The 121,896-nt window shown below is 50.4% G+C and overlaps 1 protein-coding gene across 1 annotated transcript; it reads right to left on the reverse strand.

The window, feature by feature from the left end:
* Positions 1 to 48,494: 48,494 nt before the first annotated feature.
* Positions 48,495 to 103,385, reverse strand: SLC9A1 (solute carrier family 9 member A1). Its single transcript, XM_068539243.1, has 12 exons — positions 102,237 to 103,385; positions 66,712 to 67,172; positions 63,385 to 63,635; positions 62,245 to 62,462; positions 61,067 to 61,269; positions 59,044 to 59,133; positions 58,493 to 58,563; positions 58,214 to 58,387; positions 57,867 to 57,981; positions 57,612 to 57,713; positions 50,977 to 51,049; positions 48,495 to 50,355 (listed from the first exon to the last, which is right to left on the reverse strand). Exons 1-12 carry the CDS (start codon positions 102,586 to 102,588, stop codon positions 50,018 to 50,020), a joined length of 2,448 nt encoding a protein of 815 aa, XP_068395344.1. The 5' UTR covers positions 102,589 to 103,385; the 3' UTR covers positions 48,495 to 50,017.
* Between the last annotated feature and the right edge of the window lie 18,511 nt (positions 103,386 to 121,896).

Genomic DNA, 121,896 nt, shown 5'->3' on the forward strand with positions numbered 1-121,896 from the left:
TTAAATGCCATCTCTGTGCTGGCAAATCCCAGATTTATATATTCCAGCCCAGAGCTCTCTCCTGAACTCCAGGCTCATTTATCTAATTTTACGCAACGCCTCTACATGTATCTTTATGGTCTCCTCAAACTTTGCACATCAAAAGCTGAATTCTTCTTTTTTTTTTAATTAAAAAAAATTTATTTATTATTTTTGGCTGTTTTGGGTCTTTGTTGCTGTGTGCGGGCTTTCTCTAGTTGTGGCGAGCGGGGGCTACTCTTCATGGCGGTGCGCTGGCTTCTCATTGCAGTGGCTTCGCTTGTTGTGGAACACGGGCTCTAGAGCGCACGGGCTTCAGTAGATGCAGCACGTGGGCTCAGTAGTTGTGGCTTGTGGGCTCTAGAGCACAGGCTCAGTAGTTGTGGCGCACGGGCCTAGTTGCTCTGCGGCATGTGGGATCTTCCCGGACCAGGGCTCAAACCCGTGTCCCCTGCATTGGCAGGCAGATTCTTAACCACTGCGCCACCAGGGAAGCCCCCAAAGCTGAATTCTTGAACTGAATTGCTCCTCCCACAGCAAATGGCAACTTCCAGTTCTTGGACTGAACATATGTAGCCATTTTTTATTCCTTTTTCCTCTCACATCCCACATCCAATTTGTCCGCAAGTCTTGTTGGCTCTACCTTCAGAATACAGGCAGACTCTGACCCCATCTTGCCCCCCACCCAGCTTGCTGCCACCTCCGTGGGCATCACCCCCCTCCCCTGGATTATTGGAGCCTCCCTGCTGGCCCCCCTGCTATTGCACTTGTCTCCTACAGTGTGGTTTCAACCCAGCAGCCAGAGCGATCCTTTTAAAACACAAGTCAGATCATGTCATTTTAATGCCTCCATCTCACTTGGAGTAAAAGCCAAAGTCCTCCACTCACCACAAGGCTCCATGGGACACCCCACCCCCATCTCCTCCCACTCTCCCCTCGCTCATCTGCTGCGGGTACACTGGCCTTCTTGATGCTCCTCTCGCACCTCAGAGCCTTTGCAAATTGCTTTCATCTGCCTGATACACTCATCCCCCTCTTAGCCACATGGCTTCTGCCCAGTTCCTCCAGGTCTTTTTCTCAGTGTGTCCTTTTCTCAGTGAGCCCTAACTACCCAATTAGAATGGCAGTCTCCCCTCCCCACCCTCTCCTCTGCTTTATTGTTTCCATAGCGCCCAGCACCATCTACACATCATGCTACACATCATACCTATTTATTGCCTGTTTGTCTGTTGGAACAGACGCTCCAGGAGGGCAGAGATTTTGTCTGTTTTTGTTTTCTGTGTATCCCAGCTCCTGGAGTCTATAAATATTCATGGGACGAGTGAAAGGATGCTTGAGGGAAGGAGGAAGGAGCACTCTTCCAGAACCTGACCTTGCAGGGAGTGGTGCAGTATGGCTAGAGACAGATCTCTGAGGAGGGACTTGAACGGAGTCCTCCTCAAGGTCGTGGCAAGTTGGTTCCTGTTTCCAGCCAAGGAAGCCTGGTGAAGTAGGAGCCAAAAGCTTGAGTTCCCGTTCCAGCTTGGCCTCTTATTGGCTGTGTGCAACTGGGTGCAAATCACTCTCTTTCACTGAGCCTCGGTTTTCTCATCTGCTCATTGGGGTATTATGACCTAGTCTCAGGGCTGGCATAAAAAACCCAGTGCACGAGGGGTCCTGGCATGTAGTCAACACTCAGTGCATGCTTGCTCTCCCCAGAAGCAGTGCTAATTTGCTAATTTGGAGCAAGGTTCAGATAGGTGTGGGTTTCTGCGGGGGGCGGGGGAGGAAGGAGGAAGAGAGAGTGAGACCATAGCGGCAGATGAGGCTCTGGGAGAGAAAGAGGAGGCTGAGGGCTAGACCCTAAAGGACAGGGAGAGACACCAGAAGACAGAGCTGTGAGCAGGGCACTCTCAGATCTCACTTCCCTCACCTATGAGACAGCTCATAAAGCCCCACCCCCACCAAACTCATTTGAGCCTGTCCAGCCCCTTGGGGAGGCAGGCAGACATGACTGATGATTGATTACACCCATTTCATGGGTGAGGAAACTGAGGCTCAGGAGGTGGCAATATGCATCTCTGTCTCATCTCCCTTGCTAGAGGTAAGCTCCTCAGGTTCAAGGGCTGCCCACTTCCATTTCTGTCTCCTCAGGGCTGACGCTGCCAACTGAAAACAGGAGTGGGTATTCATCAGTGGGTTTCCAGCCCCAGCAGACCCCACACCCTCTTTTATAATAAATTTCTTGCAATATCTCTTTCCTGTAATGGAATGAGATTCACAGATAAAATATCCTATTCACACACTCAAAATTTTGAAAAAAAAAAAAAATCAAGGTAATGCCCTAACTGAAATGTAAAGAAGAAATGAAAGGAAGGTAATCTGTTTTTTTTTCATGATTTAATTTTTAATTGATATCTAATTATAAAACTTTACTTAAGTTTCAGGTGTATGACATGGTTTGATATTTGTATACATTGTGAAATGATCACCACAATGTCTAGCTAACATCTATCACCACATGTAGTTACAATTTTTTTTCTTGTGATGAGAACTTTTAAGATCTACTCTCTTGGGACTTACCTGGCGGCGGTCCAGTGGCTAAGACTCCGCACTCGCCACAGCTAAAGATCCCACAGGCGGCAACGAAGATTCCGCGGTGCAGCCAAATAAATAAATTTTAAAAATATTAAAGATTTACTCTCTTAGCAACTTCTGAATTATGATACAGTATTATTAACTTTAGTCACCATGCAGTACACCCATGACTTATTTATCTTAACTGGGAACTTGTAGATATTTATTTATTTATTTATTTGCTGTGTAAATACACAGGCAGACACTTGCAAAACAGGGCTTGTCAAATTGAAATGTGCATAGGAGTTACCTGGGGATCTTGTTAAAGTGGAGATTCTGAACAGCAGGTCTGGGGAAGGACCTGACAACCTGCATCTCTAACCAGCTCCCGGGTGTTGCCCAGCAGCTGCTTCACTGGTGCTGGCGGGAGAAGGATGCTTCCTGTTCCCTGGGCCCACGCACCACTCCGCCTTCTCAGCAGGACCTCCGCCCAGGGCCATCCCCTCCCCAGGCCCGAGCAAGGGGCAGCCCTGTTGGGACGGCCCAGAGCAAACACTGCCCAGGAAAGCGCCCGCCCTGCTGCCAAGCCTCATTCCTGGCACCCACGTGGCTGGGTGCCCGCTGCCGAGGCAGCAGTTCCCACAGGAGGAGCCCGCCCTGGGGTATGGGCCACTGGGGAGGGAGGGAAGCCCTGGGAATCAACGTCTGAAGGGGTGAGGGCTTTGTGTCCCCACCGCACTGCAGCTTGGGCCACTAAATCCCAGTGCACTGTTTTCTTGCCCTGAGCGCCCTCCCATCCCCCTGTCTTCCACTTCTCCCTCATTCCCTTTGCCCTCAGTCTGTCCTAGGCCCCTGTAATGGGGAGCCCAGATAATCTAGCTGTTCCCTATCCCGAGAAACTTTCAGGCTGGAGGCCAGCAGACAGGCAAACAGACAACTTTCACCTTTAAGCAGGTGTTCTGTCAGAGGAGGTATGTGGGAGGGAACTCATTTCCAGCCTTTTGGGTGCCAATCAGAGAAGGCTTCCTGGAGGCAGCGGGAGCCCAGCAGGGCATGAAGGCTGTGGAGGGATACCTTAGACAGCCCTCTCTCCCAGAGTCCCCGCCTGGCCAGGGCCTGCTGATTTGGGGCACCAGCAGGGGCATTGCTGCTGTGAGGATTCCAGAAGACCCCATTTTACAGGCTAGGGTAGAGGAAAGAGAAGCTGGGTTTGAGGCCCAGCTGTGCTGCTGACATACTGTGTGCCTTCTGGGGTAAGCCCTTTTCCTGTCTGGGCCACCATAAAGGGATGGGATCTGAGGATCCCCAAGGCCAGTCTAGCTCTAAAGCCTGCGGTCCCTTGGTGACCAATGAGGAGGATTTATCATCTCTGAGGTGGGGAGGCCAGGCAGCAGGCTTATGCAGGGCTGGAGCTGGCTCTGGGCAGGGGGAGTGGGTTCCGGGGAGACTCTGAGGTGGTCTCCCACCTGAGAGCTAGGCCAGACTGTTCTACTTTCTGGGCTCTGCTGGAAGGCAAAACATTAACCCATGACAGCAGAAATAACAAATGACAACAGGAATAACAAATGCCCCTCCCTCCCACGAGGACTGTGCTCCACAGCTTACAAAGCTGTTTTTTTTGCTACCATCTCATTTGATCCTCACAAACTTGGCGTTAGTGCCATTTGACAGATGAGAAAACTGAGGCCCAGAGAAGTCCAGTCACTAGCACAAGGTCTCAGAGCTAAGAAGACATCCCAGGACTTGAACCCAGTATCCCATACATGGTTTAGGGAAAGTTTCCTGAATCTCCTGGGTCTGAATTGTCCCTGAAGTACAACCCTTGAACATGGGGCCCTAAATTTCCATCAGGATCATTAACTTTGGATATTAGAGCTGGAAGGCTAAATCTCTCACTGTACAGGTGGGGAAACTGAGGCTGTAGAGAGGAAGGGTCTTGCCCATTTGCCAGATAAGGTACTGGCCTCCACCCCTAGGTTCTCAGGTGAAGTTCCTGGGGCTTTTTCAGCTCCCTCTCCTCCTAGTGATCTGGAGGCCTGTGTGTGGGCACAGTGGGGAGGGAGGGTTTAGTGCAAGAATCCTCCAAATCAAAGAGGGAGCCTGACAGGAATGGGGAGGGGTTAGGTCATAGAAAATATGCTTTGCCTTTAGGCTTTATTTCCTAAGATGAAGATGTGTCACTAAAGCAAGGAGGAGATGGTGGTGGGTTTTAATTTGGTTTTGTTCTTCACTGTTTGCTTCGCAGGCAGGAGCTCAAGCCTTGACTGCAGAGGTGAACGACGCTGAGCCAGCCCCTGGCCAGGTCTGCTCCCCTCTCAAGGCCCTGGCTTTGACGTGATTTTAGTGGTGAGCCTGTGTCAGGCACCGATGGAAATGGGAGTGTGTTTTCTGTGGCCCAATCATAGCCCAACCCAGAATCAGGGTGGGGTTCTGTTTGGGCCTGGTGGAGATCTTTGTCACTGGGCTCAGGTCCAGTTTATGACCAAGGTCAGGGCTCATCCTGGGAGCAAGGAGCAGGGAGCAGGGAGAAGCAGCCCTTGGTCCCTCCCAGGGGAGACCCAGCCCAGGAGGGTGAGTCAGGCAGTCCGGCTGGGAGTTCACAGGCCTTCCTTTAGGCTCCTAGACTGGAGCAGAGGCTCTGGTGAAGGTGATGCCCAGGCTCTCTGGTCCACCATCAGGTGTGTCTTAAGGGGAGGTGACCTCCCACCTCCACCCAACATCCTCTCACCAGACAACCTGCCCACCAGGACTCTGGACTCTCTTTCTGCTGGTCCTGCTCCAGGCTCTGAAGTTTACAGAGGCAAGTGGTGCGGATCATGGTCTCTAACTGTCCTCAGGGCTCTGTCCAGAGGTAAGCTGATGAATTGGCTAGCTGGGAAAAATAACCAAAAGCCCTGCACTGTGGCTGATTTCAAGCCACCCATGCGATGTCACTGCATGTAGAGTTGGGAAGAGATTCACAGAATCAGCTCTTGCAAGCAGATAGGAGCCAGCTCCAGCACACCACTGGCTCTGTCCCAGGACAGTCCCACTGCTGTCCACAGGGCAGGTAGCGGCTCGGGTCCCACTAGCTCACAGGGTCAGGGTGCCCTCGAGGGTTTCCTGTCCTATCCTTGTGCCTGTTGGTGTGAAGGTGATGGCGATTATGATCGTGATTGACGTTGTGATTGTGATGGTTGAGGCTTCACTTGCTACCACTGACCTCTTCTCAGTCAAGGAAGTGCCTCCGTTCCCCGAGGGAAACTGCCAGGAGGTGTGTGCCCAGGAGTACGATGGCCGATTAGGTCCTCCCCAGGGCTGTATCATGGCTCTTTCCAGGACACTGGAAGCCTGATGTGGCCTTATGGACAGATGTCCTGCCATCTCCTACTCCCCCTGTGCATTGATGACCTAGCCTCATACCTCACTGAGGAAACAGGAGCCCAATGTGTGGGAAGCCCAGCCCTTACCTCTACTGACCCTATACCCCTCCCTGCACTCGGCCCATCTTCTCCTTCCCTACTCATTCCTGAGAACAAGGCCCTCCTCTTACCAAAGGATGGCGCTTAGTGGCTTCCCACTGATGGGAATAAAAATCCCACTTCTTTCCCCGGCTGATTTTATCTTACTTTATTTATTTATTTATCGTTTTGGCCCTGCCACGTGGCATGCAGGATCTTAGTTCCCCGACCAGGGATCGAACCCGTGCCCCCTGCAGTGGAAGTGCGGAGTCTCAACCACTGGACCACCAGGTAAGTCCCTCCCCGGCTGACTTTAACCTCACCTCCTCCCACCCTGGCTTCCTATGCTCCAGGTACTCGGGCCACCTTTCTGTTCCACAAGCACAGCAAGTTTGTTCAGGCCTCAGGGTCTCGGAGTCCACAGTCGCCCCAGATCTCTGCACGACAGCTTCAGCTCAGAGTCCTTCCCTGACCTCCCCCTCTTAAGGGGCTCCCCCAGTTCCTCTCCATCTCATCCTCCTTGTGTTTCCTGCCCTGCAGTGTTCTTGTCTACTTATGTGTTACTGATTCAACTGTCTTCCCCATTAGATTGTAGGCTCCACGGTGCAGGGACCTCATTCTCTGCTGTATCTGGTACCTGGTCTGTGCCCAATAAAAGGATATGGAATAAATGAATAGATGTCTGTGTTTCTTCCCTCTTTGTTCTCCCTGGGTCATTGCTAGCATCTTGTTTGAATGTCCAGGCCTGGTTTCTGCTCTGTGCTGGGCTATAAATGGAAGGGGCAGTGTCCCAACTGCACTTGGCCGGAGTGCAGGGCACTTGTGGTGGTGGCATCAGAAATTGGTAGGTGATTGCAAGGGGCTTTGGGTCTGACCAGTGTTGAAAGGTCCAGATGCCACTGACTTGGGTTTGGTTTTAATAAAGAAGGCAGCATCTCCTCCTAGCTTCATGCTATCATTACCACCAGGCTTCCTTACTGGGTGGACTTTTGTTGGTTTTTGGCTGCCCTACATCCCAACCCCCTTTCTCTTTAGGGGGAAGCCCCCACTACATGTGTCTCGATGGACATCCTACTACTGAAGTTGAGGGGACCACACGCCCCTCCTCCCACTCCTTGGCAGATAGGACATGGGCACATGACCTGGGCTCGGCCAATTGGATGCCTCAGCCCAGAGCTTTGAATCTTGAGTGAGTGATGCAAAGATAGGAGGGTTTAGAATTCACTGAGAAAGGTGGCCTTTGGTAGTAGTGGTCAATGTGGTGTCTGATGGTGACAGTTCTATCTGGGTGTCTTGCTGAGGGGCTTGGTCTGTCCAATGCTGTTACTTCCTTGGTTCCTGCCCTTTATCTCAGCCTGGATCACCAGGCTTTGTGTCCATTCTGGGAGCTCCCCAATATCTTTTGTTTCTTCATAGGTCAGCCAGAGTCAGGTTCTATTGCTTGCACCCAAGAACTCTTTATTGCCACCTACCTCCACCACTAGACATTGTCATTATCACCATTCCCATCAATCCCAAGATCAAGCAGCCATCAGTTTAGCCCCATAATCTTCACCAGACACCATCACCATCCATGTCTTGTGACCTCAAGCATCAATAGCTTTAACCATCCTCAGGCTCTCAAACTGTATTTGTCAGGGTTCAGTGCAGGAAACAGAAACCCTGCCTTAGTGTTTTTAGCAGGAAGGTATTTAATAGAGGACAATTGTTCCAGAGGCCGAATGAGCCACGCCTCTAAGAATGACTCCCAGAACCATACAGAACTGACCCACCAAGAGAGTCACTGTGAATTCAAGAACACACCCCTGAAGCTTCAGTCCAGGTATCAGGAAGCTGCAGGTAAGAAGTTGCTACCACCACATTCACAACTGCCACTGCCTCCGGGCAAGCAGGAAGCTGGACCCGATATCAGAACACTGCTGCAGAAAAACCTCCTGTTACTGCAAACTTGCGGGTTGGCAGAAACAGCCAAAAGGGAGCAAAAAAACAAAAACCAAAAAACAAACCCCCAAAACCCCCACTACAACAACCAAATCATAAATAGTGCTTATTATGTGGCCAGCACTCTTCTATTATTATCCCTGTTTTATAAATGAGAAAACCGAAGCACGGAAAGGGCTGCACCTCACTTTAGCCTTCCAGATCTTTCTGGAGTGAATCTAGTAAGTGGAGCCTGTTCCACATATAAACGCTGCAAGGGAGGGAAATGTAGTTGTTAGCTTTCCAACCTCCCCGTCTAGCAGGGTGGGATGGAGGCTGAGAGAGCCCAGCCACAGGATCTACCCTGTAAACCATCACTACCACTGTCACCTCTCCATCAACAATATGATCTGCTTTTTTTCCCCCCAAAATAAACTCTGCTTTATTCAGATAGCAAAAGGTTGAGAATCAAACATTATATTCTATTTTATTTTTTTGGCTGTGTTGGATCTTCATTGCTGCGTGCGGGCTTGCTCTAGTTGCGGCGAGCAGGGGCTACTCTCGTTGTGGAGCCCGGGCTCTAGGCGCGCGGGCTTCAGTAGTTGTGGCGCGCGGGCTCACTAGTTGAGGCTCACGGGCTCTAGAGCGCAGGCTCAGTAGTTGTGGTGCACGGGTTTAGTTGCTTCGCAGCATGTGGGATCTTCCCAGACCAGGGCGCGAACCCGTGTCCCCTGCATTGGCAGGCGGATTCTTAACCACTGCGCCACCAAGGAAGCCCTCAAACACTATATTTTAAACCTCATTTGCACATCTTTGAAACCAGAGGGGACATCCCTGGGCCAATCACCTGGGATGACCTTGGCTGACAGACACCTGGATGAGGGAAACATCCCCTTAACCACCATCAAGTCATTACCAGCCCCGTCACCTCCTCCACCAGCACTGAGCTCTGACAGCCGTCACTTGACAAACGTCACCATCAGTGTCGCTACCACCATTGTCATGATTATCCCCATTACCTCCATCCCCAGCGGCAGGGCGGTGTTGAGCGGCAATTGAGGTCACTTCCTTGCCTTGGTGCTCCACAAAGTAATTGCTTAATTAGATGGTTGTGCTTTGAGCTATTTTCTCAAAGTAGGAAATCTTCCCAGGCTCCGATGAGGCTGGGGATGGTTTATATACTGGAGGGGTCTGCCCCTGTGAGTGTGGCTGTGAGGGTCCAAGGCAAGCCTCTGGGAGGCCATTCCATCCATCCCCCTGCCTTTGTGGTGGAGAAAAGCAACATAGTAGTTAGGAGTGCTGGTCAAGTTAGTCTAGGTCAGCTTAGACAAGTGACTTCACCTTTCTGGGTCTCAGTTTCTTTATCTGTAAAATAGGATAGTTCTTATAGAGGAACGTGGGGATTAGAGGTAATGTAAATAAAGAACCTGGCACAGTGCTTAGTGCTTAGGAGGGTCTCAAATGGAAGTCACTAATACCTTTTATTTCTTTTTTTTTTTTTAGTGTTTTTCTATGTATGGGAATATGCAAGAGCCTGGGCTCATTGAAAATATTCCTTTGATATGCATTTTTTTAAAAAAAATAAATAAATTTATTTATTTATTTATGGCTGCGTTGGGTCTTCCTTGCTGCGTGCGGGCTTTCTCTACTTGCGGCGAGCGGGGGCTACTCTTCATTGCCGTGCACGGGCTCCTCACTACCGTGGCTTCTCTTGTTGCGGAGCACGGGCTCTAGGTGCGCGGGCCTCAGTAGTTGTGGCTCACGGGCTCAGTATTTGTGGCTCGAGGGATCTAGAGCGCAGGCTCAGTAGTTGTGGCACACAGGCTTAGTTGCTCTGCGGCACGTGGGATCTTCCCGGACCAGGGCTCGAACCCGTGTCCCCTGCATTGGCAGGCGGATTCTTAACCACTGCGCCACCAGGGAAGCCCCCTTTTATTTCTTTTATCAAACACTTATATAGAGCTCACTTCGTGCCAGCACTGTTCGGAGCACTTGACAAATTTCAGTTCATTAACTGAAACTTCATAAGAGCCCGTAAGAGATAGGTACTACTATTTTTCCCTTTTTACAGATGAGGAAACTGAGGCACAGAGAGGTTAAGTAGCTTATCCAAGGTTACACAGCTAGTTAGTGATGGAGCTGGGATTTTAGCTCAGGGAGTCCAGCTCAAATCTGAGCTCTTGACCCCGATGCTCTCTGGCAGCAAGTGTTTCTTCCCTGGTCTAAAAAGCTCCCCTTCTGCCCCATCCAGGTTGGAGAAGACGCTGCTCTTTTTGTCCAGCAATTGGAAACGGGCCTCCGGAAGTCACTGTGTCCAGTTTCTCATCTTGGACAGAAATACCCGCATTCACCTTGTCCAGGGCCTCCCATCCCTCCCAGCCAGGAAGTCTTTCCTGTTGTCTGATTTGGATTTGGGCTGAGGCAGCAGTTTCCAGGGAGGAACCTCCTGGGCTGAGAGACCTCGTAGTGGGGACCTCAGGAGATGGGTGGAGGGAGGGGTCTTGACCCTGGGCTCTCAGCCAGTGGGATGGGGGTGGAGGGGGTCTGGGGTGGGTGGAGCTCTGGGGCAGGCCTCCCTGTTAGCTGCTCTGCAGGGGGCCTTGTTTCCCCACCCACTCCATGACTGCACCGGAGACCTCTCAGGCCCCAATGAGCTCCAGGCCCCTCACCAAGCCCCCTCCTCCTAAGCTCCCGCACGCCTCACCCAGGCCCTGCCATGTCCTCTGGGCCCCCTCTTCTTGGTCCCCATCCCTTTTGCCCTCTCGATGTCTAACATCGTTGTCTGCTCCCTGGATTCTGAGATCCCATTCTGCCCAGGCTTCCCTCCCCCTGCAACCCCCTTGGTCTCTTCTCCCTCTTACTCCATCGTGGGGGGCTCCTTGGGGAGCTGGCACCACACCCCAGGGCCTGGGCATCTCAGTCACCACAGCCTCAACATGTCCCAAACCCACCACATCTTCTCGCTCCAAATTTGGCCTCCATCTTAGCCGGGGGCCCAAACCGCAAAGAAAGCTCGGGGTCTCCCTAGACTTGTCCCCTTCTCCTCCCTCCACATGACATCCCGGCCATCTAACAGTTAGTAAGCACTCACTGCTTACCAGGTGAGGAACTCCCAGAGTGGGGCCGACCAAAGCAGGTTCCTGGGCATGTATAAACACTCCTGAAGCTTCCACAAATACAGGGATGGGGAAGAGGTTTGTAACAAGTCTGGATTTTCCACAGTTAAGCTGGGGTGAGGAGGGCCCCTCTGGAGGGTCGTGTGAAGGGGCTGCTCGTGGATGCTGGCGTGCACCACTCAGAACCCCCTACAGGACTCAGGCACTCGTTCTCCCAGAAACCACCTAGTACAAGATTATGTCCCCTCCCTGGGGGCAGCCTGGATTCAGGGACTGGTCACCGGGAAAGCTCAGGGGCCTGGTCCCCTTGCCTCAGCTGGGGTTAACTCTGAAGGGCTGTCCCAGCGCCTTGAGGAAGACGTTTCTGACACCCCACCACCTATTAGGCCTCTTGTTCCCTCATGCATAGACTTCCTGTATTTTTCATTCGTAGCCTTCGTCCCACTTCATAGCTGTCTTCATTCATTTGTTCAATACCAGGAGTGCTCCATGCACTGATACACCAGTGAACAGGAGGCAAAATCCCTGCTCTAGACGGGAGACAGGCGATAGCACGTATATAGTATAACGTGAGGTGGTGACCTGCGTTCTGAAAGAAAGTGAGGAGGACAAAGGATGGAAGGAAGATGCACTTTTTTTTTTAGAATTTTTTTTTTTGATGTGGAGAATTTTTAAAGTCTTTATTGAATTCGTTACAATATTGCTTCTGTTTTATGTTTTCGTTTTTTGGCCTCAAGGCATGTGGGATCTTAGCTCCCCAGCCAGGGATTGAACCCGCACTCCCTGCACTGGGAGGCGAAGTCTCAACCACTGGACCGCCAGGGAAGTCTTGGAAGATGCTCTTTTGAGATGTTAACATTTGAATGGGGGCCTGTGTGGAGTGAGAGAGGAAGTCACAGCGACATCGGGGCATGGGGCATCCCAGGAGAGGGAACAGCAAGTGCAAGGGGCCCTGAGGCAGGAATGTGACCATGAACTTGAGAAACAAGGAGGCCAGCATGTCCAGAATGGAAGGAGCCAGGGCCAGCTGCATGTGCTGGATTCCTTGTTCCTTCATCCCACCTCACCGGTGCCCTTGGGCAAGAGCCTGCCCTGTCCTGAGATTCAGGGTCTCCATCAGGTGCAGTGGGGGTGAGTCATCCTTGGCCACTGCTGGGCAGGCCTGTTGAGGTTAAATTGGGGCCCCTTATCATTTTCTCCCCTGGCTCCCCTCTATCGTTCTCTCCTAGCCCTTAACCCGATTTCTAACTATATTTTTATGTGTGATTACTCGCTGTCTGTAAGGTCTCTAGGTGCAGGGACGGTGCCTGCCTCATTCACCAGGAGAGGCCCAGAGTCCAGCACTGTGCTGGTTTATACAGGAGGCACTCAGTAAATGTTGAATGAATGAATGACACCACTTTGTAAATTATAAAGCAGGAGTGATGGGAAAGGCTGTGATGGTTGTAAAATAACTGCTGTCTACATAGGCAGAGGAAGCTGCCCAGCAGGAATCTAGCCAGTGTGTGGCTCGGGGTGGGGGGGGGGCGGGGAATCTGAGCAGCCTCATCCCCACCCCACCCCTAACCCCAGGACTTGGTAAGACTGAAAATAACACTGATAACAACAGTCATTTCGGCCATGCTACCTCATTTAATCTGCATAACAAAGTCACCGGGTGAGTACTACCATTATACCCATTGTAAAGATTTGGAAGCTGAGGCTCAGGGATTTTAAGGAATTTACCCAAGATAAATAAATGGTGGGGCTAGGATTCACGCCCAGGTCTGTCTGAGATCATGGTCCACCAGAGGGTTAGCAATGACATTCTCCTGCTCCTCTCCTCACTTTTACACTTTTAAATCTTCCCTATCCCCATCTTGCCTTCTCCAGACTCCCTGCTCCAGGCACCTCTCAGAACCTGTTTATCTATCTGTAAAGTGGACTCATTAATCCCTGCCCATTTCATAGTGACGGCCCATGAGGATGAGGACATTCTGTACATTGTCAAGGGCTGGGTGGTGCCGAGGTAGTGGAAGACGCAGCAGGGACCTGCCCAAGGCCACCTCGAGGTGGCAGGTGAGCATCCCTGGGTTGTGGCTGGGCGCTGTTGGTGAGTGAGTGTGAGTGTGTGAGAGTGTGGGTAAGTGTGAGTGTAGACCAGCCTCCAGGGGACTCTTGGAGGGCAAGAAAAGCCCCTTCTGCTTCTAACGTAAGGATTCCAGTTTATTAAATGAAAAAGTAAAAAGGGCTGCATGATACAAGGTATATTTTAAATGTTTACATTTAACAAATGAATGCTTTTAACACACAGAATACAATGCAATATAATAGTGCTATTCACAAGATAATTACAGGATTTACAGAAAATATTAATTCATTGTGCACTGCAGGGGGTGTGGTCGGGTAATGAGACCCAAGTTTAGATTTGCCTAACGAGCAGTCTGTGCTTCTCTCCCATCGTGTACCTTTGTCACTGCATGTTATATCCTCATTTGGGCATCTCAACAACCTATAAGGCCCTACTCCATCTGGCCCCCTCCTCCCCCCACTCAGCCCACTCTCTGGCTTCTTCACGGCTCTTTGAATCAAGGCAAGCACAGTCTTGCCCCAGGGCATTTGCCCTTGCTGTCCTCTCTGCCTGGGACCCTCCTTCCTCAGATACTCTCATGGATTACTTCCATCACATCTTCTGGTCTCTATGCAAATGTCCTTTCTCAGGAGGCCTTCCTGTACCATCCTATTTAAAATTGCAAACCATCCCTACGTTCCCTATTCCCCATCCCATCTTTATTTTTCTCCCTAAAATAACTTTTCAACATCTCATCACCACACACACACACACACACACACACACACACACACACTCACACTCACACACACACACACACTATATTGGTTTATTGTCTAGCTGCATCACCAGAGCTGCTAACAGCTGGACCATAGTAGGTACTTAATAAACAAGAATGAATTACTGGTTACATCAAAGGGTTCTATCTGATGCCCCGTCTGTGAGGCCCACCTCAGTTCCTTGACCTGGTGCCCATGCGTTATAGGACAAATCTCTGCTATCTCATGGGGGTTGGACATTTGGACCCCAAGGGATGTCCTGGTGCTGCCATCTGAGAGGCACTGATTTAAACCAGATGGGGACTGTGATCCCCTGCAGCTCCCAAGTCTCAGGCCATTCCCCAGTGGCCTCTGGGACCTACCTACTGCCCCCTGGTGGCTATACCTACCCCTGAAGTGCATCTGGTGTGGGTAACCAGTCAAGAGTCCTAAAGGTTACTGCGTGCCAGGCTTCAAGATTCATGTCATCCTCATCTTATTCCCATTTTGTGGTTGAGGAATCTGAGGCATAGTCAAGGGAGGGTTTTGTTTTAATGGCAAATCCCTGATGAATTCCCTGCAGACCTCTCTTCCTCCATTTATGTTCCTCCTAAAGGCTTAGAATTTGCAGTGCACACCATGCAGGTGTTTGCTTGAGCTGTGGCCTCTATCTGGAGTGCCTTTCCCCTTCCCTCCTTTACAGGTCTCAGCTCTGCTGGTTGTCCTTCTCAGGGCTTCAGGGCAGGATGCGGTTAAGTGCCTCCTCTGGGTCCGAAATCTCCTGTGCGTCCCTCTGGTAAAGCACTGAGGGAAGGTGGGCAGTGCAGGAGGAGGGGGGGTGCGGGGGGGAGCAGGAACCACTTCTGCCCTTTACTGATCTGCTTTCCTCACCAGGCCATCAGTGCCTTGAGGGCAGGGACACATTTTCAGATTTTTAAAAATCTTGTATTCATTCATTGATTTATGAGTTCATTCACAAATGTTTATTGAGCACTTATTCTGTGTTCTGAGATCGATTTTAGCTCAGAGACACAGCATCAGTGCTGTGAAGGGGATTAACAGGGACTGAGACGGAGGATTACAGGAGATCCCAGTGCCCAGTGTAGGGTCTGGCAGAGTCAGCAACAAAAACATTTGAATTAGAGCCGAAAGGCCCCAAAGCCAACCAGCTGTTAAGGGGCAGGACCGACTGCTTCACCGTCCCTCTTCTGTACAGAGAGAAGCTCTTCTGGTCCACTTCCTAGCTGTGTGGCCTTGGGAAAACTCCTTCACCTCTCTGTGCCTCAGTTTCCTCATTCGTAAAATGGTATTAAGTATTACCTCTCTTTTAAAGCTGTTCCAAGAATAAATGTGGTAAAGGCCTGAAAAGGGCTGAGCACAGAGTCTGGAATACAGTTAGTGCTCAATACATGGCAGGGAGAAGATGAGGAAGAGGATGGAGGCCAGGAAATTTGGAGGAATGCTGGCGGGCCTCCTGCCCTTGGATCACCCGCTCAGCCTGGGTGGGCAGTATCACAAATGGCCACGAGGTGGCGCTCAAATCCCAGTTATTTAGCTGTCGGTAATTTTTTTTTTTTTTTTTTTTTTTTTTTTTCCTTTAGCAGATGAAGCTCCTTAGGGGAGTTGGGGCCAGAGAGGCAGCTGGGCTCCTATGGCTTAGGATGGGTGGGGGCTGGGGTCTGGTCATGGCGCCCCTTCCAGCCTCTCTCTCGTTTTGGTTTTTCTCTTGGGGTTTCCCTGTTAGTGTTCAGGTTTACAGTCCACCCCACCCCCAGTGTCCGCCCCCCACCCCCCGCCCCGACTTTTCCCCTCCCCTCCCAGGGTTGGAGTCCAAGGCTTCTGCTAAGTAGGCCATGATCCTTGATTGCCAGCTGATGGGCACCCTGGCCCCTCAAGCCATTTCCCCTTCCCTTTCTCATTCATGAACGAGGCTAAGTTGTAGGGATTGGGGGACACTTAACATGTCCCGTAGGACTTGAAGGGTGGCGAGCCAGAGGAAACGACCCTGTTCCTGTTCTTAATATTCTGGGGGTGGGGTGGGAGGTCGGAATAGAAAGCAAAAGAGGCAAAAGGAAAACATGCAGGAGTTACTTAAGAATTCCTTCCCATCTGTATTTGCAGCACAGCAGAAATATTATCCTCATTGCACAGATGTGGAAACTGAGGCTGAGAAGTGTTAGGCCACGTGCATATATTGCCCTTCGCGTACACTGGCCTCTCTCACCAGCAGGGGTTGTGGTCCACACTAAGTATATTCATAAATTCATTCAACAGCATCTACCAAGCTCTGCAGATCCAGTGAGAATCAGACCTAGCCCCTGCTCTCGGGCACTAGCAATCTGGAGGGAGAGGCTGGCAGGGAAGCACACAGGGCAGTTTGTCCTTGAAGTCAGTGCTGGGGGCAGTGGGCACCCAGAAGATGCAGTTGCTGGTGCCACCTGAACAGGTTGGGGGCACGATGGGAAGGAAGGTCTGAGAGATTTGTAGATTCCTTGAAGACCAAGAATCTACTCAAGTGTAATTTTCAAAAAGGCAAAATCATGACCTTCCTACAAAAAAAAAATGTGTGTCAAAGATTTTCTTTAACTCTGTAACTGACAAGGAACCAGCAAGGTGTTAAAAGTAGTTCAAATGAGAATGTTCTCTCCTGGACAAAATTCCTTTGCGTGATTATAAATAGGAATCATTTGCTTGCTATGGGCAGGAATCATTTGCATTATTATCTGTGTTCTACAAATTACTTCTATCCCTACAGAGTTATAAAGTCAGTCAAAGACAACCAACAGCACACAGTCCTACGGATCAGATCATCATCAGAGGATGCTCAGCCTTCCTCTGAAAGGACACCTAGGACTCTCTTTTGCTTTTTCCAAGGGCTTTATATGTTTTCTTGACTAACGCTTAGAAGGATCAGGAAAAATCAGGTAGCAACTGTTCCTGAGGGAGTAGGTCATCTGGAGAGAGCCTGGTCCCCGTCCTTCCACCATCCCCTTCTGCATCCAGGTGACAGATTTCCAACTCTAGCAGGAGCTGTCCAGTCAGTGCCCACCAGCAGGTGGCACTGAGGGGAATTCTGGGGCTGGGAACTGGGGGCTGACTCCCAGTTTTCCACCACTGCTGGCCTTCGGGAGTCAGGTTTCATGACTTGAGGATATCACAGGGCTGTTTCCGTGTGAGCTCACCTAGAGCCGTGAAGTCAGTCATTCACTGATTCAGCCATTTTTTCATTCAACAAACATGTGGTCAGGCCCACAAATCATGTTCCTGAGATTCTCCAGAGAATCAGTTCTTTTCTTTGCTTGTCTTTGCTTGCCTGGCTTTGCTGCCAGGACAGAGCGATCTGAAATTCTGAAAACTCAGAATCACTCCACTGCACCCCAGCCCTGCCTACACATGTGTCCACTTCCCTTGGAAAATTCACCTCATCAGAGGTTGAATAAAAGCTTTAATTCTATAATCTCCTTTTAAGATCTTATTATTCCCATTTTCCAGGTGAGAAAGCAGATTCCTCCTCTTCTGGGGCTGTCCTGGCTGTGTGGGAAGGCTGTGCCCCCAACCCTTGAGGACCAAAGATGGCTGAGATGCCACCCCAGACCTCACCATTTCCCTGGCCTTCCCACAAGTTCACACTCACAGAGGCCTGCAGCATAAAGGGCACCTCCTCAGCCCTTCTCAGGGGTCATAAGAGTTCTCCAAAATGTTGTGGGGATAACTACAAACTCAGTGCCCGCCCGACTCAGCAGACAAGGAGCTCTGGAGTGACCTCACCTCTCTCCTCAGCTGGGACCCCTGATCTGGGGTAGGGGCAGCCGGCTCAGGGATGGAGGTGGGCAGGTGGGGTCCTGAAGGCCATTGTGGTAGTAAGATCTGCGCTGGGGCGTGAGAGTGGTGGGGGGAATGTGGCATTGGGCCACCAGAGGGCGCACCTGTCCCACTGGGCACAGGGCAGCGGTTTCCAGGAGGGTCCTGCCCTGGCTCCTTGGCCCTGCCCTGTATGCTGGGTCCAGTATCGTGGAAGAAAATCTTCCTCCCATCCTGGGAGGTGGGGAGTGAGTTAGGGTAAGGGTCCCTGCTCCCACCATGACAAACATCCACAGGACAGAGGTCACAGTGCTGTTGTCAAACCCCTCCGGAATTTCCCGAAAGAGGAATCTTTGAGAGAAAAGAGTGGGACTACGTGGGAGGTGGATCCTGAGGGAAAAGGCCGCTGGTCTCTAAGTACCTTGGGCCTGCAGGCAGCGAGATATGGTGGGAATGAGGTAGAGGTGGCGGGGTGCAAAGCATGTGGAGAAGTAGAGGACAGGAAAGGGAAGAGGAATCATGAAGCTCTCAGAGGCCTACGTTTCCCTGGGGGAAGTGACGAGCCCAGACAGGCCAGGAAGATTCTCCACGCTATTAGCACAACCTTGAGTCTCCCTTCTTTCCCGAGAAGCATGCAGCCTGACTCAGCATCCAGGACAGCTTGTACCAATGGCTTGGACTTCTTTGCTCTAAAAAATTGGGACATCCCTAAGTTGTTCCTTCAGGAAGGGTCCCTGGGCTTTTTGCAAAGGCAATGTTTCCTTTCCTCAGAAATGCTCTGGGAAACTGCTAGAACTTCTGGTTTGGCGAAGGCTGTGCAGCTGAGAAATGGGCCCCCTCAGTGGTCTTGACCAGATTTTCTGGTTTCTTCTTCTACCAGGAGAAACCAACCAGGGTGGCCTCCTTTGGACTGGTAGATTCTCTGCGATCCTTGGATTTACCTCAGGAGAAAAAAAGGTGCATCTCTCACTATCACCAAGGTGGGCACTAAGATGGGCACGTTGGTGCTATATGATGGGGCAGGCCCTAGAGCTGGTAATATTGCTGAGGGCTGAGAGTCTCACTGGGAGACATTTATTCAGGAAAGAGGTTTGTTCTGTGCAGAAATAAAGTATCTGAAATATTAGGGAGCGCCAAGGCCACATTGCATCCCCTTTCCCTTTCTAGAATCTTCCTGGGACTCTGAGAGCCACTCACTTATTCAAGAAGCTTTCTTCTTGCTTATTCTTCCCCTCTGAATATCCTACCGGCATCTGGCATCCACTTATGGGCTTCGAAGTCACTTCAAAATGTGGTTCAAAGACTACCCACTTAGGAAGCTTGTCAAAAATCCAGGCTCTAGGGATTGGGCCTATGAATCTGTATTAAACCCACTCCTCAGGTGATCCTAATAAATAAGGTTGAGAAGCACCACCTTGGAGTACTTCAGATGTGGCCCACAAAATGGCAGAGCTCTATGGGAAGCCACTTCGTCACCCCCGTCCCCTCCACTACCCCCTGACCATCTCCTGGATCTAGTTCCAGCACTCTCCAGTGACTCTCACGTCCCTCTCCTAGCAGGAGCTTGGACCTCTGAGACACACATCTTTTGTTCTGAACCTACTCCTGCTACCATCTTTTGTTTTTTTCCTACCTTCACTTTCCTTCTGTTCTGATTCTCTCCGATACTCATTTTTAATTTAATTTTATCATTTAAAAATCTTTGTGTTTATATAAACAACCTGAAACAAATTTTTTCGGAGCTAGGTGATGAATATCCAAATGAAGGAATGAATTTCAGTTGTCCCTAATCCTAGGGGATTATTAGTCCCTATGCAAATAGGCCTAATGAGCACTGCACTAGGATTTCTAATTATCCTTAATGAGCTTCCAAAATGCATGGGGCATAATAGGGTAAGGTGGGTTGTTACCTAAATGGCCCAGTGAATCAAGCCTCTGGTATCTATACCCTCCCACATTGACTCTGGGCTTGACCATGTGACTTGCTTTGGCCAGTGGAGTGCCAGTAACCATGATACAAACAGAAGCTTGAAAAATGCTGGTACTTTGGGTCTTTCATCTTGGAACTCTCATGGAATCACCATGTGAGGAAACCTAGCTAGGACTATCTTCCTTGAGGATGAAAGACCACATGGAGAGGGAGGCCCAGCCATCCCCACTGTCCTAGCTGAACTCAGCCCTCAGCCATTCCTCCAACTGAATGAAGCTGCACAAGCAAGCCCTGGAAAAACCAGCAGAAGAATGCAGCCAATCCACAGAATCATGAGAAATAATAAATCATTATTAAGTCCTAAATTTTGGGTGTTTTTTTTTAATTAATTAATTTATTTTTATATTTATTTTTGGGTGTGTTGGGTCTTCGTTTCTGTGCGAGGGCTTTCTCTAGTTGCGGCAAGTGGGGGCCACTCTTCATCGCGGTGTGTGGGCCTCTCACTATCGCGGCCTCTCTTGTTGTGGAGCACAGGCTCCAGACGCGCAGGCTCAGTAGTTGTGGCTCACGGGCCTAGTTGCTCCGCGGCATGTGGGATCTTCCCAGACCAGGGCTCGAACCCATGTTCCCTGCATTGGCAGGCAGATTCTCAACCAGTGCGCTACCAGGGAAGCTCTTGGGTGTTTTGTTATGCAGCAATAGCTGACTGATACATAAGGTCATAGTAATAATCACAGAACAGTACTTCTGTGCCACTATTTCTACCTGATATTCTGTAGCCTCATGCATATCTGCTTTAGTGAAGCAATAAAAAAATACACTGGCTTAAACAAGATAATTTCTTTCTCTTATATGTAAGAAGTAGGTGGTTCAGTGCTGGTGGGGAAACTCTGCCCACCCTCAAAAAGATGACTGCTCAAGATCTTTTATCTTCCCACCAGCAAGAGAGAGAAGAGCAAGGGGAGGGCATGCCCAGTGCTTTTAAGGGCAAAACCCAGAATTGGCACGTATCACTTCTATTCACATTCCTTTGGCTAGAACTTGGGCATATGGCTTCACCTAGTTGTAAAGGAGACTGGGAAATGTAGTTTCTAGCTAGGCAGCATGTGCCCAGCTAAAATATGGCAGTTCTTTTTATTAAAGAAAGGAGAAACTACACAACATTGTAAATCAACTATACTTCAATAAAATAAATTAAAAAAAAAAAAAAGGAGAAACTAAGTATTTGAAAATAACTGGCAGTCACTGCCATAGTCTGCCTGCAGGGTGAGTATTCTCATCAATAACTATGAGTGTCCTGTAGACTAGGTGGTTTTATCCTCATTGTAAATCAATAATGGAGTCAAGTTTTATGTACAAATTGGTCAGGATGATTTAGGATGCAGGTAACAAAATACTCAACTAAATGTTGCCTAAAGAGTTGAGAGTTTTATTATCTTAAAAGGGCTTGTTTTGGAATCAATACTGCTGTCTTCTTTCTGCCTTCCCGTCTTTTAGTGATATGTTAGGGGTCCCTCCTTCATGGCTAAAAGATGGCTACAGTGGTTCCAAGCATCATATCCACAGATAAAAATAATAATAACAGCTATCATGTATCGAGTGCTCATCATGTGCCAGAGATGTCTAAACATTTTAGATGTATTTGCTCATTTGATCTTCACGACAACCCTATGAGGAAGGTGCCATTATTATTTTCATGTTGCAGATGAGGCAGGAGATCAAGTAACTCTCTCCAGACCACACAGCTACTCAGAGCCCAGCCATGCTTTTAACCCTGACTCTGTTTTTAATGGCTCAGCTGCTCGGCCAAAGACAGCATCTCCAAAAAAGAAAGCTGGGGCAGGCCTTGCTCTAAAATGGCTCTCTCTCCTTTTATTAGAGAGGGAAATCCTTCCTGAAGCCCCCAGCCCACTTCCCCTTCTGTCTCATTGGCCAGAAGAGGGTCACGGGCCTACCGCAACCCAATCACAACAGAGGGGAGTGGGAACACATAGAATTATCTTTGACAAGTCATCAACCTCCCCCAGCTTCTCTGGGTGGGTACATTGCCTTCTCACCTGAACACAACAGGCTTCTTTTAGTAAGGAAGCAGGGGGCAGAGTCTGCCCCGATGGCAGAACCCAGGCTTGCCTGGGGGTTCCCAGCTCATCAGGACTGAAATAAATTTGACTCAGACCCCATCCCTCACCCTCCGCAAGACTTCTGCAATTTCTCAGGCTTACAATTGTGTGGCTCTGGTTTCCTGCTTCTGCTGAATTCTAGCAGCTGTTCCCTTTATTTCTGCCCTGGAATTGACTCAAACGTAGGATGCAGCCCATTTCTTCTCCCAAGAAACCATGAATACCAGGCTGCTCTAGTGAGCAGAAGCTGTCTGGGTCTCTGGAAGTCACAGCGCTGCTCAGCACACAATTGAAAGCGACATTATTAAAAGCTGCGGCCCCCAGGCCTTCTTCACTCACGCTTCATCCCAACACCCCCAGCCCTCTCTGCTGCCCTCGCTGGGCTGCCTGCTGCCATCTGCTGGCTCCCCCATCTCCACCTGCCCTCCTTCCTTCACAGCCCTCCCACCTCACCGCCCACAGGGGCTTCCCCTGCTCGGCTCACCTGTGACACCAAGCAGTTTGAGTGATTCGGCCTTCCCCAGCTTCTCCTCCTAAACTCGGCTACCTGGCTACCTTTGCCAAACCCAACAAGGGGCCTCAGAACAAAAGGGCTATTTATTTATTTACTTATTTAATTTTTGGCTGTGTTGGGTCTTCGTTGCTGCGCGTGGGCTTTCTCTAGTTGTGACGAGCAGGGGCTTCTCTTGTTGCGGAGCACGGGCTCTAGGCGTGCGGGCTTCAGTAGTTGTGGTGTGTGGGCTCAGTAGTTGTGGTTCGCAGGCTCTAGAGTGCAGGCTCAGTAGTTGTGGCGCACAGGCTTAGTTGCTCTGCAGCATGTGGGATCTTACCGGACCAGGGCTCGAACCCATGTCCCCTGCATTGGCAGGCGGATTCTTAACCACTGCGCTACCAGGGAAACCCAGGGCCTTTTATTTAAAGAAGCAGGATCTACTCTCCAGAGAAGGAAGCTGTGGTTATAAATAACAATGGTCCCCCCTCTGGATTCCTCTGGGTGAAATCAAAATTTCACAATAAATTGACAGCCAAGAGGGTCCTCTCCCTGTCGGGACCTCAGCATCCTTAAAGTTCACCATAAAGGACACAGTCGCTCTCCCAGAACCTGAGAAGTAAAACCAAACTGCATTAGAAAGGCACTGTCCTCCTGGAGCTTTCTAAACCCCTGTCCCCAAAACTGGTGCCTCTTGATGCCTCTAGGGGTTACCCGCCCCGGCCAGCAGGTTCTCTGCTTCTGAGACTCAAAAGCCTCAGTGATTCCTCGTATGAGCCTGCTGTGAGTGATTCTGAGAGCTGAAGAAGTAGGAAGGATCCTCAGCCCAGCATCTCTCACAATATTCCTAGAATCATCTCAGGGCCAGCTTAGCTCAGAACCAAACCCCAGTCCTTGCCCAGCCCACGGGAGGCAGAGTCCCACCCTCAGGCCTTAGCTGTCTTCTGTCTGCCCACAGGGTTTGCTCAGATCAGAAGCACCGCCTTCCTGATCTGGGGGCTCAGACTCAGTATCCTTACTCCCAGGCTCTGCACAGGTGCGTTTCTCTGACTCTCCTGCCCTGGGCCCACTGATCAAGGGTTTGGCCACTGGCGGGACTAGGGCTGAGTTGGGGAGGAGGGGGTGGAGGGAACCCATTTTTCTGATGGAGGCATCGAGGAGGGAGGCGTGTGTAGGAGAGAAGGCAAGGAGTAGAGGAGAGGAGCTGGCTGGGCCCTGTGAGGGGTGAAGGGCCCTGAGAACTCACTGAGAACCTCAGTGTCAGGGCAGCCCCAGGGCTTTTAAGAACAGGAGCGGCTCCTGTGCTATTTTCCACTGTGTGCTGCATCTTTACTAAAAGTCTCGCTCACACAACAGCCGGTACCCACGGTTGCTCTGTGAGCTGGGGAAAATGTTCTCCGCCCCTCGTCCCTCACTTGGGTCCATTCCAGGGCAGAAATAAAGGCCATAGCAACAAGAAATCAGCAGAAGCAGGACAGTGGCCATGAGAACTGGCAGAGATCTGGGGGACGTCTTCGTAGAGCCACAGCCCATCTCCAACCCCAGAGGCTGGTCAGAGGCCGGGTTACATCTTGGGGGCAGACATTTGTCCCCCTCCTCCTGGGATTCTCAAGGTCTGGTCCTGGGATCATCAGCAGCAGCAGCAGAAGCATCTGGAAAATGCGAATTCTTGACCTTACTTGAGACCTACCTAAGCAAGCCTGGGAGGTGAGGCCCAGAAATCTGTGTTGTAACAAACCCTCCAGGGGATTCCAATGCACCTGGAGTCTGAGAAGCACATCAGAGCTAACAGAAGCCTGATTTTGTCCAGCTCTTGTATAACTAGGGCATTTCCTTTCCTCTCTGCCAGTTATTCATTTAGGGACAGATGCGGAACACAGTTCTGGTCAATGAGACAGAGGGGGTTCTGGAAAGATATCCCATCCCCAACCCCTTCATAAAACAGGAAAGGCATCTGAGTAGAAGCCTTGCCCTGTCTTATCACCTTTGGACACTGTCAGAAGCTGTGTACAGAGGGGTTAAATGTGGGCGCTCTGCAGTCAGGCTGCTGTGGCATGAGTCCCAGGGCAGAGGGCAAAGGGAAAAATGGAACAAAATCGTAATAGTCATACTGCTAACTTTTGTCAAGGGCTTTTCATATGCCAGGTGCTGTTCTAAGTACTTCACTTAGCATATTTCACTCTCATAGCAGTTCTAAGAGGTAGGCTCTGTTATTCCCATTTTATAGATGGGGAAACTGAGGCATGGAGAGGTCTAAATGACTTGTCCAAAGTCACATAACTGATATATGGAGTCAACGATTCAGACCCAGGCCGTGGGGGTGGGCTTCAAAGGCCACGTAGGAGATCTTGGCCTTCTCCTAAGTGCCACAGGAAGTTGTTGAAAGATTGTGAACAGGGGTGCAGCCCTGATTTGCCTTTTAAAAATCACTGAAGCACTTTGCTCATAAAATTCTCCAGGTGGCTGGGGACGAGCCAGATGCACTTGCAGGGCCTGTTCTTCAGCCTCTTTCACTCGCCTCTGAGCCATCACCCCCCTTAGCAAACCCAGAGGCTTGGGTGACGGTGTGGGACCAGGGTGACTCATGCTGGTGGAGGTGGGAGAACCACAAATACTAGTCACCTTCTGGGGAAAAAACAAATAGCACCAAATCACTATGATATTAATTCAATACAAGAATAGAAAGATGATCTTTGGAGAGTGGGATTGTAGGTGATTTTTTTTCAATCTGAATTTGTGCTGTTTCTACCAGTTGACCATGTATCACTTGTTACTTAAAAACCAACTTTATTATGCAGAAAAAGGAAGAAGAAAGGACAAACAGCCCTCTCCAGGTGGTTGGCTTCTGCTGGTAACATCTTTCGCTGAAATAGGCATAATGATGACTAATTCTTGGAGACTGTTGATAGAGAGTGTGCTGGCCCCTTTCTCAGTGCTTTCTGTGACATATTAACCCATTTAATCCTCACCAGGTCACAAAGCTGAGGAGTGACAGGCTAGAGTCCAGCAGTTCAACCACGTACTCTGCTGCTTTTCTGGAAATTGTTTCCAAGTCCCCTGTGGATAAAAGGCCTGTCCTCCTTTCCTCTCTCCACAGTGAAAGTGGCCTCCATTTTGGGCAGCAGGATCACTCAGGTGGTGGGTTAGGAGCAGGGGAAATTGAGGAGACCGACAGGAGTGTCCCGCAGTAGTTTGAATCCGTGGAAGCCCAGACAAAACTCATTCTTCTTGTTTGTGTCAGTGCACAGAACCATCAGCCTAGACCCCAGGCTCCTGGGACTTTCATGGTACATGTGGGTAGAGAGGGGTGGCTATTTGAGAGCTGTAGACATCCAAGCATTGTGGTTAAAAAATGTGTGGCTTCAAATCCTAGCTCTACTATTTACCAGGTGTGAGACCTTTGGCAAGTACCTTGTCTTTGTGAGTTTCAGTTTCTTCATCAGTAAAATGAAGGTCAGTGTTAAGTGGCATAATATATGTAAAGCCCTGAGCATAGTTCCTGGTGCGTGATAAGCACTCATTAAATGATGGTTATTGTCGTTATTATTCAACAAGCATTTAGGGAGCAATTACTTTGTGCCCAGCACTGTGCCAACAGCAAACACTCCTGGAGGTCCCAGAGCCCAGGAATTGCACCTCCAGGCTCCAAACACCCACAGACATAATTTAGCAGAAGCAAGAAGCCAGAGCTAGTGACCCCTAGCATGACCACGGGATGGGGTTTGAGTGAAACTTACCTCAGTCTCATGGGGGTCCTCTGCTGACACCTGGCTTATAGACATTAGGGCAGCACATACCCTTTCTTCCTGGCTGGCAGAAGTCTGACATGGTCACGGTTTGGGGGGCACAATGTATCCAGGTCTCAGGGGTAAATTGTGTCTGGTCTGAGCTGAGTATGGCTTACTTATTCTGTTTTGCCAACAAAGAACTTGATCAGAGTCACTCAGGAAGTAGCTGGCAAGGCTAATCTTTCAATTGGTGCAGTTTGGGGGTGAGTGTGTGACTCCATTCTGACAAACAAGGAATAGTAGGACCTATGTCACAAGATTGTTGGAAGAATTGAATTCATGGTTACACACAAAGAGCTTAGAACAGTTACTGACATTCATAAGTATACGACTGGGGTTAGTAGACTGGTTTTATCTTCCTCTCCCACCACCCTTTCCTCTCTGTTTCAGCTACTTTACACACTCTGTGCCTTAAATCACTATTTACAAACAAATATCTATATTTCCTGATCTCCCTTACGACAGATCTAGCCATTTAACTAAGTTCTGGCTAATGGAATGTAAGTAGAAGTGGTTGTTTAACTTCCAGGAATTGCCCTTAAACAAGACTGTGCTGTTCTCTTCCCCTTTTCTTTTCTCCTACTGGATGAAATGCAGGCGTGATGGCTGGAGCTGGAGCAGCCATTTTGGACCACGAGGCAAAGCTGAATGTGGAGGATTTGGAACCAATAAGATAGAAAAAATCTAGGTTCCTAATGATTGTGGAACCACCATACCAGCCTGAATCCAGGATATTCCTGGACATTCACATGAGAGATGGAAACTTCTAACTTCCCTCTTGTTTAGGCTCCTGTTGTTTTGGGTATCTACCCCTCACCGATGCAATGAATCCAAACTGATTCAGGAACAGAACTTGGATTTGGACCCAGGCTTGCCTGTCCCTGAGACGCTCCACCAGGTACATGGCAGACTACCTGAATCAGAATCATGGGTGTGGAACTTGGTTAAAATGTGTATTCCAGAGTCCCACATCAGCTCTGCCAAGTTAGACTTTCCAGAGTTAGGGCCTGGGCAATTCTATTTAAAGCACGCTGCCCACCTAGAGGGTTCTGATGTACACTCAAGTCTGAGAACATGACGTGTCATTCTGTTTCCTCTTGCAAATCCTAAGAAAATCAGAAGTCCATTCTGATCCCTTGGGTAGAACTAAAGGTAAGTAGAACTCAGGGGCCTAAAAATAACAGAGGACTCTGGGTTGGAGGGGGGCTTGTGGACAGAGGTCAAGAGTCAGGAGCCTCAGGTAATCTGCATCTATCCCCCGAGGCAAGGGGCTGTGCAGCCCTCTCTGAGGTCGAGGACGTAGCTCTATTGCGGTGGTGGGTAGGGGTGGCTGGATAATGTGGAGGATCAGCCATCTCCACACTCCTGCCCTCACACATGGCAGTTGCTCCAAAGCTGGGATCGTCTGAGTCCCTGAGTGTCTCTGGCATATTGAGATGCCCTTATGGAGCCCAGGACAAGCCCCAGGAGGCAAATCTCATCTCAGGAGCCTGGATTTTGGTGCAAAGCTGTTTCCCCTTTTGCCAGCCACTGTTCTCCTTTTGAGAAACAGCTCATGCCTTTCATAAGCTGGTGGGCCCCAGGGGAGACTCAAAGCCTGACATGAGGCACCTGGGGACCATGTGACGAGAGCTGTGTGCTGTCTGACTTTGCCACAAAGTCAGGTGTGCCCAGCAGCGTCTGTCATCAAAGGGAGAAGGCACACAGGGAGAGAGACCGGGCCCAGGCACGTCCTGAAGCCCAGGCGAGCGCTGAGCAGGCAGCTAACTCCCCGGAGGCCCTTCTCCAGCTTCCAGCTGCCCATCCCTCCACCCACACCTCAGACGCAGGTCCCCCAGGCCCAGTTGCCCAAGGATTGAAAACTCGATCCTGTGCCATGTAAAGAGCTCGGGGGACACTTGGCCCAATACTCGGTGAAGATTGCAACTCACGGGCAGAGCGCCCACAGACAGCAGGTCCCTGGTGAGACTGGAGGCACCATGGGACAGAGGTACCCTGGTCCCCCCCTTGTTCTCCCTTTCACAGGCAAGTGTGAGAAGGACCTCGGGGTGATGGCGTGAGGGGAATGAATGCTAATCAGTCTGACCTTAAGCGTCAGCTATTTGGGAAAGCCAGCCTGGAGGCCTTGGGCGCCTGTGCCCCACCTCATCATCATCCCAGGAAAGGCTGAGTTCAGGCACAGCCCCTCCTTCAGGGACCCAGAGCCACTGGTCCCAGCTTGCTAGTTGCCAGGCAACCCAGGATGAGCCTTCGAGGTCGTTTCTCAGACAATCCTGAGGTCTCTCCACAGGCTGCTAACAGATGGTTCCACAGCAGCCAGCCCAGCCAGAGATCGATTGCTGTGGCACTGCTGCCCGTTTCCGACGGCGACAGTGACGAGAAACCTTTTCAGGGTTTCTAGCAGTACATTTTGTTGTCCGTTTTGCCTGGAAGGAGCGGCGGCTTGAGGTCAGGCTCTATGTCAGTTCTGGGCAGTGGCTGGTCTTGCCAGGTGGGCAGGGATTTGGAGGGAGGGAGATCGGAGGACTGGTGATAAGGTGGTACTGTGTGGTTGGACTCTCAGGATGGGCCCGGATTGCGAGAGAACGATTGTCCCAGGTGACTGTCCACCAAGGGGCACCCCTTGAATGGAGGCTCAACATTCAGGGGATGCCTGTGGGTGTCATTCTCTTCCCTTCTCTGTTTTTAGGACCTGGACAAAATTAGAGAAAATATTGCAACATCCACTAGGCCTTACCTTTGATACTTCTAATTGCAGTGAGACAAATTTTAGGACAAGAGACACAAGTCATGGCTTTTTCCTGTCCTGTTATCCTGACCTAAGATAATGCTAGCAACATTTGGCTACTATTCCCTGGGGACAGAACTAGTCACAACTAGATTGTGACTCTTACTCATTCCAGGCAGCTTCAGAGGTGACATCTCAGCATGACTTTCTTGCCTTCTCTGAGGCATGAAGAGCTTCAACTTCCTGATAGAAATGTTAAGCTGCAAGCCAGCATTTTTTTTTTCCAGGACAAGGACAAACTCCCTTAAGAATTTTGCAAACATTACATGTTCTCTTTTGTTGCAATATGTATAATTTATCTTCTGGTGTAACTTGCTTAATAGTCATAGTTTGTTAATTCCATCTGTTTCCCAAGAAGAGGACAAATTGTTACATGGTGACACCCTGGGTTCTGAGAGTCTCCATAAGCCACAGCTGGTCAAGAGCCTCATCAGTGGAGAAGCAGCAATTTGTCCTCCTGCAATAGAACCTTATTGTAGAGTTGGATGTGCTTCCCCATCCTCCTTCTGCACCGCCATTCTTAAACTTACTGAATGGCAGCGCTGGGCCTTGTCTAAGACAGCATGGCCCACTACAGAGAAGCTCATGTTTCTGTGAAGACCAAAGGCATACACCAACAAGCCAGTGCCCATGAGGTTCAGTGGTCTTTCCTTGTGCCCCTCACTCAGGACCAGGTGGCCTTGAAGCATGGGGAAGTGTCCCACTGCAGGCTCAGTTGTGATATGAGCTGAGAGACACCTCCACATGAGACCTGCTGGCCTGAAGATGGTGGAGTGCTCCGAACCAGTATCAACATAGGATGCTAGTTCTCCTGGAGTCATACACGTGGGTCTGGGAGCCAGCGGGGGGAGGTTGGAGTGGTACATACTCAGTACCCAGGAGGAGAACTGGGTCCATCAAGAGATACAAAAGTGATCCCTCTGAAGTGGAAGCTGAGACTGTCACTGGCCACTGAGAAAACAGGTAATGAGGTGGGTTACGGTGTTGGCTGGGTGTTGACCTTGACTGTGGAGAGGAAATGCAGGCTGCCATAAAGAAGAGACAAGGAGGAACCTGGAGACAGCCGGGGGTGGGGTGCGATCATCTGGACACCTCCTTGTTCCTCCAGGCCCAGTGGTAAAAGTTAATGGAGGATTTCTACCCTACATGGCAAAAATACATGAGGGGTTGAGATTCTTCACGAATGAAGCCTTGAATCATGAATGAATCCTCCAGCGGTGGTGCTGGCTAAAGGCAAAAGGAACGTGCAACCGGAGTGCCAGTGAGAACCACTGCCCCAGGAGGACCAACAGGCTCGGATGCCCCTTGGTGGGCCCTGCGGAGGGCGGTGGGGGTCTAGACTGGGACAGTCAAGAGGGAGCCTGTTCAGACAGCCCAGCCCCTCCTAGGGCAACTGGGAACCCTGAGTCCTTCCAGCCTCTCCTTCCCCTCTCCTCTTCTCCAGCCCCTAGCGCCCAGCTCTCTCTTCCCGTCTGGAAGGACAGGGACGTCTGGCCCTAGAGAATAGTTTGGTTGGGTTCCCTCTCTCCCCAATAGCACCTTTCAAAAGTGGTCCATAGAGGTGTGTCAGAGTTTGGGTCTAGCGTCTGACCTCTTGGATTCCAGCCCCAGCACAACAATTACTTGCTAAGGGTGTGTATGTGTGTGTGCCCACGTGCGAGTTACTTAGTCTTTCTGTGGCCGTAGTTTCTTCCCCTATGAAAGGGGAAAAAGTACCTAAATCTTACGAATTGTTGTTGAAATTAAATGTAGAACTAAAACTATAAGGTTGGGCTTCCCTGGTGGCGCAGTGGTTAAGAATCCGCCTGCCAATGCCGGGGACACGGGTTCGAACCCCGGTCTGGGAAGATCTCACATGCCAAGGAGCAACTAAGCCCGTGCGCCACAACTACTGAGCCTGTGCTCTAGAGCCTGCGAGCCACAACTACTGAGCCCACGTGCCACAACTACTGAAGCCCACATGCCTAGAGCCCGTGCTCCGCAACAAGAGAAGCCACCACGATGAGAAGCCTGCGCACCGCAAGGAAAAGCAGCCCCCGCTTGCCGCAACTGGAGAAGGTCCGTGCGCAGCAACAGGGACCCAATGCAGCCATAAATAAATAAATAAATGTGTAAAACCGTAAGATTTCTAAAAGAAAAAATAGAAAATTTTTACAATCTGTGGGTAAGAAAAGGTTTCTTAGACTGGACACAGAAAACAATAACCATCAAAAAACAGTAAATTAGACTTCATTACAAAAGTCATCTTTAATAGAATGAATAGACAAGCCACGGAGTGGAAGAAAATATTCACAAAACCCGTATCTTGACAAATGATTTGATTCCAGAAAATATAGAGTTTCTAAAGCTCAATGATAAAAAGACAAATACCCAGTTTTAAAATGGGCAAAAGATTTGAACAGATACACCACAAAGAAAGATAAGAACTTGGCCAATAAGCATAAGACAATATGTTTAACATCATTAGTTGTCAAGGGAATGTAAATTAAAGCCACAATGAGATACCACTGCAAAACCTAACAGAATGGCTAACAATGAAAAGACAGTCCCAGGAGACACTGAGGATGTGGAGCACCTGGAATGCTCGTGTATTGTTGGTGAGAGGATAAAATGGCTCAGTCAATTTGGGGAAAAGGTCTGGCAGCTTCTTATAAAACTAAATACTTACATACCCTGTGACTGGCAAGTCCACTTGCAGGCATTTACTAAAGAGACATGAAAATATATGCCCACAAAAAGATTTGGACAACAAGATTCATAGCAGCTTTATTCACAAGCCCAAATTGTAAACAGCCCAAGTGTTATCAACAGGACAATAGATTTGACTGTATACTTACAATAGAATACTAACCAATGAGGTAGAAGGGACTATTGCTAGATGGCAGCAACATGGATGAATCTTAGAAACAGGCTGAGGGAAAGAAGACAGACACGGAAGAACACACAGTGTATGATTCCATTTATATGAAGTTCTAGAACAAGCACAACCAATCTATGGTTAAAAAAATTATTACAGTGTCTGCCTCGGGACTGGGGACAAGGGTGACTGAGAATTGACTAGGAAGGAGCATCAGGGAATCTTCTGCGGTGATGGAGGTGTTCTATGTATTGATGAGGGTCTGGGTAACATGGATACATGCATTTGCCAAAATTCATCTAATGGTACACTTATAATCTGTGCATTTCACTGAGTCTAAATTTTATCTCAAAAGTGAAAAAGGGGGCAGAAGACCTGAGTAGACGTTTTTCCAAAGAGGTCATGCAGATGGCCAAAAGGCACATGAAAAACTGCTCAGCATCACGAATCATCAGGGAAATGCAAATCAAAACCACAGTGAGATATCACCTCACACCTGTCAGAATGGCGATCCTCAAAAAGAACACAAATAACAAATGTTGGTGAGGATGTGGAGAAAAGGGAATCCTGTACACTGTTGGTGGGAATGTAAATTGGTGCAGCCACTGTGGGAGACAGTGTGGAGGCTTCTCAAAAAACTAAAAATGGAACTACTATATGACCCATCAACTCCACTTCTGGGTATATATCCAAAAGCAACAAAAACACTAATTCGAAAAGATACATGCACCCCAATGTTCATAGCGGCATTATTTACAACTGCCAGGATATGCAAGCAAACTAAGTGTCCACCAGCAGATGACTGGATAAGGAACATGTGGTGTATATACAACAGAATACTACTCAGCCATAAAAAAGAACGAAATTTTGCCATTTGCAGCAACATGGATGGACTTGGAGGGTATTATGCTAAGTGAAATAAGTCAGACAGAGAAAGACAAATAATGTATGATATCACTTATATGTGGAACATAAAAAATACAACAGACAAGTGAATATAACAAAAAAGAAACAGACTCACAGATATAGAGAACAAATTAGTGGTTATCAGTGGGGAGAGGGATCAGGATAGGTGCATTATAAGGGTAGGGGATTAAGAGGTACAAACTATTGTGTATAAAATAAGCTACAAGTGGGAATTCCCTGGAGGTCCAGTTGTTAGGACTTGGTGCTTTCACTGCCGAGGGCCCGGGGTTCAATCCCTGATCAGGGAACTAAGATCCCACAAGGCACACGGCGCAGCCAAAAAATTAATAAATAAATAAAATAAGCTACAGAGGGAATGGATAAAGAAGTTGTGGTGTATATATACAATGGAATATTACTCAGCCATAAAAAGGAACAAAATTGGGTCATTTGTAGAGACGTGGATGGACCTAGAGTCTGTCATACAGAGTGAAGTAAGTCAGAAAGAGAAAAACAAATATCGTATATTAACACATATATGTGGAATCTAGAAAAATGGTACAGATGAACCAGTTTGCAAGGCAGAAATAGAGAGACAGATGTAGAGAACAAACATATGGTCACCAAGGGGGGGAAATTGGTGGGGGGGGATGAATTAGAAGATTGGGATTGACATATATACACTAATATGTACAAAATAGGTAACTAATAAGAACCTGCTGTATAAAAAATAAATAAATAAAGTTAAATTTAAAAGAATAAAATAAAAATAACAGAAAACCCTAAAAAAAAAAAAAAAGCTAAACAGGGAATATAACCACTATTTTATAATAACTATAAATGGAGTATAACCTTTAAAAATTGTGAATCACTATACTGTACACCTGTAACATATAATATTGTACATCAACTGTATTTCAATAAGAAAAAGAAAAAAAGAACTGCAAACAAATTTTGAACTCTAGTCAATGCTATTCATGCTGAAGTGTTTAGGAATGAAGTGTACTGACACCTGCAAATTACTCTTAAATGCATTAAATATAAGATGTGTTGTTATTCACAATAGTCAAAATGTGGAAGTGATCCAAGTGTCCATTAACAGATAGATAAATAAAATGTGGTATAGACACACAAAGGGATATTATTCAACCTTAAAAGGGAAGGAAATTCTGACACACGCTACAACATGAATGAACCTTGAAGAAATTTTGCTAAGTGAAATAAGCAAGTCACAAAAGGACAAAAACCTCTATGATTCCACACATATGAGGTGCTTAGAATAGTCAGATTCATAGAGACAGAAAGATCAGTGGTTGCCAGGGGCTGGGGGTGGAGGGGAATGGGTAGTTATTATTTAATGGGTACAGAGTTTCAGTCTTGCAAGATGAAAAAAATGTGGAGATGGATGGTGGTGATGGTCACACAATGTGAATGTACTTAATGCTGCAGAACTGTACACTTAAAAGTGCTTAAAATGGCAAACTTTGTGTTATACATATTCTACCACAATTAAAATAAACAAAGTAAGATGCATTGATGGATAAATACAGGATGAAGCAGATATAGCAAAATGTTAACAATTGTAGAATTCAGGCAGTGAGTATATGTGCATTCATTGTACAGTTTCTTCAACTTTTCCATGCATTTGAAATTTTTCAAAATAAAATATTGGGAAAAAATAGATATGGGAAAGTAGTAATAGTGTAAATTAGTACAACATTCCTGGAAAAAAATTCAGCAGCATTTATCAAGAGCCTTGCCCCACTAATTTCCCTGTTCTAAGGGAATAATTGGAAATGAGAACAAAAATGTATGTAAAATTGGAATTGTTAACTTTAATACTTGGCAGAACTTAGCGTGGAGGCCTGGGATTTTTCTCTGTGAGAAGATATTTGACTGCCGATTCAATTCCTTTACTCATGTGATGAGCAGACTCTAAGATGACCCCCTTCTGGTATCAAGTCTTTGTGTAATCTGCTCCCCTTGAATGTGGCAAAGACATGTGATTTGCTCCTAAACAATAGAATATGGAATCATGGAATGTCACTTCCATGATTAGGTTACATGAGATTGTAACTTCTGGCTGGCTGGCAGACTCTCCCTAGACTCTCCCTATTGCCTTCTTGGCTTGTACCCTCTGATGAAGCAAGTGGCTGTGTTGGAGAGGTCCGTGTGGCAAGAAACAGATGGTGACCTCAGGTTAAGAGCCAGCTGGGAACTGTAAGCCCAGAGTCCAACAACTTTTGAGGGACTGGATTCTGCAAACAACCATGTGAACCTACAAGTGGACTTTCCCCAGTTGAGCCTTCAGATAAGACCTAGCCCTGGCCAACAATTGCAGCCTTGTGAGAGATTCTGAAACAGAGCACCCACCTAAGATGTGCCCAGACTCCTAACCCACAGAAATCATGAGATAATAAACATGTGTTTTTAATTTGCTAAGTTTGTTGTAATTTGTCACATTGCAATAGGTTACTAATTATAGAACTATTCAGATATCTTATTACTTTTTGATTCAGTTTTGGAAAGTAGTAGTTTTCTAGAAATGTATTCATTTTGCCTCAGTTTGCAAATATATTGGCATAAAGTTGTTCTGTTTAAAAACTTGATTGTAAAATATAACTCACATACAGAAAGGTGCATAAAACATAAATGCATAGTATAATGTACAATTACAAAGCAAACATCTGTGTAATCACCACCCAAGTCAAGAAATAGAATATTGCCAGCACCACAGGAATCCCCATGGGCCCCTTCTCAATCACATCCCCACCTTTCCTCTTAGGAGTAATCATTCTTTTATTTACGGTTATCTTTGCCTAGTGTTATAGTTTCATCATTCTATATAGCTTATCCATCCTTATATAATATAGTTTAGATTTTTCTGTTCTTGAATTTTAAATAAATGGAAAAATTCCCTACATATCTTTTGTGTTCTGCTTCTTTCGCTCATCACTGGATTTATAACATTAATTCAGGTTGTTGTGAAGTTCTAGTTTATTGTCACTGCTGTTTAATATTCCATGGTATGATTATACCAAAATTGACTTAGCTGCTTTACTATTGATAGGCATTTTGATTGTTTCCAGTTTGGGGCTCCATAAATAATTCTCCTCTGAACATTTTTGTACATGCCTCCTGGTGCACAGTCCATGCATTTCTTAGGGCATTTTTCCAGTGGGGATGTTGCAGGGTCACAGGATGTGAGTATTTATAACACTTTACTGGAGAATGCCAAACTTTCCCCCAGAGTAGTTGGGCTAATAGTCACCAGCAGTGTATGAGAGTTCCTGTTGGACCATACCCTTGTGACCACTTGGTCTTGTCCCACTTTTGAATTTTACCCAACTGGTGTGTGTATAGCGTTATTTCATTATAGTTTTTGTTGATTATTTATGGAGTTAAGCACTTTTCCATGTATTTATTGGTCATTTGGATTTCCTTTTTTTGCAAAGCATGTATTGAATTTATTTGCCCATTTTTCTATTTGGTGAGTTTGTCTTTTCTTGTTGATTTGCAGGAGTTCTTTATATATTCAAAATAAGACTCCTTTATCAGTTATATGTGTTCAAGCATTATTCCATTGTATGGCTTGTCTTTTCATTCTCTTTGTGGAGTTTCTGGATTGTGATATAATTAAATGTATCTATTTTTCCTTTATGGTCACTTGTGATAACTTGTTCCCTTGTTTGCATGGTTAATAGTTCACATTTTAAAAAACATAACGTTGAAATTTTGAGGCTTAGGATGATGGTGCATTCCTTCGGATGGCATTTGCTTCTATCAGGTGCTAGGGGGCATTACAAGCCCAGGATCATTTTAAATTAAATTTACAGTCTGAATATTTGTAGACCACGATAGATGATGTGAATTGTATGCATAAGGAACAGCTTCAGGAAGCAACTTCTCAGGGATATGGTTTCTTTCCTCCTGCTTTTTTCGGCACCATGGCATATTTCCTTGTAGTCCCCGGGGGGCAGGGGTGGGATGGTTTCTGCTGCTTCACTCTTACATTGAGAGTGTGGCCCCTTGGGGTCTCTTATCAGCTTCTCCTTGGTTAGGTCCTAGGCTTTGTGAGATCATCAAACCCGAAGCCCATCAGATATCAAACCCAAAGTTGGCAAATGACCTCAGGGAAAAACAGCTCCACACCTTGACTAACCTCACTCATTTCACTTGGGTTTTGCCTGGTTATTCATTATAAGCTTGTCAGAATTCAAGGATGCTTATTCATTATAAGCATCTTCCTAAAAAAATCTTCTTTTCAGTAAGATGTTTTTAGGAAGATGCTTACCAGAAACTTCACTGCCAAAGACTTATGTACTAAGATGTTAATTGGCAAACTAGTTAAAATACATACAAATTAGGTAGAACAGGTAGTGTTCAAAAAAAGATGAATTATTAAATTATGATATCCATATATGACAATTACCGTGCCCATTTTCTAAAGTACCCCCTATGGCAAAGACTGTCAGATGTCCATAAAAATCTGTTGTCTCCTTCTTTTGTATTAGCAGTAGGGTTACTTAGCTGCCAAGCTAGAAACTACATTTCCCGGCCTCCATTGTAGCTGGGTGCGGCTACATGATAGATTATTATCAGTGGATGCAGCAAAAGTGATGGGCGTCACCTCCAAGCCCAGACCTTCAACTTTTTTTTCCCACTGGGCTAAACATGGGCCATGATTTGACTATGAAGATGAAGACAACACCTTAGGAGATGTCAGAGCCACAGGATGGGAGAGACCTAGTCCCTGAATGACCGCAGGGAGCACAGTGGCCCCAACAATCTGGACCACTTATCTCAGGGTTGTTACATGAGAAAAAAAAACAAACTTCTGTTGAGTTACTGTATTTTGGGATATCTTTGTTATAGCACTTTGCCTTTCCCCCTAATTAATACACACTCACTTAACGCTCCCATTTCATGGAGCTGTCAATCCATTGACCTCAGTTGTTCTTCTTCCTCCCATCTTTACTTCTCTTGGGATCTCTTCTTGATTCTACGGTCTCTTATGACAATCACATCCCTGCAATATTGTCTTTAGCCCCTCTTTCATTTCATTTTACTTGGCAAAACTCATCCTTCGGTGCCTGTGCTCAAGTATCTGAAGACCACTGATAAAATCATACAATTAAGGCTGACTGGTTTTCTGTTCTCAAACAGAAAATGGACTCAACATGGAAAATTCTACTATGTTTTTTGAATAAGCACAATTTCCTTCTTCTCTACTCTCTCAAGATTACAGTTTCATTTCTTTTCCTTGTTCTTCAAAATTTGTACCTCCTTTCCTAGGTTCATTCTTGTTTGGTGACCTTGCCTCATTTTTTCCTAAGAGAATTAAAGCCTTCAATCACACCGACATGTTTCATCTTCCCGCCACTAAATCTGCAAACCCACCTGCTTCTGCAGGCCCTGGAGAAGCTGGCCCCGCTTCTCTCAAGGGTGTCTGACTCTGAATCTCCGCCTCTTTTACATTCTCAAAGTGTTTTCTTCTCAACTGGGTCATTTTCCAATAGCTCACGGATATCTGTAATATCTCTCTTGTTTCGCCCAACGAAACAAGACACATATCTCTATTCACTTTCTATTCCGTATGACACACAACCACAGACTTAGCGGCTTAAAACAACCCAGATTTATTGCGTCACAGCTTCTGTGGGTCAGAAGTCCAGCAGGTTTTTGCTGGGCTCTCTGTCCAGGGTCTCACCAGGCTGAAAGCAAGGCTCTGATCGGCCAAGGCTCTGATCTCCTCTGAGGCCCACGTTCCTCTTCAAACTCACCAGTTGGTGGCAGAATTCAGCTCCTTGCTTCTCTATCCACACTGTCTCCCTAGGTAGGGTCAGTTCATCTGGTGATGTGGCTTTAAACGCCATTTAGATACTGAAAGACTCACACCATTTTATCTCTAGCCCAAACCTCTTCTCCAAGCTCCAGACTCATTTCTGTGGGAACTTATCTGATAGTTTCATTCAGCTCTCTCACTGGCATCTCAAACTAAACGTGTCCTAAAGGGAACTCTGGATTTCCTGCTCCCCAAACCTGTTCTCCCTCTGGGTGACTGCACCAACCCGCACCCAGTCAGAGAGCCAGGAACCTGGAGTTTTCCTTGATCCCTGCCTTTCCCTCACTTCTCATACACAGCCTGTCAGGGTCTGTCATTATACCTCTAAACTACACACACCTGCATCAACACTGTCTGTACCCTAGTCCTGACCTCTGTCACCTTTTCCTGGACTACTGTTCTAGTCTCCTTACTTCCTACTTCCATCCCAGAGCCCCTAGATCAATTCTCCATATGGCCCAAAGGAATCCTTTAAAAGCATAAATCAGGTAATATAACTTTCCTGCTTAAGTCATGTGAATAATTTCCCAATGCACTTCAAATAAAATTCACTTTCTGGGACTTCCCTGGGTCCAGTGGTAAAGACTCCATCTTCCACTGCAGAGGGTGCAGGTTTGATCCCTGCTCGGGGAACCAAGATACCACGTGCCTCGCAGAGCGGCCAAAAAAAAAAAAAAATTCACTTTCCCCCCTGGCCTATGAAGTCTGTGGTCTGTGTAATCTGACCATTGCCTTCTCTGAAGCTCTCAAAAATGTCATCGTCCTGCCCGTCCCTCTGACCAAACAATCTCTCTACTGTTCATCAGGGCTGGTTCCCTCTTTCCTTCAGCTGTGGTTTAAATGGTACCAGCTCAGAGAGCCCTTCGCTCTCCAATGAATCTAAAGGGTCCCCTCCTAGTGCTCCCTCCGTCTCTTTCAGGGCACTTGTTTGATGTGTGCACTTGTTTATTGTCCATCTGCCCCACCAACCCATGGTTGGTTTCACCTTTGCACGAATGGTGAACTTGCAGAGAATGGAGACGCTATTCTAGCTGTGGGACTGGGCTGACTTCTAACCAGCCAGGCTCCCAGAAGCCTCCCAAGTAGCAGCAGCACAGCGAGTGCTGCAGGGGTGAATTATCCAGGATGTGAACTCAGGGCTGGTCGCTAGATTTTTTTTTTTTTTTTAATTTTATTTATTTATTTACTTTTGGCTGCATTGGGTCTTCCTTGGTTTGCACGGGCTTCTCATTGCAGTGGCTTCTCTTGTTGTGGAGCACGGGCTCTAGGCTCGAGGGCTTCAGTAGTTGCGGCTCTCGGGCTCAACTGGCACAGGCTCAGTTGTAGCACACGGGCTTAGTTGCTCCCCGGCATGTGGGATCTTCCCGGACCAGGGCTCGAACCCGTGTCCCCTGCATTGGCAGGCGGATTCTTAACCACTGCGCCACCTGGGAAGCCCCAGATTTTTTGGTATCTTTTTTTAAATGGATATAAAATTTACACATAGTAAAAAAATGCACACATCCTAAATGTACAATTCAATGAGTTTTGATAACACCCTGATCAAGATATAGAACACTTCTATCACCCCCAAAATTCCTACTTTCCCCTTTCCGGTCAGTCCCCAAACCACACAGGCAACCGCTGTTGGTAGCTGGATTTTTTATTCCCTGTTCAGGCAAGGACAGTGGAGTGTTTCTATGATACTCCAGCCAATCCATATATCTTGACACCACTATTTTTATCAATGAGACCCATTTCTATAATTAAAAATTTTTTTTAATTTATTTTATTTTTTAGCAATAAAGGTATGTATATTGTTTTTGTAGACAGCGCTATTGCACACTTAATAGACTACAGTATAGTGTAAATATGACTTAAAGATATTTTTTATTTTATATGGGACTACATTGATTTATAATGTTGCGTTAGTTTCAGGTGTACAGCAAAGCGATTCAGTCATACATATACATATATCTATTCTTTTTCAAATTATTTTCCCATTTAGGTTATTACAGAATATTGAGCAGTTCCCTGTGATATACAGTAAGTCCTTGTTGGTTATCTGTTTTAAATATAGTAGTGGGTATATGTCAATCCTAAGCTCCCAATTTATCCCTCCCCCTCAGTGAGACCCATTTCTAATATTCAGTGTGCTAACTGGCACAGCTTCTGGGGTCAATGGGAAATAAAATAAGCTGAAGCTCTGGCAGTGGTCAGGACTGGAGAATGGCCCTTCTGGCTAAATGAGAGCTGATAACCTCCAACCCTCTTCCCTCTCAGTGTGAATTCCCAATCAGAGCAATTGTCTGCTCCCTGGAGCAGAGCTTAAACTAATACACATCTCACATCACGCTGTTTATGCTCAAATTCAGACACTACAGCGAAGTAGAACCAGTGGAACAGGCTAAGCAAAAGGGACCTTGGGGGTTGGATGGTGGGCCTGGAAAGCCAGCCAGTGGACCCAGGGCTGGTGGGCTGCTGAAACAGTGAGTCTGGGTGATGTGTCCTCCGGGGCACACACCCAGCCCAGCAGACGGAGATCACATCAGAACACAGTCTTCCCTTATGACCTGCCACCTTGTTTCAGAGCCACCCCTGACCTCCCCTTCCGCCTTCCACGATGCAGGCTGGTACCAGGGGCTCCTTGGGGATGTGGAAGGAGAAACAGTTCCAGAGATGCTTGACCAAGGCTGCCCCCTTCTCTTTCTCTGCAGCTCCCAGACTTTCCACCTTGGACTCAGAGACTCCCTCTCCTGGGTTCAATTTCCTTGGTCTTTCTTCCTTACATCACTCTCTGGGACACCTTGGGCACTAAGAAGGTGGGCTTCAACTATCTACAAGTGTCCACTTCCATCCCCCCATCCTCTCCCTGAGCACAGAGAACAGCATACAATGGGTCCTCAAAAAATATTCCTTGATGGAAAATTGCTCTCCTGGATCTCACTGGCATGATCCTTTTACTGAGTTTATGACGTGGGCAATAATTAGGAATCCTTTGTTACAGACGAGGAAATGAGGCTGAGTGTGTCTGCCTCACCAGGCTGCCAGTTCTTCCAGGATGGGGCTCTGTGCTTCTGTCTCTCCACACCAACACACACCCCCCACCGAGCCTATTTGCTGAACTGCACGAGGGCAGCTAAGGCTTAGTTTCCTTATCTGTAAAATGATGCATCATGTCTGGCGTTCTCCATGTGCCGGTACCGGTCCACTCTTCACTTTTCTCCATTCTGCACTGGTCAACAGAGGCTGACATTTCCTAAGGCTGCAGCTCTCATCAGGTTCTGGGACCGTCCCTTGCTCCCTGGGTGGTGAAGCTGCCTGCCGCTGCTAGCCCCTGAGTACCTCACCAGCCTTTCTTGGTTCCTTTAACTGTGCCCACTACTTTGAAATAATCCCTTCATCAAACCCTTTTCAATTACCCCTTTAAATGTGCCATCTGTTTCCATCCAGTGCCCTGACTGCTACAATAATTGGTACCAGAATAGCCTCGGGAAACAGATTCTTGGCTGGGATTCTGGGATTCTGGGATTGGGTGGCTCACACATCTTGATTAGTGTGTGAACAGCCTCCTTGACGGGGGTAATGGACGATGGTTATCTGCGGCATCACAGTTACTGCCTTTATGACCAGTGGTGGCGTGACATGAACTGGTAAGATGTTGGGAGATCAAGTAGCTATGACACTTAGTCACTATGGTGACAGAAGTGATTACAAAGACGGGAGTGGCCTTCTGACTCTACATCTGATTGCCCTTGGAAACACACACAAAGGGAAAAAACAAAACAAAACAGATTGAAAGCCTTGAACTGGACTAAATGGGATAGAATTCTCATTATGGTCCTAGAGGCAATGAGAGGTGATGGAGTGCATCCTGAGGAAAATCAGCATCCCTTGTGAGGAAACTGCCCCAAGTGAAGTCCCTGCAGGATATTTATGCTAGGAAGGCTGGTTTCCTCAGACTGAAGGCGGGGGGTGTGGGCTCGGGGCGGGGTAGGGTTGCTGCCTTCACCAACGAGGAAGATTCAGGAGGTGTTGGGGGTTCCAAGTTCTGACCAAATGTCCCCATCCCATGCCTGGGCTTCCCATTCTTTCTTAACCAGTGCCTTTCCATTAGCATAAGAGACTTGGTAGGGTTGCACATTTAACTGGCTCTGCAACCCTGGGGCCCTGACCATCAAGGCCTGGGCTTGGTCCTCTGCTATATCTGCTCTGCGACTACCAGAGATCAAAGATTCCTTCAGAGTCATTCTGGAGGCTTTTTGAATGTCCACCCTTGCACTGAGTCATGAGTTCAAGGCTTTCAATTCGTTTTTAGCCTGAGTGAGCTCAGTGTGACCACAGACCCATCCTGTGTCTGTAAATTAACTGGCAGAATCCCACCACTGATTTCCTGACTCATGGCAAAAGAGCACTTAGGTGTGGAAGGGCCAAATGGAAGACCCTGAACGGCAACGTCCCCACCATCAAAACAGCAAACCAAAGGCAACACTACATCCCTAAGGGAAGTCTAGAAATTAGCGCCACCATCAAGGTTCTGAGATATGTCAGGGGGGGTCACTCCTATTAAGACTCAGTTTAACATACCTATTTGGCTGGTGCAAAAACCAGTTGGGTCTTGAGGAAAGACTATAGATTACTGTAATTAATTATAGATTAGTGTAATTACTACAGTTAACTAGGTGGGATGCCAATTGTAACTGTGATTCCAGACATGAAATCTTTACTGGAACGAATCAACACAACTCTTGCCCTCGTGTACATCTTTGACCCCAAATTCTAACTTTTCTATTCCACTAAGTAAAGATCATCAGAATTAGTTTGCCTTTGTGTAGCAGGGACAGCAGTATATCTTCACTCTACTACCTCAGGGCTTTGTTTACTCTCCTGATTTCTGCCATAATATAGTCCAAAGGGAAACTGATCATCTTGACATAGTTCCAAACATGCTGGTCCATTATATTGATGACATTATGGTAATTGGGCCTAGTGAGCAGGAAATTGCAAGCACTTTAGATTCTTAGTAGAACACATGTATGCCAAAGGAAGGGTGATAAATCCCACAAAAATTCAGAGGAATGCCTTTTCAGTGAAGTTTCTAGGGTAGCCAGTGGTCTGGGGTATGTCAGGATATCTCCTCCAAAATGAGAGACAAGTTATTGAACCTGATACTACCTACAACAAAGAGAGAGGCAAAACATTTGATGGGACTCTGGATTTTTGAGGCAATATATACTACATTTAGTCATGCTCTTCTACCCATTTACTGGAAAAACCCATAATACTGCAAGTTTTGAGTGAGGCCTGCAGCAAGATTAGACTCTACAGCAGGTCCAGACTGCAGAGCAAGCTGCCCTGTCACATGAGCTTGACGATTTGGAAGTTTATGGCAGAAAAAGATGCTGTAGGGACAAGCTCCAGTAGGAGAGTTGCAGTACAGTTACAGACCCTTAGGGTTTTGGATTAATTCATGCCCTCTTCTGCCAATAGCTATTCTCCACTTAAAAACAGCTCCTGGCTCAGAGCTGGGCATGATAAAGACTGAATGCCTGACTGTGGGACACCAAGTGACCCATGCAACCGGAACTGGACATTTTCTGATCCATCTAATCATCAAATTAGACATGCATGGCAACATTCTATTATTAAATAGTATATATGAGATCAGGCCTGAGCAAGTCCAGAAGGCACAAGGAAATTGCAGGAACAGGCGGCTCAGATTCCCGTGGTAGGTACTCTTAGTGCTTCACCGCTTCTCTCTCAACCCAAAGGTCGGGAAGTTGCTATGGCCAGTTATCATGGAGGAAAAAGCAGACATGGTTTCCAAATGAGTCTGTGTGGTATGTGAGCACCAGCCACAAATGGATAACTGCCACGTTAAAGCCACACTCAGAGTGTCTCTAAAAGACAGTGATGAAGAGGTATCCTCTATGGGAAGAACTTCTGGTTATACTGATTGTCCATTTTGCATGGAAGGAGAGATGACCAGAGGTACAGATCTACTCTGATTCATGAGCAGTGGCTCACAAGTTGACTAGCTGGTCAGGGACTTGAAAATAAGAAGATTGGGAGATGGGTGATGAAGTGTTAAGAGGTCTAAGGGAAAGAGATATGGATGAATTGCTTGAAATGGGCACAGGTGTTGAAGTTATTTTTAACCCACACAAATGTCCTGAGAGGGCATCCATTGTGAGGGAGGGTCTCAGTGATTAGGTGGACAAGATGCCCTATCCTGTTGATGTCAACTTCTTTCCCCATCTACCCTGGTTCTTGCCCAATGGGCCCACATACAGAGTGGCCATGATGGCAGGGATAGGGGCTAGTCACAGTGTGGTAGATGAATAATGACCTCCCAAAGATGTCCATGTCCTAATCCTAGGGACCTGTGAATATATTTTATATGGCAAAGGGTAAATTAAGGTAGCAGATAGGATTAAGGTTGCTAATCAGCTGACCTTAAAAATAGGGAGATTATCCTGAATTGCCTGGGTGGACCCGGTGTCATTACAAGGGTCTTTAAATGTGGAAGCAGGAGGCAGAGTCAGAGTCAGGGTGGTGTGAGGTGAGAAAGATTCTACTGGCCATGGCTGGATTTGAAGATGTAAAGAGGGAGCAAGCCAAAGAATGCAGGCAGCCTCTAGAAGCTGGAAAAGGCAAGAAAATAGATTCTCCTCTAGAGATTCCAGAAAGGACTGCAGCCTCGCTGACACCTTGATTTTAGCCCAGTTAAACTCATTTCAGTCTTCCGGCCTCCCAAAATGTAAGATAATAAATTTGTTGTTTTAAGCCACTAAGTTTGTGGTCATTTATTACAGCAGCCATATAAAGCTAGTACACATAGACTCAACAGATTTCCCTCACCAAATCTGATTGGGCAGTTGGCACTGTTGAGTGCCCAAGCTGCCAGCAGCAAAGACCAAGCTGAGTTCCCTGTATGGCACTATTCCCTGGGGCAATGGTTCTCAAAGTGTGGACCAGGAAGCCCTGGGGGTCCCCAAGACTCTTCCAGGGGTTCTATGAGGTCAAATCTACTTTATTAATACTAAGACAGTATTTGCCTTTTTCACTGTCATTCTTTCATGAGTGTACAGTGGAACTTTCCAGAGGCTACACGACGTGTATACAACAGACTGAATGCTGAAGCAGATCTGAGAATCTAGCTCTCTTTTATTAAGCCAGACTCTAAACAGATTTGCAAACATGTCAAATAATGCCACCCTTCTCACAATTTTTGTTTTGAAAGTTATTTTTCATTAAAATATTATATTTATGTTGCTATGTAATGGGTTTATTCGTTTTAAATAAATAGTTTAAAGCTTTAATTTCTAATCCAGTAAAATAGATATAAACCATATAAACAAAAACCCTTTGCAATTTTTCAGAGTATAGTTTTTCAATAATTTTGAAGAGTGTAAAGGGATCCTGAGACCTAAAAAATCTGAGAACCACTGCCCTAGGGGGACCAGCTACTTACCTATTGGTAGGTTGATTGTCCCCTTCCTTCGTAAAGGATCTATGACCTCATGGTAATAAATATGTATTCCTGCTCTGGACTTGGCGTCCCTGCCTGCAGTGCTTCTGCCAGCCTCATCATTTTTGAACTTGCTTATTCATCACTATGCTATCCCACACATTGCCTATTTTCATTTTATGGTGAAGGGCACATAGCAATGGTCTCACCCATGGAACGTACTGGACACACAATATGCCCCATTGCTCAAAAGCAGCTGACTGGATAGAGAAACCTTCAGCGCCAGCTGGGAGACAGCAACCTTCAAGGTTAGGTTATTGACATGTAGGATGCAGTATAAGTTTAAAATCAGTGGCTCCACCTCTCTCACAGGCAGAATGCAGAGGCCCAGGGACCAAGGGGTGGAAGTGGAGGTGGCTCCTCTCACTATTATTCCAATTCACCTCCTGGAGGAATTTTTGCTTTCCATCTCTCAACTTTGTGTTCAGTGGGTCTGGAGTCCTTAGTGTCCAAGGGAGGAATACTTTCTCCAGGCAACACAGATGTGGTTCCTTGAAACTGGAAGTAGAGTCTTCCTTCTGGTCATTTTGAGCTCTGTATGTTGTTTAACTAAAAGGCAGAGTGGGCATCAACTGTACCAGACAGAGTGATGAATCTGGAAAATGGAGGGTGGGCAGGAAGGCCACGTCTGGAATCCAGAGGATTCACTGGGTACCTCTCAGATCTCCCATGTCTAATAACAACAGTGGGAAACGGCAACCCAATAAACCAAAGACCAATAAGAAACTGAATCGCATAGGAATAAAGACTTAGGACACACACACACACACCTGGTAAAGAACCAGATCAGCCAAAGTGCTGGCAGCTGGTGAGAGGAGCATGGAAGGGGTGGGAGGAAGAAGGCGTGACTGCTAACTCAGGCCTCCTGACCAGCTACAGAAGCGGGGCTGGAGCAGGTTTCTGCTGTTATCCCCCCTCTGCTGTCTGATTGAAAGAGCCTTGATGATGACTAAGTTAGGCTCCAGGTGAGTGTGACTGAAGGATGACAAGGATATGGTGGCTGGTGAGACTGTTTTTCCCTGTTAGGGATGAGCTTTCTTTACCCCTTAATTTTTTTTAAGTATTGAGGTGAAATTCACATAACATAAAACAAGCCATTTTAAAGTGAACAATCAGTGGCATTTGTGCAACCATCACCATGATCTATTTTCAAAACTCTTTCACTACCCCAAACAAATTCTGTAACCATGAAGCAATAGGAACATGAGTTTAACAAGGACAAGAGTGAATGGTGGGGGAGAAGGGGGGGGGGTAAGGAATTGCTCTGCTTGGATACCCTGTCTCCCCTCTAAACCCACTCTCCCCTTGTTCCATTCCTGGAAGGCTGACCTCTGTGGACTACACTCAGTGAAGTCACTCAGGTGCCTCCGCTTTTGGCTTGCAGATGGGTCTGACCAAGGGGAGGCACCAGCAGGATCAAAGTCAGAACATTTATCCCCTGGCTCCGTCCGGCAGAGGCTGTGTTCTGCTCCCCATGGCTGTAGCCCCAGCAGGGCATCCCCTCCCACCCACCCCCCTGCCCCCATAGTAACAACTCCCTCCTTTCGCTCTTCAGGTCTAGGAGTTGTAACGGCTTCCTGTAATGTGAACCCCCTGGGTCCCATCCCTGGTAGGTTCCCTTAACCCTGCCCATACCTCTGTAAAGAATTCCATAGTTGAAGGCTCTTCAGTAACCCTTTGAGTGTACCATCCGTTTCTAGCTGGGACACTGATACAGAAATGGATTGTGTGGTCCCTCCGTATGGTCCTTTTGGCATGGACCTCTTCAGGTTTTATGGATCAAACCAGCTCTGTTCACAGGTCCCAGTCTGGGCAAAGGAGATGCTTTCCTCCGCAGAGCAGGTTCCAAGGGTGCCGGGGGTGTGTACCAAGGCCTCACTGCCCTCTGGCGGCCAGCTCCTGAAAATGCACCTCAGGGATCCAACCTCAGCTGAACTCAGCCCACTGGGCACTGGTGCTGAGCCCATTTCACTCCTGAGCACGTTTCACCCAGGGGTTATTGTTCCCACTTTAGAGCGGAGAGCCTCTCCATTGCCCTTAGTATAAACCAAAATCTTGACCATGGGCTGCAAGGTCCCATCTTCGCCTCCCCTCCTGTCACTCTCTGCCCCAGCCACATCAGCCTTTCCTCAGATCCTAGGGTGTTCCCACATGCAGCTCCCAATTAGAACATGTGGGCACTCTCTGAAACCTTCTTCACCAGGTTAACCTCGGCTCATCCTGTAGTTCTATCCATCACTTAGGAAAGTCCTCCTCATCACCCCTTCCTCCCCTCACTGTCATACACACACACACACACACACACACACACACACACACACACACACACACACACACACACACACACACACACACACACACACACACAGTTTTCCTGGTAGGACTGATTAATGTTGCTCTTCCCCAGAGGCTGAAGGAGCCTGAAGGGAGCGTCTTGCTTTGCTCACAGCTGTATTCCTGGTGCTGGACCCACAGTAATAACCACACCAACCTCTGACATGGATTAAGTGTTTCTCTGTGCCGGCCATTGAGCCAAGTCCTTCAGGCCCCTGGGCCACCCTCCTCCCGCAAGTCCCTGGTCCCCAGGGAGCAGCCCTCGACTCTATCAAAAACTCACACGGATTTATTAGAATATGAAAAAGATTCGGTTTCTTCTGTACAGGCGGCAGAGCGGCAGCAGCTGTGGTGGCTTTGAACATGGTTGTCAACGTCACCCTTGCACGGTGACTCCTGCCCGAAACAGCACTTACATGGAGAGGAGGGGGGACAGATGAGCACCCACTGCCCAGTCCATTGGGAAGGGGGACGCTCTGACTATTGCACAATCCTGGGGAAAGGAGTACCCTTGGGAGAAGGACAGACACCAGGAGGCCTGGGCCTGGCCCATGGTGGCAGTGGGAATAGGAGTGTGTGTCTGTGAGCAAAGGCCTCTGGGGGCCCAGGACTCAGCCCACCCACCAGCCCTGGCCGGTGGGAGATGCTCAGGGGAGGCCCCTCCCCCGAGGACGGGGCTCCACAGCAAGCTGGGTGCAGTGCTTATAAGAGAGGTTCCAGGGGCCAATGGGGGAGGGGAGAGGGATGAGAGAAAGAACAGGCCAGCGGGAACTGAGGGTCAGGCCCAAGAGAAAGAAGGTGCCAGGAGGCCTGGCGTCTGTGACTTAGAGAAAATCATGATTAGGGTGTGTATGTGAGCGGGTGAGGTCACTTCTGAAGTCAGAGCCCTGGGGACAGAGGACTGTTTTGGGGGAGAGTGTTGGGCAGACAGGCACAAATGAGGATGGCTAATGCTCCAGAGTAGGATGGCTGGAGCTCTGTTCAGCTAGAGGTTTTCAAAAATGTTTTAAAAACAGGAATGCCCTCTGTGCAAATAGAATCATACATGGAAGTGTGAACAAACAAAACAGATAAAAAGGCAGCACTTTCTGGAGCCCCTGGCAGCGGCCCCTGAAGGGCCCAGTGGTCCCCGCTGGAGCACAGTTTGGAGAGCTGAGTCATATCATCGTCCAAAGCGCCCCAGCTCCAGACAGAGCTCAGAGATGCCCTCAGCCTGCAGCTCTGAGTAAGGACAGGTCAGGTGGCTGGCCAGGGTGACGGAGCTGGCTGGAGGAGGGTGGGACGGCCATGGGTCACCGATCCCTCCCCCAGTCAGATGCCTGGTCCCCTAGTCTTAACGCTGTTAATGGAGGGCCTGGCTTAGGCCAACAGAGGCCTCGGCTCCTTCCCTTTCCAGGAGGGACCAAGGCTGAGCCAGAGGCTCTTTGGTTAGAAACTAAGATTGACTTCAATGAGGAGGGTGACAGATTGGGAGGGGGCCCTCCGAGGTCTGGGAAACTCAGCGGCCCTGGTCTGGGTATGGGAGAGAGCTTGGATCAGGAAGGGCAGGGTTTGCCTCAGCCCAGCAGGTCTGCCAAAGGACTGGGAAGGCAGTTCTGGTGGGAGGGAGGGCGCTTCCCAGGAGGCAGGGGGAGCCGTGCTGCGGTGGGGGCTATGGGCCCAGCTGCCATGCGACAGGGGGAGGGGCAGGGCCAATCCAGGTCGGGAAGGACGAGGGGAGCCCCGCCAGCAGGCCCCTGCTCTGGTGGGAGAGTCTGTGGTGGGACGGGCACCGCCCGCTGGCCCCAGTGCTACTGGCCCTTGGGGATGAAAGGCTCTCCCTCCCCAGGCTCAGGATGGGGGCCTGGGTCACTGAGGCAGCGCTGTATCCTCTGGGAGCTGGGGCTGTCACTCGGCGCAGGGCTGAAGACGTCGTCGGTGCCTGGGGACGAGGGCTCCTTGGTCCGCATCATGATGCCCCTGTCGTCCTCATGGTCCTCCTCGGCCACCCTTTCTGGATCCCGGCTCAGCCCCAAGACCTTGCCCTTCAGCTCCTCGTTCACCAGGTCCACAGACTCGGGCGACTGCGGGGAGGCTGGGTCGATGGTGATCGCAGGCAAGTCGGCCTTTGGCTCATAGGCCAGCGGGTCTGGGGACGGAGAGCAAGGCACAAGCTGGCTTCTGTCCCTGAGCCCTGCCCAGCGTGCGCCCCACCTCAGCCCGTGCCAGCAACTCCTACAGAACCTCAGCAATCCTGGCGCGCTTCAAATCACTCCACAGGGGCCTTTCCAAGCCCTTGTCAACACAGCAGATTGCTTTTCTTCCCCTCGGACGGGGGTCTGAGAGGTAGGACTGTGTTCCCCTCCTCAGCCCTGGGGCTCCCATAGGAGTCCCTCCTCAGACCAAGAATTCAGGCTCCCTCCTGAGCCACCGGGTCCTGGAAGGTCTGCCCTTGTTTTCCCCACACGCTGGCGATCCCAACGGTGCAGCCGCCTCCAGCCTCCCTGCCAGGCACCCAGCTCCTCAGCAGGAGCCCCACGTGGAGCGCTCTGTCCCTGGGGAGGACAGCAGGGCCACTCTTCTGCCCGCTTTGGTGAACCCCCAACTCTACCCGATGTAGGAGGAGCTTGGGAGGAGGTCAGGGAGGGAGCAGCCCATCCTCCCCGCGGGCTCTCTGAGGCCCGTCCCTGTTGGAGCCTCATCCTCGGGATGGTGGCACCGTGTGCCCAGCCTTGAGGCCCCTCGCCCAGCACCCTATGCCCTGCCTTACCTGAGCCAATGCGGGCCCGCGACATGGTGGGCGAGTCCAGCTTGTGGGCCGGCACCGTCAGGTAGTTGTTGATCTGACAGAGGAAGAGCAAACAGGGGTGAGCCTGGGCGGCCCCTCTGGACGGCGCCCAAGGCCAGTGGCCACACCCTCCTTTGGTGTGTCTGGGGCGCCCGTTCCCTCTCTGCCCGGGCCAGTGCTAGGTCCTGAGGGCTTGGTCCAGCCTCTTGCCAAGCTCTGCAAACTCCGGGGTGGCCTTGAACACGCCCCTCGCTGCCCCGCCTCTCCCACGGTGACACTTGCCCAGACTCTAGCTCCAGCCCACACCTACCCCTGAGGTACAGACCCAGAGAGTCAACTCAGGAGTGTCACCTGGGCCCTGGATGGCCCCCAGGTATCTCAATGCAACACGCTGAAACTGAACTCAGCTTATCTTCCTGCAAAAGCTGTTCCTTCCTCGGTGTCCCCTCTCTCAGCCACCACTCCCGACTACCCCAATGGAAGGCTAGACATGACCCCTGACTCCTTTTCCTCTTCCCTCAGTCCCACCGCAATCTGGTGACCAAGTCTTGCTGCTTCCACCTCCTAAATGTCCCTCCAGTCTACTTGCTCCTTTCCTCCCCCTGCCACTGCCCTAAGCCGGGCCACCCCCACTGCTTCCCGTGTCGTTCCCTTGCTTATTAGAACCCTCCTTCATGACTCTCCACGCCCTTGGAATCAAGCCCAAACCCTTACACCATTAACAAGCTTCCTGGAAAGCTGAGCCCCCTCAGTCTGTGGTCAGGAACTTATGCACAGCTTCTTCCTTCCGCCTGGACCTCCCTCTGCCACACCCCCTACCCTGTGGCTCTTATTCCTAAGCATACCCTGACCACTTCCCTGTTCAAGGTGCTCAGGGCCCCTTGCACTTCCTGTCCTGCACGGGCTACTGCATGAGAAGCTCCGTAAGGGAGTGACTGGGCCACTTCACCACCGGATTCACGGAGGATACTCTGCTGCTTGGCACTTAGGAACCGCTCCACAAATGCTTCCTGAACAAATGAATGAAGGCGTGCGTGCCTTGCTTTGCGATTTTGGACAGGTCCCTTTCCCCTGAGCCTTAGTTTCCTCACTAGAAAATGAGGGGTTAGAGCACACGGACAGACTCTTCTAGCTCTGACGCCTGAGGGCGCAATGGGGGAGGGGGCCTCTTTGCTGCTCTGAGCGGGGAAGAGGGAGGGAAGGCAGCTTTCTGGAACCCGCCCTGGGGCTCAGCCTTTGAACCAAGTGGAGGAGGCCAAAAAACCAGATCGGAGCGGCTCCATCTCCAAAGGGGCCTGGTGGTGGCAGTGCAGGAAGAGGAAGAACCCAGGCTCCCGGAGAAAGGCGGGAGCCAGCTCCGGTCCCAGACACACCTTCTGCTCCAGGTGCCCAGCTCCAGTCCCAGACACACCTTCTGCTCCCGGTGCCCAGCTCCAGTCCCAGACACACCTTCTGCTCCAGGTGCCCAGCTCCAGTCCCAGACACACCTTCTGCTCCAGGTGCCCAGCTCCAGTCCCAGACACACCTTCTGCTCCCGGTGCCCAGCTCCAGTCCCAGACACACCTTCTGCTCCCGGTGCCCAGCTCCAGTCCCAGACACACCTTCTGCTCCCGGTGCCCAGCTCCAGTCCCAGACACACCTTCTGCTCCCGGTGCCCAGCTCCAGTCCCAGACACACCTTCTGCTCCCGGTGCCCAGCTCCAGTCCCAGACACACCTTCTGCTCCCGGTGCCCAGCTCCAGTCCCAGACACACCTTCTGCTCCCGGTGCCCAGCTCCAGTCCCAGACACACCTTCTGCTCCCGGTGCCCAGCTCCAGTCCCAGACACACCTTCTGCTCCCGGTGCCCAGCTCCAGTCCCAGACACACCTTCTGCTCCCGGTGCCCAGCTCCAGTCCCAGACACACCTTCTGCTCCAGGTGCCCAGCTCCAGTCCCAGACACACCTTCTGCTCCCGGTGCCCAGCTCCAGTCCCAGACACACCTTCTGCTCCCGGTGCCCAGCTCCAGTCCCAGACACACCTTCTGCTCCAGGTGCCCAGCTCCAGTCCCAGACACACCTTCTGCTCCCGGTGCCCAGCTCCAGTCCCAGACACACCTTCTGCTCCAGGTGCCCAGCTCCAGTCCCAGACACACCTTCTGCTCCCGGTGCCCAGCTCCAGTCCCAGACACACCTTCTGCTCCCGGTGCCCAGCTCCAGTCCCAGACACACCTTCTGCTCCCGGTGCCCAGCTCCAGTCCCAGACACACCTTCTGCTCCCGGTGCCCAGCTCCAGTCCCAGACACACCTTCTGCTCCCGGTGCCCAGCTCCAGTCCCAGACACACCTTCTGCTCCCGGTGCCCAGCTCCAGTCCCAGACACACCTTCTGCTCCCGGTGCCCAGCTCCAGTCCCAGACACACCTTCTGCTCCAGGTGCCCAGCTCCAGTCCCAGACACACCTTCTGCTCCCGGTGCCCAGCTCCAGTCCCAGACACACCTTCTGCTCCCGGTGCCCAGCTCCAGTCCCAGACACACCTTCTGCTCCAGGTGCCCAGCTCCAGTCCCAGACACACCTTCTGCTCCCGGTGCCCAGCTCCAGTCCCAGACACACCTTCTGCTCCAGGTGCCCAGCTCCAGTCCCAGACACACCTTCTGCTCCCGGTGCCCAGCTCCAGTCCCAGACACACCTTCTGCTCCCGGTGCCCAGCTCCAGTCCCAGACACACCTTCTGCTCCCGGTGCCCAGCTCCAGTCCCAGACACACCTTCTGCTCCCGGTGCCCAGCTCCAGTCCCAGACACACCTTCTGCTCCCGGTGCCCAGCTCCAGTCCCAGACACACCTTCTGCTCCCGGTGCCCAGCTCCAGTCCCAGACACACCTTCTGCTCCAGGTGCCCAGCTCCAGTCCCAGACACACCTTCTGCTCCCGGTGCCCAGCTCCAGTCCCAGACACACCTTCTGCTCCCGGTGCCCAGCTCCAGTCCCAGACACACCTTCTGCTCCAGGTGCCCAGCTCCAGTCCCAGACACACCTTCTGCTCCCGGTGCCCAGCTCCAGTCCCAGACACACCTTCTGCTCCAGGTGCCCAGCTCCAGTCCCAGACACACCTTCTGCTCCCGGTGCCCAGCTCCAGTCCCAGACACACCTTCTGCTCCCGGTGCCCAGCTCCAGTCCCAGACACACCTTCTGCTCCCGGTGCCCAGCTCCAGTCCCAGACACACCTTCTGCTCCCGGTGCCCAGCTCCAGTCCCAGACACACCTTCTGCTCCCGGTGCCCAGCTCCAGTCCCAGACACACCTTCTGCTCCCGGTGCCCAGCTCCAGTCCCAGACACACCTTCTGCTCCCGGTGCCCAGCTCCAGTCCCAGACACACCTTCTGCTCCAGGTGCCCAGCTCCGGTCCCAGACACACCTTCTGCTCCCGGTGCCCAGCTCCAGTCCCAGACACACCTTCTGCTCCCGGTGCCCAGCTCCAGTCCCAGACACACCTTCTGCTCCAGGTGCCCAGCTCCAGTCCCAGACACACCTTCTGCTCCCGGTGCCCAGCTCCAGTCCCAGACACACCTTCTGCTCCAGGTGCCCAGCTCCAGTCCCAGACACACCTTCTGCTCCCGGTGCCCAGCTCCAGTCCCAGACACACCTTCTGCTCCCGGTGCCCAGCTCCAGTCCCAGACACACCTTCTGCTCCCGGTGCCCAGCTCCAGTCCCAGACACACCTTCTGCTCCCGGTGCCCAGCTCCAGTCCCAGACACACCTTCTGCTCCCGGTGCCCAGCTCCAGTCCCAGACACACCTTCTGCTCCCGGTGCCCAGCTCCAGTCCCAGACACACCTTCTGCTCCCGGTGCCCAGCTCCAGTCCCAGACACACCTTCTGCTCCAGGTGCCCAGCTCCAGTCCCAGACACACCTTCTGCTCCCGGTGCCCAGCTCCAGTCCCAGACACACCTTCTGCTCCCGGTGCCCAGCTCCAGTCCCAGACACACCTTCTGCTCCAGGTGCCCAGCTCCAGTCCCAGACACACCTTCTGCTCCCGGTGCCCAGCTCCAGTCCCAGACACACCTTCTGCTCCAGGTGCCCAGCTCCAGTCCCAGACACACCTTCTGCTCCCGGTGCCCAGCTCCAGTCCCAGACACACCTTCTGCTCCCGGTGCCCAGCTCCAGTCCCAGACACACCTTCTGCTCCCGGTGCCCAGCTCCAGTCCCAGACACACCTTCTGCTCCCGGTGCCCAGCTCCAGTCCCAGACACACCTTCTGCTCCCGGTGCCCAGCTCCAGTCCCAGACACACCTTCTGCTCCCGGTGCCCAGCTCCAGTCCCAGACACACCTTCTGCTCCAGGTGCCCAGCTCCAGTCCCAGACACACCTTCTGCTCCCGGTGCCCAGCTCCAGTCCCAGACACACCTTCTGCTCCCGGTGCCCAGCTCCAGTCCCAGACACACCTTCTGCTCCAGGTGCCCAGCTCCAGTCCCAGACACACCTTCTGCTCCCGGTGCCCAGCTCCAGTCCCAGACACACCTTCTGCTCCAGGTGCCCAGCTCCAGTCCCAGACACACCTTCTGCTCCCGGTGCCCAGCTCCAGTCCCAGACACACCTTCTGCTCCCGGTGCCCAGCTCCAGTCCCAGACACACCTTCTGCTCCCGGTGCCCAGCTCCAGTCCCAGACACACCTTCTGCTCCCGGTGCCCAGCTCCAGTCCCAGACACACCTTCTGCTCCCGGTGCCCAGCTCCAGTCCCAGACACACCTTCTGCTCCCGGTGCCCAGCTCCAGTCCCAGACACACCTTCTGCTCCCGGTGCCCAGCTCCGGTCCCAGACACACCTTCTGCTCCAGGTGCCCAGCTCCGGTCCCAGACACACCTTCTGCTCCCGGTGCCCAGCTCCAGTCCCAGACACACCTTCTGCTCCCGGTGCCCAGCTCCAGTCCCAGACACACCTTCTGCTCCCGGTGCCCAGCTCCAGTCCCAGACACACCTTCTGCTCCCGGTGCCCAGCTCCAGTCCCAGACACACCTTCTGCTCCCGGTGCCCAGCTCCAGTCCCAGACACACCTTCTGCTCCCGGTGCCCAGCTCCAGTCCCAGACACACCTTCTGCTCCCGGTGCCCAGCTCCAGTCCCAGACACACCTTCTGCTCCCGGTGCCCAGCTCCAGTCCCAGACACACCTTCTGCTCCCGGTGCCCAGCTCCAGTCCCAGACACACCTTCTGCTCCCGGTGCCCAGCTCCAGTCCCAGACACACCTTCTGCTCCAGGTGCCCAGCTCCAGTCCCAGACACACCTTCTGCTCCCGGTGCCCAGCTCCAGTCCCAGACACACCTTCTGCTCCCGGTGCCCAGCTCCAGTCCCAGACACACCTTCTGCTCCAGGTGCCCAGCTCCAGTCCCAGACACACCTTCTGCTCCCGGTGCCCAGCTCCAGTCCCAGACACACCTTCTGCTCCCGGTGCCCAGCTCCAGTCCCAGACACACCTTCTGCTCCAGGTGCCCAGCTCCAGTCCCAGACACACCTTCTGCTCCCGGTGCCCAGCTCCAGTCCCAGACACACCTTCTGCTCCAGGTGCCCAGCTCCAGTCCCAGACACACCTTCTGCTCCCGGTGCCCAGCTCCAGTCCCAGACACACCTTCTGCTCCAGGTGCCCAGCTCCAGTCCCAGACACACCTTCTGCTCCCGGTGCCCAGCTCCAGTCCCAGACACACCTTCTGCTCCCGGTGCCCAGCTCCAGTCCCAGACACACCTTCTGCTCCCGGTGCCCAGCTCCAGTCCCAGACACACCTTCTGCTCCCGGTGCCCAGCTCCAGTCCCAGACACACCTTCTGCTCCAGGTGCCCAGCTCCAGTCCCAGACACACCTTCTGCTCCCGGTGCCCAGCTCCAGTCCCAGACACACCTTCTGCTCCAGGTGCCCAGCTCCAGTCCCAGACACACCTTCTGCTCCCGGTGCCCAGCTCCAGTCCCAGACACACCTTCTGCTCCCGGTGCCCAGCTCCAGTCCCAGACACACCTTCTGCTCCCGGTGCCCAGCTCCAGTCCCAGACACACCTTCTGCTCCAGGTGCCCAGCTCCAGTCCCAGACACACCTTCTGCTCCCGGTGCCCAGCTCCAGTCCCAGACACACCTTCTGCTCCCGGTGCCCAGCTCCAGTCCCAGACACACCTTCTGCTCCCGGTGCCCAGCTCCAGTCCCAGACACACCTTCTGCTCCCGGTGCCCAGCTCCAGTCCCAGACACACCTTCTGCTCCCGGTGCCCAGCTCCAGTCCCAGACACACCTTCTGCTCCAGGTGCCCAGCTCCAGTCCCAGACACACCTTCTGCTCCCGGTGCCCAGCTCCAGTCCCAGACACACCTTCTGCTCCCGGTGCCCAGCTCCAGTCCCAGACACACCTTCTGCTCCCGGTGCCCAGCTCCAGTCCCAGACACACCTTCTGCTCCAGGTGCCCAGCTCCAGTCCCAGACACACCTTCTGCTCCCGGTGCCCAGCTCCAGTCCCAGACACACCTTCTGCTCCCGGTGCCCAGCTCCAGTCCCAGACACACCTTCTGCTCCCGGTGCCCAGCTCCAGTCCCAGACACACCTTCTGCTCCCGGTGCCCAGCTCCAGTCCCAGACACACCTTCTGCTCCCGGTGCCCAGCTCCAGTCCCAGACACACCTTCTGCTCCAGGTGCCGGGCCTTCTGTCTCTGGAGCAGCATCTGGTTCCAGGCCTCCTCGTACGGGTCCGCCACCAGCGTGTGTCTGTTGTAGGACCGCAGCTGTGGGAGGAACAGTTGTCAGGCAGGGCAGGCCCCAGAAGCTGGGCCTGGAGGGGCTGGGCGGCTCTGGGCGTGTGGGGCGGGGCTGGAGCAGAGAGGGGGCGGAGGGGCTCCTCTGCCGTAGCGGGGGCCGGGTGGGGAGGAGCCCCTCACCCGCTGCCTGGTCTTCTGCAAGTTATTCCTCAGGATCTTGCGGATCTCCTCTTCCTTGTCCTTGGACAGTGCTGGCAGGATGCGCTCGGCAGGCAGGGACTTGGGGTGGATGTTCCTGGGATAACGGGGCACAGATGAGAAAACTCCTGGGACCCTGGGGCCTGCTGGGCTGGGCCAGAAGGGTCCCCGGGGGATGGCCGGGAGGGTGGGTCAAGCCTCAGGTCCTCAGTGTGGCCCTGCAGCTCTCCCGCCCACCCCGGTAGGATGCCCCAGGGGGCCTGCTCCAGCTGGGTGTCGAGGGGTCAGTGCGCCTGCAGAGGCTGCCAGGGCTGGCCACTAGCACTCACTGCATGGAGACGGTGGAGACGGCAGAGGGGATCTTGCCCATGCCCCCACTTTCCACCAGCTCGATAGCCTGCTTCATCTCCATCTTGTGGTAGAAAGCGATAAGCTGGGGCTCCTTGGAGCGCTCGCCAGCTATCAGACACTTCTTCACATACTTCTTATTAAACCGATTGAGCCTGGCGGGAGGAGGGAGGACATGGATGAAGCCACCTCCTGGGATGGGTTGATGCCCAGGCCCCGGGAGACCCTTACCTGCCCCTCCCCACCCTCCTGCCACCTACTTGTCCTTCCAGTGGTGGTGGCCGTAGTGGCCACAGATGTCCTCGATGCCTGTCAGAAGGTGGTCCAGGAACTGAAACGGGCCCAGGGCCAGGTCAAGCCTTACTACTGGGCTCCTCCCCTACCAAGACTTCTGAATGGGCGCCCCCCTTCCACCCTAGTGCAGCTCTGCTCAGCCCAGCCCTATAGTTCCAGGACCAGCCAGGAGGTGGCACCTATACCTCACTCATCCTGAACCCCAGGGAAACCTCAAGCCCTCTGGCCACTGGGGCCCGGCTGAGACCCCTTCTCTGAACCCACTTGTGCCGATGCCTGGGATAGGTTTCTGCAGAGGCAGAGACTGCATGACGCCCCTTCCTCAAGTTCTCGGCTGCTCATACCACACCTCCCCATGGTGTGACCTGGTGACCTCAGGAGGCTGAAGGACCACCCGGGCACTGGGATGAGGGAGGAGGGGCTGACTGAGGGCATGGACGCGAGGCCTAGCTGCTCCCCAGCTTCCGGAGCCTCCTCCTGCAACACAGGGCCCAGGCCCAGGCCCAGCTTCCAGTACCTGCGTGTGGATCTCCTCGTTGATAGAGCGCTTCGTTTCTTGCTTTTTCTTCACAGCCAGCAGGTCTACCAGGGGCCGAATGGTCATGCCCTGGGGGGCAGGTGGGCGTCAGGCACTCTAGCTCTGCTACTCTGGCTGGGAGAGCACAGAGGTCCCCCACCCCAGCGTCCCTGAGTCTGGGATGCCCTCTGCTCTGAGGTCCCCAATCTCCCAGCAGCACTTATATAAAGCAGGTCCTTAAGGCCCGCTTCTTCCCAAAGACACAGCCAGCGGTTTCACAGCCCATCCAGCCGAGTGACTCACACACAGGCATCTAGCCCAGGTCAGGGGTCAGAGGGCCTGGGTTCAAGTGTGAGCTCCACCACAGATGCGTTCTGTCACCCCAGGGAAGTCAGGGCTGGCTAACAGGGAGGACCACCTCTGCTCTGCCCCCCTTGCAGGACTGCTACCAAGGAGGACCTAGTAAGAGCAGCAGCAATTTAACTGCACACTTGCCATGTGCCAGGACCAGTTGTGTTTTACTAGGATTAGCACTTCAATACCCACAGTGACCCTAAGAGGTAAGCCCATTCATTATTCCCATTTCACAGATGAGAAAACTGAGACTCAAAGAGGTTAAGTAACTTCCTAAGGTCTCACAGAAGTAGTAAAGCTGGATTCAAACTCAGGCAGGGAGGTCCCTACCTCAAAGCTGCTTTCATTAAAAATGGGCTTGGTAGGGCTTCCCTGGTGGTGCAGTGGTTGAGAATCCGCCTGCCAATGCAGGGGACACGGGTTTGAGCCCTGGTCTGGGAAGATCCCACATGCCGCGGAGCAACTAAGCCCGTGTGACACAACTACTTAGCCTGCACTCTAGAGCCCACAAGCCACTACTGGAGCCCGTGTGCCTAGAGCCCGTGCTCCATAACAAGAGAAGCCACCGCAGTGAGAAGCCCGCGCACCACAACGAAGAGTAGCCCCCACTAGCTGCAACTAGAGAAAAGCCCGTGAGCAGCAACTCAGACCCAATGCAGCCAAAAATAAATAAATAAATAAATAAATAAATAAATTTATATTAAAAAAAAGGGCTTGGTAAACCATTAGCATATACAACTGCAAAGTCAAGGTGATAAAATATTTTTGAAGATGGAAGCAGGGTAAGACGACAAAAGAGGCAGTCCCCTCTCCTTTCAAAGGACAGCAAACAAGTCCAGCCCCAGGAAGTTTCCTCTCTACTGTTTTTTCCTGGGAAGGCAATGGTGTTTCCCAACTAGGGCCTGGCCAGGATTAGTGTCCAGGAAAGATGGAGGGGATGGTAGAGAAACAGAGGCCCAGACAGGGTGTTTCTCACTTGCCCAAGGTCACAGGTCAGATAAGGAAAAGCAATTTACATCATCTCAGGCTGGGCTTCCTTGGGGACTCTGAGGGCGGTGAGGCTCTCAGCTAAGTCTGGGCTGTTTAAATGCACAGGAATCACGGCCAGCAGGCTGGAAGGATTCTTCAGGATCATCCAGTCCAGTCCCCTCACTTCACAGATGGGGATCTGAGACCCAGAGACGGGAGGAGAGTCTTTCCCGGGGTCACACTGACAACAGCAGAGCTCTGGCTAACTCCAGACCTCCTGCTGGTCAGCTCAGGGACCTTTCCAGTTCCCCATGTTGCGCTATTATTCCCATTTTACAGATGCAGAAACTAAGATCCTAAGACATTAAACCACTTCCTTAAGCCCCTACAATGAGCATCATGGGCCTGCTGACTGGACCCGCTCCTCTTAATGCTACCTGGATTCCTAACTAAACTTGGCAGCAGTCTGGTTACTTCACATTCTGATTGGTCACTTTGCAATGACGCATGATCACAACTCTCCCTTTACAATTTAGGACACTGGGGCCCAGAAAGGGGGAGTGGCTTGTCCCTGTGATAACTGCACTAGTTATCAGTGGAGCTGGGACTAGAACCCATGGGCCCCCTCTCGGGTCATGTGCTTCCTCTTTCCTGGTAGAGTCAGGGTCCCCAGGCAGGGCTGCTCCACCCCGTCCAGCACCTGCACAAAGACGGTGAAGAAGATGACGGTGATGATGGCCGTGAGGAACAGGTCACACATGGGAAAGTGCTTCTTGTCCAGGAGGTAGCCCAGGGAGAAGGCGATGGCCCCTCGCAGGCCCCCATAGGCAATGATGAACTGGTCCTTGGGGGTCAGCTTCACGATGCGGAACTTGTTGATGAACCAGGTCAGGCCCAGCACGCCTGCCGGGGGCGGGAAGAGAGGGGTCAGGCTGTCCCAGGCCCTCCTGGCTTCTGCAGCAGAGAGACTTCTCTGTCTGGAGGAAGCCTCCATTAGTAAGCCCGCCCAGCTCACTCATTTCTCAGGTCCCTCAGCCCAAGATGCTCCAGATCCCTCAATCCAAGAGCTGGGTGGATCTTCAATTTAAGGGGGTCCCTCAACCTGGATATATTTTAGAGACATTACAGAGGCCTCCAGTGGCTGGAGGTCAGGAGGGGGATGGGAGAAGAGATGGCCACAGGTTGATACCTATTAAATATGATGGGTACATGGATCTACTTTTCTGTGTGTTTGAAATCTTGTGTAATAAAAAATTATTTAAAAATGCAGAGTTCGGAGTCCAATCTCAACCCACAGAACCAGAATCTCCGGAGGATGAGGCCCAGGATTAAAGGGGTTTTAAGACAGTGCAGCAAGTAAATGCGACGCCCAGACCTAACCTCAGAGAGGAGGTGAGATCCAGAGTGGGGAAGCCATGCAATCACTGAGGTAATGTGTGCCTGCAAGGTGAAGCAGCACCCAAGGGCCTAAGGCCTGGTCCCCGTGTGTACCCCAGGCTGGCAGCAGAGGTTGGGAGGAGCTGTAGGCAGCTTTAAAAGTGCTAAAGTCCAGACACCCACAGACCTGGCTCTGTGGGCCTCGGTCCCCTCCCCAGACACCGACAGGCTCAGAATCACAGGGCTCCTGAGGCCCCTCCACTGGCACACCACGACTGTCTCCCCAGAGATCACAGATGCACCTCAAGCACGTCCCTCTCTCCCCTCAAGGGCCCATCATGGCCTCAGCACTGCAGACAGCAGGAGTGGGGAAGCCCAGCCAGGAGCCAACCCCAGCCCCTCCACCCAGTGCCCTTCCCACACACACACACACACACACACACACAGCACCCACCCCCACCACACACACACACCTCCCCTGGCTCGGGCCCGGGACCTCACCCAGCACTCGGGCGATGAGGCAGAAGAGCAGGGTGCTGATGACAAAGGTCCAGTTCCAGTGGTGGGAGCCGGCCACGGTGGAGACACCGAGGAAGATGAAGATGAGGGTCTCGCTGACACTGCTCCACATCTTCAGGAAATACTTGATGGTCGTGTGGGACTTGTGGGAGATGTTGGCCTCCACATAGGGGCGCATCACCACTCCCGAGGCAATGAGCCTGGGGTCAGGGAAGAGTGGGGTTCGGGGTTCAGAGTTGAGCTGCACCCTCCCAAAGCGCCCCCACTGCCAGGGAGGCGGACAGGTGCACATCTCCTGAGCTCCCCTTACGAGTCAGACGCCCCTGCGGGCTTCGCACACCTGTTCTCACTCAGTCCTCTCACCCAACCCTGTAGACACAGGCATATTCTTGTGTTTTCCAGCCGAGAGATCTGAGACTTGTAGAAATAAAGTCGCCTGCCCACGGCCACACGGCCAGCGAGTGGCAGAGCTGAGACGCAAACGAAGGGCTGCCCAACTCCTACGCCTGTGCCTTCTCCCCGAGGCCATGCTGCCGCTCGACCTTACAGAAGTCAAGTCTGCGGCCTCGGGTTTATCCCCCCGAGTGTGGTGTCCCTTTAACCTGTGGGGGTCCCCACGGGGAGCTCTCTTCCGAGCAGCAGCCCAAGCCCTCCCAGCCTGGTGCCCACACCTGGGCCCCGTTCCTGCTGGCCCAGCCTCCTCGTTGTCACCCCCAGTGCCCCAATCCGGCCCCGCCTCCACACTTCCAATGGCCTCCCCTACTGTGAGCACCTTTGCACCTCACTGCCTCTCCACACTCCCCCGGCTTCACGACCCACGTGGGGCCTCAGGACCTCCAGGACCCTCACTTCGAGCGAAGCCTGGAGCCTCCTTGCTGGGGCTGCTGAGGGGAGCAGCAAGCGCGAGTGACTGCGTCCGGCTACCACAAGGGGTTCCCTTCGCGACAAATGAAGGGAAGAAATAGCTGGGCTGAGACTTTCCAGAACTTTAAACTCAGTGCTTCAGGGGCAGTCCCGGGACCTGGAGTCTGGATCTGGGGGCTGGGCGCTGGGTAGCTCCCTTTGACCCTACAAGCCTGGGGAATCTGAGTTGGCAGCCCCCCACGCCACGCCCAGACTCACGCCATGATGCCCGACAGGTGGAAGAGCTCGGCTGACAGGTAGGCCATGTAGCTGTAGAGGAAGACGAAGAGCGGCTCGATGACGCGGATGTGGGAGGTGAACCGGGAGGTGAAGGCTGCGATGACCCCGTAGACCACGCCCACAAACACCCCGCCCAGCGACACCACGAAGAAGCTCAGGAAGCCGAGGACGATGTCCACGATGCCCACGCGGTCGTAGTTGGCGAACTCCTCAAAGAGGTGATACAGGACCTAGGAAGAGTGCGCAGGCTGGTCGGCAGGAGGGTGGGGCCCTGCCCCACGGCTCCCTGGGGTCCACCCAGGGTGATCCTATCCCCTCCGCTGACCACGGCCATGTGGTAGCAGAGAAACCTTAGCACCGAGCAGGTGCCAAAACCACCGGCCTCGGGGCCAGAGGGTCTTCGGGCCTGCAACGTGCTGTGCAGGTAAAGAGCACAGCTCTGCGGCCAAACCACCTGGGTTGAAATTCTGGCTCTGCCGCTCCCCAGTTGTATACGTGAGGCAAATTACTCAATCTCCCTGTGCTTTAGTTTTCCTGACCAGAAAATAGGGGTAATAGTACCGACTTAACAGGGCTATTGTGAGATTAAATTAGTCGATGAAGGCAAAGTGCCTATCACGGTATTAGCTGCTACTGCACCGAGTTCGCCTCTCATGTCCTTGCCTGGATTTCGGTCTTTCCTTCAGCACAAAGCAGGGGAAGTTCAGATAATGAACTAGGACAGGACTTAACCGCTGAAGTTTTCTGAAAATATACACGGCCAGGCCATACATACCCCACTTGGACTGTCTGAAAGTGGGGCCCAGAAATTTCTGCTCAGCAGGTGGTTGCAATGAACCACGAAGTTCAGGCACTAGAGGCTCTCCATGGCTTCCCCACCTCCGGGCGGGGGAAATAAACGGTCATTGTAACACTACCATCAGACTTTAAGTGGCACTTCATACACTGTAAAGCCCTTTGATTATGGTCATCCTGCTCGACACGCTACAGCCTGAAGAGGTAGGCGGGCTAAGGATGCTTGTTCCCTTGCTAAACTTAGGCTCAGAGTAGTGAAGCGACTTGCCAGACGGCCCCCAGCCCAGGAGCAGCAGAACTGGGCCTAGAGCTTGTTCCCTGACAGAAGTGGACGGGGCCTCCCTGGGGATTCAGCTTGGAGGTTCTGCCCCCTCTTGGGTGCTGGCTGCTTGGCCTGCTCCTAAACAGCTCTACCTAGAAGCCAGCTGGGGAGTGTCCAGGCCCGGGGGACGCTGAGGGAGTGGGGAAGAGGACCTAAGGATCCTTGAGACAGAACCCTCCAAAGCCCCCAGTACCTGGGCCGCACCTGGAAGCAGGGCACCTTTGCTCCAGGGCAAAGGCCTGAGGCCACTCAGCTTGGGGCAGCCTTCAGCTCTACTGTCTGGAAAATGGGGCACTCACACCCATGCCCAGAGCTCTAGAAAGGGCCTGACTGGGGCTAGGCAGGAAGGGGAGATGCCAAGCACCGGCCAGTCCCCGGTGCTGCCAGGACACAGCCGTCTGGGAGACAGGGCAGGGCTCCGGTGAAGGACAGCAGTGCATTCTCAGCCCTGGGCTACCTAAACTTACTCCTGGCCTGAGGAAATTCATGGGTCCCTAAAGTGCATCACCTGGGCCAATGGGGCAGGTATAGAGGGCAAGGTCCTCCTTTCTGGCCTGGTACCACTGTCACTGGGACTAGAGAAGCAGAGTAGCATACTGGTAAGTGTTTGGACTCTGGACTCAAGACTGTGTAGATCTGAACCCCAGTTACATCATTTATCAGCTAATATGACCTTGGATGAGTTCCTTAATCTCTCAGTGCCTCAGTTTCCTCACCTGGAAAACTGGGGAAAATTACCACGCTAAGCTCATGGAGCTTCTGTGCAGATTAGATGAGACAATACATATTCCGACAGGAAGCACTCAGTGAACACCAGTGATTACCACCAATGCTGCCACCGTCTTGGGGAGGTGTGGCCGTGGCCCAAGGTGGCTGGACTGAGGTATCCACTCTTGCAACCACGCCCTGCTGCTCCCCAGTAGTGCCAACCTGGACCCCAACACCCAGATCCTCTGGGGAGGGCTCCGTCTCTGGCACCCACTGATTTTGCAGACATCAGTGAGTGTGGCTCCTGTCAGAACCCCGGGAGGATGACAGGCTAAGCACTGCAATCCCTGTTACAGATGGGGCAACAGGCTGGTGTGGTAACCCTGGGCAAGAAGAGACAGAACAGACGCCAGCCTGCTCAGGTCAGGCTGAGCAGCACTCCACCAGCCTCACGAGGAGCTGACGAGGGTGGCAGGGAAGGAAGAGGGAGAGGAAGCCAAGGCTGTCAGCAGCCGACCACCACCGTCTGTCACTTCTTTCAGGTGCGGCTTCCTGAGGGGCTGGGGGGGAAGTGGGAGTGTGTGTGCGAGCGTGCACAGAGCATGCACACACGTCCTTGTGTTTTTCCTGTGTGGGCAGCTGCTCTCTGAGGGGTCCAGCTAGGAGGGGGGTGTAGGTGTTTTCACAACATAACGTGAGTGTGCACATACACGTATCTGTTTCCTGAGGAAGCCGACTGGGAGGAAGGGTATGTGCAAACATATACAGCCTTGCCACGTGCAGACCCTGCAGTAGGGGATGTCTGTCCTCGCTAGACCTGGAAGGAAAGCACTAACTACTCTGCCACTCTGCAGCTGTCAAAGGTGAGGCCCAGAGAGGTACAGTCACTTGCCCAAGGTCACACAGTAAGGAAGTGGCCAACCCAAACCAACCCCCTTTACTTGTCACTTTCTGGAGGTTTTAGAGGCAAGGTCCCCTTCCACAATTGCTGCCCCTGAACTCTAAACAAATTAAACTCTAACTTAAGACACAGTTAACATGAAAGCTGAAATGCCCCTCAGAGACTAAATGGTCTATAAAGGGTAAACTGAGGTACAAAGAGGATAAGTAATTTAACCAAGATCATACCACAATCCATCAGGGACAGAGCATATGACCTGGTAAGGCCAAGAGCTCAGGCCCTGGAGTCAGACAGACCTGGCTTCTAATTTTGGTTCTATCATATTCTAGCGAGTTATTTAACTTCTTTGAGCCTGATTCCTCCTTTGTAAAGTGAGAATAATAAGCACCTCCTAAGGTGGTCATGAGGATGAAATGAGATAATCCATGTCCAGTGCCCATCATGATGTCCGCACACAGCAAGCAGGAATGGACATTTGCTATCTTATTACTATCATTAGCGGGTAGATGTGGGATTCACTCTGGACCTGGATTCGGATCTGCGTCTTGTGTGCACGTGGGTGTGGTCCCTGCCCCCTCACCACAGTGACGGCGTCATTGAGCAGGGACTCCCCGAAGACAAGGATGTGCAGCAGCTCATTGATGTGAATTTCCTCGAAGACGGCCAGCACGGCCACGGGGTCCACGGCTGAAATGATGCTGCCGAAGAGCAGGTTTTCCAGGAGGCCGATGTTGTTGATCTGCTCGCCGCCCACCAGGCACACGGCGTACATGAGGCCGCCCAGGAAGAAGGCATTCCACAGCGTGCCCACCACAGCGAAGATCAGGATGGTGCCCAGGTTCTCTGTGAACTGCCGCAGCGGCAGGAAGTAGCCCGCATCCAGGATGATAGGCGGCAGCAGGAAGAGGAAGAAGACGTCTGACTGCAGGAAGGGGGGCGTCTCGCCCACGCCCTTGATCAGGCCCCCCACCAGCAGCCCCACCACGATCAGCAGGCAGCTCTCCGGGACAATGCTCGAGATGGTGGGGATCACATGGAAACCTGCAGAGGGGCAGAGAATGGGAGGCGTGGGCTTGCGGGGAGCAAGGAGAACAGAAGGCTGGGGATGGGGTTGGGGACGAGGAGGGCAGCTGGTGAGAGGGGCACGGGCTTGGTTTCAGAGGGCCGCTCTGTTAACTTCCTGAGCCTCAGCTTCCTCGCCTGTAAAACAGAGCTGATGATACCAGCCTCAGAGGGTTGCTGTATAAACTAAGCGATGATGTTGTTAAAGGGCTTTTTGCAAAGGATATACAGATGCTATCTCTGTCACTGTCATAAAGTAGTAGAAAGAAGCAGCTCTGTATGCCTCCAGAAAGCAGAAGTTATACACTGATTACTGAGGCTCCAAGTACCTCCAAGTTCCCTGACCACCCTGTCTGCCCAGGTCAGGGTAGGAGTTCTTTTCTGGTGCCTTCCCCTCTCACAACTTCTATCTGCAATCCTAAGGGCATTACCTACACCTGAACCCAAGTCACTTTCCAGGCACAAGTTCAGGGAGACAGATGTGAGCTCAAGACCAGGGCTAACAATCCAACAATTCTGTCTGAGGGAAGACAGCCAGTTCCTCATCATGGAGGTATTTAAGCAAAAGGCAGACAATGGTTGGTGGGGAAGTGACACAGGAGATATGAAGAAGCACAGAGGAGTCAAAGAATATCAGTGCAGGAAGGAACCTGGGGAATCATACTGCCAGGGGCCTGCAAACGTGCAGAACGCACGCAGCAACTTCCAATCCCAGACTCGCGCGCTTTCCTGCTGAGCCCAGAGAGCTGCTCAGGAAGCCGACACCAATACATCAGTTTTGCATGTGAGACAAAACCTGTTTGCCACCCTGTTTCTAGCCCAATTCCACCCACTTTAAAGACAGGGCAACTGAAGCTCAGAAAGGGGAAGGGACTTGCCCAAGGTCACACAGCAAATCAGTAGCAGAACCAGGACAGAACCCAGGTCTGACTCAGAAGCTCCCATCAAATTCCGCAGTTCTTTAAGTCAACCCCTCCTTCCTCCCCATTAAGGCATAAAATGCCCCTCTGCCTGAGACCTATCAACTATCTCCCCAAGCCAGGTCCTGACCAGCAGTAGCAGCAGGCCACTCTCTGCAGCGGGTCCCCTTGGTTCCAAACCCAGAGCTGGGAGGTAGCAAAAATCCCTTTCAGAGAGGGCACCTCTCAATGCTATGGGTTTGGCTATGGATTTTTGGTTTGTTTTGGGTGAGGAGGTGGGTGGAGAAGACCTGGGCATCTAGCTGCATGTCAGGCACATAACCCCCAAGTCCTCTTGGTTAAGAGGGTCTGCTTGACACTTTGCTCAAGGTGAAAGCTCTTGCTCTCCTACCCTCCTTAGCCTGTAAGCTCTGTGCAGGCAGATTCCATATCTGTTTATCATTATATCTCCAGGGCTGGGGACACAGTAGGCACTCAACAAGTATCTATTGATCTGAAAATGCAAAGGGCTTGGCCAGGACCCACATGATTCCCGATAAACTGTTTGGCTAGGTCTCTGCTCTCTTCATCCCTGAGATCCTTGGGAAGGAAGAGGAACATCCCTCCCCATGCCCAAAGCCCTCCTGCTCTCAGGTACTGATCTGGGTGGTGCCAGTACAGCTACAATTCAAGACTCAGTACACTATCTGGCCCAGAACCTTGTCACAGCGCCAAGCACCCAGGAGATACTCAAAACATGTTGGAAAAAAACGCATCTCCATCCTAGGCCAGGAGGCTTGAAAACAGACCTGACCAAAAGTCACCTCTTTTGCTAAAAAGGCCCCCTCCCCCGTCCCCTGTCTTTGAGTGTCCTTCAGTAACCCTCAGTGTTCACCCGGCTGGTACACTGGGAAAGGTAGGTCAGGTTGAGTCCGAGTCTCCCTTGCTCACTTGCTAAAAGGTTAAAGTCCAAACTTTCAGCACTGCCTCCATCATCTGGTCCTGCTCCTGTCTCATGCTCCCCACTCCCCACTGTCAATTTTTTTTTTTGGCCGCGCCGTGCGGCTTGCGGGATCTTAGTTCCCTGACCAGGGATCGAACCTGGGCCCACAGCAGTGAAAGCACCGAGTCCTAACCACTGGACTGCCAGGGAAGCGCCCCCACTGTTTATTCTTATGTTTCAACCTTGACAAATTCCTTGCAAAGGAGCTACATCCTCTTTTGCCTGCAGAACTTTGTGTAGTCTAGTTTGCCTCTCCAGAACACCATTCCTGTACCTCTACGCCCCACCATGTGTGGCTGACACCATATCCTTGGGGAGACAGGACAGCATGTGAGTTTGGGGAAGTCAAACCCAGCCAGCTGACCTCCACACCCCTACCCCCCACCCCTGGGAGCTGAGCACCAACGGCTGCCTCAGGAGAAGGCGGAGTCTAAAGAGACAGCCCAGGGCAGGTGGAGGACAGCTTCCACCTCCACCTAGCATGTTAGGCTTTGAAACTGCCTCACCGCCCTCTCTGCCATCATCCAATCCACAGAGCTTTCCTGGCCCCAGGAAGTGCCAGGCAGTGCACGGAGACCCAGAGACAAATAAGCCACAGCCCCGGGGTGGGGGTGTGGGGGTGGTTGGGTGTGTGTGTGTGTGTATTTGTGTGAAACAAGCCAAGAACAATGACATGAAGAATGTTCACTACTCCTAAAGGTGCATCAGGATCCAGGCCCTGAGCAGGGAGCATGGCACATGTCATCTCTTTAGTTCTCACAACAGCCCTGTGGGATAGGTATTGTCCCCATTTTGCAGAAGAGAAAGCTGGGGCTCTGGCAAAATTCAGTAGCCTCCCCACAGTCTAATGGAGGAGTTCGACTCTAGCTCAGAGCGTCTTACTTTCTTCAAATAAGCCAGCCCCCAGAGTACCTGGGGTGGAGCCCTGCTCCCGGAGCAGATCCTCCCAGGTCTTCCTGTGTTGGCCCTGCCTCTCAGAGAGCAGAAGAAACTCCAGGCCCCGAAGGCGAGGGAAGGGGGGGATGGGGCAGGCCCAGGCTGGGGAGGAAGGTCTGGGATCCACGCTGGCTCCAGGAGCCAGCGGGTAGGCGGCACATTACTGGAAAGCAGCTTCAGGGGGAGGGGGTAGATTCTGTCATCAGCACGGTGGAAGGGGGCCTGAGGGCCTGTTCTGGCGTGTCCCTCTCCCAAGGCCCTGACTCCACCCTGTGGAGTCCCCACCCTGTACCCCTGAAGAGTCCCCTCAAAGCGCAGGAAGCTTGCTGACACTGACTGAGGTGAAAGGGGGACAGTTGGGTTCCTGGTCCCCTCACAAAGGCCCAGCACTGAGGCAAGACCCCAAGATGCCAAGACATGAGGCAAAACTTCCAAGGCTCGAACTTGTGGCAGTGGTGATGTCACCAGGATGGAATCAGGGGTGGGGCAGAGGCAGTTAGAATCAGATCCAGCACCGTGAGAGGTGAAACAGACCTTGGAGATCATCCAAATCCTCCATTACATGGTTGGGGAAACTGAGACTCAAAAGAGAAGCGGTGACCTGTCAGTGGTCACGACCAGTCCCACCACCAGAACCCGCGAAGCTCCAAGTCCAATGAGCACTCAAGCCACACGGCCTCCTTCAGGAGCACCCAGGCCTCCCAGAGCAAGGACAGGAGGAGAAGGTGTGGAATTCAACATCCCCGCCATGGGGCAAACCCTCCGACACAGGTTGGGGCTGGCCTCCCTTTGATGTGAAGAGGCTGGGGGAGGGGAGAGGTGTTTCTCACTCTGTCCAGTGTAGGTGGCAGTTGGGCAAGTGGGGGCACTGTGGGAACACACACACACACATACATACATACACACACTCTCACTCTCTCTGACACACATTCACACTCACACCCACACTCACTCTCTCACACACGTACTGACACACACACTCGCTTTCTTACACACACACATGCACACAATCACCCACATTCTTGCTCTCTCTGACACACATACTCTGACAAACACACACACTCACCCACCCTCTTCTCCTTCTTACACAGACACACGCACATACTCTCTCTCTGACACACACACGTAAACGGAACAGGCACTGGACTAAACTTCAGATTGATGAGGGGCTCCTGGTCCTCTGCAGCCTCTCTGCTCTCCACCATGAGAACATTTTATTTACAGCTCCTCAGACTGCCTGCATCTGCTGAGACTGGCGCGGTGGAGCAGGCAGGCGAGGCTGTCCCACATCACCCTTGGTTGCCGGGGTGACCAGACACCCCAGTCCCACTTCCCGAATCTTTCCCCTGCCCTGGCGGTCAGAGGAGAGTGCCGGGAAAAGGGGCCTCCTTGGCTCACCAGTGCCGGGTCACCAGGGACCCAGGGGCACGCGATGGGCTCTGCTGCCCTAGTTCCAGGCCTGAGGACTGCTCTGGGGCTGCAACTCGGCCGGGTCCCAAGGGATTCCTGGTTGCACAGCAATTCCGTTTCTTTAACTCCCTCTTCAACTGCCCCAGCAACCAGTCTCAACTACAGTAATGAAAGGTAATATCTCCCAAGGAAAGCCTGGTACTCTATAGTTTACAGCAGTGTGCTGACACGTCTAACTTACTTGCACCTCACCAAGCTCTGGGAAGTCACAATTACCATCCCCTCATTTTAGAGATGAGGAAACTGAGGCACAGAAAGGTGAAGCAACTTGCTCAAAGTCAAGTGGCTGGTAACGGATTCAAATCCAGACAGTCTGGCTCCAGTCTGTGTTCTTAGCCACTCCCTACATTATCCCTGGTTTTATTCTTATTTTGTTTCTAAGTGGAGCATCAGAACCCAGGACTGAAGAGCCCCAAAGTGGTTCCCAGGGTGCCAGAGGTATTTCTTTCCAGGAGCTCTTCTCCAGGGAAGTCTCGCCACTGCTCCTCTTCCACTCTAGAGGCCGAGGAAAGACCTTGGGGAATCTTTCCCATCTTTTAAGCCTGCCGCCTCACTCCCCAGTTAACTCAGCCAGAAGGGGTCAGTCTTCTCCTAAACTCCTAGGGTAGGAGGAGGGAATTGTCAGATTGCTCAGCCCCTGCCTGCCTGGTCTGTATTCAGCTCCGGTCTCCACTGGGGCTGGAGGGTTCTTTGGGGTAGGAGGGGCTCTGATTGTTCTTGAGTCAGATTCCTCTCAGTGTCGATTCTTCCCACCATCAATGTCAGCTCTGAGGACCAGGGAGAAAGATAAACCAGACGCAGTTGGCGGCGCCTCAGTAGATTTGCAGCCAGACCGGCAGAGACAAAGACATGTGGCACTCGCCACTCTGCCCTGGGTTCCAATCAGGGTGTAGCCACTGACTAGCTTGGTGGCCTTGAGCAAGTTACATCTCCTACCCGCAGTTTCCCCATCTGTGTAAAAGCCTATTTCAGAAGGTTTCTGGAGCACAAGAGGACATCATCAGGGCAAAGAATGCCAAACAATGCTGGCACTCAATGTTAGCAAAAAGCGGTGACTGCTATTATTATTATAATCTTCAAAACCCAGGTATAACATGAATCACTCTACGTTATCATGACCTGCTGGTGCGCACTTGTCCATCACTTAGGTGTCAAGCTCCTTAAGGGTGGGAACTTTCTAGAGTCATCTGGGTCTCCAGCTGCCAGCATAGAGTAGGCATACTAACTATTTGTGAATTGAGATAAAATTGACTTTCAGATGTGAAGTGTGGGAAAAAGGGAGGGGACTCTGAAATTTCAAGAGTAGGTGATGCTCCCAGAGCAGGGACCATCTGAATTGGGCTTTGAAGTTCACCAGAGAGAGAAGCAGGAAAAAAGCCATTCTAGGGTCTGTATTCTTTAAAGACCCCAGCATAAGTGCCCTGCACGAAGCAAATGGATGTATGGGTAATGAATGAATGAAAAACAAGGAAAGAAAAAGACATATAGGAAGGCTTGACTTCGCCAAGCCTTTGCCAATATCCAAATATGAGTGTTGCTGAGAAGATTAAATGAGATGGTGTATGTAAAACACTTAGCACAATACCTGTTACATGTCTCTTTGAGTCTTGGTCCCTCCTCTGTCACTGGGGTGATGAGTGACCTGGTCACCCAGTGACCAGGGTGGCTGTGTCACTAAGATCATTTATTTAGAGCTCCTGGCCCACAGGAGTCACCCAATGAGTGACAATTTAAAAAAAATATAAACCAACAGTGCCCACTCAGTAAGACTATATTTGATCATGATTCACTTTAAGATACAATCTCCAGCACAGAGAAGGAGAAAAACACTTACTGGACACTTAGAGTGTCTGATGCAAGGCTTTTACATATCTCCTCTCATTTCATCTCATATCCTGACCCCCATTTGACACATGAAGAAACTGAGGCTCAGAGAGGTGAAATGACTTGCCCAAGGCTACCTAGCTGGGAAGTGGCAGAGTCAGAATTAGAACCCAGGTCTCCTAATTGCCAGTTCTTTGTGCCAGGCTGCATCAATGAAAACTAAACCTGTGAGCATCAACAGGAAGAGAATTCAAGTCTGCAATATGCCTCCCCTGCAAGACAGCCAAAAATAAATCTGTTCCAAGTACCTGGAGAAGAACTGTTCCCCATGCTGGTGGAGTCAGTCTCTCTCTGTGCCTTTTCCCATCATTCTTCCAAATGGTACCTCTATCTCTTGCCTGTTTCAATCTACATCTCAGGGAGACAGGGTCCCACCCTCTGGGAACATCGAGTCTGGGTGGGAAATTAGCTAATAAGCTAGCTGAGAACACAACAGCATGAGCTGGGCCACCTGAGGCATGGGGAAGAGAGGACTAGGCCAGGAGGTCAAAACCTGGGTTTGAGGCCCAGCTCTGCCCTTTAGTAACCAGGAGGCTTGGGCAAATCATTACACCACAGACGGCCTCAGTTTCCTCAGGTGTAGACAACTGAGAATCAAGGGACTGGATACAGAAGCACCTGTACATTGTGACATGGCAGACACACTTCAGAGATGATTCATAAAGGAGAGGTAAGGACAGAAATGCCACATGGGCCAGAGGGCAGGGGGGACAAGGAGACTCGAAAGCAATAAGCAGAGTGATGCTGTGACTGCCGGGCCCTCTCGGAGACCTGGCAGGGGAAGCTGTGATCAGGATTCCAGGTTCGTTAACCCTTAGCACTGAACCTCCCATCCCTATCAACCCCTGTCCTCCAGTTGCTAGAAGTCCCCAAACCCCATCTCTGTGCACACAGAGGGAAATCCTTCACCTTGAACTTCTACCCACCTTTCAAAACCCAGTGCAGGTGTCACCTCCTCTGGGAAGCCTTCCCTGAACCCCCAGGCTGAGTCAGGTGCTCCTGCAAACTGAGGAGTGAGAGCTCTGTAGCTGGTGTTCTAGTCGACTTGGCAGCCCAGCACACGGGGCTGGCACTAATCCTGTCGAATGGATCTGAGGTGGCTTTCCAAATATCCTGAGCCCCATGAAAATAATGCTCAGGATGAGTGGGTTAAGGGAATGATGGAAGCTTCCTAAAGGATGTGGAATTGAAGTTGGGTCTGGAGGGCAGGGGGGCTGATGGGGGAAGAGTGAACAAATGTACAGAGAGGGCGTCTCAAAAGCCGTCCAAGGACCCTGAGGCCTCCAGCCAGCCTGGAAATGAGACTGGAAGCGAGGAAGGTGCTGGCACACAGCTGGAGGAGGCAGGCGTGCAAGGACCCAAGTCAAGGGGCCCGAGCTGATGCTGCAGCCCTCAGAGGGGCCCCTGACCTTCAGGCCTGGCCCTTGAGCCAGGTTCTATTCCTGCCCTGCCTTTCACTCCCACCAGACTTCTCCCTGGGTCTCAAGACCCATTTCAGTACCCCCTACTCCCCCCTCACCCCACCCTGAGCTGGAACAGCAACTCTAGGTACCTAGTCCAGCCTCCCCAATCACCCAAGCTCTCCATAAACATTTGTTGAATGAATTTCACTCCTGCAGATTCTCCCCACCCCCCACAGGAAAGATGCTGGCTGGAGAGTCCCCATGCAGTGAGGTGAAGGATGACTCACAGAGGGGCGGGGAGGCAGGGACACAACAGGGACAGGCAGTAAACAGCCTGTGTGTGTTGACAAGATACAGAGCTCCAGCAGGCAACGGCAGGCAGCAGAGGTCTCCGCGCAGCCCGAAAGGGCAGCAGCTCAGGGGGGTGTGTAGGACCTCGGGCTCCAAAGACTCTCGTGGCTGGTTTGGGTCCCTGGCAGGGGACCATGTGATACACACTGGTTTCTTTTGATTTTTTTCAAAATGGAAATATATTACTTTGGTGATTTAAACAAAATCATGGTCATTTAAAACTTTTTTCCAGAAGTATATAAGTTCGTTAAGTTGAAGGAGAATAATCCGCCAGTGATTCTCCTTTTCCTATACCCATTCTACAACCCCCTTACCCCCGAAACAGATTGATATATAAACTTCGAAGCTTTTCTGTATCTATAAGTTTAAAATTTTTGTGTAAATGGTGTATGTTACACACTGTGCTGTGACTGCTTCTATAGGGCAGAGACTGCGCTAAACACTTCACTGCAGCATCTTGTTCAATTCTCTCAACAACCCTACTGCAGTAGGTACTATTATTGCCCCCATTTTAAGGTAAGTAAAGAGAAGGTCAGAGGGATGACCACTTACGTGCCCCAAGGTCAGAGAGCCAGGGTTACAGAGCAGTGTTTCAGACCCGTGCCCCAAGGTCAGAGAGCCAGGGTTACAGAGCAGTGTTTCAGACCCCACGCCCCCAGCCCCCCACCCCTGCCCCCTGTGAAGCAACCTCACTGTGTGTATGGCCTTGCCTGTGCCATCATGTATTGGATGGTCCCTCCACGATGGCATTAGGCTGAAGCCTGCTTCCTTATACTCTGAGATCCTCCACTAAGAGTTCCAGGGAGGCCTTGCCTCTGTGGCTGGCAGTGAGACTAGAGGGCCTCGGTTTCTGCTTTCTCCTGACCCTGTGGTACCACTGGTATCAGAAAAATCAATCACATCCGTTTCAAAGGAGGCCTTTCTGGGCTCCCCAGATTTCAACCACAGAGTGTGGAGGAGAGGAAAGCACAGGATGCTTGAGCTGGAAAAGAACCTGGCATCAGTCTGGTTTCAAGCCACTATCCCCTTCCTTTCCTGGTGCCCCAGGTATGCCACTCCTGAGCTTGGGCTCTGCCCTCCCTGCCCATCCCCATCCCCAGCCCTGTCATGACTCCTGCCAGACCGCTCTCAGGACTTACAGACAGCAGCAGGAGCTCCAAGCACCAGTCTGCCCCACACCTGGGGTGGGGAAGAAACAAGAGGTTCAATAATGGAGGTTCTATTTCCAGAAACCTTAGAGCCCTGGGAAAGCTGGGTTTTTCTTTTCCTTTTGGTGGGGGTAGTGTGTAGTTTGCAAAATCCAAATTTAAGAGAAAACTGAAATTGAGTATACCAAATACCTGTTGTTCTTAATGTCCCAGCTGAAAGTCACTTAGCTTAGACGCACAACAATGAACTAAATTCATTAGATATAACTTGAACTTGCTCACGATATCATCGTACTCAGATATAGAGAGGTGGAGTACAGAGAAGTGGCCGTAGGAAAGCAACACAAAGAGAAATTCTACCATTTCCAGGACAACAGCCGTGCAGAAAGCAAGTCCTGGCGCCCCATTTTCAGCTGCCGCAGAGGAGGGAGGGGGAGCTGCAAAGAGAGAACAGGACTTAGGTGGTGCTGGCTGGGCGGGGAAGAGGGAACAGCGCCCTGGGGGAGGCATCTGGGGCCCCTTCTACCCCTCCCAGCTCAATTGGCTACAGAGTCTACTATGCGCTTCACAGCGGCGTCTGGGGGTGGTGATGAAGAAGGGGTGCCCGGCACCCCTCAACTAGGTTTTGGTGACCACTCAGAAAGGCCAGAAAGACACTGATGAAAGAAAATGACTCTCAGAGGACAGAGCTTGGAGCGAGCCTGAGGAGATGGGGAGGCTTCCAGTGGGATGGGCGTGGGGCGACCCTGAGGCTGGTGTGTCTGGGTGTGCATAGGGTGGACCTGCAGAGTGGCAAGGGCACAGGAGCTGAACTCTCATTTCCCCACCCCCAAACCTGCTCCTCCTCCCACGGTCCCCATCTCCCCAGCATCACTCAGTTGCTCAGGCCCCAAACCCTGGAATCATCCTGACTCCTTTCTTTCTCTCACAACCCATAGCCCAATCCAGCGGCAAACACCGGATTTGGCTCCACTCCCTCCCTTCTGGCGCTACTGGCCTCCTTGCTTTTCCTTGGATGCAAATATGATTCCACCCCAGGGCCTTTGCATTTGTTGGCTCCTCTGCCTGAAACATTCTACACTGAATACGTGGACATGGACGGCAGATTCCCTCCCTTCTTATGGGTACCTCCTCAGGGAGGCCTTCCCGTACCCTCCTATCCACTTACCCTGCTTTATCATTCTTGAGAGCACTTATCACTTCCTGACTGTCTGTATGTGCTCACTGACGGTTCCCCTGACCCAGAATGCGAACTCCGTCAAGGCAGACTGTCCCAATCGTTGTCGTGTCCGTAGCACCTAGAGTTGTGCCTGGCACACAGTAGGCTTGCAATCAGTATTTGCTTAATGGATGATCGTCTCCTGCCTCAGTGACCTAACAAGGTTGTTGTGAGGACCACATGAGACCCAGACATGGGAGCACTGAGCAGACCAAAAGAGTCTGCTCACACCGTATTGCTGGTTGGCCGTCTCCCGTCCAGATTGCTCAAGGGCAGGGACCCTGTCCTACTCACCACTGACTCTCCAGCACTTAGCACAGAGCCTGGCACACGGCAAGGGTAAAACTTGTTTGTTGAGTCTGCATGACTATTCGAGGGCAGAATTCCTGTCCTAATTTAACCTAATCTCCAGTGTTTGGCACTAAGCTTGTGTGCACTAAACACTAGCTGAACTGGCCTGAGCCTGAAGGCAGGGCTGGGGTTAGGGAGACACGGGGAAGGCCTTCCAGGCAAAGCCCCAGCGTCCGGAAAGGCAGGACAGGCGGAACAAGTGTGGTGTAGGCAGAGGACTTCTGGGCGTAAATGACAGTGAAGGCTGAAGAGGAAACCATTACTCAGATGGTCATCAAGCAGCCTTTCCTCTGGTCCTCATTAAAACCCAAGGCAGTAGACAACAGATGAGGAAACAGAAGTTCAGAGAGATCCAGACATGCACCCAAGATCACGGGTAATAGCAGAGCCAGGTCACAAAGCTGAGACCACTGACCCAGTCCAGTGCTCACCCAGGGCCAGACTGTGAAAGGCCTTAAGTAGCCTGGAGAGAGAATTCTGGGTCAACCTGGTGAACCAGGCAGAGCTGCTGGAGGGTTCTGACAGAGGTGGTGAAAAAGTCCTGCCTGCAAGCACCTTGGGGAGGGAGTCAGGGAGATGGTGCTGCCCCCAGGCTCAGCACCCTGGGGTGGAGCAGAGCTCTCCAACTGCCCAGCCATCAAGTCTAGGCTCCAGGGGCAGCTGGCACTGCTTCCTGCAGGTTCCAGCAGGTGGACAAGCCCAGCTCCCATCTCACCTCCAAATGCCTGCAGAGACCAGGAAGCAACATTGGGAGAGGAAAAGGGCCTGAGCCAAGCCCAGGGTGGGGATCAGGAGATCTGGATTCCTGTCTAGATCCTGCCACCACCACCTCACTAGGTGCTTTGAACAAGCCCTTGCCTTTCTCTGGCCTCAGTTTCCCCATCCTCAGAGGCATGTTGAGAACCTTTCCAGCTCTGACATCTGACCGATGAGCCCTGCTGATGGACAAAGCTGGGGCTCTGTCATACCGTCTCTGTCCATGCCAACAAGCATGATGTCTGGGCCCAGAACAGTCTTCATGCAGAGCAAGATTGCACAAGCAGCATGGGGCAGTGTACAGAGTCCTGGTCTGCCAACAAGGGAGTTGGCTTCTGTTCTAAACTTGAACTTCTCTGTGATCTCTGGCAAATCACGGTACTGCCCTGAACCCCACTTCCTTCCCCTCTAGCATGGGGATAAAGCAATATCATGGCACAGGGTGTCTGTGAGAAAGAGGAGGGAATGGAGGTAAAAAGACTGAGAGGAAAATAAAACAAACACCCAGAGAGCTGAGGCAATCACCGTGACGACTCCTCTTTCAAGGAAGACGCGGAGGCAGGACACATCTTGGAGGGAGGGGTGGGATGGCAAGGGGCCTCTCTGCTCCTGGGGGGAGCAGGGCATGTCTGCCCTCCAGGGCTCAGCTTATTGTGTGGCCCAGCGTGGCTGCCACCTGACTTGGGTTCCACAAGAGCACAGCAGGAATATGGTGACGCCAGAGGTGCTGGGCCCTCCGCGGGAGCAGAGACTCACTCCGAAGCCTCGGCCCAGCCAGGCAGCCAGGCCCTAGTGAGAGGAGGAACCCCGGTCAGGCGGTAGTCTGCACTAGAGGCAGCTTCTCCTGGGGGCCCAGCAGCCAGCTCTCTGGGGGACTGAGGCAGAGGGACCGGTCCCGGGCTTGTAGGAGGGCTGGGCCAGGGGAGGCCAGGTGCAGGCTGGGAGCGAGATGGCTGGGAAGGGAGACACTGAAAAAACACACCGGGGTGTCGCCTCAGAATTCTGTCCCAAGTTTCAACTCAAACTCAGTTACCAGAGGAGGCAGGGAGTCTGGTCTTGAGAATGCAGCAGCCTGGTTTCCTGGCTCTGCCACCTACTAGCAGGCACTCAACCTCGGAGTCTCCATTTCTTCATCTGAAAAGTGGGGCTCATAATCATTTCTACGTCAAAGGGCTGTCCTGAGGGTCCGAGGAGATGATATATCTGGAGCAAAGGGCTGCCAAAGAAAGTGCTCAGCAAAGGGCATGGTCCCATCGCTGTCTCCCCAGTCCCAGGCCAGAGAGGGCCCGCTGGCACCAGAGCACGGCTGCCAGGGAAGCAGCTGTCAGGAGACCAGGGCACCTTCTGAGGCAGCCCCTCCGAAGCAGAGCTTGGTGCCCTGTCCCTGTCATCACTTGTTCCAGGCTGAGCCTGGCTGGCAGGAGTTTCTAGAGGTGCTGAGAGAAGACAGAGGGGACGCTGAAGAGAGGCAGAAGCCCCACTGAACCTGCTTCTCGTCCCCTATAAGACCTGTAAAACCTTCTCCCAGGGTACCTGAGTACAGATCTTGAGAGCTGTGGATGCGGCCGGGGCCCTGCGGATGCAGGTTCCCTGAAACCTCGGCAGCAGAGTCCCTGCGGTTAAGCTGCTGGAGCGTCCCCCTAAGCAGGTGCCCGAGGCATCCACCTCGGGTCTGCCCTGAAAGTCTCCACACACTTCTCCTGAAAACAGCCCAGTTGGCCGAGCGTCGCGAAGCGGGGGTGGGGGGTGGGGCACAGAGGGAGCATTGGCGGGCCTCTCCCCGCCTCCTCTCCCTGTCCACTGGGGACAGTTTGCCACCTCAGGCCTCTGGGAGCCAGGAGATATGCGGAGTGGATGGGAGAGCTGAGCATGCTCAGAGGAGGCTGCCCTTTAGAGGACACTGTAGAGATGAGGACACAGCCGGCTGCAGGCATTGGTCCTGGTGCCAGGAAGGCCTGGGGCTCCAGAAACAGCAAAGGGGAGTTGGACCTCTCCTGGCGAAGAAGATGGGCAGCAAAAAGCCACAGGAGGTTAGAAGAGGCAGGGCCTCCCCAGACCATTTCAATCTGACCCCTCCATTTCACAGATGCAAAGAATGAAGCTCAGAGACAGGCAGGGACTTGGCCAAGGTCACAGTGCAAAGTGGTGGCAGAGCCAGGATTCACACCCAGGACTCAATATTCCAAAGCTAGTCCTCACTTGGAACACAATACCACCCCTCATATTACTCCCACCTTTTTTCAAGAACGACCTTTTTTCTAGCACTTCACTGTGATGCTTTGTACACGTTAACTACATGGTTCTCCTGAAAGTTCTCTGATACAGTTATTGTCATCCTCATTCTGCAGCTAAGAAAACGGAGGCAGAGAGAGGTGAAGGGACTTAACCCAGGCCCTACAGCTGGTCTTTTTGACTCCAGAGCCACGGCTCAGCTAGGCTGCCTCCATCTCGAGCCCTGGCTTTCTGTCCTGCTGGCTGGGAGCAGAAGCCTCAGTTTACTTCCAGCTCTGTCACTCCTTTGCTGTGTGACCTTGGAGGTAAGCCACCCACCCACTCTAAACCTCTGATTCCCTCTAGGTAACCCCTAGCAGTACCCACGTGCCCTGGTTCTGCATGTGCTTTGCTTGCAGGAGAACCAGGAGCTATCTGGTACCCTAGTGAAGAGGAATGGAACTCTTGCAGAGGCACCTCCCAGGCCTGGGTTGGGCCTGTGCGCATGGCCTCAAGGGGCACAGCGTAGCCCTCCAGCTGCCCACCAGCATAGGAAGGGAGAATCACACCAGGCCCTGTGCTTTCTCATTTTGCCTTAGTAACGCCATGAGATAGGCAGTGTTTCCATTTTCTGAGGAGAAACTGAGGCTCACAGCCTAAAGAACTTGCCCAGATGGCACACAGCAAGCAACACAACTTGCTTGCTGTATTTGATCCCAGGACCGCCTGATCCCCGAAGACAAGCTCTGCCCTCAAGCCAGGCTACTCAGTAGAAAACGACCTGTAACAGCTTCCTACTGTCTATCACTCTCGTCCTCAGGGCACAGGTTCCGGAGTCCGGCTCAGATTGTGGGGGAGAGCCTGGCTGGAGGCTGGGAGCCCATCAGTGAAGAGCCAGGCATGGAGGGGCAAGGTCCCAGGCAGGCTGAGAGGCTGCCCACTTGCCTACTTGCCTGCCACCAGCCCGCCCCATAGAAGGCAGTGCCCCGTGCCCAGGAAGGAGTAAAGAAAGTCTCCATGAACACCTGCTTCCCCCTGGGCAGGGCCCATCGTATGATCCTTCACATGGTACAGAAGTGGGGATACCTGTGGCAGCAGAAGCTGGGAAAGTAGCCCCTGCAGGGCAGGACATGGAGGGCCTGGAACTCCGGCTGGAGCCCCGGTTCTAATCAGCTAGCTCAGTGGCCCAGCTTCCGCTTGAGATGGGGATGTTAATGATGACAGCCTCACTGAGGGCTCCTTAGTCCTCACAACTACCCAGTGAGGGAGGCACTATCATACCCACATCACAGATGAGGAACCTGAGGCTCAGAGGGGCTAGGTTACTTGCCCAAGGCCTCCTAGCTGGTAAGTGGCAGGGCTAAACAGGACTCCAGCCCAGGAAGCTGACTCCAGAGCTGACAGGTGCTCATCCTCCAGGGCGTTTCTCAGCCAGGTTCCCCATCTGAGCCACAGAGAAAATGATCTGGATACCATTTTCTCAATTCTCTGAAGGATGGACCTAACTAGAACTATCTCAGAATGTTCAAAGGACCAGGCTGGGGGCCTCAGTATGGAATAACTATTGTTGTTATCAGTGGAAAGGAATGAACACTGTCCCTGAATGCCAGTCCCCACACTGTCCTAACTATGGGCCTCGGGTTTGCTCCCCTGTGAGGGGAGGGGACCAGGGAACCTCAAATGGGTCTTTCACTCTGGCTTCCCAGGATTCAAGGTCACTCAGTTCTTCCACTTTCTGGTGCGTGTGACCCTGGGTAAGCTAGTTAACCTCTCCAGACCACAGGGTCCTCATTTATAAATGGGGACACTTCCACCCACCTCACAGGGTCAGGTGAGCCCCATTGAGTTGATGAAGGCAAAGGGCCTGTGAGGTCAGGCTCAAGCACCAGGTGGTGGTGCCTCCTATTCTTTGAGCAGGACTCCTGTGACGTCACCATTCACTGCCTCTAGAACACGTGTCACGCCACAACCTCACCCTGAAAGCAGATACCAGGGCTCAGAGCCCCTCCCCAAGCCCCACCCTGGATCAACACGGCACTCCCAGGCAGGGCCTTGCCAGCTCCCTGGTATCACTGCCCTGGTGCTTTCATAATGAGCTGCGGCTCCTAGACGGATGGGAGCCAGAGCACAGGAGCCATTTCCGCTGCTGTGTGCCTGGCACCACATGCGGTGGCTAAACACCGAGGAAAGTGGGGCCCTCCTGGGCTGGTACCGTGCAGATCTTATCATGCCAAATTCTTCCCGGGAAGGGGCAGGGTAGTGAGGCAAAGACCCAGCCCATGCTGGTCAGGGTTTTGTTTCCGGATTCTTGACCTCAGCCTAGGCTGTAATGTCACAAGCCTGGAAGACGCCCCTCTACCCTCTCGCAGAAGCTGTGAGGGTGAAGCCTCAGGAGACCTGAACACTGAGCTGGAAGCTGTCTGAGCGACTACTCAGATCCAGGCCTTTGTCTACCTGAGGACAGGGGCAGCGGTGCTAACTTGGCTTCTTAGGAGGAGGAAGTGAGCTCCGTGGGGCTGGGGGACTCACACAGCCCCAGGTTTGGGGGTCCTAGACCAGGGCTGCATCTCCTATCCATCCAAGTCCCACCCAAGTCCCCGCTCCTCTGCCCCACCTCCCTGCTTCTCTGCTTTCTTGGACCAGGGGAGGGTGGGGACAGATCAGTGCCTGGAAGTTCTAGTCTCCAGTGGCCTCAGTCAGGAACCAGGGGGAGAGCACCCTTCCTCCCAGCAGGGAGTCCCCACAGATAGGAGGTGGACCGGTTAGAGCCAAGCTCTGGTCCAGAGAGAGTGGGAATGGTGGGGAGGGGGGCGGCGGCGGCAGGCGGGGGTGAAGTGGGGTGCCCTGTGAAGCTGTAGCTCCTACGCCTCCCTTGGTTCAGGTCTGGCTCCATCACTTGCTGGCTCTGTGACCTTCCCCAGGCCACTGTTTCCTCACATTTAAGACAGTGGGCTGAGTTAGCTTCTCAGAGGCCTCCTCTAGCTCCGACAGCCCTTGATTTTACATAATAACCAGCTCACATGCATCACTTTCCATTTTGCTTTGTACTTTCGCATACTTCGTCTCATTTAAACCTCATGGCATGCTTCAGAGGCAAGTATGGGTTCTCCTCGGTTAAAGATGAAAAAACCAAAGCTCAGGGCATTTAAGCCCAAGAACATATCCAGATAGGGTGCAACAGAACCAGAACTTGCACCCTGGGCTCCACATTGAGGAAAGCTGAAGGCAGTCCAGCCAGGCCAGGGCGAAAGGCCCAAGAGACCGGTTCAGGAGCTCACTTAGCCTGTCTCTCTCAAAGCTGCTCCACTGACACAGAGAAGGGGACTCTTTTAAAAGATCAGATTTAATGACAAAAGTAAGTTGCAAAAGATTACGGACAGCATGATTATTACTGTGAAACTATTTTTATTAAAAAGAACTTCATACGACTGTAGGGAAAAGTCCAGGCAGACACACTGAACTGTGAAGACTGATCAGCTCTGAGGAGCAGCTGGGGTGAAAGGTATGATTTGCATTTTTTTCTTTAAATACTTATGTAGTGTTTGTTGGTCGTTTTTTTTTTTTTTCCTTTTTACAAACGACAGCAACAAAAATCTTGGGGGGAGTTTTCTGGGCAGCAGCTCTAAATCAAAACTCAGCATTAAACATGTTACTGTAATTGATTATCTCACTTAATTTTCACAAAAACCCTATGGAGGATAAGAATATTCATAGCAGCTTTATTCATAATTGTCAAAAAAGGGAACCAACCCAAATGCCCACCAACAGGAGAATGAACCAACTGTGGCTTACTCACACGAGGCGATGCCGCAAAGCTATGGAAAGAACAAACCTCTGGGACATGCAAAGATAAAGGGAAACCTCCCAGAAATGCTGAGCAAAAGAAGCCAGACACAAGAGTACCTGTGTCTGACTGCGGGTATATGGAGTTGAAGAACAGGTACAACCAAGTGACAATGACGGAAGACAAAATGGTGGTTCCCACAGGGGACAGTGGGGGTACAGACTGGGAAGGGCAGAGGGGACTCTAGGGGGGTACACAGATGTTCTTTATCTCCATCTGGACGTGAACATTTGTAAATAATCAGTGAGCCATACGTACACTTTAAGATCAGCGTACTCTACTGCGTGTATGTATGTTATTCCTCGATTAAATGAACAGAGGGAAAAAGGTTTAAAAAAACATGCAGGCGAGGGACTTCCCTGGTGGCGCAGTGGTTAAGAATCCACCTGCCAATGCAGGGGACATAGGTTCGATCCCTGGTCCGGGAAGATCCCACATGCCGCACAGCAACTAAGCCCGTGCACCACAACTACTGAGCCTGCGCTCTAGAGCCAGTGAGCCACAACTACTGAAGCCCATGAGCCTAGAGCCCGTGCTCCGCAACAAGAGAAGCCACTGCAATAAGAAGCCCGTGCGCTGCAACGAAGAGTAGCCCCTGCTCGCCACAACTAGAGAAACCCTACGCACGGCAACAAAGACCTAATGCAGCCAATAAATAAATAAATAAAAGAAAATTTAAAACAACAACAACAACACGCAGGTGACAATTATTTCCAGATATAAATGATGCTGATAGGTCAGGTACTCAGCCCAAGGTTATACAGCTGGCAGGTAGTAGAGCTGGGATTCAAAGCCAGGTTTGTTAGCTTCTGAAGACCTTAAGCCGCCAGGCTATACTGACCCCTGACTGCCCCAAAGGATGCCCTGAATCTCCCAATGGGTCCCTGTGTCACTGCAAAGGCAGCCTTGCCCCTGGGTTCAAGACCGTCTAAGACCATCTGGCTCTTCACTGTTATCACTGTGGTTCAGTCACCTGCTCACACCAAGTGGATGGAGCCTGGCTCCCCGGAAGGCTCGGCACACCGAGGGCTGCGGTTTAACCCGCGAGGCCAAAAAGGAGCAGAGGCCACGCCCACAGCTAACGTCTTGGGCCCACTGGGAGCTAGGATGCAAGGAGTGCTCTGTGCCAGGAGCGGGTGCCTGGTACACACCCACTTACCATAATAGGCCCTGGCCCACAGTGATGGAATTTCAGATGTGTAAGGATAGCTAAGCAGCAGTGCTGGGCCTGGGCTTGGCCCTGATACCCAGCCCAGTGCTCCGCTCTGATACCCAGCCCAGTGCTCCAGCCGCAAGGATTCACTGCCTCACATTCTCCCATTAGGACCCCAGCTCCCGTTGACCCAGAAAAGCCAGACGCTGCCAGTCAATCTCACCCTTCTTCCCCACCAGGGACCAGGAGCAGAGGAGCTCTGAGGAACTTGGCTTCCCCGGAGCCACCACATTCTGCTTTAAATTTCCAGCCTGCCCAGGCTCCCCCTCCCCCTCCAAAGGGAGCCACCTCCTGCTGCTTGGCATGGATCTCCCTCTCCCGCTACATCCTCTCCACTCTCTCCCCAACTCCTACACAATCCTTGTCCCAAATCATTTCCTGCAGCTTCCCATCTGATCAGTTTCTTAGGAAGCATAATTATCCAGGGAGGGAGGAGGTGGAAAATTCCCAGAGCCAGGAACACTGGGGAAAAGTTCATCCAGTTCATTCTCCACCTGCCAGGAGAGCCTCTGTCCTAAACACAAGCCAGTCAGTCATGGTCACACCTCCCTCCTAAACCTCCGCAGTTCCCGCCACTGCACTACAGTCCTCGTGGCTCTGCAGTGAATCAGAAGCCTTTCTGATCTGGCCCAACTTCGGTGTGGGCCTCATCACCACTACATTCTAAGTGACGGCGCCAGAACTGAGACCGTCTGCCACCAGGCCCACGCTGCATTGTGCCGCCTCCCTGTGTCACTTCAGCCTGCCTTGTATTTAAGCTGTTTACATGTCTATCTCCCACACAGCCCTGCCATTGCGTAGTAGGTGCTCAGAGGCAAGCTGAGGAGAAGGTGGAATGCCCAGGGGCAGCCGCCTCACCCCTGCAGAAGGGCCAGAGGACTGTTCCAGAGGAACAGTGCAGGAGGGAAGGAGGGAAGGGCCACTCACTCCATCACAGAAGAGCTCCGGACCAGGAGCTGAAGACCTGCACTAGCCCAGCTCTGCCACCGCCCCACTGTGGCCTGTGGGCAAGTCATTTCCTCTCTGGCCTTCTGCTTCCTCCTCTGTGAGATGAGGAGGCCTGGCCACTGCTCGGTGCTCTGCACGGCACTGTCACCGAACCTCCACAACTCTGCCCGTCAGTCACCACACAGCTGCAAGGACAGGAGCTGGGATTCGAGTCCAGGCCTTTTAATCCCCAATGCCCTTATCTTTTTCCATTACACCTCCTGGACTCCTAACTCCGTCTCTAGCATCCCTCCCAACAATCAAGTCCAATTCTCTGATTCCAGGCCTGCCCTTTCTGGGCCTGATAACTCCCCAGGCCACGTGGGACCGTAAGGTTCAGGCGGTAAGAGGCATGTCAGGGCCCTGGTGCTTGGCAGTGCCACACCTCCCACATGACAGGTCTGGCGACATCCTGCCTAGAGGTGCTGGGGCTGGGCAGGGGAGGGGGCAGGAGTCCAGCAGAGCCTGGCACCTCGCTCAGCCCCTCCCCTCGCCACGTGCTCTCACGCCCTCCCTATCCACTCCTCCCTGGGCACGGCTCTCCATCCTGCTCCTGGCCTGGCCAGAGATGCCTGTTTGGAAGCTTCACTCTTGTTGCTCTCACAGACCTGGCTGAGTAGCCCTGGGCCAGGGTCCTGCTTTGCTTGGCTCGCTGTGGCCAGCCCAAAGCCAGAGCCGACCCTGGGAGCCATCTCTTGACCCCTAGGCTGCTCTGCACATCCCTCCCCAGCTCAGTGGCATTGCACGCACCTAGAATCCAATCCAATGCCTAACCCAAGGCCCACGGGCCAAGCAGGGTCTGGCCCCCGCCTTCCTCCCTGTCCTCACACCGCGCCTCCCTCTTATTCTACCCCAGCTTCCTCAAAGACGCTCTCCTCAGGGGCCCTGATCTTTGAAAGGTGGGCTCCTTCTTGTCATGTGCTCAGCTCAAAAGCCAGCTCCTTAGAGAGGTCTTTGCTGACCATCCAAAGTAGCACATCCTTCTCATATTTATTTTCTTCCGGACACTGATCACTGCCTGACGTTGTGTCCACTGTGCAACACCCCACACTGGCCCGTGAGCCCCCTGACATCGGGAGCCTCCTCATCTTGCTCCCGGCTGTGTCCTCAGCACCCAGAAGACTGTCTGACGTGGGCCGGGGCAGGGGGTGGTGAGGCGTGTGCTACATATTAGACTAGGGGGCCAGGGAGGCCTCTCGGAAGAGATGGCATCCAACCCAGAGCATGAATAAAGCAGCCGGCCTGCGGCCATCTCCAGGCAGTCTTCCAGGCTGGGGAAAGCAAGCGCCGCGGCCCTACGGAAGGGGAAGAGGTCTGGCAAGGCTTGGTGTGTTTGAGGAACCCAAGAAGGTTGGTGTGAGTGGTGGGGAAAGAGCAGCAGGGAGTGAAGGAGAGAGAGGTATAGGCCACACCTCTCCTGGATTTTATCCCAAGTTCATCAGGAAGCAACTGAAAGGTTTTAGCAGGGGAACACCACATTGTGAGTCACGTTTCTAAACGACCCCACTGGCTACTCTGTGGAGAGCTGATTACAGGCAGAGGGGAGTGGGGCCAGGAGGCCACTGGAGGCATCCGGGTTAGAGACGCTTGTGGCTTAGATAGGGAGAGCAGAAGTGGAAATGGAGGGAAGAGGAAAGCGTTCGATCCGTGGAGCCATCTGTCCACCGGCCTGAGAGGCCTGGCCGACTCTATATCCCTCTGGCTGGAGTTCTAGACGCCTGGGAATCCCGCCCAGCCCACCTACCCAATCTTATTTCTCAGTGAACCCCAGCCCAGACTTTCCCCCCAGCTGGCTGGGCCTCCTCTCAGCTGCCCAGTCACACGTGAAGCAGGTGCTGCAACCCTCACTTGACCTGCCACCTGCCCTCCCCTTATGAGGGTCTAGTGAAGGCACCTGCGCAAAGGCCCCTGCTCCCTGCTCATTTCAGCCACATTTCTCCCCTCTCTGAAGTCCTCCTGGGCTTTGAGGCAGTGGCACAGCAATCATCAAGCACTTAATTATTCCCTCTTCCACTTTCCTGAGGTAGCTGTAAGCTGGATAAAGGCAAATACCATGACTCGCACCCTTCGGGGTTGTCGTGACACACAGACAGTGATGCGCTGTGTGGAGCCCTCAGTACAAGGCCAGGCACTCGGTAGGTCTCACTCAATGGTAGCTTCCTCCTTATCGCCTGCATATGAGGACACCCATCCCTGGTGCACACTGTCCCACAGGGAGGCTCAGCTTCTCTGCCCAGCCAGGCACGTGGGTTAAGTACGTTTGGGGGTGAGTGAGGTGGAGGGGATGCAGAATGCCCCAAAGGGTTTCAAAAGCAAAAGTCAATGGCTCTGCACTATCTATGCTCTGCATTATCCACATCTCGTCTTTCTCCAGCTCCTCCCTCCATGTGAAATGAGCAAACTCCTGCTTAACCTTCAAGCTCTGGGAAGCCTTCCTGATCCGCCCTCCACCCAACTCCTCCCGTGCACCCACAGTCCTGTGGGCCCCTGCTGTGGCACTTCACAGCACATGGCAAGTGCCAGTTTCCATGTCAGCCGCTCCCACGAGGCTGGGATTATATTTATTCATCTTTCCATCTTCAGCACAGCATTTATCACGCACAAATCAGTGTTTACTGAGTGTGTGTCTCCCCCTCTTCCAACTGAAGGCCAAACTCAGACACTTCAGCTCATGGTCTCATTTTATGCCCACCCCAGTCCTGGTGACATTCAGCCCTACCCCAATGTCCTTCGGCCCCCTTACCTAAAACCATCCTCCACTGCTAGACTTCACTCTCATCTCTTCCTTTATTTTACTTTTTTTATTTTTAAATTTTTTTTGGCTGCTCTGCGCGGCTTGTGGGATCTTAGTTCCCCAACCAGGGATTGAACCCGCACCCTTGGCAGTGAGATCATGGAGTTCCAACCACTGGACTGCCAGGGAATTCCCTCCTTTTCCTTTAATGTTACAGGACAGTGGTGACTCCCATTTCTGAGCGCTTATGATGTGCTCGGGGCTTTACAGACATTACCGCATTTGATTGGGAAGACTGAGGCTCACAGGGTGAGGTGATTACGAAGTCGCAGAATCTTCTGCCCTTAACGCTGGCACAGATCACCGGGCACCTCATCACAGCTGGGCCTATTTTAAAAATCATCATCTGGGGGCTTCCCTGGTGGCGCAGTGGTTAAGAATCCGCCTGCCAGTGCAGGGGACACGGGTTCGAGCCCTGGTCCAGGAAGATCCCACATGCCGCGGAGCAACCAAGCCCGTGTGCCACAACTACTGAGCCTGCGCTCTAGAGCCCGCGAGCCACAACTACTGAGCCCATGTGCCACAACTGCTGAAGCCCACGTGCCTAGAGCCCGTGCTCCACAACAAGAGAAGCCACCGCAGTGAGAAGCCCACGCACCACAACGAAGAGTAGCCCCCGCTCGCCGCAACTAGAGAAAAGCCCACGCGCAGCAACGAAGACCCAACGCAGCCAAAAATAAATAAATAAAATAAATTTATTAAAAAATAATAATAATAATAATAAATTTTATTTACCCGCAACCACCTCACCCTTGTGTTTATTAGCACAGCACTGGATGCCCAGCAGGGCATCAGTAAGTCTTGCTGAGTGATTTTTCAGTTGCTGGGAGATTCAGAAGTCACAGAAAACAAGCTAGTATTTCTCCTCCTCCTGATCCTAGAAGGACTCCTAAGTGCCACCATTTATCATATGTTCAGAATGTGTCAAACCTGTGTCATGCATCTTACAAGGGTACTCTCCCTGAACCCTCCTAACATCCCTGCCAGGTGTTACCCCATGTTGGGGAGGATCAAAATGAGACACAAACAGGGTAAAGTGACTTGCCCATAGTCAAGGTGCTACAGTGGTAGAGCTTAGATTTGAACCCAGGTCTGTCAAGTTGCGAAGCCTGTGTTCCTAACCACCATGTTTCCAAAGGAAACTGCTCTGGGACACTCCTCTGCAATCCAAAGGTCCTGCCCCGAGTAGAAGCTTCTGGCTGTGCCCAGTGAGCCCTGTTTCACTCGAGCATCTCATCTAAATCCTACCTATTCTTTAAGGCCTAGTTCACCAGTCACCTCCATAAAGCCTCCCTGATCCTCCCAGGTGGGAAGTTCTTTCTGCCTCCTCTAAACCCTCAAAAAATTCCATCTGCACCTCGACGCGCACCCACTTTCTACTGCCTGACTCTCCTGCAACTATGCTGAATTTCTCAGACCAGTCCTTGAGCTCCTTGAGAGAAGCAGTTCTTGTGCATCTTTGTTTGTTCCACCAGCCAAGCAGGCCCAGAAGGGTGTGGTAGGGTGCCAGCTCCCCTCCCCCACTGAGCTGTAATCTGAGTCTTGGGCTGGGCTCAGTGAGGTGAGCTGGCCCTGCCTCCACACTGGCATCCTGCCTACCTGGTACGGCATCCAGATTCCTGTGGGCCCTGGCCCCAGGAGATAAGATCTCATTCCCTGGTTTGAGGGCGAAGATGCTATAAAAAGCAGAGCACCCAGGCTCAGTATTGGCTTGTGAAGGAGTACAAAAGCCTGAAGAATTTGATGGGTGAAGGCAGAAGCTTCTGGGTCCCAAGGCTTGCACTTTGTTCTCCTGCAAGGACCTGTATGACCAAAGCCAAATGGCTTCTCGGCCAGGAACAGCTCTTCTGATGGATAGTCCAGCACGAAGCTGCCCTTCCTTAGGCTTTTAGGGCCCACTAGAGAGGTACCAATGCTTAGATACCAACATCAAGGCCAAAGACCACAGCCCCTCCTCTTGGTCCAGCTCTTACTGCCTAGAGGCCCCTGAGTTAGTTAACAGAGCAGGGAAAGCCCTCCCTGCCCTGCCGTTAATTCACATGTGGCTCTGGGCACATCCTCTCTGGACCTTAATGGGGAGATGAGAGGACTGGATCAAAACATCTCCATCTCTCCTTTGGGCCCTGGGGCCACAGGCTATGATAAGGTTCTTTCTACCTCTAACATCCTACAGGTAGAATAATATTGTCTACTTTCACTCCCGGAAGCAGGGTCAGAGCAGGAGATGGGGGTCCTCAATCCAAGAAACAGCAGAGGCCAATCAGGGCTGCCTAGTATTGTGCCCTCAAAGCTTGTCCCCTTAAGAGGCAATGCCTTGTTTCTGCTGCCTCCAAGGTAGCTGCTTCGCGTAACAGAGTCTCAGAGGACTGTCTGGGCCCTGGCCACTTTAGGAAAAAGGGCAGGAGGACTGAGTTACCTCCCAGGGTGTCAGCTGAGCTCACCTTGGAAACCCAGCAGAACCAGGGGGCAGAATGAATCCAGTACTTTCCCTGTCTACACTGGGCAGGGGGAGCCTGCTTCATCTGCTTTGATCCCCAATCCAGAAAAGTTTTTCTCTACTTTACAGAATCATCTTTCCTCCTCTTCTCCTGGGACACAGCTTGTTCACTCTGACTGGGTTCATTCCCCTTGCCTAGAAGGAGTTCTGCAGTTCCCCAGGCAAACCCATCTCATCCCAGAGGTAAGTACCACTTCGTCCAAGGAAAGCCCTTTACCCTTCTTCAGATTCCCACAGGACAAGGGCCAAAGCTCTTAACCTTTGGCCGGGGGGCAGGGGCACAAATCCTGCTGAGAATCTGTGGCTACTATGGGCTTTCTTCCTCTGATACAAAGACACAAATGTCTGCAGATATTTGGAGGGGGATGGTCCATGGGTCCCCTGAACTCCATCAAGAACTCAGAAAGAATCTCAGAAACCTAGATCTAGATCCTAGAAGAACAGCAGGTCACACAGGCCATTCTCCCACCTAAGCCAGGATCCCTTCTAACAGCAAGTCCCCCCTGAATGATGTTCCTCTTCTCCACCTGGCCCACTGCTCAAGATCACCTCCTTCAGGGAGCCTTCCCTTGTCTCTCCCCCTCCTCTCTGAGCCCCTCTGCATCCTAGCCAGAGCCACACAACTTCCCACCTGTGCTTTCTCCCCTGTGTGTTGTCTTACTTCCCCAGCAAGAGAGCTGGCTCTCTGCAGACCCATTCATTTAACCCCATAACCCTGAGCTAGAGTTGGAGATGACCATTACCATGAACTTGAGAATTCTGTGCTTTGAAGCCAGCGCTCATGATAGCAGTGGCCCATTCCCCCAAAGGATGGGGCTGTGGAGATCTCCTTCCGAGGGCCTCAGTCTGCCCAGGCCTCACCAGAGGAGGGGCTCCTCTGGGACAACTGCCTTTCCTGCTGGAAAGTCCCAGAGAGCCTTTCAACAACTGAAATCAACAGACAGGGAAGCTAAGGCCCAGGGAGGCAAAATGACAATATTCAAGAAAGAGGCAGAGCTAGGACTAGGACCCAGGTCCCTGATTCCCAGCCTGGAGCTCTTTTCCTTACACAAGTGGCTTTATAAAAACTAAATCCGGTTACAATAGCCAGGACATGGAAGCAACCTAAGTGTCCATCAACAGATGAATGGATAAAGAGGATATGGCACATATATATACAATGGAATATTACTCAGCCATAAAAAGAAACGAAATTGAGTTATTTTTAGGGAGGTGGATGGACCTAGAGTCTGTCATACAGCCTGAAGTAAGTCAGAAAGAGAAAAATACCGTATGCTAACACGTATATATGAAATCTAAAAAAAAAAAAAAATGGTTCTCACGAACCTAGGGGCAGGACAGCAATAAAGATGCTGACGTAGAGAATGGACCTGAGGACACGGGGAGGGCGAAGGGTAAGCTGGGACGAAGTGAGAGAGTGGCATTGACATATACACACTACCAAGTGTAAAATAGATAGCTAGTGGGAAGCAGCCGCATAGCACAGGGAGATCAGCTCGGTGCTTTGTGACAACCTAGAGGGGTGGGATAGGGAGGGTGGGAGGGAGACGCAAGAGGGAGGGGATATGGGGATATATGTATATGTATAGCTGATTCACTTTGTTATAAAGCAGAAACTAACACACCATTGTAAATTATACTCCAATAAAGATGTTACGATTAAAAAACAAAAAACAACTAAATCCGGGAATTCCCTAGTGATCCAGTGGTTAGGACTCCACGTCTTCACTGCTGAGGGCACGGGTTCAATCCCTGGTCGGGGAACTAAGATCCTGCAAGCCTCGCAGCCACACACACAAAAAAGATTAAAAACTAAAATCTGCCCTCACACTCACACTCATATACGCACAGAGAATTTCTGAAAAGATGCACGAGAAAGTTAACAGTGGTAACCTCTGGGGAGTATGACAGTGGAGGTGGTCAGAGAAGTGAGGAGGAAAACTTTTACTTTTTACCTTAACACCCCTCTCTACTGTTGAACATGTTTTATTTATTCATATTATAAAAATAAACTTGCCACAGAAAGGAGATTCTGGCCCCAGCCCACTCCCAACACACACACAAAAACAAAGAGAAGGCATAAGTCAACCTGTCTAGGTACAACTATAAATTAGCAAGACTGCCTTTTTGCATGGTTTATGGCACTGGTCTCATTAATTCACAGTCACAGTGCGGTTGATGACTCGATGAATCTTCCCAGGAAAAGCTTAATTCAATTAGGGCTCTCGGCAGCTCCCTGAGGAAGCTCTGGTATCTTGCTTTTACTTATACAAATTGAGGGTAAACCAAACAGATGCAGACGTTCCCAGAGAGACCCCACCCAGCCCAGAGAGGATGCCCTAGAAGACCCTCCATTAGAACCAAGCCGAGGGAGGCAGAGGGGGAGGAAGGCGGCTGTGGCAGTAGCACTTACACAGGTGCTGGCTGACACCTAGAGCATCACTCTGTGTCAAGCTGATTTCTTGTCTTCCTCAAAGGCTTCACATGGACACTATCTCTACACGGGAAGTCAGTCATGCACTTATTTGTCCCCCAAGTATTTAGGAGCCCTCCCTCTGTGCCAGGCACAGAGAAGAAAGCAAACAAAGGCTCTGCACTCAAGGGGCTTACATTCTTGTAGGAATCCTGTCCTAAGAATAGCTCTCTCTGTCCTGCCTGCTTGCCTAATTCCTCTCTATCTTCAAGACTGGCTCAAATTCCACCTCCTCTGAGAAGCCTTCCCTAACCACCTGTGCCCTCGGGGACTGCTTGTTCCCTCTGAACTCTGCCTCTGCCAGGAGTCCGCCGAGACCTCAGCACAGATGGACCATTTTCTCCAAACAGACTGGAAGCTCCTGGTGAGCCAGGCCTGGGTCTCACTCTTCTTGGTTCCCCGATGTGCCACAAGCTCAGAGCCCGCTGGCTGGTTTCAGCTGACCTGCCTCTACGACCCCACCTTGGACAGACGAATTAATTAGCTGCTCTCAGTCCTGGCTGGCCAGCCCAAAGCCAGAGCCTCTGTGAGTCTGCCCGGCACACAGCAAGTGCTACGTAAGTGTTAGCTACTTATTATTTTTGTGAGCTCATAGATTCTGCCTGACACAGCTGTGATGTCACCTCTCCGCTTTTCAGTGGCCTGGTCTCAGATAGGCCCAGTGCTGTGGAAGGGCCAGTCTGGGCTTAGGGGTAAGTGTCCCCCAAGGGACCGGGAAGGGGACTTGGGAAGGAATAGGAATTCTCATCCTGAATCTCACTCAGAGCTGATTAAGGCTGTATGTTTTCAGGAAAGAGCTTGCCTGGGTAATTTGGGGAAACTCCAGCTTCTCAGCAAGTCAGTGTCAGAACTCAGGGGTCATGTACGACCTAACAGACTCCAAAACTGGCCCCGCATGTTGAAAGAGCTTTCAGGGGAAGGAAATGAAGTCAGCACGATCCCAGGGAAGGGGGGCAGCCCACTGATCCCGGCCCAACTCAAAACTTAGTTCAGTTAAAATTAGATTAGCCTGTAAGATTAAAAATACCCACATATAATCACGGCCTGCCTTAAAGTATCAGTTGATGTTTGTCAGCATCTAAAGAGATGGTTGGGCCCAGCGCAGTGTGTGCAGACAACCTTGGGGAGACATGTCTGACTCAGACGTTTACAGGGGGAGTGAGTGCTGCAGAAGGAGGCCCACACAGGCAATGGATGACTCAGGAATAACCCAGGTCCTGGGTTTGCTGAGTGAGCCTTCTCTCCCCACCACGGAAGGAAAGGGGGGCAGGTGGGGGAGGGTGACAGGAGGAGGGAGGGAGGGAGGGAGGGAGGCAGGCCCGCCGGCTGTGTACAGGCTGGCATTCCCGAAGGGAGCCCAGGGCTGCTGAGCTCCAGTGCCCTGTCCCTCCTGTGTTTCTGAATGCTACCACCTCTGAGAAGGGCTATTTGCTTCACGGTAAGACTTGGAGGGGGGGGGAGTCACAGTTTTCCCCCCCAACCCAAGAAATGATCCACAGAGAGCAGCCAAGACTTGAAATGCCTTTAATCCTTCCCTGTTCAAAATGATCATGGGAAAAATAAAACTTTTGAACCGAAAGGGAATCAGGGCATGATGATGAAAAGAACAAGAGCTCCAAAGTGAGACAGATCTGGGCTTCAACCCCACTGTTTTCTAGCTGTGCAAGTACCTGACACAGCCTCTACAGCAGGAGCTTAATAAGTGACAGCTAATATAATTAACAAATATTTAACATAAGTATTACAAATTAGGAAATGAGGGCTCAGAGAAGTAGTGCCTTGCCTAAGGTCACACAGCTAGGCAGCAAAAAGCTAGCACCATACCATATCTCAGGGTCTCTTGACCCCTTCCCTCTCCTGCCCCATCCAGCATGTTTTCTGTTGTAATTCACTTCTCTGCCTCTCCCTTCTCCTCCCAGAGGGCCTACAACACATCAAGGGAAAGGAAAAGTTTCCATTTCAAAAGTTTGCTGCTCCCCAGACTGTGAGAATGACAGGTCCCAAGGCTGAGTCAGCCTTCACACTCTCACACACTTTCTTCATACAAATACAGGCATGCTTGAGGGGTTAAGAACTTGGAGTTAAGTTGGCCTGGGCTCCAGACCAACCCAAACCACCATGCTCCTTTAGCCCTTCGCTCCTCCAAGAGGAAACAGTGTCTCTCCTGTCAACTACTCAAGTTACCAACATGGATGTGCCTGGTCATTTACTCTAGTTAAAGACCCTTGGGACCTCTGGTCCCCCTTGGTCTTCACAATGACCTGACCAGGCGGGAAAGAGGACACGGCCTTGGGTTAGAAATCCAGGGATTGTGTCCTTTGCCACTTACTTGCTAAGTGACCTCAGGCAGGTCACAACCTGGGGCTCGGTTTCCTTAGATGTAAAATGGTTACATCAATACCACCTGCTATTCTAACCCACAGGACCACTGAGAAGATCGGAATTAAATACTGTACACGCAAGTGCTTTGGAAACAAGTTACAATACTAATGAGAATTACTACTAAACTCCACCTGCCTTACAAGGCTAAAGAGAGTTGTGCCATTTGCTCCCAGCACAGAGGCTGCCTCTCAGGGGATCCTGCTGGGCCCCAAGGGTAACCAAAAGCAGCCCAGTACCCTTCCAGCCCAGAAGCAGGAGATGGTAATCACAAGGTTAGCCATCCCCTGCTGGGAAAAGGAAACTACTCTTTAAGTGGCATTCCCCTGCCCAAGCAGGGAAGAAGCAAGCTCAGTCAGACCACTGAGAGAGCAAAGAGATGGCAGGCAGGGTCACTAGCAGAGGACAAGGGATAGGCCCAGCCTGGCTGCGGGATTCAGGTACACATATGTGGACTCACAGGGACAGAGGATGGGCCCAAAGCCGGCACAGAACCCCTACAGCTTTCTCAGGGCAGGGAGAGGGCTTCCGCCATCAACAAGTGCCAGAGGGAGTCCTAAAATCCCGGAAGGCAGGTGCAGTGAGCTGGGCACCCACCCCGTGCAGGGGCCCGGGCATCTGCTGAGGAGGACGTGAGGGGCAGGAGATGCAGCTGCACCCTGAGAGGAGACTGTGCCAAGGCTCAAACAGAAGATAAATGGCAATTCAGCATCACAGCAGATAACCCCTTTGGGCTGTTTCCTCATCTGTGAGACAGAGAGCCTTTATCTCATAGGATGATAGTAGGAATTAAATGAGATTACTTTTATAAAGTGCCTGACACCACTCTGTAGATACTTAATAAATGGTAATTCTTACTAAAACACACATCCTCCCCAACAGAAGAGATGTCACAGGGCAGGCTAGGCCTAATGCCAAAGTTGTGGATAAACAATAAGGGATACGGTTTTAGGGGAGAAATGAAAGCAACGGCTGTGGGCTGGAGTGGGCTGGGAAGACCGCCCAAAGTGGAGGAATCTGAACAGGTCCTGGAAGCTGCCACAGCACGCTGGGCTCTGTGCTAGCATTCCACGTTCGGTCTCTACATCCATCCTGGAAGGTAGAGACGGCATCCTTACCTTCCTGATGCGGCAAGTCAGGTTCAGAGAAACCAGGGGCCTGGTCACACAGGTACCGAGGGGCAGGGGCAGAGACCAGGCTTTTGTGACAACGTCTGTCCTTCCCACCAGAGCTGGAGGGGCTAGGTGGGGCGGGAAGGAGAGGCAAGGTGCACCTCATGGGTGTTCAGCTGAATGAAGTCCAGGCGATATGACCAACAGAGGCCCTCTAAGTGTCCTGGAGCCTCAGGACACACATGTCCTACCTGAAGCTTCTTCCCAGTCCCCAGATGACCTCCCCTCCCACTGTCCTGCAGTCACTCAGCTGTTTTCCCAAAGAGGAAAAGGTCACCTCCTTCTTTTTGGAGAGTTCCATCTGGGCTTCTAGAGACAGTTTCAAGGTGACCTTTAAGTTGTTCCTCTCTCATTCTGAGAAGTGAGAGGCGAGTTCTAGTCTTACACAGGAAACCAGTTGCTGGGTCTGATATCCACGCATGTGAAGTGGGCAATAATGATCCCCATCTCCCCTCCTCACAGACTTGCTCTAAGGAGGCAATGGCAGAACACACCTTGCAAACACCAAAACCAGAAAAAGCTGTAAGATGTGAAGGGACAAAGGAAGGTTTTTTTTGTCTCTGGTCAGGAGACGAGATGAATACTTGCTTCATAGGCTGCCAGGAGTTCCGGGTCCGCGATATGTGTAAACAAACGCAGGGGGTGCCAGTGGTGAGCTGGGTTACAGTAAGGCTCTCCCTTGAAACAGGCACTGGACTGGGAGCCAGGTAAACAGGGACAAAGCGGAATTCACGCAGAGTCCGAACCACAATGTAAGGCGGGGCTGGGGGAGGGGAATGGGCCTACTTAAGGCTTGGAGTCATTCTCACAGTTCTCCCAATAGTCTAACCCCAACTCACGTCACGAGCCCCTCCTCACCAAGGAAAAGGCAAGAATCCCTGACTGTCAGAGAGAGAAAAAAGGCCCAGAGACGGGAAGTGACTTGCCTAATGTGACCCACTGAGTCACTCAGAAAAGAATCCAGAAGCATCTACTCTAGAACTTCAGCTCTAACCCCACCCTTCCCACACGCATCTCCGACAGTATCTACCTGAGGCTCTGCTCAACGATTAGGATAGGAGTGAGAACTGCACACAGCACCTTCTATTTTTAAAGGAGGGGTAACTTGCAAGGGAAGCAGCTGCCACAGATGACAGAATGAGGCCTCCAACATAGTTCCTACCCATGCTGGGGTGCTGAGAGAATAGGCAAGACCCCAAAATGAACTCCTAGGCTCCTGGGTATCTGACAGTCCAGAGGGAGCATGGTCTCGGCACACCCCCCATCCCCGAAGTCGGTTGGTGCCATGTCCCCTCCCCACAGGACCTGCTCTGGAGGCAGCTTAAGTGAAGGAAGAACAAAGTCAGTAGGACTGACTTTCAGTCCTTCCTGAAACCTTAAGGAAGGACTGCTGGTGGCAGCCTAGGTTGAGAGATTTGTAATCCTCCAGCCTCAGAGGAAGACTGTAGGAGGGGCTGAGGTAGGGATGCATTTACCTTAGGTGGTTAAAATACCAACAGGAGCAGCTGCAACTCACTGAGTGCTTCCTATAGGTACAAAGCCAGCTTTACGTGCGTTAATTTTTGTCATCATCACGCCAGCAGCATTATAGCTAGATACTATTATTTCCCCCTTTTTATACTTGAGGAAACTGAGGCTCAGAGAGGGTAAGTGGCAGAGTGGTGCCAACCTCAATTCAACACTGCAAAGGGGGAGTTCCCCAGTGGTCTAGTGGTTAGGATTCGGGGCTTTCAACTGCCGCAGCCCAGGTTCAATCCCTGGTTGGGGAACTGAGATCCTGCAAGCTGCGCAGCCAAAACAAAACAAAACAAAAAACAAAACAAAACACTGCAAGGTAAAGGGAAAAACGGGCTTTCACTTTTTGCCACCTGAACTGGGACCCTTAAGATCTTTTGGCCATCTTTCTCTCTGCCCTCTTCCCAGGATGGCCAGATGCTAGGGCACCCCTGTTTTCAGAGGCAGAAAATTGCCCTATCAAGCCAGAGACACAGTCTCTTGGAACTACAAATGCCCTTGGAGATCATATCCAGCCTCCTCACTTTACGATGAGAAAACTGTGGCCCAAGGGTGAGTGACTTGCCAGGGTTACCCAAGTCAGCGGAATGGCAGAAATGTCAGACCAGCAAGAAGCCACAAAGATCAACTGACAAGTGGAGAGGCATGACTGGCCCAAGGTCACAGAGGGAGGTGGTATAAGAGGCCAAGTTTCCTAACTTCTAGACTGATACCCTTGTCATGGCACCACCTCTGCCAGCTGCCCAGGGTCCCGGGCACAGTTTTGGTGGGGACAAAGCAGGCCAAGCCTGACCCCATTAGGATTAGAGGTAATCAGGCCTGCAGAGACAAACTCCTGACTATCCAGAGTAGGATCTTTGTGGTCATGCTGTCAACCCACCAGAAGGCACTGAGATCCACAGTGTGTGCATTAGCCTCTAATGCCCTAACACAATGCCAGGTGAGGGGGTTGGAAAGAGGAGGGCAATTTATAAATAGTGCTTATGAGGCCTCTTCCTGGTCTCACACAGGCAAGTGACACATCAGTCTCTTCAGCTTCTTACCAACAAATTAAGACACAGGGTTTCATGATTCAATTGATACGGTCAAATTTAGAGAGTCTTGCCAGTTTCACAGGTGGGCGAGACCTGCAGAAAAAGGCCCCAGCTTTTTCAAGGTCATGTATTTGTCAGAATCAGTACACATGGCTCCCCTTGCCCAGGCCTCGATTTTTTCCGGGAAGCTGGCTGCCATCAGGGGATAGGTGCTGGTGGCCCAGCTCCATGTGCAGGCCTGCTACTGTCACAGCACCAAAGCCCCGTATCAGGAAGCCAGCTCCTGGATCTGTCAAAACAGAAGCACGAGTGCCCTCCTGCAGCATGTCCCAGAGCCTGCCTCATACCAGCCTGGCATCGCCACTCAGCTCCTGCATGTCCTTGGGAAAGCTGCAAGGCTTCCTGCCAAAAGTCACAAACTCTCCAAACCCAAACCAGCAGAGTTGCAGGCCCCCGTGCCTTCCACAGCTAGCTGGGGGCTAAAAAAGCAAAGGCAGCTTTCAAACTCCCCCACCCCCCGCCTCCCGGACACCACTTCAAGGGACTTCTGGGCTCTGCAGGCTCTGGTGAGCTCCATCAATCACCCAGCAGAGCAGAGCGCTCAGGCCTAGCAGGGAGACGATCCTCTGGAAGGGAACAACTCTTCTGTTTCCTTCTCCCAAAAAGAACGTTTCAAAGTCTCTTCAGATCAGAACATGCTGAGCTCCTCCACCTGTCCCTCTCCCTCTTGGATGAGCAGCCGGCAGGCCAACATGACAGCACCTTGAGACACAGCTGGGTGCAACCTGGAGATGAGCTGGGGCCAGACCAAGCTTGACCCTCCTCCACTCTCCCTCCACCCCCAAACCAGACTGCAGGAATTCCCAAGGCCCCTGTCCCATAAACAGTATAAGGAATGGCATTCCCAGGCAGGAAACTGACTCAGGGGCTCCTGACCAGCCTGGGCAGGCAAAGCTGACAGATAACACGCTGGGGATGAAGGAAGGTGAGGATATGGGGATGCCTCATCTTCCACCACACCTGTAAGTCTCCAGCACACAGGTCCCCCACTACACTCAAACTCCTTAGACAAACCAAGTAGAAATAGCCTCCATCCTGGAACACCCTCCCATGAAGCATGTAATTACACTGGTCGCTGTGGACAGAGTGGACTGTGCCACTTGCTGAAGACACTCCTGTCTCACACAGCTGGGTCCCTGGCTCCCCTCGGGGTCTGTCCCAGCCAGAGGAGACTTGCCAGGCCTGGAAGCCTCGCTGAAGGTACCTGGTACCTGAAGCATCCCATCTTCTCCCATGAACAATGCTGCCTCCAATCTTAGGAGGCCTCAGACCACAGAGGCCACAGAGCTCCCGTTTGAGAAGGACCACGATGATGGGATAGAGGCTGCCTACTTTACAGGAGTAGTCCAGACCTTTATTCCTAGGCAGCCTCAAGTGGTAAGGATGGTTCAAGAAGCTCATTAGTTTGGTGGCGGTGGAAGCATCGGGGGCGAACTGCACTTACCTATCTTCATAAGGCAGGCCAGCAGGATCCAGAGGGAGATTTCGAAGGGTGTGCGCACGTGTGTGTAGTCGATGCCCAGGACTGGAAAGGCCTTTCGAGACTTCAGGCTGTGTTCAGTGAAGGAATGGTTAACAGGGCGGCTCTCGGGGGCGAGCTCCGGTGGGGCGGTGGTGACCTCCCCAATGGAGCGTTCCCGTGGCGGCTCTGAGCCTCTGATGGTGCTGGCAGTAGGGCTGGGCTGGAGGCCATGGCTTCTAAGAACGGGTAGCAGCCCCACCAAGGCTACTGCCACGAGCAGGGAAGGGAAGATTCGAGGCGGAGAGAGGCCACAGACACCAGACCAGAGAAGCATCCTGCTGACACCCTCGACCCTTAGCAAAGTGAGAGTAAGACCTGGGACATAGGTAGCAGGGGGTCAGCAGCGGGGGAAGAGAGACTGGGGGAGTCTCTAAGCAAAGTTCATGTTTTAGAGATGTGTTTTTGTGGAAGCAGTCCTCTGGAAGTGGAGGAAGGCTGGGTTCACGATCTAGAACTCCAAACTGGGGAACAGGGACAAGGACTCAGGACCGTAAGAGAAGACCAAAAGGTCTGGAACTCCAGGCCTGGGAAAGGGGGTGGGGGAGGGGAGAGACTGCACCCTAGGGACAGAGGAAGGGACAGGATGGGTTGGATCCCAGGCAAGGAAAAGGAAAAGGGAGGGTGGGGACCCTCGGCTGAGGAAAGTGACTGATGAGCTGGGACTCGGCTAAGGTAAGGGAAAGGGAGCCTGAGCTAAAGGAAGGGGATCGAAGGAGGTGAGACCCAGTCCAGGAGAAGAAGAGAGGGGGCTGAGAGCCCAGGCTGCGAGGAAGTGAAGCCAGAAAGCGGCCGGGAGTTTCCCCACCCAAAGAAGGACCGGGGTGCAGGCGCGCCGGGCTGAGATTCCGGGGAAATGGAGGGAGGCGGAAGGCGGAGGCAGGCGGCCTGGCGAGAGGGCGCCTTGGCGCGCGCTGAGGGCGGCTCGCGGTGGGCCAGCAGCGAAACGCCCCTCCTTGCGGCCCCGGCGCGGTGCTGCGCTGCGCCCTGGCCCAGCTTCAGTTTCTCCGCGTCCTGCTCCACTTCCAGTTGCAGCCCCGGCCCCAGCCCCGGCGGCGGCGGACTGATGCCTCTCTGAGCCCGGCGCTGCCACTTATAGGCACCAGCGAGCAGCCGGTGCAGCGGGCTAGAAGGACCTGTCAGCGCCCGCTCAACGCAGCGACCCCTGTCTCCGAGGAAAGGAAGTATCGCGTCCAAAGAGGAGGGAGAGTCAGAGATGGCAAAAAAAAAAGTCCTGAATCTACAGAGATTCTAACTAACATGAGTAAAATGCTCTACTACTTACAAAGCGCCTTCACATCCACATCCACAGTCTCATGGAGACTCCCCAATAATCTTGTGAAGGATGTATTATTATCTTATACATTTAGTTACGATGTGATCTTGAGCAAATTACTTAACCTCTCTGTTGCACAGTTTTCTCATCTGAAAAAGTGGGGATAACAGGAGTGCCTATATCTGCTGTAGTATAGTATATGTGATGACTAAATGAGATAATCTATCTGCTGTAGTATAGTATATGTGATGACTAAATGAGATAATCTATGTAAAGTGTTTAGAATGGAGCCCAGCACAGAGAACAATTACTATGGTTCCACTTTTGCAGATGAGGAAACAGGTAAAGAGAGTTCCTTAACTAGTATGTAAATAGTTATATCGGTTTGCTAGGGTTACTGTAACAAAGTACCACAAACTGGGTGGCTTAAAGAACAGAAATTTACTGTCTCATATCCTGGAGGCTAGAAGTCTGAAGTCAAGGTGTCAGCAGAGTTGGTTCCTTCTGAGGGCTGTGAGGAAGAATCTGTTCCATGCGTCTCTCCTAGCTTCTGGTGGTTTACCAACAATCTTTGGTGCTCCTTGATAACTCCAGTCTTCACGTGGTGATCTCCCTGTGTCTCTGTCTCTGGGTCCAGATTTCCCCTTTTTATAAGGTTTCCAGTCACACTGGATTAGGGGCCCACCCTAATGACCTCATCTTAACTTGATCATTTTCAATAACCCTATTTTCAAACAAGTCCACATTCACAGGTGCTGGGGGTTAGAACTTCAACATCTTTGTGGAGGACAAAATTCAACCCACAGCAGCAGTGGAACTGAGATTTGAACATACAGTGTTGGTTGGAATTTGTAAGATTTGAGAGATCATGGCCATACACTGGAATCCTTGGAAAGCTTTTAAACACTACCATTGCCTAGGGCCTTCAGAGGTTTGTATCCACTTCCTCCAGGGTAGTGCCCAAGCAAGATGGATAGTTTTTCAAAAGTTTCCCCAGGTGATTCTCAACTAGGGTTGAGAATTATTGAGATTACTGAAATGCCACCCTTGTTTTGCAGAAGAGTGAATCAAGGCAGAGGAAGTCCAAGTGACTAGCTTGAGATCACAAAATGATGTCAAAGGGCTTAGTTCAGTTTAGCAACTATTTATGGGCCTCTTGACAAGGCTTTGTGCTGGGCTTTGGCAACACAGACATAGACATGGGGAAGAAGGAGGTGGCAGTGTTTAGGAGGGGGCACAAAGTGGACACAACAAGGGCTTCTAGGGTGCTGATAATGTTCTCTTTCTTTACTGGGTGGTGGTTACAAAGGTTACACAGATGTAGTTGTTCTGTGATAACTCATTGAGCACTCATGATCTGTGTACTTTTCATGAGATATGCTCTCCTTTCACATAAAAGTATATTCAAATGCTACTAGAGTGATGTGATTATGACTGAAGGTGCCAACATTAAACTGAATTCTCTGTACTTCACATTCTCCTGGCACAGGTCCAGCCACTTGGGAGATGACAGAAGAGCCTAGAAAAGCCTTCAGAGAAATCCAAGGGCCTTGTGTCACCTGGAGCAGATGAAAGGAGAACATCAGCTATAATGGAAATAACCAAAGAGAGGAAAAGCATTTAGGACAAGGATCAGAACAATGACAATATGCCTCACATGGTTCGGTCCTTTATAGTTTACAACCAAGTGCCCCAGGTTTATCAATGATCCAAGTCCTGGTGCTCAATAAATAGTAGCTATTATTCTCATTTCCATTTTACAGATGAAAAAACTGAGGAGTCAGAGACATAAAGCCATTTGGCCAAGATCACACAGCTATTAGGTAATAGATCCAGGACTTAAGTCAGTTTTCTAACATCTTAATCCATAGCTCTTTCAAAACACCACAGGTTCAGTGTAGAAAGAAGGAGGCAAAGGTGGGGCTAGTGGAGGGAATTTATGCAGGTGACATGGGCCAGAACCCTGAGACCTATAGTCCTTTCCAGTCTTTTTTTTTTTTTTTTGCCATGCCGCGTGGCTTGCGGGATCTCAGTTCCCAGGGATTGAACCCAGGCCACGGCAGTGAAAGTGCCAAATCCTAACCACTAGACCATCAGGGAACGCCCAGTCCTTTCCAGTCTTGAGGTCAACATTCACCCATGCACTCTGATCCTCCTCACTCTCTGACCCTCCCTCATTCCGGTCCTCAGTCAGTCCTTGGGTGCCAGCCTTGGAGGTAGCAGATCCTATGAGGACCAGGAAATAGCAGCCCTAAGATCCTCCACAGCCTGGAGAAGGTTGTATCAACATGACAGTGCCAGGAAAGAGCCATTGGGAAAAACCACCTGGGACAGCCCATGACCAAGGCCCAGCCTGGACCAGGCAGTATAGCATAAGAATTAAGATTAAGAATCTAGCCAGATTGTCTAGGTTCAGATCCCCACACCACCACTCACTAGTTAGAAGACCTTGGGTAAATCAGTCAACCTCCCTGATTCACTGTTTCTTCCTCCATCACATGGAAACAATAATGCCAATCTCATGGGGCTGTTCTAAGGGTCTTAGCCAATGTACATATAGAACTCAGGGCAGCAGCCAGCAAGTACCACATATATTTACCATCTTTATCTTTATTTACATGTACTGAGGGCCTCAAATGTAGACTTTCAGTGTTAGGGCCACATGAAGTCATACATTCAGACACAGAAACACAGGCTAGAAAGAAGTCCCTCACATCTGTGAAACTGGTCCCATCATCAGACCACTCCCCCATGGTATGCTATGAATTTAATAATTTTATATAAATTATATTGCTGTGTATTCCACATGTTTTTTAAAATTTATTATTTATTTTATTTTATTTATTTTTGGCTGCTTTGGGTCTTTGTTGCTGTGTGCGGGCTTTCTCTAGTTGCAGTGAGCAGGGGCTACTCTTCGTTGCGGTGTGCAGGCTTCTCACTGCGGTGGCTTCTCTTGTTGTGAAGCAGGGGCTCTAGGCGTGCGGGCTTCAGTAGTTGTGGCACATGGGCTCAGTAGTTGTGGCTCATGGGCTTAGTTGCTCCGCGACATGTGGGATCTTCCCGGACCAGGGCTCGAACCCGTGTCCCCTGCATTGGCAGGTGGATCCTTAACCACTGCGCCACCAGGGAAGTCCCTCTGCATGTTAAAAGCATGATCTTGTTGAAGGTAATCAGTTAAAATATGCTACAATATTTGTAACCCTGTTTTAGCAAGTCCTCTTTTTTTTTTTTTTTTCTGGCCACCCCAGGCGGCATGTGGAATTTCCTGGACCAGGGATTGACCAGGGATCGAACCCATGCTCCCTACAGTGGAAGCACAGAGTCTTAACCAATGGACCACTGGGGAAGTCTAGCAAGTCCTCATTTTTTAACCATTGCAGGCCCACATTGCCCTTGACTCAGAGGGGCCATATATCTGCAGACTCTTCTTCCTGCAGATCCAGAACAGTCTCAGGATGCCTGGGCCTGGGTGGTATCCCCCCTTGCTTAGGCCATGTCTGCTCCTCAGTCCCCCTCATTGAATCCTTTTGCTAAAAGGAATGGGAATTTTATGGAATTGCTATAGCTATGACAGATGTGTAGCAAACAATGTGTGGTGCTTGGAAAGGATCCTGTGGGCCACTTACTAGCTGTACATCATGAGCAAGTCATATTTTGTTTATGTCACTCAGTTTATTCATGTGTATAAAAGTGGGTGAGGTCAGAACACCTGCCTTTAAGGTTAGTGCAAGGATTAAATGGCTGACGTATGTCAAGCTCAGTTACTTACACATTATTGGCACTCTGTAACTGAGTTCATTTCCTTATTTCCTTTGTTATATAACATCACAGCCCTGCAAGGTCCTCTTCTTTTTTTTTAATAGTCTTTTTAAAAAATATTTATATATGTATGTATGTATGTATTTATTTTGGCTGCGCCAGGTCTCAGTTGTGGCACACGGGATCTTCGTTGCAGCATGTTTAGTTGCGGCATGCGGGATCTTCAGTTGCAGCATGCAAACTTCTTAGCTGCGGAATGTATGTGGGATCTAGTTTCTCGACCAGGAATCGAACTCAGGCCCCCCGCGTTGTGAGTGCGGAGTCTTACCCACTGGGCCACCAGGGAAGTCCCAAGGCCCTCTTCTTTCAGTCTCCCCTTCACTCACTTCACTCCAACCACACTGCCTCCTTGCTATTTCTCAAACACTGCCAGCCACACTTCTACCTCAGGGCCTTAGCACTTGCTGTTCCTTCTGCCTGGAACACTCTTCTCCAGATATCCACTCGGCCTACTCCATCACATCCCTCAAGCCTTTCCACAAATCTTCCTTCTCACCACTACTATGTGGTGACTCCTGATACTTCCCCTACCTGACCACTACTACCACTACCACTCAGGCCCAGCCACCTTCTCACATATGATATAATAAACCTATTTACTGTATTTATTGTTTACTGCCATTCCCCCCCCATAGGATGTGAGCTCCAGGAGAGCAAGAGAGCCCTAATGAATGAATGAATGACAAGGTATATTACTTGCACATGAGAAAACTAAGGTTCCAAGGAGAGAGTCAGTTGTGGCCACAGAGCTGGGAAGAAGGGGAGCCAGGTGAGAATCCAAGTCTGTCTGACTCTGAAATCCAAGCTTTTCCCACTTCTCTGGGCTGATAGCCAGCATGAAAAAACACGCACGTCCTCGGCAACTAGGAGAGAGTTGGTAAGGAGGTAGAATTTGTGATCCAGTGAATGGCTTTTAAGCTAAATTCATAATTCACTTAATAAACATTTAGCACCTACCGTGTGCAAGTCCCTGTGCTTCCTGCCGTGGGAGACTTGACTATGAATCTGATAAACACCCATCGGTGAACTTGAAACTCTTATATCTACTCACAGGCTGGAAATCCTGTGGGCACCTCCATCTCCACAGGTACTAAACGCAGCCCCCCACCTTCCCCTGAACTTGCTACCACTCCACCTTCTCAGGTACAGATTGCTTGGCCCTGCTGGAAACATTAGGATTTAGTAGGCTGGAGGGGAAAGGCCCAGGGTTTGAATTTTATTGAGTGCCCTTGGGAGATTTTGATGCAGATGGTCCTGTCTACACTTTGGAAAACTCTGGCCTGGACTATTCAAGTAAACTTTTTATTGTTCCCACATCCAGTCTGCGCTACACACAGCTTTCAGGGAGAACATTCTGAGCCATGGTCCCCCTGTTTAGACAGCTGCAGACCCCATTCCGGACATGGCACTCAAGGGCCTTCACACATTCAGGCCCACAAACTTTTTTTGCCCTCTGATTATTTACAAAGACATTTGAAAGTGTAAAGATAATATAACAAACCAAATTTTTTACCTTTCTGAATTATCAGCTGTTACAGTTTGTTCTATTTGCCTTCAATTTTTTTTTTTTTTTTACAGATATCTACACTATTTTATCAAATTTTAAAGTCTCTTTGAACCTTCACTGACATCAGCCTCTATCAAGAATGTAATGTAGGACTTCCCTGATGGTCCAGTGGTTAAGACTCTGCCCTTCCAATGCAGGGGGTGAAGGTTTGATCCCTGGTCGGGGAACTGATATCCCACAGGCTACACGGCCAAAAAAAAAAAAAAGTAATGTACATCAACCTCTACCAATGACAGGGCAACCTCTATCATGAGCGTAATGCTTTTTTTTTTTTAATTTAATTTTATTTATTTTATTTTTGGCTGCTTTGGGTCTTCGTTGCTGCGCGCGGGCTTTCTCTAGTTGCAGTGAGTGGGGGCTACTCTTCGTTGCGGTGAGTGGGCTTCTCATTGTGGTGGCTTCTCTTGTTGTGGAGCACGGGCTCTAGGCGTGCAAGCTTCAGTAGTTGGGGCATGCGGGCTTCAGTAGTTGTGGCTCATGGGCTCTAGAGCGTAGGCTCAGTAGTTGCGGCGCACGGGCTTAGTCTCTCCGCGGCACGTGGGATCTTCCCGGACCAGGGATTGAACCCATGTCCCCTGCATTGGCAGGCAGATTCTTAACCACTGCGCCACCAGGCTAGCCCGCATTATTTTGACACCTTAACACACATCTGTTCACCCCACTCTCCCTTCCAGCTATTGCCAAAACCTTGAGAGAATTGTCTGTACTGCCTGCATCGTTTCTCTCCTCCCAGACTCTCAAATCTGATCCAGTTAGGTTTTCACCCCCGTATGGTGTACCTAAAACCACTCTTGTCAATGTCACTAATGACCTCTGTAGGAGAATAAAAATCTCTTCCTCTGCCCATCTTAGCTTCTCCAGCTGGGGCTGCGTAAATTATACTGGCAAAAGACAGATTAACAAGAGAAGAACAAACAGAAGTTCATAAACATGTGCATCATATACCCAGAGATGAGTGACTCAAAGATTAGTTAGAACTTGGGCTGATATAGCATCTTAGCAAAGGAATGGTAAACTTTTAGATAAGTGACAAGAGAAAGGAAAATGATCTGACTCTAGGGGCAGGAAATTGTGGGAAGGCAAATCAAGGGAAATGATGGTAGATAAAGGTTAGTTAGTAAAGTTTGTATATAGATTCCTCCGGAGCTGTCTCTAGGCTGATAAGGGTCTAAAGTTGTCTCTGGTGATTGACTTCTGTCCTTCCCGGTAGAGACAGGAGGAGGGACACCTTTATAGATGTGTGTCCTACTTTTATGCAAGTAAGGGTAGGGTAGAGAAGCCTCTCCTTCTTCTCAATTGCCTCTACCTCAAAATAATCCTTATTTGACGTGAGTTGCAAAAAATAGTAATAATAATAATCCTTATGCCAAAGTGGCATATTTTGGGATGGCACATTCTGCCACCCTGTACCTCCATGTTGCTTGATCAAATGGTCATTTCTCAGTCCTCATCTTTCTTTACCCATCAGCAGCCTTCAACACATTTGATCACCTGATCCTTCTTGAATCACTTTCTTCAATTAGCTGGCTCTCTCTCCTGGCTTTTCTCCTGGTTTTTCTCCTGCCTCACTGGCTGCTCCTTCTCAGTATCCTGTCGCTGAATTCTGCCCCTTCTCCCTTTCCTCCTCCTTAGCTGCAAACTCTGAATGTTGGGGCCCCAGTGTTCAGTTCTCACATTTTCACTGCTCTATATCTGTATTCATTTCTCTGGTGATCTCATCCTTTCTTGTGGTTTCAAATAAGATCTATATGCAGATGATGCATAGATTTTCATCTCCTCTTCTCAAAACTCTAGACTTTTACGTGCAACTGAACGCTCAACGTGTCCACCTGGTTTTCCAACAAAAATCTCAAACTCAGCATGTTCAAAAAGAAACTCCAGGCCTTCCCACCCCCTCCCCAATCCTGCTTCTCCCACTGTCTTCCCCATCCAGGAAACAATCACTCTGTCTTCCCACTTACATAAGCCAAAAACCTGAGTCATCCTTGACTCTTTCCTGAATCCAATCACTTCTTTCCACCTCCACTGCTACCACTCCAGTCCAAGCCACCACCCATTTCTTGCCCAGATTATTACAATCGCCTCTGAGCAATCTCGCCTCAACAAAGAAGGATCCCTGTAAAGCCTAAGTCAGATACTGTCACCCCCTGCTCAGACCCCTCCAAGGTCCACATGACTTATAAGGACCCACCCAATCTAGCTCCCACCTCTCTCTGGCCTCATCGCTTTTCCCCTTATTTGCCCTTATTCCCTCTGCTTTAGCCACCCTGGCTTCCTTGCTATTTATTTTTCAAACACTCCAGGTTTACTCCTTCCCAGAGCCTTTGACCTTGTTATTTCCTCTGCCTGGAATGAAGTTACCCCCAGGTATCAGCATGGTTTCCTCCTTCACTTCCTTGGGGTCTCGCTCAGATGTTATCTCTCAGTGGGGTCATCCATGACCACCACACCCCACACCCTATCTCATACTCCCTCTTTCCTTCCCTTCTTTTTTCTTTTTTTTGGCCGCGCCGACTACTTGCAGGTCTTAATTCCCCGACCAGATTGAACCCAGGCCCTCAGCAGTGAAAGTGCGGAGTCCTAACCACTGGACCACCAGAGAATTCCCTCCTTCCCTTCTTTATTTTTTTCCACAGCTCTTTCACTGTCTGACTTACTACACATTTTTATGGTCTGTCTTGCCTTCACTAGAATGTAAGCTCCATGACAGCGGGGGATTTGAGGCAGAGGGCATGATGGTTGTAGGACAGACTTGGAGCCGGTATGCCAGGATTTGATTGCTGTCTCTACCACTGTCCAGCTGTGTGACCCTAGGCAAGTTACTTAACTTCATTGCCCTTCAGTGTCTTCATAAGTTGGGGGTAATAACAGACCCTGTGTCATAAGGTTACTATGAGAATTAAATGAGTTAATGCATGCAAAGCGCTTAGAATTATACCTCTATAATAGTAACTATATAACTATATAACTATAGCATAACTATATAGTAAATGCTACATCAGTGTTTGCTATTATTATTATTGTTATTATTATTGCTACTATTATTACAGAATGCTTGGCTCTTAGTAAGTCCTATACAGTTGTTAGCCATTGTTCACTGCTATATCCTCAGAACTGAGAATAGCACTTGGCACATAATAAGGTATTCAAGAAAGATCTGTTAGGGAATTCCCTGGCAGTCCAGTGGTTAGGACTCAGCACTCTCACTGCCAGGGCCCTGAGTTAGATCCCTGGTCAGGGAACTAAGATCCCACAAGCTGCGTGGCACAGCCAAAAAAAATCTGTTAGATGAATGAATTAGGATACATGTATACATAAACAATATAAATTATTTTTGTGTATCTTTTAAATTTATATCAATGGTATCATATCATATATATCCTTCTTCATCTTTACTTTTTCACTCAATATTTGTAACATCTGGCCATATTGATATATAGAGATCTCATTCTTTTCTTTTAGCTGTTGTATAGTAAATATTCCATCACATTTATATATCTCAATTTTTATATCTGTTTGCCTATTGATAGACATTCAAGTTGCTCCAATTTTATGTTATAGTGGACAATTTGTATCAAATGCCTTTATAAATATCTCTTGGTGTCCATGTGTAAGAACTGTTCTCTCTATATACTTGAAAATGGAATTTCTGGATTGCAGGGTTTGTACATTGACTGCTTTCCTAGACTAAATTGTTTCCCTAAAGTACCTTTGGCCCTTCTGCCTGCAAGTATGAGAGAACCATTTTTCCCATATCCTCCTGACTTATTTGAGTCAGACTTTTTATTCTTGTTAATTTCATGGGTAGAAAATAGTATCTCACCATTTTTTTTTATAGATAAGATTTTTAATTTATTTATTTATTTTATTTTATTTATTTTTTATTTTTGGCTGTGTTGGGTCTTCATTGCTGTGCGCGGGCTTTCTCTAGTTGTGGCGAGTGGGGGCTATTCGTCGTTGCGGTGTGTGGGCTTCTCACTGTGGTGGCTTCTCTTGTTGTGGAGCATGGGCTCTAGGTGTGCGGGCTTCAGTAGTTGTGGCGCGCAGGCCTCAGTAATTGTGGCACGTGGGCTTAGTAGTTGTGGCTCACGGGCTCTAGAGCGCAGGCTCAGTAGTTGTGGTGCACGGGCTTAGTTGCTCTGCGACATGTGGAATCTTTCTGGGCCAGGGCTCGAACCTATGTCCCCTGCACTGGCAGGTGGATTCTTAACCACTGTGCCACCAGGGAAGCCCTCATCATTTTTTAAAATAAACTTTTTACTTTGGAATATCTTTAGATCTACAGAAAAGTTACACAGATAGTCAAGAGAGTTCCCATATACCCCTCACTCAATTTCCCCTAATGTTAGCATTTTACGTCACCATGGCAGATTTGTCAAATCGAAGAAGCCAACATTGGCTTATTACTATTAAACTCCAGACTTTCTTCAGATTTCACTAATGTCCTTTTTCTGTTCCAGGATCCCATCCAGGATACTACGCTGCGTCTAGTCCTCATGTCTCTTTAGTTTCTTCTGCTCTGTGACAGTTTCTCAGTCTTACCTTATTGCTATGACTTTGGTAGTCTTGAGGAGCACTGGTCAGGTATTTTGCAGGATGTCCCTCAATTTGGACTTATCTGATGTTTTCCTCATGGCTAGACAGAGGTTATGGGTTTTGGGGAAGAGATGACGTACCTTTCATTCTTTTTCTTTCTTTTTTTAATTAATTAATTAATTGTATTTTTGGCTGCGTTGGGTCCTTGTTGCTGCATGCGGGCTTTCTCTAGTTGCTGTGAGCACAGGCTTCTCACTGCGGTGGCTTCTCTTGTTGCGGAGCATGGGCTCTAGGCACGCGGGCTTCAGTAGCTGTGGCACGTGGGCTCAGTAGCTGTGGCTCGTGGGCTCAGTAGCTGTGGCTTGTGGGCTCTAGAGCACAGGCTCAGTAGCTGTGGCACACGGGCTTAGTTGCTCCGCGGCATGTGGGATCTTCCCGGACCAGGGCTTGAACCCATGTCCCCTGCATTGGCAGGCAGATTCTTAACCACTGTGCCACCAAAGAAGCCCCCTGAAGTACCTTTCTTATCACACCCTATAGGAGGTCACATGCTACCCACATGACATTACTGGTGATGTTATTACCTTTCATCACTTGGTTTAGTTGGTTTTTCTCCACTGTAAAGTTACTATTTTCCCCCTTTCCCTACTCTATTCTTTGGAGGTGATATCTAATCATTTTAATTTGCATTTCCCTCTGCAGTTGCGAGTTCCTGTGAGAATTACCTCTTCATCCTTTGCTTATGTTTCAACTTGTTTGCTTGTCTTTAGTTCTTACTGGCTTCTAGGTGTTATTTATATATAAATTGCAATTATCTTTTTCCAGAGAGTCATTTAGTATTTTAATTTTGTTCATAATGTCTTCTGCCATTTTTAAGTTTTTAATTTTAATTTAATCATATTTACAAATGGTTTCCTTTAATCTTTGTGCTTTCTGAACTACCTTTTGAACACCCAGCCATGACTCAGCAATCCCCTAACAATCGTTGGTTCTCCTGACTTGATTCATGTTGCCCTTTTGCCTCGAACGCCCTTTCTCCTTTTCACTGCCAAGCAAGCGCCTACTTATCTTCAATGCCATAAACCAAATAAAACCTTCTGTGGGAAGCCCCTCCCAATTTCCCCAGGTAGAATTGGTTGCTCTCTCCACAGTGCTCTCACAACTTGTCCACACCTTTATTAAAGTACATATTGCGGACTTCCCTGCTGGCACAGTGGTTAAGAATCCACTTGCCAATGCAGGGGACACGGGTTCAAGCCCTGGTCCAAGAAGATCCCACATGTCACGGAGCAACTAAGCCCATGTGCCATGACTACTGAGCCAGCGCTCTAGAGCCCACGAGCCGCAACTACTGAGCCCGTGTGCCACAACTACTGAAGCCCACACGCCTAGAGCCCATGCTCCGCAACAAGAGGAGCCACCGCAACGAGAGAAGCCACTGCAATGAAAAGCCAGCGCACTGCAACGAAGAGTAGCCCCCGCTCGCCGCAACTCGAGAAAGCCCGCACGCAGCAACGAAGACCCAACACAGCCAAAATGAATTAATTAAAAAAATAATAAAGTACCTCATATAAGTGGAATCATACTTTTTTTGTCCTTTTGTGACTGGCTTATTTCACTTAGCATAACATCTTCAAGGTTCATTCATGTTGCAGCATGTGTCAGAATTTTTTTTTAAGACTGAATAATATTTTATTGCATGAATATACTACATTTTGGTAATCCATTCAATAGTTGATGGACACTTTGGTTGCTTCCATGTTTTAGCTATTAGGAATAATGCTGCTGTGAACATGGGTGTACACAGTAGTGTGTCTTCAAGACCCTACTTCCAATTTTTTTGAGTATATACCAAGAAGTGGAATTGCTGGGTCATAGGTTAATTCTGCTTGATTTTTTTGAGGAAACTCCATACAATTTCCCACAGCTTCTGCATCATTTTGTATTCCTACCAACAGTGCACAAGTGTCCCAATTGTTCCACCTCCTTGCCAACACTTGTTGTTTTTTGTGTTTTTGATAGTAACCATCCTAATGGGTGTGAGGTGACCAACTAATTCATCTTTGTAACCGAACACTGGGCATGATGCAGTCAATGTTTATTGAATGAATGAATGAGGCTATAGCCTGGATCAGTGGTCTTCAGACTTTTTGCTCTTGTGCCCCCTTAAAGAATTTTTTTAAATTCCACATTTGTGAGGATTCCAACAGGAAACAGCGCACTCAAAGTAAGACAATTCAAGAAGGTCATATATGCAAAGAAGCTAATGTAGAAGGTGTGGTCAAGGTGTAGGGAAATCACAAGGGATTATGCAGGGAGCTGGGAAGGGCGGGAGCCAGGCTGTTACCACCTGAGGTCTAAAGGGCAATTTCTCTTCCTTAAGAGGAGCACTAACTTTCTGCCCAGGGCCAGGGCCAGACTGACTAGATGTCCAGAGGTGGGAACAAGGGGAATAGAGACCCTAATCTCACTCTCTTCCCTCCCTCCTGTCTCCTGCCAGGACTTCCCATTGACCAAATCCAAGCCGAGGCTAGAAGGCATAGAGCCGTTGATGTCCTCCATCCAAGTCAGCCAACCAGGGGAGAGGAAGGGAGGAGTAGGTCAAAGAATGGACCTGCTGGTCCACATGCAGGCTATCTGGCACGTTTTAAAATTGACAACTGAAACGTTCATTTTAGGGACTTCCCTGCTGGCGCAGTGGTTAAGAATCTGCCTGCCAATGCAGGGGACACGGGTTCGAGCCCTGGTCCGGGAAGATCCCACATGCTGCGGAGCAACTAAGCCTGTGCGCCACAACTACTGAGCCACGTGTTGCAAATACTGAAGCCCGTGCACCCAGAGCCCATGATCCGCAAGAGAAACCACCACAATGAGAAGCCCGCGCATCGCAATGAAGACTAAACGCAGCCAATAAATAAATAAATAAATTAAATTAAAGATACTGCAGTTTTAAAAAAATGAAAATAAAATGAAGGAATGGATATAGATCAAACATTTAAAAAATAATAATAAAATATTCATCTTAAATGTAAGCCATTGCAAAGGATATACTTGCTAGCATATTGAAAATATCTTAAAAAAACTGTTCCATCATCAGTTGAATGTAAGTATCATCATGGTTTGATACTCACTATCATTCATGTCAAGAAAATATCAGAACAAGCTGTACATTAGCAGGCAGAAATGCTACATCATTATTTTTTTTCTTCTTGAATGTATAGTTACATTTTGCTTCCTCTCACAGAATGTTCTCCTAGGGTAATATATGTTCTGCTGGAAAGTCTGTTATTGATTACCTAATTCATACTCCCAACAGAAATTTATATATATGATTGCACTTTAAGAAATTTTAAAATTTAAATAATTTAAAATTTCCTTTGACTCTAAAGCTCTATGTTTTAAAATTTCTTCTGGATTGAAATATCACTTATTATTGCATTAGTACACAATTGATCAAAGCAACATAACATATATCTTTTGAAAAATGATTATTAAACAAAGAGTAAAACGATATTGGAAATGTATCTCTTACTGAAATAGATTTTTTTCAATTAGTTTATGTATTTATGAATAAATGTTACTTATTGCTGGAATGAAGCTGGGTTCAGCATCAACTTTATATCTATTTTTAACTTTTATAAATAGAAACTCTGAGAAACCTTGCTCCAATAAATAAGTAGGTGAAAGCGGAGGGAGTTCTGTTACAATAATATCACTTAATTATTTGAATTCTTGGCGCTACAAGCCAAAAAATTACATAGTGACCTATCATCAAAAGTTATTTTTAATGACAACAAAATCAGAATCTCCTTCAACTCTACTGAAAGCAAAGTACCAGCAACTGTCCCACTTGCAAAATGCCTTATTATCCAGTCATCACAGTTCTTCACCTTTGGTTGGTGCCCTGAAGGTGTTTAACCCCCAACCCCAACCCCCTGGGGTAAGGTTGTGGGTGAAAATCAGGGCTGAGAGCCTTTTGTAAAGTATGAGCAGGGTGGGTGGGAAAGAAAAAGGTGGACCTGGACTTCAGAGCATCTTCTCCAGAAAATGTGTCTTAGGAAAGAGCATGAATAGAGTTTGAGGATCTGCAGGTCAGTTCTTGGAAGTATCTGTGCCACACACCCTTGCCTTCAAGGTACTTCCAATCTAGTAGGGGAGAGAAGTTAGCAAATTGCCGAAGTACAAAATGCACTGAGGGGTTGGTGAGTAGTGATGGAGGTGTTCAGGGAGTTTACTTCCCTCTGTGGGAAAGGCTTCATGGGTGAGGTGGCATGTCAGCTGCTTTTCAGGTCGGGTAGGATTTTGACAGAAGAGATAGTGGAGAGGACATTCCAAATGGACCGCACTGGATGAACAAAGGCTCAGAGAGAAGAAGCCATAGGGAAAAAAAAAAAAAGGAAGCCATAGGGCATGTTTGGGGAATAAGCAGAGTGTAGACAGAGGCAAAGAGTAGGAGAAAAGGCAGAGACATAGAATCATAAACTCTCAAGCCTAAAATCTTAAGAATCACCTAATCCAACCTCCACAATTACCACCAGCACTGGACCAAACTCCACTCAGTGCTCAAAAACATCTAGTCACCAGGAGCTCTCTCTTTATAGAATACCCCATCCAGTGGAAATATAAGTCGAGCCACATATATAATTTAAATTCTTCTGGTAACTACCAAAGGGAAAAAAAAAAGAAACAGGTGAAATTACATTTTTTTGTCTTCTCAGACTTTTTAAATCCCCATTATTGATTTACATGCAATAAAATTAACCAATTTTAAATGTATACGTTTTGTCACATGTACAGGGGCAATTAATTTTAATAATGTTTTATTTAACTCAACACATCCAAAATATTATCCTTTCAACAAGTAATCAATATAAAAAACTGCTAATGAGATATTTTACGTTCTTTTTTTTTGTACTAACTCATCCCAATTCAGACCAGCCACATTTCATGTGCTCACTTGCCCCATGTGGCCCCATCTGTGTGAATGAAGCACAGATCTAGAGGGAAATCATCATATCCTTGGACCACTCTTGGTGGTTAGAAATTTTCCCTTGGATGGTAGAATAATGTTGGCTTGGTTTCTTCTCTAAACATCTGAATCTTCAACTTGTTTACCATAGACATGTATTAATATAGAATTAGCATAGGAATAAGTACTAGGTGTTATGGTTGCTCATGTGAGGGGCACCCCATCCTGGCCTTGTAGGTCAGGGGAAGGTTTCAAGAGGAGGATACACAGGAATGGACATAATTAATGCTAAAAACAGATTTGATTATGTTCAGCTTATAATTGTTCTTTAAACCATACTTATATGTTTGATGTACTCTTCTGTATATTATACATTTCACAATTTAAAAACATAGGTCTACTCCCCAGTAGCAATGAGCAATGATCCAGTTTGTCTTCTAAAAACCATTCTCCGATAGGAAGAACCAGGGATCTTTGGAGGAGTAGATGATTTTAGGGCTGGGGTAGAGAAAAGACAAGATGAGCTTAGAGCATGTTGCAGTGCCAGAAAGTAAGGAAGTGTTCAAAAACCAAAGGTTGCGGGGGCATGGCAAACGCTCGGGAGTCAACCTGACAACCTGAAAGAGCTCCCAATGGACAAAGCTGGACAATTTGAGCAACAAAAGAAATAACATAGTATTGGATTATAACCCAAAGTGTAAAATAAATATTACAGAGTCCCTACTGATAAAACTAAATGATTGAATAAATAAATAAATAAATAAATAGGGGAGAAGAGACAAATCTTCTTTAAAGAAGTATTCCAAAGGATTTATGTAGATGCTTCCCATTCTAGGAGGTGGAACTTAATCCCACTCTCTACCCGTTGAGTGTCAGCTGGATTTAGTGACTTGCTAAAGAATAGAAAGGTAGGGGTGGGGGTTAGGGAGTGGGAGTGGATGGAGTCACTTTACAGTGGAGAGGCCTGGCAAATATCACCAAGTGATGGCGGTTAACATCACCAGTAATAAGTCATGTGGGTAGCATGCAATCCATGACAGGGTGTGATGAGAAGGGCACTTCACCTCTGGGCTATTCTTTCCCCAAAACCCATAACTTCAGTCTAGTCATGAGGAAAACATCAAGTAAGTCCAAATTAAGGGACATTCTGCAAAATACCTAACCAGTGTTCCTCAAGACTGTCAAGGTCATAGGAACAAGGGAAAACTGGTAAGTTGCCACAGACCAGAGCAGACTAAGGAGACAGGAGGATGAAATGCAGTGTAGTATCCTGGATGGGATCCTGGAACAGAAAAAGGACATTGGTGAAATCTGATTAAAGTCTGGTGTTTAGCTACTGCTAATACGTACATCAATGTTGACTCCTTAGTTTTGACAAATACACCTTGGTAACATAAGATGTTAATGTTAGGGAACTGTTGACTGAAACCATCTGCCTTGGCCAGGCCTGGTTGCTTGAGTTGTCTCACAACAGGGGTCCCGATAAGGAACATGGTTCTGCCGCTGAAAACTAACCGGGAGAATTCGAGAGGGGCCAAAAGGAGGGAGGAGACGATATGTCCTGCCCTAACCCCCCAGAAACCCTCACACTGGAATCCATCTTGGCTGAGAGATGCATGAGCCACCAGGAAGGACCCTGAGTCACCAGATATGGGCCAAGCAAGATGATTGGCCAGAGACAGCCCGGAAACTAACCCCATTACCATAAAACCTGAGACTGTGAGCCGCGTGGCAGAGCAGTTCTCCTGGGTTCCCTTACCCTGCTGTTCTCTGACCACGCGCCCCTTTCCAATAAAGTCTCTTTCTTTGCCAGCACATGTGTCTCCTCAGACAATTCATTTCCGAGTGTTAGACAAGAGCCCACTCTTGGGCCCTGGAATGGGTTCCCCTTCCTGCAACATTAGTATTAGGGGAAACTGGTTGAGGGGTATATGGGAAGCCTTTTGACTACCTTTGCAACTTTTCTGTAAATCTAAAATTATTCTAAAGAAAAGGTTTAATTTTTAAAATATATCACATATATGTGATATGTATATATGTATATCATATATGAAAGTGGGGGGAGAAAGAAAGAAAGAAAGAAAGAAAGAAAGAAAGAAAGAAAGAAAGAAAGAAAGAAAGAAAGAAAGAAAGAAAGAAAGAAAGAAACGGAGAGAGAGAGAGAGAGAAAGGAAGGAAGGAAGGAAGGAAGGAAGGAAGGAAGGAAGAAAGAAAGAAAGAAAGAAAGAAAGAAAGAAAGAAAGAAAGAAAGAAAGAAAGAAAGAAAGAAAGAAAAAGAAAGAAAGAAAGAAAGAAAGGAAGGAAGAGAGGGAGGGAGGGAGGAAGGCAGGAAGAAAGAAAGAAAGTAGGAAGGAAGGAAAGGAAGGAAGGAAAGGAAGCAAGGAAGGAAGGAAGAAAGAAGAAAGGAAGGAAAGAAGGAAGAAAGGTCTTGCTTACTCGAAGCAGAAACCTCTGATGTGGTTGCATTGCAGGGAGCATGGGGAAGAGGCCGGGTGGAGTAGCAGGCCCAGAGGTTACTATAAGTTGGGTCAGTGTTAAGCCTTTGGGCCTTCATCCCGTGGCTGTGGGGAACCATTGAAGGTTACTGAGCAAGGGTGTGGCTGATTATGGAATGACTCAGCCAAAGTCACACAGTTTCAGCTTCCCCAGGCCCCTTCCTTCCACGTGCTCTTTATTCTTTGCCTGCAGAGGCCAAGCTCTGGCAGGAATCTAAGTCACTAGCACAGAGATGATCACCTCCATTGCCCACCCTCCCGCCCCCACCCTATCCTGGTTCAGTGGTCTTTAGAGGCTCAACATTGCCACACCTGGTAAGGACCAGAGCCACCTTTCAACCTTCCCAGCAGAGACCCCTGGGCAGGGAGGTGCAGGGCGGGGCCTCATGTAAAAATCCCACAAGCTCTAGGTGGAGTCATTTCTACCATACCCTCCTTGCTCTCTCTCCTCTCTCCTCCCTAGTGAAAGGAAACCAGTCCATCGGTGGGGGAAGGGAGCTCAGGGACAGAAGAGGCAGCTTCAAGACTGAACCTTCAAGACTGACACCAGGAAAATTGTCTGTTATCAGTCTTTCTTCCATGGCCTGCTTGGAAACACAAATATGTCCAGGTCAGAAGCTGGGGGGGAAGAAAAGGGGAGAGGAAAATTGTCAGTGTACAGTCTGCCCTCCATATCCGTGGATTCAACCAACTGCAGATTGAAAATATTCAGAAAAAGAAAATTCCAGAAAGTTCCAAAAGCAAAACTTGAATTTGTTGAGCACTGGCAATGATTTACATTGTATTTACAACTATTTACATAGTATTTACATTGTATTAGGTATCATAAGTAACCTAGAGATGATTTAAATCTTTTTTTTATGGTAGATTTATGTTTTTATGCAGATTCACTCTTTTTTTAAAAAATTAATTGATTGATTTTT

This window comes from Eschrichtius robustus, chromosome 3 (assembly GCF_028021215.1).
Source record: "Eschrichtius robustus isolate mEscRob2 chromosome 3, mEscRob2.pri, whole genome shotgun sequence".
NCBI classification, from domain to species: domain Eukaryota; kingdom Metazoa; phylum Chordata; class Mammalia; order Artiodactyla; family Eschrichtiidae; genus Eschrichtius; species Eschrichtius robustus.

Coding starts and splice junctions, on each gene's coding strand:
- SLC9A1 (XM_068539243.1), bottom strand. CDS start 102,588: ATGCTTCTCTGGTCTGGTGTCTGTGGCCTCTCTCCGCCTCGAATCTTC. Junction 57,982..58,213: donor GTCTCCACCGTCTCCATGCA/GTGAGTGCTAGT, acceptor CCGTTATCCCAG/GAACATCCACCCCAAGTCCC. Junction 57,714..57,866: donor TGCAGAAGACCAGGCAGCGG/GTGAGGGGCTCC, acceptor TTCCTCCCACAG/CTGCGGTCCTACAACAGACA.